The sequence below is a fragment of the Erinaceus europaeus genome, chromosome 6 (assembly GCF_950295315.1).
Source record: "Erinaceus europaeus chromosome 6, mEriEur2.1, whole genome shotgun sequence".
In the NCBI taxonomy this organism is placed as follows: domain Eukaryota; kingdom Metazoa; phylum Chordata; class Mammalia; order Eulipotyphla; family Erinaceidae; genus Erinaceus; species Erinaceus europaeus.
This window is the reverse complement of record NC_080167.1, coordinates 4,756,437-4,866,413: the sequence shown is the minus strand read 5'-3', so window position 1 is coordinate 4,866,413 and position 109,977 is coordinate 4,756,437. Positions and strand designations below refer to the sequence as shown.

General features: G+C 53.7%; 4 protein-coding genes across 11 annotated transcripts; 2 read left to right on the top strand and 2 right to left on the bottom strand.

The window, feature by feature from the left end:
- Positions 1-1,742: 1,742 nt before the first annotated feature.
- Positions 1,743-22,858, bottom strand: KCTD10 (potassium channel tetramerization domain containing 10). 3 transcript variants are annotated; one of them, XM_016189183.2, is made up of 7 exons: positions 22,725-22,858; positions 13,615-13,828; positions 7,825-7,994; positions 5,845-5,934; positions 5,459-5,511; positions 4,574-4,769; positions 1,743-3,266 (listed from the first exon to the last, which is right to left on the bottom strand). In XM_016189183.2, the coding sequence occupies exons 1-7, from the start codon at positions 22,725-22,727 to the stop codon at positions 3,042-3,044; spliced, it is 951 nt and encodes a 316-aa protein (XP_016044669.1). In that variant the 5' UTR covers positions 22,728-22,858; the 3' UTR covers positions 1,743-3,041. The 3 variants fall into 3 exon arrangements, with proteins under 3 accessions (XP_016044669.1, XP_007525311.1, XP_016044671.1); XM_007525249.3 differs by having other exon boundaries at positions 5,845-5,931; XM_016189185.2 differs by lacking the exon at positions 22,725-22,858 and adding an exon at positions 16,155-16,189.
- Positions 22,859-23,100: 242 nt separating this feature from the next.
- Positions 23,101-65,732, top strand: UBE3B (ubiquitin protein ligase E3B). 4 transcript variants are annotated; one of them, XM_016189182.2, is made up of 28 exons: positions 23,101-23,225; positions 28,116-28,210; positions 31,451-31,632; positions 31,774-31,894; positions 33,965-34,024; positions 34,385-34,489; positions 35,193-35,289; positions 38,563-38,648; positions 40,456-40,538; positions 41,382-41,487; positions 41,789-41,909; positions 42,325-42,502; positions 44,265-44,428; positions 44,636-44,803; positions 47,521-47,692; positions 50,189-50,307; positions 51,057-51,171; positions 51,725-51,824; positions 53,203-53,322; positions 57,470-57,646; positions 57,725-57,835; positions 59,026-59,163; positions 59,346-59,411; positions 60,506-60,564; positions 62,963-63,145; positions 63,264-63,375; positions 63,613-63,705; positions 63,890-65,732. In XM_016189182.2, exons 3-28 carry the CDS (start codon positions 31,472-31,474, stop codon positions 64,079-64,081), a joined length of 3,207 nt encoding a protein of 1,068 aa, XP_016044668.1. In that variant the 5' UTR covers positions 23,101-23,225; positions 28,116-28,210; positions 31,451-31,471; the 3' UTR covers positions 64,082-65,732. The 4 variants fall into 4 exon arrangements, with proteins under 4 accessions (XP_016044668.1, XP_007525310.1, XP_060048543.1 ...); XM_007525248.3 differs by having other exon boundaries at positions 28,116-28,222; XM_060192560.1 differs by lacking the exon at positions 23,101-23,225 and adding an exon at positions 23,619-23,638 and having other exon boundaries at positions 28,116-28,222.
- A 15,372-nt stretch (positions 65,733-81,104) lies between these two features.
- On the bottom strand, positions 81,105-91,124 carry MMAB (metabolism of cobalamin associated B). 3 transcript variants are annotated; one of them, XM_007525247.3, is made up of 9 exons: positions 90,943-91,113; positions 89,111-89,172; positions 86,864-86,957; positions 86,032-86,089; positions 84,294-84,366; positions 84,018-84,115; positions 83,433-83,497; positions 82,808-82,867; positions 81,105-81,468 (listed from the first exon to the last, which is right to left on the bottom strand). In XM_007525247.3, exons 1-9 carry the CDS (start codon positions 91,056-91,058, stop codon positions 81,369-81,371), a joined length of 726 nt encoding a protein of 241 aa, XP_007525309.1. In that variant the 5' UTR covers positions 91,059-91,113; the 3' UTR covers positions 81,105-81,368. The 3 variants fall into 3 exon arrangements, with proteins under 3 accessions (XP_007525309.1, XP_060048590.1, XP_060048591.1); XM_060192607.1 differs by lacking the exon at positions 84,294-84,366 and having other exon boundaries at positions 82,808-82,909; positions 90,943-91,124; XM_060192608.1 differs by lacking the exon at positions 81,105-81,468 and having other exon boundaries at positions 82,815-82,909; positions 90,943-91,117.
- A 204-nt stretch (positions 91,125-91,328) lies between these two features.
- Positions 91,329-109,497, top strand: MVK (mevalonate kinase). The gene is given in 12 exon segments (XM_007525246.3): positions 91,329-91,537; positions 92,455-92,546; positions 95,063-95,210; positions 99,290-99,434; positions 99,877-100,032; positions 100,671-100,774; positions 102,306-102,351; positions 104,208-104,298; positions 104,584-104,700; positions 108,067-108,220; positions 108,918-109,015; positions 109,017-109,497. Coding segments are annotated over 11 exon segments (1,356 nt in total). The 5' UTR covers positions 91,329-91,537; positions 92,455-92,468; the 3' UTR covers positions 109,236-109,497.
- The last annotated feature ends 480 nt before the right edge of the window (positions 109,498-109,977 follow it).

Here is a 109,977-nt window from a genome sequence, read left to right as displayed (position 1 = left end):
TAAGGGAGAGAGCACAACAGTTACTCAGAGACTCTCATGCCTGTGGTGCCAAGATCTCAGGTCCCACCCCCTGCACCGTCATAAACCAGAGCTGAGTAGGGCTCTGGTGTAAATAAACAAATAAAAAATAAAGTCAAAGGGGCTGAATCTGTAAGATGTATTTTACAGACACACCAAGTACTCATGTAAACACAGCCTTGTATAACACCAGTGCCCACGGACACAGTTCCTGCAGGGCCAGGTTGACAGTTCAGCTCGTTAGAGACCTTTCAGCTCATGTGCCGCCTTAGCTGAACCTGACAGGCTGAAGATGCTGGCAGGCCTGTGCAAGCCCTGAACGGGCTGGTGCTGACAGTGTGGCCAGTTGAGAGGTCGCTAACCTGAGTACTCTCTGCCAGGTGGCGGTCCGCACGAAGTCCTGATAGGGGATGACGCCTGACCTCCTAACGCCATTACTGCTCTGAATGAGGGAAGTGCCCCGGACGTGGGCATCAGATCCAGGTAGCCACACCTTCAAGGGAAGGTTACAGCGCTCCGGGGAGAGGATCCTGAACACGTGGGGTGGCATCTCATGCCAAGCACACACCTGCTTCAGCCGACCTGGGGCACCCAACTGCCTTTGCTGGGGTGGGGGTGGGGGGGGCTCCACTTAAGCCCCCAACAGAACCTACCCTGACAGTACTTGAACATGCCCTGGGGTGGAAAACAAGTGTCTGTCTACCTTTGCAAGCTGCCCCAAGGTGGAGTAAGTAAATGAACTTCATAAAGCTGCAGAATTTTGAATTTTGCTTTCTAAGTAGACGTGGCGAGGAAGCGGCTACAGTCCTGACGGGGATGGCCGGGACAAGGGCCCGCCTCTGACACGAGTCGGGTACCGCACACTCCTGCTTTTGTCATGCCCACCAGCACTGTCACCCAGAGTCCTTTTCAGGATTAAACAGTCACTACAGAAAACTGACCCACCTCCTGCTCCCTGCAAAATTTGAAGGGAGGTAGGATTTGGCCTTGTGCCGGGCATTTCTGAAGAGACCCAGAAACGGATTTAAATAGAAGCAAATTTTATTTGTACATATGTCCACAGACGCATGTACATTACAGTGACTGCGTCAGGAGGCTAGACCCTCCTTACAGACGCAGAAAGGCTGGAGACACACAGATGCCGCGGTGGCTGGCGAAGCACTACAAACAGTGCATACACTGTAGAGGGAGGGCACGGTGCCACCTCCTAACTCACCAGGGAGGGAAGGGGCACAGTCGCCACGATCAGAGGACACTGGTGAAGGCAAACCAAGTGCTGTCAAGCTTTGAGGGAAAATGGTAATAAAGCTTCACTTCTTACCAAATCACAGGCCAGTGGTTTTGTCTGGAACAGAGCTTGGACCAGCCAACGCTTTCTGTCAGTTCGCACGGAATGTTAGCCAAGTCTGCTCACATCACAGGGAGGTTAGGACTCAAAGCCACGGGGTAAAGGGGAAGGAGAGGGATGCCAGGGAACTTCAGGTCACACAGTACAGAAGCTGCAACAAATCGGGCTGTTCCACAAACACTGAAAAGACAGAACTTAGACGATGGCTTTTCCCTTCCTACAGAAAACAATCAACTTGCAAAAAACTGGCCAACCCAAGGGTTGGTGTAACAGTATGAAATATTCCAGAAACATTTCCTTAGCACTTAGAAAACCCAGATAGCCCAATGTGAAAGGTTCTCAGGTGAGTCGACAAAAAGCATCGCACAGTGCATGATTGTGGGTACGGTCTTGATTGCTTTACAGTTTTATTGTAGGCTCTGCTGCTGATACAGAATAAAGGCATACGGCTGTCAAGGGGTGGGCAGAACATACAAAGTCAGAACTGTAAAAACCGCTTCAAAATATAAACTCGTTTTGGGGATTCACCGTGTCAAAGGCTGCCCCTACGAATCCCTTTGGTGTAGGACAGCGAAGCTCCCTCTGAAACGTAGACGAAGTCCACGTACTACTGCTGTCACACACACTCCTCTCTGACCACTCGACTGACTAGTCTAGTCTCAAGCACCCACACTAGTCACCACTCACTCCTGTCCCCTCGCAGGCAGGTTACTGAGGTCTGTCTCACACGAGCACAAAGCCAGTGTGGGCCACCGGGGCCCCACGAGCACACATCCCCATCAACAATCTCACACGTCCCTTGACCAATCACGACATCAAGCACTCCCAGAAGGCTCTGCGCTGTGGAAAAACCAGAGGCCAAGACACAGAGGCATGGCGGCGGGGATGCTGGGGTGGCAGGGTTCCTGCCTGGGGGCATGGGGCCAGAGCAGAGCTGGCGTCCCAGTCAACTTTAAAGGCAGCAGAGGAAGGAAGGGGTTCCAGAGAGCTGTGGTCTGTGATCTCTCAGGCCAGCTGGCCTTCCGGGAGTGAGTTTAAAAAAGGGGGGGTCAGGAGCCAAGAACAGAGCTGGGCACCCTGCCCATGCAGGGCAGAAGACCAGGATCCCAGCAAGCTCCCCATCAAAGACCAGATCGGAAGTGCCCCTGACAGAGCGCTGCCCAAAGGTAGGCTAGCAACGACCACGTGGCGGCTCGAAGCGCACCAGGCCCTGCGCTGCTCTGAGCCGTGAGCCACGGAGCCCTGCGGGCCCAGGCTTCTGGCAGAGCTGAGCAGGCTGCCCGCCAGGCTGGGGTGGGGGTGGGGGTAGAAAGCAGCACATAGAAACCTCTGGTGGCCACCAACTGCAGGACCGCTAGGGCAGCTGTCAACCTGAACCCCAAAGGGCATCCGAGCAGCTCAGTCAACACCCAGGACAATAAATACTGCGACAAAGCTTCTCACGTAAACTTCATTCCACTCACACCTTCCCTCTGAGAACCGAGAGAGTCCGGCTCCAAGGACTCTGGGGGAGAGACTGGGGCAGTCAGCCCGCCGTCAGCAAACAGCACGCCGTCATCTGGCTTGCCGTTTCAGCAAAGTCTCCGTGCTCCGGGAAGTGGCAGGTGCGGGAGCCTGCGGGGAGGGTCTGAGTGTGGCTGGCGAGTGGGGGGTGGGGAGGGGTCCACGTGCCTGCTCACTGGTGCAGGAGGGCGCGGTCGTCAGGACGTTTGATGTGGATCCTCCGTACGCGCTCGATGCGTTCTCGCTCGCGCTCCTCGTCCTCATCCAGGTGGTGGGAGCGGCCAGCCGCCCCACCCGTGGCCTCCAGCAGCGCGTTGTCAGGCTCCCGGCCGTCCTGGGCCTCGTACAGCAGGATATTCAGGGTCTCCTCGTAGATCCGGGCCTCAGGGAACTCAACCTGTGTCGCCGCAAGACAGGGGCAGGGGCGTGAACGGCAGTCACGCCGCCCGGCAACCCAGCAAGGCCACCTGGCACCCTCCAGGCCCCGGCAGCCACCTTTCCCAGGTGGCCAATCACTAAGGGACACAATGGCAGAGGTCCTCCAGGAGCCTGCGCACACAGACGGGTGTGACACATGCACGTCCCCTCAAAAGGGCACCCAGGAGGTGGACCGGTGCCCAGAGCACAGGACGGGCGTGAGCCAAGCCCTGGGCTCCAAGCTGGGCACACAGACCAGCATGTGGTTAGCCTTTAACAGAAACCTTTAAACACAAGCTGGCCCGTCAGACTCTCCTGTGCCTTCTGCTTCCACAGAACTATAAAGAACGAGGGAGGGCAACCAACTAGTTCACACAGACGTGGAGAAGGTTGGTAGGTTGGTAGTTAATTCGCCGCTACTAACAGGCAGAGCCCAGCCTCTAAGTGGAGCTAAAGGCGGTGTCGAGTGGCCTTCAAAGCAGCCGTCTTTCTGAACGGGCACCCTCTGGGGACCCTCCTGCTGGGTAAAGGGACAATTTGTGTGCTGCGCTGTGGGGTCACTGTGCTGGGGGCACGAGGACTCCCAAACCAGCGGTGAGCTTGCCGACTGTCCCTGACTGCTCCCCCCAGCTCCCCAAAGCTGGGCAGCAGGCCGGACAGGACTCCGAGACAAGCTCGCCCTGGCGGCCACAGCATGCGGAAGAGCAGGGTAAACAAAGCCAGCTTTCCGACCAGGTGACGGACGAGCCCTGGGGGAGCAGGAAAGACAGGCACTTGTGAAGGCGGGAAGCATGAGAAAGCACCTCTCAGCACGTCAAGTGAAGGTCAGTGGCCGGGAGGTGGGGCGCCTCCTAGAAGCATGAAGCCCTGGTTCACCTGCAGGGTCACGTCAAGTTTCCTTGTGTCCCGCAGCGGCAGGATGACTGCGGTGCCGTCAGCGCCTGTGCTGCGGCAGGGCTCAGCCTCCACCCAGACCCAGCATCTGCGTCACCGGTGTCACCGCGCTAAGAACTATGAGCCTGTTACCCAGCCTGAGCCACATGTCAAAAGTGGCCAGCTTCCTCAGCACCACTGACCACTGAGAAACTCAAGTACATCCTGGTGGCCTCTGTCAGTGTCCCTGCACGCCGGCAGCCAGCGTCAGAATCCGCTGAGCCTCCCAGCTGCCTGGCCATCTCACATCAGCCCTGGCTTGGTGAGGCCCAAGGCCCCAAAGTCTCACGACGCCTTCTCCCAGCCCCCTCACTGAGTCTACCCTGTTAACGTGGACAGGAAGCTCGTCCTCACCTTGGTCTGCTTCTTCTCTGTGGCATAGACGATGGAGGTGCAGCAGACCTCGGCGATCTTGCGGCCCTGGCCGTAGAAGGACCAGCAGCAGATCTCATCCCCGAGGACGTCCTTGATGAACAGGACCCTCCCATTAAAGCGCAGAGACAGTTTGTCAAACAGTTCGATGTTTTTCAACATGTTGTCATCCGAATTACTGCAAAAGAGCATTTGATATGGTGACCACGGGCTCACTTCCCACCTGCTGGGTCACGACCTCACAATAAAGAGAAAGGCGCTACCATGCCACTGCTCAAAGAAGGGGACGGCTTCTTTGGGGGTGACGTAAATGTCCCCAGGTAGGTAAGCAGAGATGCCTGTGAACATGTAAAAATCCCTGACTTGCACACCGTGAGATGTGTGGACTAGAGAGGCCAGGAGACAGCTCGCACACTACAGCACACACACTGATGCCCACGGACCTGGGTTCAAGGAGCCTCCCAAGTGCTGGGGCACAGCAGTCATCACCAGGGCCGCTCTCCCGCTATGCTTGTCTCGGGGTAAACAGGGAAGCTCACGGGGTGAGAAGTCCTGGCAGAATAAGTAAATGCTTAAATAGATGGTGTGAATGACGGGGCCCGGGAGGTGGCACAATGAGTAGGCACTGAACGTGGGAGCATAAGGTCCTGAGTTCGATCCCCAGCATCCCATGTGCCAGAGTGATACCACTCTACCTTGTGTTAATACATATGTGAAATCTCAGAACTCTGTGTCTGTCAGCCGTCTGTCTATCTGGGCATCCTAGAGGTGCAGGACAGCGCTCATCTGAAGGGGACAAGAGGAGCAGGACCAGGCTGGCTGGGCAGAGGTTGGCCCAGCAGGTCAGTGTTTCTGCTGACGGCTTACCTGGTATACGAGTATTTGTTGTTACTTCTGTTGTAGAGCAACTTCACGGCTGGCTGTGGGTTGTTAAGACAGAGGAAGGACAGAGTTACTTGGAGCACGGGTGCAATAGACCAGCAGCTTCCCACAGGGCCAGGCCCTGCCACCGGACCACAGACTCAGCGGACCACCGATTTCCACAGGGCAGACACACACACAGCCTGCCGGCTGGGGCAAGACTGAAAAGACCGCATAACCCAATCCCAGGAGAACATGGTAGGATGCCATGCCCGGCCCTTTGCTCAGGCTTTGCTCAGTAATGATAAATGTCTTCACATCAAGACTTATTCAGAAGCACTGCCCTCATTTCCAGCAGCAGAAAATATACCACAAGGGCACGGCCAACATACCTTATTTGATGTCGCTATAAGTTTCTGCTCTTCCTTGGAAGAGGTGATGACTGGGACTTTGCAGAAGGGTTCATAAGTATCTTTGTTCTGCTGGAACAAAACATGTTTTCAGTCTGGAAGCCTGCCCAGCACCGGACTACTCAGGCTGGCCTGGCAAGGGAGGAGGAGGACTCTTAACACTAATGAATTAAGAGCAGAGCTGAACTTTCCCACACGCCTGCTCTTTGGTCTGGGCTATCTTCTTTTTTTTTTTCCCTTTTGTTGCCCTTGTTTTTCATTGTTCTAGTTATTATTGTTGTTATTGATGTCGTCATTGTTGGATAGGACAGAGAGAAATGGAGAGAGGAGGGGAGACAGAGAGGGGGAGAGAAAGACAGACACCTGCAGACCTGCTTCACCGCCTGTGAAGCGACTCCCCTGCAGGTGGGGAGCCGGGGCCTCGAACCAGATCCTTCACCGGCCCTTGCGCTTTGCGCCACCCGCGCTACCGCCTGACCCCCTGGTCCGGGCTATCTTCTGGCAGGGTGCTCAGAAGCACCGCCTAGATGCCACTCAGAAAGAAACACGAAGCAGAGGAGCAGGTCATGGGAGCGCCGGCCTTGGGCTGCACGTGACCACGAAGCGTCACAGCACGGGCACCTCTGATGCTGCGGTGTCTCTGAATGAAACCGCGTCCCAAGAGCGGTAACGCCGTGCTCCCGTTAGAGTGTACACATTACTGTGCCGAGTTCAAGCCCTCAGTCCACACCTGCGAGGGAGAAGCTTCAGGAGTGACAGAACAGGGCTGCAGGTCTCTCCTTCTGTATCTCCCTATCTGTCTCCATCTCTCACCTCTATTTTGAAAAGAAGAGGAGGCGGAAGAAAAGGAGGAAGAGCAGCAGCAGCAGCAGGAGGAGGAGGGGGGCAGCTGGGTGGTGGCACACTCAGCTGAGCAAACATGTCACAATGGACAAGGACCCGGGGTCAAACCCCAGGTCCCTACCTGCAGGGGGGAAGCTTCAGCAGTGAAGCAGTGCTGCAGGTGTCTCTCTCTCTCTCTACCTCTGCCCCCCGCCTTCCCTTTCAATTTCTGTTTCTATCTTGAATAAATAAAATAGTAAAGAGAAAAGAAAAGGGGCCGGGTGGTGGCGCACCTGGCTGAGTGCACGTTACAGTGCGCAAGGACCCAGGTTCGAGCCCCTGGTCCCCACCTGCCAGGGAAAAGCTTCACAAGTGGCGAAGTCAGGTTGCAGGTGCCTCTCTGTCTCTCTTCCTATCTCCCCCTTCTCTCTCAATTTCTGGCTGTCTCTTTGCAAGACATAAATTTAAAAAGGTGATTTTAAAAAAGAAGAAGAAAGAAAAAAGGAGAAAAAAGAAAAAGGTAACAGAATGGACGGCCAGGAACAGAGCGGTCATGCCGACACCAAGCACCGCTATAGCCCTGGAGGACTGCACAGCTGAGGGGTGTGGCTAGGCGGTGTGTGGACTCGAGTCCACTTGTCTGTAGCTGCTAGGAGATGAGGTCAGAAACTCAAGTGGCAGCACGTGGCCGTACAGAGATACGGACGTAAACAGAAGCCCCGAAGGAAGAGGCGAAGAGGGCAGCGTGACGGCAGCACGTGTGAGCTCAGCCTGCGGCGCTGTGACCAGCCTGAGGGGCCCTGGTCTCTGCCCTCAAAGGCGGCTGCTGCCCGTGTTGTGTCTGGAGGCATCTGCAGGGACCGCAAAGGATTTGCTGTCACTGGATTCCTCCCCCAGTGGGTCCGGCCCCAGGGCCGGCTGAGGAAGCAGGGGTGTCTGTCACGACCAGGCTGGGTGTCTGTGCGCGTCTGTACGTGAGGTGAGCCAGTCTCCAGTCGGGGAAATGAGGGAGAGCAGGTGCACGAGCCCTGGTTACGGGCGGCCACTAGGAGCAGGGCCGGCTCCGGGGCTCACTCTCACACCCCTGCAGGGAGGCGGGCACTGCCCTCACTGCGTAAGAGGAGACAGCGTGATGCCTACTTGTAGGGCGGCCTGGCACTCTTCCACCAGGCCCTGGACCAGGTAGTACTTGGCTTCTGCCAGCAGCTCCTCGATCTCACGGCGGCTCTCAGGCAAGGGCACTGCCCCGTCTCGAAGGTAGTTGAGGATGGTTCCAAAGTGCTTCCCGCAGCGGTCGATGAGGATCCAGCCTGCGGGAGGCAGAGGGAGGGCTGGTTCCATGGCTCAGGGCTCCTGGAAGGTGCTGCCGGGCTGTCCCCTGGCTCCTCCATCGCCCAGCGAGGGCAGGACCACTGAGAGGCTGCGGCCTCCCCTCGCCAGGGCGGCACTGCCACCGCCCTCGGGCCCTGCTGGCTGGGGACAAGCACACCCAATCTCCTGCAGCCTTGGGGCCCCACCTCAGGGGACCCTAGGCCTGAAGGAAAACACCCCGAAAGCCCCTCAGGTGAGGACATCCCAAAAGGACACGTCCATTCCGCGTGGTCTATGGGTCCAGGCCACCATCCAACGACAGGGAACAGAATTATCTGCCCTCTTTTAACAATGCCTCCCCACACAGCCCCCCAAGTGACAGCCTCACTTATCAGGAGGTAGACTGTGACCTCTGGCCCCTGAGGATGGCCCCCTGACTCACCATCCCCCTTCCCAAACCTGCGTGCCTCGGCTGGTGACAGTGGGAGGGAGACTGTGGCCCTCGAGCAGGCCAGTCTAACAAGGGGGGCGGGAGCCACGTCCCACCTGCTGGCCAGAACCAGGCGCAGCGGACGCCTCCTGGGATGAGGCCCGGATGCCACCCCTCCACTTCCCAGTGTCACGGGCCTGCGACTCACTGGCTCTATGTCTACTGAGACACAAGCAGACGTATCTGGAGGAGAGCTGGAAGCAGGGGAGAGGAGGTAGCAGAGGGAGGGAGGAGGGGAACCCAACAGAGAGCTCTCCAAAGCACACGGGAGCACTAGGAAAGCTCCCGGCCTGGAGCAGCAGGGCAAACTCAAGCAGAGGCTTCTCAGCACCAGCGCACAGGCAGGCAGGAGGGTCCCACAGACGGGCTCCAGCCTTGACTTCCTGGCCCTGTGTGGGAGAGGGGGCACATCTCCGCCCTGACGCCACGGGTCCCCGCTCCCAAGTGCTGGATGACTGGCAGGGGCCACCAGGAGCAGCAAGGGTTTCTTCTGCATATCCAGAGTCACGCAGCCTCCAAGCCCCTTGTGTCCCGAACCAGCCCGACCGAGAGCCCTGTCGGGGTGCGGTGCATGGCTGGCGTGAGGTCCGCCCTGAGTCCAGGTCACTGGCCCCTTGTCACAGGCCTGCTCTCCTCCCTGCAGTCCCTGACTGGGGCATCCGCTCCTGTGCTTCCGAGGGCAGCGAGATGAGCACACTGAAAAGGCGTGGCTTGGGCCCAGAGCCCTGCGTCTGAAGAAGGAAGAAACCTTTACTAGTGGAGTAGTCATGTCACCCCGACAGCCACCCCTGCGCGGGAAGGACTCTGTCACACGGCTTCTAGTCCCCATGGACAAAGTCCAGACTTGGTCTGTTCTGCAGCAGGCAGCTGGGCAGGGACCCCGAGAGGACTCTGTGACTCCAGTCAGCCGGGGCAGGCAGGAAGACTGGACCTGCACTGTCAGCCCCTGATGCTCCAAGCAAAACCTGAAACACTGTTTCTCTGAGAAATACCCTGACTGTCAGAGAATGCTAAGTCCCCCACCGTAAAGCGAGCAGCACAGGCCCACAGGTTGGCCAAAGGTGAAGGACACCCTCCAATCTCCCCAACCCCAGGCATGCATGGGGGCGGGGGGGGCTCAGACAGCGTTGCTGACACTCCCAAGTGGAACTAGACCCAAAAGAACAAGAGATCTGACAGGAAGCGCCCCTCCCCAGACAGGAAGAGGTGGCAGAGCCTGTGTCAGCTGTGACAGCGACCACTCAGCGCCCTGGAAAGAAAGGTCCCACCCGCCTCTGCAGGCCAACGCACAGACAACTCCCAGGCTGCAGGGAGGGTGGGTCATGAAATCAGTCATTCAAGTGACAGCCCCCAGTTTCCACAGCTGAGGAGACACACCATGACACCGGGCTCCAGCTCAAGAATGCTGCCAGGAAATGCCTGTGGCGAAGGAGTCGTGCTTTGGACAAATAAGGGCAAAGGAGCCGGGAATGCGCCCTGAGGTCTCAGTTAGCAGCCGGACTGGGGCACATGCTCCCTGCGTTCAAAGCAGGCGCCTGTCTCCCTGAGACTGTCGGCTCAAAGGCCTAGCACGGGGAGCAGAGGAAGTCAGGCAGCTGTGTGCCAGGGGGCATCTCTGCCACTGCCACAGAACACAAGGACCCGACGAGCCCCAGGGCTGAAGGCCCAGTCAGGGGGCTGGAGAGCAGGCCAGGGGTTCGAGGCAGTTCTGAGGCACCTGGGAGGGCACTGACTGCCTGAGCCCACTTACCAAAGTGCCTGAGCACTTCACGTCTCTGCCTGCAGTTACCCATTAGAAAAGGTGCCCCACACGGCTGGCATGAAGGCATGAGAATGAACATGAGTGCCCAGCATGATGGCAGCTGTGTGGGCAGCCCCTGGTCTGAGAGGATGAGCCCTTTGCCCAGCCCACCACGTCCACCGAGAGGAGCAAGGATGGGTGGCTCTCAGGGCACCTCGGGGCGGCTTCTTCTGGGCTCAGGGGGCCGATCCCCCAACTCCGCCAGCAAGTGAGCAAGTGTCACCCTCCCACCCAGGGAGCTTTCACTGAGCCCTCCTGACCAAGTGGCAGGTCCCAATCTAAGTCACCTGAGGTGCGTTACCAGCTCAGATTCTAGGAAGTGGCCTCACTGCAGAATCAAACTCCAGCGCGCTGAGCAGCGGCCCTAATCTCCATCTTTAAACGGTAAGAATCGGAGACATCGCTAGGCTTTGCCAACTGCTCTGAGAGGTAAAAGTCACCCCTGGGGCCGTAGCAGTGCAGTGGTGATGCCAAAAGCCTCTTGTGGCTGAGGTTCCAAGGTCCCAGGTTCAATCCCAAGCACGACCATAAGCCAGAGCTGAGCAGGCTCCGTTAAAGACAACGCGAGTAGCTGAGAAACAGTCAGAGGCGCCCCGCAGGTGTCAGGACTCGTCACCACAGCACATCTGTCACGCTGGCAGCCGTTCAGAGGCCTGACGGTGTCCAGACACTGGGAGCACAAAGCACCTAGAGGCTGCACCCACCCCAAGCTCCTGGGACTCAAAGGGCGGGGAGGCTGGAGCGCCATGCCGCAGCCTGAGGTGGCCGACCCGGGAGGCCCGAGGTGACGGGAGGGCCAGCAGCAGAACAGAGCGACAGTTCCCACCAGCTGACCCCACACACGCACAGCAGAGCAAGGCCAAAGGGTCACAAAGCGCACGGCTCTGCCCTGTGCCCGGCCCCCCTGGCACTGACGGCGGCTTCAGTGCTGTGGCCTCTTTCACTCTCTCTGGCTCTGTCTCTTCCTGGGAAACATCACAAGTGACAGGATCATGTTTCAAAGCACACCAGGGACCCACTGTGTCGTCACATCGACAGCGGCTGGCACAGTGGCTCAAGGGTTCGTGGAAAGGGCACATCAGTGGTGCCCGAGCTGGGAGCTGGGAGCCTCCCTGCAGAGCGCCCAGTGCCCGCTGGCCCCCGCCCCAGGCCTCTGCTGGTGGTGCGGGGGCACCGGGCCTTTGCCCCAAGGCTGACTCCTGACGAAGCCGAAGCGGAACTCTGCGAGTGGCCCCAAAGGTGTCGAGTGCCTATCTGGGAGGGAGAAGGGCAAACAGGTGGTGAAGAGGCAGGCGCCCTGCCAGGCCGGGCAGTGCTTCACTCCTGGTGAGTCAGCACACGCTGCCTGTGGCATCTGATCAACTTTAAAGCGCACCCATCTCAGACCTTCCAGGCAGCTGGAGGCCCGGCAAGGTCAGGGCAACACCTGGCTACTAGATCCCCCCACAACTCACACCTCACACTGACATCCCCACTGGTTTCTAGGCAACGGGGGCTGGCAAGGCGAATGCCCTCTGAGGCCCCAGGTTCAACCCCCGCACCACCATAAGCCAGAGCCAAGAATTGCTCAGGTCGTAGCAATAGTAATGAACAGCGTTGACAGAATGTCTTCTTTTGGGGTAGACAGCATAATGGTTATGCAAAGAGACTCATGCCTGAGGCTCCAAAGTCCCAGGTTCACTCCCCTGCACCACCATAAGCCAGAGCTGAGCAGTGCTCTGGTATAAAAAAAAGAATGTCTTCTTTTCTAGTCTGTGTTCCCCCTCATTCCTCCCAAAAGCATTAGCAGGAGACCATGCAAGGGGGGCACTGCCCCAAGCAGAGTGGAGACAATTTTACCACGAAGGCGCTGCCCGGGGCCAGGCGATGGCATCGGAAGTGAAGAGACCACTTCCAGGTGCAGGAGCCCAGCCCAGGGACTGTGCCGTGAGGGCCGGCTCCAGTGTCACTCGGACGGCAGAGCAAGGAAGCGCGGACTCAGCAAGTGGCAAGAGGAGTGAGTCACCCCCTCCCGCTGACTCCCCAGAAGTGCCCCGTTTCTCGGGACACCAGAGCAGTGGGTGGGTCAGATGGACCCGGCCGTGGTGGCTTCGCCTTTCCCAGCACCGCAGCCTCCGAAGTGCTGGCAGGAAACACCCCCACCAGCAGCCGGCACCATAGCCTCCGGAAGGACTGCTTGAGGCTCCATCAGAGAGAGTGGTGAAATGCCCCCAGGGGAGCCTTCCACAGGCCAGAAAGGGAAAAGGGTGCAGCTCCAGAGAAAGAACAAAAGGGCGCAGAAGGGGCGCTGCTGGGCTGGCCCGGAGGCGCTCGGCGAAGGGCAGCCCGGGGCCGCGCCCATGCTTCTCGACTGCGCCTCCCTGCGCCTCCCGGCGCCTCTGGCTCTACACCGTCTGGGCAGGGGCTGCCAAGAAGACCGCACTTCCCCTTCACATTCAGTGCAACCCAGCTGCCTTCTTGAGGCCCGGAGACTGGGTGGGCAGGCCGGAAGTGAGGCCACAACAATCCCAGGCTCCAGATAAGGTCTGCTTCCTTCTGGGCTGGGATGCTATTGTCTCCACTTCCACTGCCACTCCCAGCAACGACGCGGCAAGGGTCCAAGGGGACCCTCCCGCTACTGAAAAGCTTCATGTTTTCTGTGCGAGACCCAGAAGGCAGCTCTGGGCTCTGACTTCATTCACCCAAGCGCAAGGGAAACCAGGGAGGGAGCTGGACGCCCACTTTCTCTTCTCCAGGGCACAGAGGCAACACCAAGCAGCCCGCAGCCCACAGAACCATGCTGTGACCCTCTGGGGACATAGGGAAGGTCCAGGCCTTGGCCCCGGCCCACCCGCTGTGCTCACACCAGCCCCTCACCAGGTGGGGCGTCCCTCGGGAGTAGGAGAGGGGGTGCTGATGGCTCAGGGGCCAGGCTTCTGGAAGGGATTTTACAGAGTGTCGTGACCTTTGCCGAACAGCTTCCACCAGATGAAAAGGGGCACTGAACGCACACCCGGCCCCCCAGGGGTATCAGTCCAGACAGGCCGAGCGACATCCTGCCCTGAGTCGGCACACCCAGTGGAGAGCTGTAAAAAACCCAAGTGAGCCCTGGAGCCCCGTCCTGGGACATCAAGAATCCTTGGGGAGCTTCGCTCTGAAGGCGCAGGATCCCCACCGGGAACTGGAAGGGGACGGGTGAGGGTGGCTGGTGCGGCCTCCCTCTCACAGCCTCTCGACCGTGGCCTGAGCTGGGCAAGTGACATTCCCCAAGTCACTCAGCTCCGAGATGGGGAGCCCTGGCACGCCGACCCGCCCCCGCCTCCTGGCCAGCGCGGGACCCGGCTCTGACCTTCGCTGTCGGTGAGCACCTCCATGCGCCCGCTGAACATGGCCTTCAGCATGGTGTCCTGCTTGGTCAGCGTCTGCATGGTGGTGTAGTACAGGGCGCCGCCCACGTTCAGCTTCACATACTTGGAGCTGGGGCTCGTGCCTTTGAAGGAGGTGGTGCGGGTGGCAGCCGCCGGCACTGCTGAGCTCACCACGCTTTCTCCTGACATCTCTTCCTGCCGGGGAGAAGACACAGGTGAGCGGGGCCCGCACCGCCCCGGGCCAGGCGCACCTCTGTCAGCCCAGGGGCACCTCTGTCAGCCCAGGGGCCGAGCAAGAGCTCAGGTGAGTTCTGCTGCTCCCACGACACAGCTCACTGACCACGCAGGCTTCACCCAACAACTCTGCAGAGCTCAAGTGGGCCAGCAGGGTGGCAAGTGGTGGGCGCTGGGGTGCCAGCTGTCCCCCGAGGCACCCCCACCCCCCACCCAGTCTCTCCCTGCCCCACCTAGACAGCCACATGCACTGACCTCACCTTGCTGATCCTGTGGGCACGAGTCTGCCCTCCTGCCTCCTACACACACACACACATACACACACACACACACCCCATGATGTGATGGCATCTAGGTCAGCTAAAGCACTGCCCAGTTCCGGCTACATTTCCCAATTGTCCTCACCACTGAATAGTAAAAAGTGCCATCATTCACATGACTCACATGTCAGAAGGCTCCTGTGAAGCTGAGTGGGATCCCAACTACCACTCCTAAGCTGTGCTACAGGGAAAAGGCTTTCTGACGACTAACAGACATAAAACCTCTTGGATTTGGATTGTGGCTGGGAGGTGGCTCAGTACATAAAATATCATCGAACTCTCAGGCACGAGGTCCTGAGTTCAACCCCTGGTACCGCATGCGCCAGAGTGATGCTCTGGTGTGTTCCCTCTTTCTCACAGATATACCTAAAAAGGTTCTACAAGAGACGCTCCTGCCTAAGGTCTGTGGTTCTAAGTTAAGCTCCAGCACCACCATAAGCCAGAGCTGAGCAGAGCTCTGGTTTCTCTGTGTCTTCTTCTCCATATTTCCCTCTCATTAAATAAAACATTTTTTTAAAAGTAAAAAAAAAAAGAAAGAAAGAAAGACCCTCCTGGAAGCAAATTATTGCAAAATGAATGACTTCTTATACCAGCAGTGGCCCAGGTCCTGTGCTGGCCTGCCTGCTTGCCCAGCAAGCTCTGGGGCACAGCAAAGAAAGGCAGGCAGCACGTGACCTAAGCAGGCCAAGAAGACCGGCACTGCGGGCACGTACGTGGTAAAACACTTGCTGGATGAACAGGTACAGCCCTGGCTGGAGAAGTCCAAGGGCAGGCTGAGCCTGCGCTGCCGCGGGGCACGGCACTGAAAGACAGCCAAAACTGGCCTGCCACCCCCAAGGAGGCCACGGGGCTCCTGCCTTCACAGCTCACTCCCTCGGATGGGCGAAAGCAGACACAGACTGGACCACCTGTAATTATGTCTGAATGCCGACAAAAAAACAAGAGCCTTGCCCGAGTGAAAATGACCAAGCACCCACTCCCCTGGCTAACGTGGGTCACCAGCGTCCTCCTGTCTTCTCGCCGCCAGCAGTGCAGTCACCGAGCCCAGAGTTAGGCCTGCTTCCTGACTGCGGCCCACACAGAGCAGAACCTCTCCCTGGCCCCCACAGAATCACCCAGCACTGGCCCAAATCCTTTCTGGGCCACCCTCCCCCCACCACTACTCCCTCCAGGCAACATGACCCCACCTCTGTTTACCTGGAAGTACATGCCTCTGTGGTCTGGGCTGGAGAAAACTGACATCATGAAACCATCTCAAACGACCGTTTGTTGAAAAGGGGCTGCCTTTAAAAGTTCCTTATAAGGGAGTCGGGCTGTAGCGCAGCGGGCTAAGCGCAGGTGGTGCAAAGCACAAGGACCAGCATAAGGATCCCGGTTCGAACCCCGGCTCCCCACCTGCAGGGGAGTCGCTTCACAGGCGGTGATTCAGGTTTGCAGGTGTCTATCTTTCTCTCCCCTCTCTTTCTTCCCCTCCTCTCTCCATTTCTCTCTGTCCTATCCAACAACGACAACAACAATAATAACTACAACAATAAAACAACAAGGGCAACAAAAGGGAATAAATAAATAAAATAAATATTAAAAAAAATAACTTTAAAAAAAAAAGTTCCTTATAAAATGTGTGTAGCTAGGAACTAATTCACATGCGGTCTCACCGCTCCCAGGATGGTATTTTCACCACAGCAGCAGAGCTCCCCCACAAGGTGCCAGGACTTGAACTTGGCAAGTCACACACCCTACCCAGTGAGCTAGCTCCCTGGCTCCTTTCAAAAAAAAAAAAAAATTCACAGATGGACTGACTAGAGAGAGACGCACCAGAGCACTGCTCTCTCAAGTCCTCCGCTCTACCCACTGGGCCCCTTTCCCTCCCTCTGTATGTGACATTTAAAATTGGTCAAACACAAATGCTGTTGTTAAAGTGGGACCACAGCAGAGACCCTCCTCCTACCCCACCTTTGGGAGCTCACCTTCGGGGGGTCAGGGGGTCAGGGCCCTGCAGAGTAGAGCAGGAAGAATGGCCTCCTGGGAACAAAAGTGTCCGTTCAGGGAGCTGCTCCTGCCTCATCGTGTGGAAACGGCACAAGAAGGCAGCTTTCACGAGCTCAGGTCCCGCTCACCGGAGGTCTCTGTGGCCTGGTGCCAAGAGGGAGGGGCTGGAAGCCCCCCTCCCAGGCTTCTCTGCAAACAGTCCCCACAGCCCAACACCAATGGTCTGCACCAGATCCCCCAGAAAACTCTGTCCACAGAGGAGCTCATGGAAATAAAAAGAAAACTCTCAAGGGTCAGCCAAACGGCTTGCGGGGGGGGGGGGGGGGGGTTGCTCTGGCTGTGTGCAAGCAAGGCCTCCGCTGCCCCGGGGAAGCTTCCTGCTGCGGCTTCTGCCAACAGTCCGGCCGGGCAGGGGACGAGAGAGCTCTGAAGCCCCAACACAGGGAGGAGGCGAGAAGCTGGCAGCTGCAGATCTGCTCTTCTCTGAGGCTCGGCAGCAGGCAATGAGCACATGAGGAGCATGCCCTGAGTGGATGTGCTTCTCAGCACCCATTTCAGAGCAAAGCTGTTGTTTTGGTTTGGTTTTCTGACTGCTGCCAGGGTCACTGCTGGGGCTTGGTGCCAACACAATGAATCCACAGCTCCTGGCAACTCTTTTTTTCTTTTTCTTTCATTTTTCTTTTAGATAGAGGCAAAGAGAAATTGGGGTGGGGGGAGGCGGGAAAATTGGGAGGGAGGCCTGATACAGCACTTCTTCACCTCTCTAACTTCCCCCAAGCAGGCAGGCCACAGTTAAGGTGTGCCCTCTACCAGGTGTGCCAGCTGAGTCTCTTCTGCTCTCAGTTCACCCAGTAATGAATGGATATGACTGGAGAACGGGCTAGCATTCTGTAACAGACAAAAAAAAGTCCAAGAACACTACGTGTTTCTGCTCCCGGCCCCTCTGGAAGACCAAGCACATCTGTACAGCCTGCAACCAGCACAGCCTGGCCAGCCGCCCTCCCCCCACCTACCAGAGATGGGCTGTTCGCCTTGCTAGCACCAACTACACCTGAAATCCAAGTCATGCAGAGAGGGGCCCCTCGCCATTCCCAGCATGTGGGTTCAGGAGCCACGGCCGCCAAAGCCCAGGCACCTCCCAAAGTGAGTTAGGGTGGAGGCGGGTCAGTCGCCTGGGGGGCACGAGAACACAGGGAAGACAGTGCGTTCTTAACCAGCTGCGGGGGTCTGAGGGGACGGCGCGGCCACCTCCGTCCCAGGGCTGCCGTGAGGGGAGCCACAGAGCACTCAAGCCGGGCTCCCAGGAGAATGCTCTCAAAACCTTGTCTGAGCCTGCTCCCAGCTGTACAGACAGCCGACGCGGGAGATAAGCTAGAGACTCCAGACCCTACAAAGCAGATCTTGCTGACAGCACCCCTTCAAAGGCCAGTCACCTCAATTCAAGGGGAGGAGGCTCTTGGAGATCGGCTGTGCTGATGTCCCTGCGCCTGAGTTACAGTGAGCTGAGGGCACAAGCGGTGGGCGTAGGCCTTTCATAGCAACCTCTCCACAGACAGACTCTGGCTTCCTTTCCTCACGAGACCAAAGCACCACTCCACCGGTTAGAATATCCGGTCTGGGGAAAAGCAGAGTCTCTTCAACAAATGGTGTTGGAAACAATGGGTTGAAACATGCAGAAGAATGAAATTGAATCACTGTATTTCACCAAATACAAAAGTAAATTCCAAGTGCATCAAGGACTTGGATGTTAGACCAGAAACTATCAGATACTTAGAGGAAAATATTGGCAGAACTCTTTTCCGCATAAATTTTAAAGACATCTTCAATGAAACGAGTCCAATTACAAAGAAGACTAAGGCAAGTATAAACCTATGGGACTACATCAAATTAAAAAGCTTCTTCACAGCAAAAGAAACCACTATTCAAACCAAGAGACCCCTCACAGAATGGGAGAAGATCTTTACATGCCATACATCAGATAAGAGTTTAATAACCAACATATATAAAGAGCTTGCCAGACTCAACAACAAGACAACAAATAACCCCATCCAAAAATGGGGGGAGGACTTGGACAGAATATTTACCACAGAAGAGATCCAAAAGGCTGAGAAACACATGAAAAAATGTTCCAAGTCTCTGATTGTCAGAGAAATGCAAATCAAGACAAGAATGAGATATCACTTCACTCCTGTGAGAATGTCCTACATCAGAAAAGGGAACAGCAGCAAATGCTGGAGAGGGTGTGGGGTCAAAGGAACCCTCCTGCACTGCTGGTGGGAATGTCAATTGGTCCAACCTCTGTGGAGAACAGTCTGGAGAACTCTCAGAAGGCTAGAAATGGACCTACCCTAGGATCCTGCAATTCCTCTCCTGGGGATAGATCCTAAGGAACCCAACACATCCATCCAAAAAGATCTGTGTACACATATGTTCTTGGCAGCACAATTTGTAATAGCCAAAACCTGGAAGCAACCTAGCTGTCCAACAACAGATGAGTGGCTGAGCAAGTTGTGGTCTGTATACACAACGGAATACTACTCAGCTGTAAAAAATGGTGACTTCATCATTTTCAGCCGATCTTGGATGGACCTTTAAAAATTCATGTTAAGTGAAGTAAGTCAGAAACGGATGAATATGGGATGATCTCACTCTCGGGCAGAAGTTGAAAAACAAGATCAGAAACAAAAACACAAGTAGAACCTGAACTGGAGTTGGCGCATTGCACCAAAGTAAAAGACTCTGGGGTGGGTGGGTGAGGAGAATACAGGCCCATGAAGGATGATAGATGACATAGTGGGGATTGTATTGTTAAATGGGAAACTGGGGAATGTTATGCATGTACAAACTATTGTACTTACTGTTGAATGTAAAACATTAATTCCCCAATAAAGAATTAAAAAAAAAAAAAGAATATCCAGTCTGTTCGGTCGTTTCTGTATGCTGCTGGGGATAGGACAACCCAGGGCCTCTGGCATGCCAGGCAGGTGCTCTGTCACTGAACCCGGTCCCAGGTCTTAGGATCCGGGAGGTTGGGGAGGTGAGGCAGATTTGGTTGCAAGAAACAAAAGCGATGATTAATGCTTGAGGTACTCATTACTACTCGTTCTATTCGATCAGAAAAGAGGTGCAGTGCAGCCAGGAGGGTAAGTCGAGGCTTCTCTTCTCAACTCTGCTGAAGATAAGGTTGCTGATGTGGCTTCCCATTTAAAAAAAAAAAAGGCAGAAAGACCGGGTACCTCAGAGGGGGCTGCTTTGCCAGTGCCTGGGCCCGGATGAAGCCCCATGTCACTGGGAGAAGCTTTAGTACCCTCTCTCCTCTGTGCCTATGCCCGTCTTTCTATCCGAAAAAGTCAACTGGAGCAGTGAGTGATGAAGAGCAGTGTTTCTGGTAGTGACTAATATATGGGGGGGAGGGTGGGGGGGATAGCCATGGAGATCTGGCTGTAGCTGGTCTGGGGCTGTGGCTGGGCAACGATTCTTTTTGCTCCCCTAGTGGATGCCAAGGTGCCGGCCCACGGATACGGAGAGCTCAAGGCGGGCACCTTCATCAGGGTACAATTAACTGCACGGTTTGGAGAAGCTCTCCATCGGGTCAACCGGTAATATGTGAAGAATCAAAAAAAAAAAAAAAAAACACACAAAGCATCAAGAAAAAAAGCCTCTGCTTCATGACTTCAAAGCCACAGACAGGAAGTACTGTCCACGGGCCTAAACAAAGGCCTGTAGGGGGGGGGGGGGAGCCACTGGCTTGCAAAGGGACCCAGGCCGCAGCAACAGGAAGAAGGGCACCATGTCCCTCCGCGTGTAGCCACAGGACTGCTAGGGTCTGACGCAGGCCCTGCTGCACTGCTTGGTGTGACATCCAGAGCAGGCCTGAGGCTCAGCTTCCCAGGGGATAGTGGCGGAGGAAGAGAGCCCACGGAGCACGCATGCTACCGTGTGTGGCACCTGGTCCCCTGTGCGGGCCTTTCTGCCCCCAAGCTCTCCTGAAGACCGGCCGTTTCCAGTCCGGCTCACCTGGGCACAGGTAGCCCGACCATTACAGGCCCAAGACTCACTGCTGGAACTTCGTCAACTACAAAGATGACCCAACTGATGGCACTTCTACCACACAGAGACACCTGCTGGCTTCCTTTGTTCCCCGGAACTAAGTTCAGTCCGATGACCGAGGCTCTGCTGCACCCCAAACTTGCTAACAGGGCAGCTACTGCTGCTTCAGGGTCCTGCTGAATGATAGCCTCGGTCCGTGTTTTGCACACAAACTACTGACCTATCCCCATGGTGAGGAGAAAGAGCTCGATACCGCTCCGGGGGAGACAACGAAGAGACCTACAGGGGTCTTCAGCCTCCCGCACTACGATCCAAGTTAAGAAATCCCACGGTCCGGGAGGTGGGGCAGTGGATAAAGCACTGACTCTCAAGCATGAGATCCTGAGTTCAATCCCTGGCAGCACATGTACCAGAGTGATGTCTGGTTCTTTCTCTCTTCCTATCTTCCTCATGAATAAATAAAAGATCTTAAAAAAAAAAAAGAAAGAAAGAAATCCCTGGAATCTTCTGCCTGTTAAAACCAGACTAGTGGGTGTGTCCAAGGACCTGGGTTTGAGACCACCCCGAGAGGGAGTGCTTCAGGAATGCTGAAGCAGTGCTGTGGTGTCCCCCACACCCCCAATCTGCAACAATAAGGCTGGGCCAGGATCGGTGTAGGTGGGAAGCCGATGGACGGCCCCCCACCCAGCCTGATTCGGCAGTCTGTGTCAGAGCTGCACTGCGGGCCATTTTTGTTTATGTATTCATTTTTGGTGGGTATGTGGGCCAGGGTTGCACCAGCACGATTCCACTACTCCTGGCAGACTCTCCTTTTTCCACTTAAAGAGCTAGAGGAGAAAGAAGACACCACAGCGCCTGTTGAGCATGGTGCTCCCCGGGCTTGACCCCAGGTCCTTGGCAGAGCAAAGTGTGTTCTATCCCTAAGGCCCTGCCTAGCCATTTCTTTCCTTCTATTTATTTTTAAATTAGTGATTTAATATCGGTTTACAAAGTCCCAAGATAACAGGGGTCTAATTCCACACCGTTCCCACCACCAGAGCTCTGTGTCCCCATCCCCTCCATTGGAAACTGCAGTGGTTCTCCCAAGGTCACTGACATGGGTTGACTTTTTCTTTTTTTTTTTGACTCCAGGGTTATTGCCTGGCTCGAATCCACTGCTCCTGGAGGCCTTTTTTTTTTTTTTTTTTTTCCTTTTGTTACCCTGGTTGTTTTACCATTGTGGTTATTATTACCATTGTTACTGATGTCATGGTTGTTGGATAGGACAGAGAGAAATGGAGAGAGGAGGGGAAGACAGAGAGGAGGAGAGAAAGACAGACACCTGCAGACCTGCTTCACCGCCTGTGAAGCGACTCCCCTGCAGGTGGGGGGCCGGGGGGCTCGAACCGGGATCCTTAAGCTTTGTGCCATGTGCGCTGAACCTACTGCGCTACCGCCCGACCCCCGAGGTGACTATTACAAGTCTGAATTTATATATATTTGTCCTTTCTCCCCCCCCCCCCCCCGTGGCCCTGCCTCCTCTCCTCTTCCTTCCTAAGTCACGCCCACACCTGCCACTACTTCCCAGTGCCCGTCCCCGTCCTTTTTTTCCTCTTCTCTCTCCCGGGGTCCTGATGAGAATTGGGAGCATGGACCCAAATTCTTTCGGGGGTCGGGGGGGGGGGGGGTGGGGGGTGGGGGGGAGCAGCAGGTGGGAGGTCCGGCTTCTGTAATGGCTTCTCCGCGGGACACGGGCGCTGGCAGGTGGATCCACACCCCCAGCCTGTTTCTGTCCGTCCCTAGTCGGGGGTCGTCGGGCTCTGGGGAGGGAGGGAGGGAGGCCCCGGGGCACAGCGGCCATTTCTAGCAAGTGCTGGAGGGGGGGGGGGGGATCCGGGGCGTGACAGCTTCGGGTCTACACCGCACGGACACGGGCTGCCTCGCCCGCTGGGTGCTGCGGGGTCGGGCGCGGGGCAGGACGCGGGGCTCTGGGGGGCTGAGCTCGGGGGTCCCCGCCCTCCGCCCTCCGCCCTCCGCGGCACCCCGGCTCCGTAGGTGTGGCCACCGCGGGCCTCCGGGGCGGAAGTGACGGGGGGGGGGGGCGGCGCCCAGGTGCCCCCACCCCCACCCCCACCGCGGGGCCCGACCCGCGGGTGTAGACGCCCCGAGCCGCTTCCAGGACACCCGCTCCCCCCCGGCCCCGACGGCGCCCCCAAACGCCCCTCCTCGGTGGCATCTCTTTGTTCTCCGGCCGAGCGCTCGTCCGCACCAGGACGGGCGCCCGAGACTCGGGGACACCCCCTCCCGCCGCAGAGACCCCCCCCCCAGGTCCGGGAGCCACGGCCCGGCCCCCCGATCGCCGGGGGTCGCCTCGGGCCCGGCCGCGCCCCCTCCCCAGGCGGCCCCCCGACCGCCCCTCCCCAGGCGGCCACGGCAGCTCGTCGCAGCCCCCCTTCCCCGTCCGCTCTGCAGCCGCCCGGACCCCCGGAGCCTCCCAGCCCGGGCTGTGCCTCCCTCACCATGAAAAGCCGGAGGGCGCCGGAGTCTCCGCACCCGGACTAAGGGAGGCAGGAAGCAGCCAGCTCGCGCGAGCCGAGCGGAGGCGGGGCGGGGCGGGGACTTCCGGCGCGCACGGCGACTTCCGCCCCGCAGAGGGCACCGTCCTCAACCCTCCGCCGCGCACCCCGAGCGCGGGCAGCTCCCCTGCCGCTCCCTTGGCCGGGATGGGCTGCCTCTCCAGGGCGGCCGGTTCCAGCTCCTCGCCCGCGTCCGCAGGCCCTCGCGGAGGGGACCAAGACGCTGGCGGACGTGCTCCCAGGCGGAGGCCGCTCGGCGGAACTGTCGGCCCCCCGGAACCGCAGAGCGACTTCCGGGAGGAGCGTTGAGCCGGGACACCCCGGGGCAAAATGGCGATCGGGCAGCGGCCGCTGCCCCGGGTCTGGCGGAAGTCGGGGGGATCGGGCTGAGACGGCGGGAGCTGCGGCCCCGATCCTGAGCGGACAGAGGTCTACGGCCTTCGGGTAGCGAGTGGGGACAGGCTCGTGGGCTCTCGGGCGGCGGGGCTGGGGGCTTCGCGGCGGTGGCTCCGGGCCCGGAGCCCTGCTCCCCGTTGGAGGGCAGGCGCTGGGCACCACCGGCTCTCGCGCTCCGGGCGGCTCTCGGGGGGCCGCTTCCCTCCTTGTCCTCCCGGGGGCGCTCGGCCTTTGGAAATGGGCCGGAGCCGGGTGGGAAAGATGGCTGTTGGGATTGTCGATGGCGAGGGACCAGAGTAGCCCTGTCGGAGTTAAGTCCTGGCCTCGGGGGCGAGTCCTCGCCTCTCTGAACCCCGCTTCCTCCTCCGTCAAGTGAAGGAATTAGCTCCTCGGTCTCGGCACCGTGTCCGGCCCACCACCCCTCCGCAAGAGCAGCTTGTGTTCACGGTCCCGATAAAGAAGTACTTTTTTTTTAAATTATTATTCTTTCTTTATTGGGGGTGGGGACTAATGATTTACGGCCGACAGTAAAAATACAGTCGTTTGTACATGCATAACATTTCCCCACTTTTCCATATAACAATACAACCCTCAGTAGGTCCTCCTCAGCCATCTTGTTCCAGAGTCTTTTACTTTGGTGCAGTACACCAACCGATACAGGAAAACTTGATCGCCATTTGACTCCGTAGTGAGCCCCCTGCTCCCCCTACCAGCCCAGCCTTGCGCGCTGTTTCACCTTTTCTTCGCTGTTGCTGGAAGTCAGAGAAGACCCCGGGTCGTGTCTGTTTTCACTTACCAATAAATAATTGATTTGGGGAGTTAGGTCTGGGTTCCAATTCAGGACCCCAGGGGTTTCCAGTAAGTCTTGTCCCCTCTCTGCAGCTCACAGTCCTCTTGTAGAGGTGGGGTTGAGACCAACTCACCAAGATTAGTAGCGAGTAGTAGTCCTTTCCCCCTTGATCCTGTTGTCTCATCTCAAGAAATGAAACGATTGAGATCTGATAGAGTCGTGAAAAAGACAGGTGACCAAATAGACCAAATATCCTAACAAATGGCGATGACCACTGAACCAGGCTGTGCAGCTTCTCCCACCGGAACATTCAAGAGAACCCTCTCGAGCACAGTCACTGACTGGTTGGTGTTTATGGTACGCCACCCTTGGACTGTCATGCCCTCACTGGCCATGAAGGTGCCCTTGTCCAGAGACACTAATTTTGAGCACATCTCCAAGGAATAGAGAAGGAGAGGAAAGTCCTGTTTCCTAGTTTTAAAATGTTGGCTTCCCCTACCCCCCATACTGATGGTCTAATCTAGACTATGGGAGCTTCTAACTGACGTTTTTTACTGAATTACTAGTCTTACTCTATGAACTTACATAGCAAGGACTTGATATATAGTAATTAATGAACATGCTTCCTTTCTCCTCCTCCTCAGGGGATCTTGGTTATCTTGTTGCATAATTTTTCCAGCAAGACCATTTCTTGATTTCCTAATCACATTGTAAACTTCTTAAGGATAACAGACTTTCTTCTTCTTGCGTTTGCCCTTCTTCCGTAGCCAGTCAACAGCGTCAGGTTGAGCCTGATGTAAAGTTTCGAGACCTCTAATAGACTAACTTGTACGCTCTCTGTTTGATATTCCTTTATATTTTTTTCCCATTTAACCCTAACCAAAACATCACGATGATGAAATCAAGGTACAAAAAAAGAGCATATTTGTTATGGCGTCTGTTCAGCAATAATACTAGGAACTAGGTACTTTTATTCTCAGTTTGCAGGGTCATCAAACAGGCTTAAGGGAGATAAGCAGCTTGGCTAGATGAGGTAAAATCAAGACTAAAAAGAACCAAGGGCTACTTTTTTACACCCAGGGCTTTTTCTGATACAGCCTCTTCTTTCACACTCTCTGACATGTAACCAGTAATACATGCTTGATACATACTTTACTATCGGTTTTATTTGTTTGATGACGTATAAACATTATGCAGGTAGAAGGAAGGAACAAAGAATTGGGAAAGTTGCAATGTGCCATATGGTGTAGACAGAAACCGACATAAGGCATCACACTGGACCTGACAGCCTCAAGGAAAGACCCTGCCAGGCCCCACTGGGAGGAGCATAGGTTTGGGGATAGTCTTACAGGGACCTGTCTAGATAACAGTTCACATGCACCCTCTGTTTCCCCCTGGAAAGAGGCTTCCTCTTGCTCTGTCTTCCTTTCCCCTTTTCTCCACAAACAGAAAAGAGCACACCAGTGTGCTCATGACTTGGGCGCTGCTAACTGACTGCTCTCAGACACTTGAAGCTACTCCCCAGGCTAAACAGTGCCAAGGTTCATAGCCAGCATGTGCCCAGAGAAACCTGTACCCACTGTGGCATGTTAAGCATCCGGCCCTTTTCCCACCCAAAGGTTATAATAAGTTACTGAATCAAGGAAGCCCCTGCTGAAGAGTGATGGGGGATTTGTTTGTTTGTTTTTGTTTTGATATTATAAGAGCAAGAAAGATGCCAGAGCCCAGGATCCCATAACATGCAGTACCCACCAGTGGAGCCATTTCCCCAGCCTCTGCTGAAGTTTTTTTTTAAGGACATCAAAATGCTACATCAGGGAGTCAGGTGGTAGCGCAGCAGGTTAAGAGCATGTGGCACAAAGCACAAGGACCAGCATAAGGATCCCGGTTCGAGCCGCTCCCCACCTGCAGGGGGTCTCTTCACAAGCGGTGAAGCAGGTCTGCAGGTGTCTGCCTTTCTCTCCCCCTCCCTATATTCCCCTCCTCGATTTCTGTCCTATCCAACAACAGCAGCAGCAATGACAATAATAATAATAACGACAACGACGACAACAAAATGAGGAAAAAATGGTCTCCAGGAGCAGTGGATTTATAGTGCAGGAACCAAGCCCCAGCAATAACCCTGGAGGGAAAAAAAAAATGCTACATCAGTTAAGCCTATTGACGGCACTCTGCTGGCCACGTTGACAGTACTTGGTGTCTATCACTGAGACATCTCTCGGCCCTGCCTGAGCACTTAGGGGCTGCCACCACGCTGGGACTCCTGGAGCCACGCTGCCACCTCTCACTGCGCGCTTTCTGGAAACATTAAGGAATCAGAGACAAGCTGTGGAAGCAGCATCTCCACAGTCCGACTACCCCTGAACCACCAGTCTTAACACACTGACGTGCTCTTTCCTGTTTTGGATCTGTGTGAAAATGCATATTTTGAGGCCCAGGTGGTAGCACAGCGGGTTAAGCGGACACGGCGTGAAGCGCAGGAACCGGCCTAAGAATCCCGGTTCGAGTCCCCAGCTCCCCAGTTACAGGGGGATTGATTCACAAGTGGTGAAGCAGGTCTGCAGGTGTCCATCTTTCTCCCCTCTCTGTCTCCCTCTCCTCTCTTGAATTCTCTCTGTCCTATCCAACAACAATAACAACAACAATGGTGAACAAGGGCAACAAAATGGAAATAATAGCCTCCAGGAGCAGTGGATTTGTAGTGCAGGCACCGAATCCCAGCAATAACCCTGGAGGCAAAAAAGAAAATTCACATTTCTTTTTCATTATAAAACTAGGACCAGGTGACTTCATAGCCAGCTGTTGTGCTGTCTAAGGGCAGACCTATTCTCAGGTCACTAAAAATGCCTGACTTGGAGAGTATGCCTGCTTTGCCTTGTGCTTGACTCAGGTTCTAGCCTGGAGGGAGCTTCAGGACTATGGTATCTCCCCTGTTTCTACCTGGGGGAGGGGGGGAAAGTGACTCAGAGAAGTGAAACCCCATTAATGATAAAAATAAGTAAATAAATAAGGCCCAACTATTTTTTTATTATTTATTTTCCCTTTTGTTGCCCTTGTTTTTATTGTTGTTGATGTCATTGTTGGAGAGGACAGAGAGAAATGGAGAGAGGAGGGGGAGAGAAAGACAGACACCTGCAGACCTGCTTCACCGCCTGTGAAGCGACTCACCTGCAGGTGGGGAGCCGGGGGCTCGAATCGGGGTCCTTACGCCGGTCCTTGTGCTTCATGCCACGTGCACTTAACCCACTGTGCTACCTACTGCCCGACTCCCTTTTTTTTTTTTTTAATTTTATTTATTATTGGATAGAAAAATTGAGAGGGGATGGGGAAGATAGAGAGGGAGAGAGACAGGATACCTGCAGCTCTACTTCACCACTCATGAAGCTTTCCCCTTGCAGGTCCCGGGGACCAGAGACTTGGACCTGGGTCTTTGTACACTGCGGTGTGTGTGCTTAACCAGGTGCACCGCCACCTGGTCCTGGCCAAACTATTTTCAAGGACTTTTTTTTAATTGTCTTTATTTATTTATTTCTCTAATAGCCAGAAATTGAGAGGAAGGGGGAGATAGAGTGGGAGAGAGACAGACACCCGCATCCCTACTTCACTCGTGAAGCTTTCCCCTTGCAAGTGGGGACAGGGGGCTTATGGTCACAGTATGTGTAAAGCTTTCCTTCAACAACTTCTGTGCAGCTATTTCCAACTATTCCCTTTAAACCTCCAGCCTGTGGGGAGGTAGGGCCTGGCATCCTAAAGAAGATACAAGTGTCGTCTTAAAGTGACAAGCACTGGGAGTCGGGCTGTAGCACAGCAGGTTAAGCGCAGGTGGCGCAAAGCACAAGGACCGGCATGAGGATCCCGGTTTGAGCCCCCAGCTCCCCACCTGCAGGGGAGTCGCTTCACGAGCGGTGAAGCAGGTCTGCAGGTGTCTATCTTTCTCTCCCCCCTCTCTGTCTTCCCCACCTCTCTCCATTTCTCTCTGTCCTAGCCAACAATTACGACAACAATAATAACTACAACAATAAAACAACAAGGGCAACAAAAGGGAATAAATAAAATTAATTTTTTTTAAAAAAAAAAGTGACAAGCACTTAAAACTCCAGGCACTGCCCTACCTAAACCGTGGCGTTTTTTTCTTTTGCTTCTGCCAGAGAAGGCCAGCTCCTGAGAAGTGGGAAGCTGCCTTCAACTGTGAGCCCAGCCGGCACAAGATCACTAATGATTACCTGACAGCTCTGTGGCCCAGGTAGGTTCTCAGGTGAGTTCACTGCTGAATTTCCGCTTCTGGAGAAGAAGGGAGGGGTGAGTCCAAGACCTCCCACTGCCATTCCACCCTGGTCTCCCTGTCCCCCCTGTGACTTAGTGGGCTGCCTTCATGTGTCCTGAGTGGGCCAGGCCTGGCTGAGCAGATAGGAATCACAGTTGAAAAGGGAACTGAGCCCCAGCGGTGCCTCCTCGGAGCCGGTCAGCCTCGATCCTGTTGCCGTATAGGTGCTGCTCTAAGGGAGCTTGTTTTTCAGAAGTCAGGATTTCTGAACAAGCCATTTGGGTTGGCTTCTGTCAGCAGGACTGATTATATATTTTGCATCAAGAGTTAACCAGCATCTAAAGAAAACCTCTTAGGAGGAGAAGCCTGTGCTCTAAGCGGATGGCCTGTGCCATTCCTATGCGGACAGTCAGTGACTGCTGGTTCAGAGCTAAACTAGAAGGTGTCCCGGAGAACTTGTGTTCTCAGTGTGCCCGTCAGTGGATAGGAGCTGGTCTGCTCACAGTCTTCACTGGTCCTGGCCAGAGTGGCTCTCCGGAGGGCAGCAAAACCAGTCACCTAAAGCCACATATATTCCATTCAGTGGCGTGTCTTACACGCCGGGTTCACATGCCTTTTGCTTTTCTTTTTTCATTTTTAAAAAAAAATTATTTACTCCCTTTTGTTGCCCTTGTTGTTTTATTGTTGTAGTTATTGTTGTCATCGTTGTTGTATAGGATGGAGAGAGGAGGGGAAGACAGAGAGGGGGGAGAGAAAGATAAGACACCTGCAGACCTGCTTCACCGCCTCTGAAGCGACTCCCCTGCAGGTGGGGAGCCGGGGGCTCGAACCGGGATTCTTACGCCGGTCCTTACGCTTTGTGCCACGTGCACTTAACCCGCTGCGCTACCACCCGACTCCCCTTTTGCTTTTTCAGTATTAAAATGGCCCCCTTTGAGGGGGGATAAAGACCTTTTCTGTGCTGGGTACCAACTAGGTCCCAGTTACTATTTGTGGGGTTAATGGATAAGTAAGGAAATGACAGGACTAAATAATTGACTTTGTTTCTGTCAACTTTATTTATTTACTTTTTTATTGGATAGAGATAGAAATCGAGAGAGAAGGGGGAGATAGAGAGGGAGAGAGACAAGACACCTGCACCGCGGCTTCACCACTCGCAAAGCTTTCCCCCAGCGGGTGAGGACCGGGGGCTCAAACCTAGGTCCTTGTTGTGCATTGTAACGTGCACTCAGCCAGGTGCACCACCACCTGGCCCCCTATTTAATTATTTCTAAGACTTGTTTACGTAAGTACTTTGGAAAGAGCCAGGGGGAGAAGAGACCAAAGCTGTGTTCGACTCTGGTGTAATGTGGTCCAGGAATGGAGCCTGTAGACGCCAGTGCTGAGTTTTCTCACTGACCCTCAAGATGCTACTTTTTATTTTAGTATTTTTTTAATCAAGCTTAGTTTAGGTTTTTTTAATATATATATATATATATATTAGTTTATTATAATGAGAGAGAACGAGAAACACCAGAGCACTGCTCAGCTCTGGCTTATGGTGATGCTGGGAGTTGAACCTGGGCCCTTGGAGCCTTGGGTATGAGAGTCTTCTGTATAACTATTATGCTGTCTCCCCAGCCCTATTTTAGCTGTTGTTGTTGTTGTATTTCACTTGGCAAAATATAACTTGACTGCTCAGTGCTGGCTTCCCAAACATATTGATAGGGGCTTGGCCAGAGAAAGTGGAAACAACCAGGCACATTGGCCGGATGGGATGTCTGCTTTCACTTAGGCCGTTGTGGGTGGGGCGTCCAGTAGATGATCACAGAGCCCACCCCCTCGGCCTGGCACTGTGCTCTATCTCAGCTTAAGAAAATGCAATTATTGTGGTCTGGGAGGTGGCGCAGTAGATAAAGCATCGGACTCAAGCATGAGGTCCTGAGTTCAATTCCCAGCAGCACAAGTACCAGAGTGATGTCTGGTTCTTTCTCCTCCTGTCTTTCTCATAAATAAATAAATAAATTCTAGAAAGAAAGAAAGAAAGAAAGAAAGAAAGAAAGAAAGAAAGAAAGAAAGAAAGAAAGAAAATGCAATTATTTACCACAGGTGAAGGAGCTGCTGCTCTTGGAGAGTTGCATGAAGGAGCCGGTCGGAACCTGGGGCACGTGCCATCTGCGCTGTTGGCACTGGTGTGGGATATTGTGAGAGCATGGTGGAGCATGGGGAAACTCCCATCATAAAGACGGAGGTCTGAAAAGATACCCCACCTGTCAGTCTCTCCCTTTCAGCGGTCGAACATGGAGGAGAAAAGCTTTCCTGACTCAGTTTCCCCTTGTCAGTCTCCAAGCATCACAAGAGCCTACACCCCCTAACACTTAACTCAGTCCCTTGTTATAAACCAAATGGTTTGCCTGCTCAAAGTTCACTATAAGTTCACCTGCTTTGATCACACATATTCCACAGGTCAACATTCTGCCTTGACCAAAAGGCTCTCCTTTCTGTTTCCTTAACCCCTCCTCCACTTTGATCATAACTCCTCTGTCTTATCTCTCTGCCTTCAAGGCTCCTCTCTGTCTGCTTCTCCCTTGCTGGGATAATTAACATGTCCTTCTAAATACCTTCAGCTAATTGCCTCTCTTACCCAATTGCCACTAATCATTCTGGAACTCTCCTCTACCCCTATCAATTCTCCTCATTCCTTAGATCCTTCACCATGGGGGTTCTGACCTTCAAAACCCATCATTATTGTCACATGTGAAATATGTCCTTTGTTCCCTTCTGCTATTTAAACCCTGCCTTCTGTACAATGAACAGATCTTTTTTTTTTATAAGATTTTATTTATTTATTCATGAGAAATGATAGGATAGAGAGAAAGAACAAGGCATCACTCTGGTACATATGCTGCCGGGAATTGAACTTAGGACCTCATGCTTGAGAGTCCAAAGCCTTATCCACTGCACCACCTCCCGGACCACGAACAGATCATTTGCAACCAAGTGGTCTCCTGGTCTTTTCCTGTTGTTAGCCACTAGAGTTAGTACAAAAGGCCAGTAACGACTTGCCCCTGCTGCGAGGTCCCCCACGCGAGCACTGGCAACTTGGGAGGGTGCTGGAGGGTCTCAGCGCCTCTCTGCCGCCACCCACACCCCGCCCAGCCTGGGCTCCTGACCCCCGCCCGCTTCGGACGTGTTCTCCAGAGAATGACCTGCCTCAGCGACTCGCCATTTTTCTTGCAGGCTTTGTGCAAGTCTGCAAACATGTTCACCGTTTCTCAGACCTCAAGAGCATGGTTCATCGACAGAGCCCGTCAGGCCCGGGAAGAGAGGCTTGTGCAGAAGGAGCGGGAGCGGGCCGCCGTGGAGATCCAGGCCCACGTCCGCAGTTTCCTCTGCCGGTGCCGCTTACAGAGAGAAATCAGGTCAGAGCCAGGAGCCGTTTCAAGCCTTTCCTCTCTCCTCTCACTCCCCGCTTCTGGTTTGTCTCTAAAGAAGGTGGGGGCTGTTTTTTTCTTGTGCAGTTCTTAAAAAGCCTTCCTGTTTGTTTGCCCTTCCCTTTCCAGGAAAGAGATTGATGAATACTTTAAAGCAGATGAGTTGGGGTCCAGTAAAAGAAGTGCACTTTGTATTTTTAAGATTGCCAGGAAGCTGCTATTCGTGTTCAGAACTAAGGAGGACAGTGAGGTAAGGTAGTAACGGCCCACACCCACCAGCTGGTTGCTGCCAGGCCTTTCCTAAGTGTGTGTGAGGTGGGCTCTGTCAGCCCCTCCTCCTGCCCCTCGTGTTCCTGGGGCCCCGTTTTGTGGGAGTTGTGCCTACCTCCTCTGGGGATCATCACCATTGTTTTCACTCCAACTATTAGAAATGCTGGCAGGACCCCAGTGCACTCAGGAGCCGGGCAGACTGGGTCAGTGAGGGCAGGGAGCCGTTACCAGGAGGAGACATGACACAAGCATGACGAATAGCGGGGCCAACCAGGGCGTGTCCCTCCTGGGGACAACTGCCACTCAGCTCCGCCTGGGGTTTGATGTTTCTTTTAAATCCTGGAAACCAAACACAGCACTCTAGTTAGACCTTAAGGTTAGCACCATCAGCCTAGAGAATACGACCCCAGCGAGCCGGGTGCACGTAGCAGGAAAAGCAAGGACCTGCACAAGGATCCCGGTTCCCACCTGCAGGAGGCTCGCCTCGCAACCCGTAAAGTAGGGCTGCAGACACCTGTCATTCTCTCTCCCTCCCCATCTCCCCTCCTCCCTTCTCAGCTTCTCTCTCTGTCTTATCCAGTAAAATGGGGAGCAGTGGATTTGTAGTGCTGGCACCAAGCCCCAGCAATATGCCTGGAGACAAAAGAGAAGTGGTCCGGGAGGTGGCGCAGCGGATAAAGCACTGGAATCTCAAGCATGAGGTCCTGAGTTCAATCCCCAGCAGCACATGGACCACAGTGATGTGTGGCTCTTTCTCCTCCTATGTTTCTCATTAATAACTAAATAAAATCTAAAAAAAAAAAAAAAAGAAGTTATTTAAAAAAAAAAAGGAGAAGAGAAGATAGGATTCCAGGGAAGCAGGTGTAACAGCACTGGCAAGCTCCTGAAGGGCGCTGGCGCGTCGTGTCCAGGGCATTCGTCACTGCTCAGCTCTGGTGTCAGACTCGCTGGCAGGTGCAGGGCCTCTGGAAGGAAAGACAGCTTGGGATAGCCAAAAAGGCTGGCACGATAGGTAGCCGGTGGGGGTGGACACAGCGTCCACGGCGCTTACAGTGGGCGGAGGGCCGAGCACAACAGGAGGCAGCTGCTCGTCTGCAGGTCTGCAGGGCCTCGTGCCTGTTTGCCAACGGGATCATGCTCTTCCAAAGAAACCTGAAAACTAGTTTTATGTGAAGTTAGGTCAGTTTCTTTTATTTTGTTCTTTGATGTTACATGGCTTTTGTGTGGTTCTCTATGACAGCTTCAGTACTAAAGGGTTGTAGGTTTTAAATATATACACATACACACACACACACACACACACACATATGTCTTATTTATTTATTGGATAGAGACAGAAGTGGAGAGAGGAGAGGAGGAGAGAGACACCCGCAGCCCTGCTTCACCACTCGTGAAGCTTTCCCCCTGCAGGTGGGGACTGGGGGCTTGAACCTGGGTCCTTGCACCCTTTAGCACATATTCTCAACCAGAGGCACTACCGCCTGGGGTCCCCACCTCCTTTTTTTTTAATTGCATGCAAGAGCCAGAAAGAGAGAGCGTACACGCAGAGAATCACTGGCATACGCGGTGCCAGGGATCAAACCCACAAGGTTGTATCTGCATTTCCTGTCCTCCCCAGGCCACAGGTGATACACTCTTTTTGTGGATTTGTCCTTAGTTAACAATATCATGATGTTTTGTTTGATTGTTCATTTTATGAAGATCGCCTTTACTCTAGCTTCTCAATGCCCAGTGCACAGTAGCGATATCTTGACATTTTGAGTTACAGTCTCACTCATATTTACGTGTGTACACCTTTCACCACACCTACTACCAAAGTCCTAAACAATTTCTACAGCCCACATGTAGGGCTGCCCCGCCTGTGGGCCACGTGCTCTAGCCTGCTTCCATCCCTGGTCTCTGTACTTGTTAAGGAGCTTGAAACACGGTGACATGTGTGAGTCATCTGGCCCTGTGCCGCACATGCCACGTCCTTGCCCACCTGGCACGGGCTCCACCCCACTCCTGTGCACGGGTGGGCATTTATGAACCCCGTTCTGACTCTTTGCAGAGATTTGAGAAGTTGTGTCGCTGCATCCTGAGCAGCATGGATGCCGAGAGTGAAGCCAAGGTAAGAGCGACAGGACCCGGCACCTGTCTCCCGCACTCCCCACAGCCGGCGCTGGCGCTGAGAGGCCCTGCTGAGTGCTCCGGCTTTGTTCACTCACTCACACAGACAGGTAGTGGATGGAAGCCAGTCGCCAACCACAGCTGATCTTAATCTCTTCATCACCCAAGAAACCATGTTTCCCTCTCACTGCTCACTCAGCGGGTCTGTTCCCTCACTCGGCTCTCGCTGATCTTTGTCTCTCAGTGCGGGTTTAGGGAGGTCCCGCTTGCTGCCTTTCCACGCACTTCACTGCCTGCTGAGCGCTGCCCCCAACATATTGTGACCCCGAGCCCCGCGCTGCTCCCTCTTTCCTGCTCGCAGGTGTGGTATGTGTCGCTGGCTCTCTCCAAGGAGCTCACCCTCCTTTGGATCAAACAGATCAAGGACATTCTGTGGCACTGCTGTGAGTTTCTCAAGCAGCTGAAGGTAAACAAATCTGTATGTGTAAGTGTGAGTGTATAACTGCATCTTTCCCGTGCGGGGCCTTTAGTACATATACATTCAGAGTCCTCGTGGCTCGAGGTCTGTCAGACTCTAGTAGCTAATTGTTGGGTCAGAGAGAGAGCCCACCAGGTAGGACACGTGTGTGTTGCAACCCACATGTGGGCCTGGCACCGCCAGAAAGGAACTGTGCATAGGTCAGGCCCCTGCTTGGCAATAATAATAATAATTCGGAAAAAAAAATCTTGAGGCCTCGGTCTAGGAGAGAGCAAAGCATCTGTTCCTACAGCACAAAGCCTCCTGTCTGGTACAGTATTCTGGACGTTGGCCCGTGTTCGCCACAAGCTGGTTCCATGGCATCTGCTGCCGTCCTGTTCTCTCCCTGTAACAGAGTCTGTGTCGTCTGCACTGTGTAGTCAGTCAGGCCTCTGTGTACAAGTCCAGACACTCAGCACGACAGCAGTCAGTGAACCCTACGAGCTAAGCGAGAGAGAATATTGTGTTATGGGAAATATCCTCTAACCTGGCGGTGAGAGAGGGCGGAGCCAGCTCCTGGGCTCAAGGTGAGCTGTGCTCTGGACAGAAATAAAATTCATGACCCACTTACATGGGGTCGGTGCCCAGACATGCGAAGTGGTTGCTCTACACTGGAGGGCTTGTGTCTTAACTCCAGCGTTGCTGTTTGCAGCCTGAAATCCTGCAGGACTCCAAACTCATCACACTGTACCTCACCATGCTGGTCACCTTCACGGATACTCCAACCTGGAAAGTTCTCCGGGGGAAAGGTAGGGGAGACGTGCCTCCGAAGCTGTCCTAGTAGCATGTCTGCAGGGAGCATGGGGACCTTCTCTGCTTTTGCAGAAACATCTTCGCCACCAGGAGCCTTGGGCAAGGCTAGGGAAGTGGTCACGTTGCATGTGTGGAGAGAGAGGATGTTCATCACTGTTCTTGGGATTAAGTGCAAAGGCACAGTCTCTGATCTCTTTCCATAACTCACACAGTGTCTCAAGTCTCTAAGCACTAGGACTCCCTAAAGCCTTGTTTCAGTTGGGGAATCAATCGGGCTGGGGAGACAGCCTATTGGTTATGCAAAGCCACTTTCATGCCTGAGGCTCCAAAATCCCAGGTTCGATCCCCTGTACTATTCCCCAAGCCAAAGCTGAGCAGTGCTCTGGAAGGGGGAGAGGGGGAGTCATTCAGCAGACGATTCTGTTTGGCCCATAAAAATCCGTGTCTTTTCCTTTCTTTCTTTCTTTCTTTCTTTCTTTCTTTCTTTCTTTCTTTCTTTATTGAGGGATTGTTTTACAGTCGACAGTAAATACAGGAGTTTGTATATGTATAACATTTTTTTCCACACAACAATACAACTCCCACTGGGTCCTCTGCCATCCTGTTCCAGGACCTGAACTCCAATACACCAGCCTCAGTTGAAGTTCTTCATTGTGTTTTCTCTTCTGATCTTGTTTTTCAACTTCTGCCTGTGGGTGAGATCATCCCATAGTCATCCTTCTGTTTCTGACTTATCTCACTTCACATGATTTCTTCAAGGATGGGCTGAAAATGGTGAAATCACCATGTTTACTCTGAAAATGTCCAATAGTTCTAGTTTATCTACCTCTTCATTTAGCTCCCTCATTTCTTTATTGATTTTCTTTTTTTTTTTTTTTTTTATTTATTTTCCTTTTTGTTGCCCTTGTTGTTTAACATTGTTGTGGTTATTAATGTCGTTGTTGTTGGATAGGACAGAAAGAAATGGAGACAGGAGGGGAAGACAGAGAGGAGGAGAGAAAGACACCTGCAGACCTGCTTCACCGCTTGTGAAGCGACTCCCCTGCAGGTGGGGAGCCGGGGGCTCGAACTGGGATCCTTACGCAGGTCCTGGCGATTTGCGCCACGTGCGCTTAACCCACTGCGCCACCACCCGACTCCCTCTTTATTGATTTTCTACCTGGATGATCTGTCAAGTTGAGAGAGTGGGGTGTTAAAGTCCCCGCTATTACTGTGTTGCTGTTAATCTGTTATTACAGCTCTCTCGGTAGATGTTTGATGTATTTAAATGGCCTCTCAGTGGGCACATAGATGTTGGTAATTATTAAGTCTTCTTGATTGATTGATCCTCTGAGCACTAAGTGATGTCCATCTCTAGCTTTTAAATTTTTATTTATTTTTAATTTTTATATTTATTTATTTCCCCTTTTGTTGCCCTTGTTTTTTATTGTTGTTGTAGTTATTGTTGTTGTTAGATAGGACAGAGAGAAATGGAGAGAATGGGAAGACAGGGGAGAGAAAGAGAGACCACTGCAGACCACTTCACCGGCTGTGAAGCAACCCTCCTGCAAGTGGGAAGCCAGGGGCTTGAACTGGGATCCTTAAGCTGGTCCTTGCACTTTGCGCCATCTGCGCTTAACCCACTGCGCTACAGCCCAACTACCTAAATTTTATTTAATTTAAGGTCTGTCATGTCAGATATGAGCATAGCTGTTCCTGCCCTTTTTTTGTTTGTGTGGTCCATTGGCTTGTATGGTAGTTTTCCATCCTTTCACTTTGAGTCTGTGTTTTAAATCCATGTGTTATTTATTTATTTTAATTAATTTATTTATTTCCTTTTTGTTGCCCTTGTTATTTTTATTGTTGTTGTAGTTACTATTGTTGTTGTTATTGATGTCGTCGTTGTTGGATAGCACAGAGAAAAATGGAGAGAGAAGGAGAAGACAGAGAGGGGAAGAGAAAGACAGACACCTGCAGACCTGCTTCACCGCCTGTGAAGCGACTCCCCTGCAGGTGGGAAGCCGGGGGCTCGAACCGGGATCCTCATGCCGGTCCTTGCACTTTGCACCACGTGCGCTTAACCCTCCTTGCCACCGCCCAACTCCCAAAATCCGTGTCTTAATATGACCTCCTGCTCTGAATATTGTACTTGGCCTCATGTGACTCACACTTTCATGTCTTCATCCATTCAAGAAACTGTGTGTCAGCTTCTCCTTGATTCTCCTTGATTCTGAGGGACTTTCGGTGCTGGGCCGCGGCTGCTGTGTGCCCACCCTACTGCAGAGTCTAGCGTCTGCAGTGAGGCAGACAGTAAAGAACAGTCATGACAGTAGTTCGTTAGTGCTGGGGAGGAAAGAGCTCGAGAAGAATGAGCCTCCCTAGCTTTGCGGCTCGCTTCTCTGGAAGAAGTCTTGTCAGTTTAGCTTGGAGGCCAGTGCTGTGAAGGCAGAGAAAACTGGGGGCCAGGTGGTGGTGGACCTCGTTGAGCGCACACATTACAAAGTGCAAGGACCTGGGTTCAAGTCCCCAGTCTCCACCTGCAGGGGGGAAGCTTCACAAGGGGTAAAGCAAGGCTGTAGGTGTCTCTGCCTCTCTCCCTTTCTATCACCCCCTTCCCTCTCAATTTCTGTCTATCCAATAAACAAAGATTAAAAAAAGAAGAAGAAGAGAAAACTGTACATGCAGAGGCTTAAACGAGGAAGGAGGGTTGATTTCAGGGCAAGGAGGGGGGAGGGTGTGGGATTTGTGGCTGGGAGGATGATAGGACCCATCTCCCAGAAGTGAAACTCCAGCCCAGCCTTGCGAGAGCTCTGGGTTCCAGGACTGGCCCAGGGCTGCACCATGACCTGGAACCTGCTGTCAGGCTCATCATGATTGGGAGGGAGGCCAGAGCATCCCGGGTCTAGCACCTGGGTTCAGAGCTTTTCTCCCAACAGAAATTCACATCATGGCCAGAGATCTTTTTTTTTTTTTTTTTTTATTTATTTTCCATTTTGTAGCCCTTGTTGTTTTTTATTGTTGTTGATGATGATGTTGTTGTTGGATAGGACAGAGAGAAATGGAGAGAGGAGGGGAAGTCAGAGAGGAGGAGAGAAAGACACCTGCAGACCAGCTTCACCACCTGTGAAGCGACTCCCCTGCAGGTGGGGAGCCGGGGGCTCGAACTGGGATCCTCACGCCGGTCCTTGTGCTTTGTGCCACGTGCACTTAACCCAGTGCTCTACTGCCCGACTCCCCAGAGCTCTTTTTTTTCTCTCAGACATGTTTTTGTTTGTTTCTCCTTTGTGTAGGTGAGAGTCTCCGACCTGCCATGAGCCACATCTGTGCAAATATAATGGGGCATCTCAACCAGCGAGGCTTCTACTCCGTGCTCCAGGTCTGTCAGCTGCTCCCTCACACGGGGCCTCACTCTAGCACCTGAACTTGCCTTTCTCCAGCTGCTTTCAGCTGGCCTGGTGCCCTCCTCACAGAAACTCTTTTCCGCAGGAGTTTTTTGCATGTTGTCCCCTCTCCCCCAGCCCTAGCCCTGTCATATCACCGGTCACCTGTGGTTTTTGTAAAGGGAGGACAGCGGCCCCGAGACAGCTTTAATTCCTTACATTTTTGGCTAGAGGGCTAATATTGTCACTTGGAATTTAATCTCATCAAGGACGCAGAGAGTGTGTGCTGTCCACAATGATCTTCCCAACTCTGTCCAGACTGCTGCTGTCCACGCAGCGCCTTGGTTGTGCCAGGCCGTGCAGAATCGCCAGAAACCTCATTGCTGTCCTAGAGCACTTAGTGTGACCGGGAGGTGACTCCTTGCTAGAGCACAGGACATGCCTGAGCGGGGTTCCTGCTAGAGCCCCACGCTCACACCCCAGCGTGACGCTCTGCTTCTCCCTCGATCCTGTCCACACTTAAGTAGAGAAACCACTCAGCACAGACACTTAAAAGTGTTAGAGGGGGTGGCGGGGTGTGAGGGGGTGGGCGGTAGCACAGGGGGATATGCGCACGTGATACAAAGCCTAAGCATCTTGATTCGAGCCCCCGGCTCCCCACCTGCAGGGGAGTCACTTCACAGGCGGTGAAGCAGTTCTGTCTGTCTTTCTCTCCCTCTCTCTGTCTTGCCTCCTCTCTCCATTTCTCTCTGTCCTATCCAACAATGACAGCATCAGTGGCAACAATAACAATAATGACAACAACAAGAGCAGCAAAATGGGGGGGGGGGGGTATGGCCTCCAGGAGCAGTGGATTTGTAATGCAGGCACCAAGCCCCAGCAATAACCCTTGAAGGCAAAAATAATAAATAACAATAATAATGAAAAGTGCTTGGGGATGCTGACCTTGGGAAGAGCCACTGTCATAGCCCTTCCTCCTGCCTTTGTGAGAGGGGCCCTCTCCTGACCCAGTCTCCCCACTCTCACAACAACCCTGAGAGGGGGGTGGTGGCCGTAGGCAGTCTTGTCCATAGTTCACTGCAGAGAGGACGCTGGTACAGGACACCATGACTCTGAGCTGTGTGAGAAGCAAGGGGTGTCTTGAACTTTTCGGTCCAGTAGCCTTTTTTTTTTTCAGTTGTCAGTTTTTTTCAGTGTTGATTGCTCCATAATTCTAAGCATGACACATAGGGGAGGTAGCATATTGAACCTCCACACCTGTCACTTTCTTCCCTTTAGTTTTTTTCTAATAAATATTCTAATATAGTTTTTTTAGTATGAAACCCTCATTTTATTTTTTTTTTCTTAAGATTTACGTATCTGTGTCACAAGAGAGAGAGAGAGGCCCAGAGCATCAGTCTAGAATGAACGTGCTCTGCTGTGGAAGCCCTCCCTAGCTGCTTCTCTGTGAATGTAAAAATAAAAGGGAGTCGGGTGGTAGTGCAGCAGGATAAATGCACGTGGGACCGGCGTAAGGATCCCGGTTCGAGCCCCCAGCTCCCCACCTGCAGGGGAGTCGCTTCACAGGCGGTGAAGCAGGTCTGCAGGTGTCTCTCTTTCTCTCCCCCTCTGTCTTCCCCTCCTCTCTCCATTTCTCTCTGTCCTATCCTACAGTGATGACCACAATAACTACAACAATAAAACATCAAGGGCAACAAAAGGGAATAAATAAATAAATATTTTTGAAAAAAAGAAAAAAGAAGTGAATGTAAAAATAAATCTGAAATCGGCACCCTTCCTGACCAACTGAACCATTCTCTGCAGATACTGTTGACCCGCGGCCTGGCGAGACCCCGGCCTTGTCTGTCCAAAAGCACTTTAACGGCAGCCTTTTCCCTGGCATTGCGGTGAGTGGAAGCCACGGCGGCAGCGGCAGCAGGCTCCCAGGGCTTCCCCTGTAGCTTGTCCTTGCTCTTGTGTGGGTCTTGAGTCTGTCCTGTTTGTCAGAACTGGCGCGCGCATTCTCAGTGAGAGCAGCATGTCTGCGATTGCTTTTTCCTCATCTCCGCCGTGTCCCTGTGTATTTGAGGGAAGCCCTCCGAAGGGACTTGCTTTCATGCTGCCATGGGCCGGGCTACAGCCATTCCTCTCTTGATAAAAATCCAGGGATGGGCCCCGTGTGGACAGGTGGAAGGAGGCAGGAGAAGGCGTTGTGATCACAAGCTTTAAAGGAGGGCACAGAGGGCCAGAGAGGACACTGTGCTTGCTCTCATTTCAGTGGCTTAGACCTGACTAAAGCACGCAGCTAAATATTTACTCACTTACAATCCGCCTGCAGTCCTAAGACCCACCAAGTGTCAAACTGTGCCAGATAACACATTCCTGAACTGTCGGGAAGAACTCAGGAGGATAGTGACTTGAGAGAGAAGGCGTGCCTGAGACAGCGAGCTTGGGAAACGCCACCTGCTCTGCTCTGCTCTGCTCTGCTCTCCAGCTGAGAGAAGTCAAATTCCCCTCTGACTTGTTCTGTTTATTTTTTTCTTTCCTATATGACCACTGAGTGGTTTTGTAAATAACGACTTTGCTGCAGCACTACCCATGTATCGTTCACTGACCGGTAGCACGCTCACAAAGTCGTGCAACCCCGAGTGGTTCCGGGGAGGCTCTGGGACAAGGGGCAGTGGCGGGGCTGTGGTGTGCTTCCGAGTTCACCTGCGGACCGGTCTGACTCAGGTGATCTCTTGGCCCAGCCCTGTGGTGGCCGCTCAGTTTTCAGACAATCTGCTCAGGCCGTTCCTCATCCACATCATGTCCGTGCCTGCGCTCGTGACTCACCTCAGCACAGTGACCCCCGAGGTAAGTCACTCGGCTCCAGAGTCCAAAGCCCAGCTCTCTCTTTATCTGTCTTCTTAGACACGAGCAAGTAAGGCCATTCCTGGTCCATTCCCACCTCTCCTGCTGCTTTCTCGTCTAGATCAATAGCCGCTGTAGACACAGTCCCTGTTAATGCCCAGAGCGGCGGGTCCTCATCGCCGCCCGTTTCGCCCTGGTGACCCCAAGCACCTTGGGCAGTGGGGGCACATACAGGGGATCAGGTTCGTACTCCGGGCAGCTCCCGCTGTCAGCTTCCACCTTGACGCTCTGCTGTCCTTTGCAGCGCCTCACCATTTTAGAATCTCATGACATGTTTCGCAAACTCATCGTATTTTTGAGAGACGAAAACCGATGTCAGGACGTGTGTGAGAGTCTCGAAGGGTGCAATACCCTCTGTCTGATGGGTGAGTATCGGCACCGGGCTGAGTGTTTCACGCGTCAGGGAGTGCTGGAGTGTTTGGCTCGTCAGCATTTTGGAGATAAGAAATTGTTCTTAGTAAAAATCGGAAGTGATTGCAAGAGTATACAGACAGGGAAAATCGACACGGAAGGGGCCTGGGAGGTGGCACAAAGGCTAGAGCACAAAGTTTAGAAGTGTGACATCCTGAGTTCAATCCCCAGCACCAGGTAGCTTCTCTTTGGCAGAGCCAGGGTTCGAGGCCAGGCAGGCCAGACCTTCTGCCCCACACCACACCGCGGGGCCAGCACAGGCGGGCACCCATCCACAGGGACGTGACTGCCCCCCTCGGCTGACCAGGGCTGGGGGAGAGGCAGCCCATCGTCTGAGCCCGCCGCACCGGCTAACCTCTGGCTCTGCAGGCAACCTCCTGCACTTGGGCTCCCTCGGCCCCAGGGTGCTGGAGGAGGAGACGGACGGCTTTGTGAAGCTGCTCACCCAGATGCTGGGCTACTGTCAGAAGTACGTGTCCCAGAAGAAGTCCAACCTGACCCACTGGCACCCCGTCCTTGGCTGGTTCTCACAGTCCGTGGACTACGGGTGAGTCCACGCCGGCCCCCAAGAGCCTCTGTGGCCGTGTCTCTCTATAGTAATGCACGTTTATTGTCTAAAACACAGAGCTATCGAGCTGCTCTTTGCTCTTTTTTTGTCTGTACATGTCAGTGGTTTTTTGTTTGTTTGTTTTCCCCTACAGAAATGAGATTGTAATATTTTGCATGTCCTTTTCAACTGGTAAACAATGAACCTTGTCTATCGGTCTGCTCTATTTCAGATAACAGTTAGGAATTGTCTAGATTGCCATATGTTTTTTTTCTTTTTGCCTCCAGGGTTATTGCTGGGGCTCGGTGCCTGCACCATGAATCCACTGCTCCTGGAGGCCATTTTTCCCCCTTTTGTTGCCTTTGTTGTTGTAGCCTTGTTGTGGTTATTATTGTTATTGTTGATGTCGTTCGTTGTTGGATAGGACAGAGAGAAATGGAGAGAGGAGGGGAAGACAGAGAAGGGGAGAGAAAGACAGACACCTGCAGACCTGCTTTACCGCCTGTGAAGTGACTCCTCTGCAGGTGGGCCAGGAGGACTTGAACTGGGATCCTTACGCTGGTCCTTGCGCTTTGTGCCACGTGCGCTTAACCTCCTGCGACATCGCTCGGCCCCCTAGACTGCCATACGTAGTTGTTAAAATAAATGACTCACAGGGAATAGAAATTACCCCAGATCCTTTACAAGAAGCGGACTATAATTTTTTTTAATTAAGACCTAAAAAAAATTTTTTTGGCAGTGGAGGGTAGATAACAATGGTTCTGTAAACAGACTCAAGCCTAAGGCTCCAGGTTCAATCCCCCATACCACCATAAACCAGAGCTGTACAGTGCTCTGGTTAAAAAATAAATAAGTAAATAAATAAAATGATAATGCCTTTAAAAAAAATTCTTTTTTGAATGCTTGGCTAGAAGAGAGAGTCTCACGTCACAAACTTGGAAGCAAGGCATGTTCCCTGGGCTGAGGTTAAGCAGGTCTTGGGGACAGGGGCAGCTGGGTGCTGATGTGTCCTGCGTCCTCCGCATGTACCGTGAGACAGAAAGTGCAGCCTGGTAAGGCGATTCCCGGATCTTGTCCATTTTCCTCATACCTGAGTGACTTCCGGTCAGTGGAAGTTAATGGCCGGTGGCCAGCCTGTCCCAGTGCAGTGCTGGGGGGGGGGGGGGGCTGGGCTGTTTGTGAAGAGTCGGGTGGAATGTTCTAGGAGGGCAGAGCAGTACACTGAGCAACCTGGTCCCAGCTCTTGTGATTTTCTGGGGGACCTGGAACAAGTCACTTGTCCTCACTTTCCTTTTCTGCAACATGGGGGTAACGTGCTCGGCCCCTCTGATGGGGTTCTCCCAGAGGCCGCAGTAGAGTCTGCATACAGGGCATGCCGCTAGGCCGGTCCATGCCCAGTGGGGGTTGGGGGGCTGTGACCACTGCTACTGGGGACCACAGGAGCCATTACAGGGTCAGGGCCGGGAGGCAGTGATGGGTGTGAGCGTGGTGTCGGCTGAGGAGGCAACAGGCAGACGAGCATCTCAGGAGGCTGGTGGGGACAGACTAGCTGTGAGGAGGGAGGCGGCTTGTGTGGACGGGGTGGTGAGCAGGAGAGGAGAGACTTCCCCGTGCAGTCTCATGGTGACCTGTGGGTCCTGTACTTTGAGAGAGCTGTTGGCTTATTACCTCCACAGCCCTAGTTGCCGCCCTGGAGCCAAGAGGGTGTTCGTGGCCCGCCGCCGGGTGGCACTGACGCGCCTGGTCTCCCGCTCTCTCCTAGCCTTAACGAGTCCATGCCCTTGATCACCAAACAGCTGCAGTCCCTGTGGGAGGTGCCTCTCATCCGCATCTTCTTCAGTGACATCCTGAGCAAGAAGCTGCTGGAGAACCCGGAGCTGGCCCAGGCACAGCCGGCATCCCCGCAGACTGTGCTCCCCGTCAAGAGTGAGTGGCCGGCGGGACTCCCACCCCCCTCCCAGAGGCTCCCAAGCGTGCCCCCATGCTACTCCGTGATGCCAACTGCCCGCAGAGACACTGAGGTGCTCGAGTCAGGGTCACTGTTAGCAAAACAGTGGCAGGATGTCCTTATAGACAGAAAGCAAGGAGCCGGGTGGTGGCACATCAGGCTGAGTGCCCCTCTCTCCACGCCAGGCCTCCTGAAGCGCGCCTTCCAGAAGTCTGCATCCGTTCGCAACATTCTCAGGCCTGTGGGGGGGAAGCGCGTGGACTCTGCAGAGGTGCAGAAGGTTTGCAGCATCTGTGTCCTCTACCAGACCTCGCTGACCACGCTGACCCAGATCCGCCTACAGATCCTCACAGGTTGGCAGTGCCCACACCCTCCCCCCGACATACAGCCACATAGGACAGACAGCGCTTTCTAGGGAGGGCCCCCAGCCCCAGCCGTGCGTTCCTCGTGTCTGCGGTCCTTACAGTAGGAAGCAGACTTGGTATACTTGTCTTCTGCTTCATCCAGGGTCAAGTGTTTATGCATATTTCGTAGCAGCTCTGCTACAGTCATTTCCTGCTTTCTCATTCCTTCCTAACAGACGGGATAGTGGAGTAGCAGAGAGGAAAGCTTCGCTAACCATGCACGGGCCAGCCATCGGCCAGATCTGGCCCTCACTTGCTTTGCTTAATTTTATCATTTGTGTTATTATCACGGTGGGTGTTCAGAGCCCTGCTCAGCTCTGGCTGATGGTGGTACTGGAAATTAAACCTGAGACCTGGTGCCTCTGGCATGAAAATAATTTCTGCAGAACCATTCTGCTGTCTCTGCACTCACTGTATAAATAAAGTTTTATTGGGGACCGGTCACATCCATTTACCACCTGTGGTAAGAGCACGCTGGCTGAAAGCATTGATTGTTGTAGACGACTGTCTGGCTCACACGCCCTCAGACTGCTTACTTACTCTTAGAACCTCTTCAGGAAATAAACTGGCTAGCCCCAGACTGAAAACAGACACAGAGGCAGACCTGGATCCTGTCTTGAGGGCCTGAGACTTGGCCTCCGATTCAGTTTTCCTTCCATACCAAGTGGTGGTGATACTGGGTTTGAGAAGGTGAAGTGTGCAGTGATTAATGCTATCTGGGGCGAGTGAGCCTCCCTGAATAAATAAATGCTCGTTACATCCCTAATTCTCATGCTGAGAACAATTTTCTTTCTTTTTTTTTTAGTGTTCTGTTTTGTTTGGTTTTTTTTTAATGTTTTTTATGTTTATTTATTCTCTTTTGTTGCCCTTGTTTTATTGTTGTAGTTATTATTGATGTCATTGTTGGATAGGACAGAGAGAAATGGAAAGAGAAGGGGAAGACAGAGAAGAAGAAAGACAGACACCTGCAGACCTGCTTCACTGCTTGTGAAGCGACTCTCCTAAAGGTGGGGAGCTGGGGGCTCGAACCAGGATCCTTATGCCCGTCCTTGCGCTTTGCACCATTTGCGCTTAACCCGCTGCACTACCACCCGACTCCCTTTTTAAATATTTTTATTTATTATTGGATAGAGACAGAGAATTTGAGAGGAGAGGGGGTAGGAGAGAGGGGGAGAGAGAGAGAGAGAGAGAGACCTGCCTCCCTGCTTCACCACTCGTGAAGCTTTCCCTCCTGCAAGTGGGGACCAGGTACTTGAACCTGGGTCCTTGGGCACTGCAGTGTGAGCGCTTAACCAGGTGTGCCGCCACCTGGCCCTTGTTTTGTTCATTTATTAGGGTGAAGACAGAAGTTGAGGGAGTGGGGGGAGACCAGCAGCACTGCCTTGCTGTTTGTGCAGATGGAGACTAGAGGTTCGAACCCAGGTCTTTGCATGTGGTGCTGTGTGGCTTCTACTGGGACAGCCACCACCAGGATACTGCTGACAATGATTTCCTCTTCCTTCCTTTCTTTCTTTCTTTCTCTCTTTCTTTCTTTCTTTTTGTTTTTGTTTCCTATTGCCGACAGGGTTGTCTCTGGCACTACAAATCCATCACTCCCAGCAGCATTTTTTCCCCTTTTTTCCCCTTTCTGTTATTCTTGATAGAGCAGAGAGTAATTGAGAGAGGAGAGGAGATAGAGAGGAAAAGAGAAAGCTAAGACACCTGTAGACCTGCTTCACCGCTCATGAAGTGTCCCCATGCAGGTGGGGAGCGAGGGTTTCTGTGCCACCACCCAAGGACACCACCACCTGGCCCTAATAATGATTTTCATAGTAATTGCACTGGCTTTCTCTTACACCCATAGAAGGTTCACTAGAAATTTTAAAATAAAGATTGATTTATTCATGGAAGGAGAGAGAGAGGCAGAACATCACTCTGACACGTGATGCCAGGGGTCAGACTCGGGACCTCATGTCTGAGAGGAATATCCCCATCCACTGCACCCTCCTGGGCCTCAGACTAGGAGAGTTAGTTTTGTGCTTTGCCAGTCAAAGGAAAGCTTGTGGACCAGATGAAAGCCTACCCGCCTCCAATGCGCAAGGATTGGCATGACGATCCCGGTTCGAGCCCCCGGTTCCCCACCTGCAGGGGAGTCGCTTCACAGGTGGTGAAGCAGGTCTGCAGGTGTCTGTCTTTCTCTCCCCCTATCTGTCTTCCCCTCCTCTCTCCGTTTCTCTCTGTCCTATCCAACAATGACGACATGAATAACAACAATAATAATAACTACAACAATAAAAGAACAAGGGCAACAAAAGGGAATAAATATTTTTTTAAAAAGGGAGCCTGGCGGTGGTGCGGCGGGTTAAGCACACGTGGTGCAAAGCCAAGGACCGGCGTAAGGATCATGGTTCAAGCCTCGGCTCCCCACCTGCAGGGAAGTCGCTTCACAGGTGGTGAAGCAGTTCTGCAGGTGTCTATCTTTCTCTCCCTCTCTCTGTCTTCCCCTCCTCTCTCCATTTCTCTCTGTCCTATCCAACAACGACATTAACAACAATAACTACAACAACAATAAAAACGAGGGCAAAAAGGAAATAAATTAATATATATATATATATATTAAAAAGAAAAGAAAGCCCCCCAACTACACACACACACACCCCAGAAGCTCAGTCTTTCTCCTCCCCCAGGTCTCACCTACCTTGATGACCTTTTGCCCAAGTTGTGGGCCTTCATCTGCGAGCTGGGGCCGCAGGGCGGGCTGAAGCTCTTCCTGGAGTGCCTCAGTAGCGACAGCAGTGAGTCGGCGCAGCTCCTGGCCATGCTGATGCTGTTCTGTGACTGTTCCCGCCACCTCATCACGTAGGTTGGCTGCATAGGGTCTCTTCCCTGCCCCAGAGTGTAGAGAGGCCCCCCGTCCCAACGTCCCAGTGTTAGGAAGTGGTGGCCAGCATGATGGGTGCAAGAATTAGAGGAGACTCAGCACTTAACACTTAGAGTGTGACACCCTGGGTGAAGGGACAAGGGGCGGGCCTAGTGGTGGCACAGCTGTTTTAAGTGCACTGGTTACCACATACGAGGACATGGGTTCGATCCTCCGCTCTCCATCTGCAAAGGGAAAGCTCTACAAGTTACAGGTTTCTCTGTCTCTCTTTTTTTTTTTTTTAATATTTATTTATTTTCCCTTTTGTTGCCCTTGTTTTTCATTGTTGTAGTTATTATTGTTGTTGTATTGATTGATGTCATTATTGTACAGGACAGAGAGAAATGGAGAGAGGAGGGAAAGACAGAGAGGGGGAGAGAAAGACAGACACCTGCAGACCTGCTTCACCGCCTGTGAAGCGACTCCCCTGCAGGTGGGGAGCCGGGGGCTCAAACCGGGACCCTTACTCGCGTCCTTGCGCTTTGCGCCACGTGCGCTTAACCCGCTGCGCTACCACCCGACTCCCTCTGTTCTTTCTGTCTTTTCTCCCCCTTTCAATATATCTCTGTCCTATCAAATAAAGAAAAAGGTGAGGGACTGAGTGGTGATGCATCTGGTTGAACACACATATTATAATGTGCAAGGACCCAGGTTCAAGCCCCCAGTCCCCACCTGCAAAAGGAAAGCTTCAGGAGCAGTGAAGCAGGACTGCAGGTCTCTCTGTCTCTCTCCCTCTCTGTCTCCCCCTTTCCCTCTCCATTTCTGTCTTTAGCCAATAAATAAATGAAATATTTTTTAAAAAAATTATTGAAGGGGCCAGGTGGTGGCGCACCTGGTTAAGCACACACATCACAGTGTGCAAGGTCCCAGGTTCAAGCCCCTGGTCCCCACCTGCAGGCGGGAAACTTCACAAGTGGTGAAGTGCAGGTGTCTCTCTGTCTCTCTCTCTAGATTTCTGGCTGTCTCTATCCAATAAATAAATAAATATAATAAATTTTTTTTAAAAAATTATTTAAATAAAGGGGGACACAGACTCTCCCCTCTGGGCCTCAGTCTCCTCGAGTCCCAGCAGCCACTCACACCAGGCTCGGGATATCCTGGGGCACAGGCCCAGCTCTGCACATGCTGGCCTAGCATTTTTGCCACTGGCATCAAACTGTCTCTCTGAGCCTCGGCTTCCAGTCCATGGGCCAACATGAAAGGAAAGACACGAGGAAAGGAATGCCACCTACCTGGTATTGGGCCTGGCAATGAGTGGGACAGTCACCCGTTTAGTCCCACCGGCTGTGACTGTGCGGGCCTACTTGTGCATTTGGTTCTCTCTGACCCACAAAGGCAGGTGCAGAATGAGGTAGAGAGCCTCCCTCAAGCAGCTCTGTTCAGGAGAGAGGACCTTAGCAGGAAGGAGTCTAGGACTTGCGGGCTCAGATGGGGTAAGCACAGTGACCCCTGGCCAGCCAGCGGTGGCTGCAGGAGAGACGTTTCCACAGCTGGAGCAGAGAGCACCTGGTGGTGAGCTAGACTGAACTGAGCGGGCAGTGTGGGCAGCTCTTAAACCCTTAGACCTCCAGTCTCCCGTCTGCTCATTCCTGCCTTTGGAATACCACCAAGTACTTACTAAGGCCACACTGTGTTTCTCATGGCCAGGTGTTTGTTGGTTTAATATTTATTCCCTTTTGTTGCCCTTATTGTTTTATTGTTGTAGTTATTGTTGTCGTCATTGTTGGATAGGACAGAGAGAAATGGAGAGAGGAGGGGAAGACAGAGGGGGGAGAGAAAGACAGACACCTGCAGACCTGCTTCACTGCCTGTGAAGCGACCCCCTAAAGGTGGGGGGCCAGGGGCTCAAACCGCGATCCTTACGCCAGTCCTTGCACTTTTTTTAAAAAGATTTTATTCATTAATTACTGAGAAAGATAGGAGGAGAGAAAGAACCAGATAGCACTCTGGCACACGTGCGGCCGGGAATCGAACTCAAGACCTCATGCTTGAGAATCTAATGCCTTAGCCACTGCGCCACCTCCTGGACCACCGGTCCTTGCACTTTGCGTCACGTGCACTTAACCAGCTGCGCTACCGCCTGACTCTCCATGGCCAGGTTTTGATGAGTAAGAAAAATAGAGTAGTCTCTCGACTTACCTTGCTAACTTTACACCGTGGCCCAGCACAGGTAGGGGAGTGGATCACCCGATGAAGCCTCGTGTCCCCACCACCAGCTGCCACCACGAGCATGTCCGTCTCCTTGTCCATGTGCTTCCCCTGACCCAAGCCCCAGCTTCTTTTGAAGCAAGCCTTAGACACTGTGCCATTTCACCCACTGGTTAGCAGCTCAGAAGCTGTTTCCTGACCTTTCCTTCCTCTCCTAAGGGATACAGATGTCATCCTCTTCCCCTCTTCTCAGTGGGAAGCAGTGAGTAATTTCCTGTCTGGCTTAGGATCCTCGATGACATTGAAGTCTACGAAGAGCAAATTTCATTCAAGCTGGAAGAGCTGGTCACCATCTCCTCGTTTCTCAACTCCTTTGTGTTTAAGATGATCTGGGATGGGATCGTAGGTAAGGTGAAGGCGTCAGTTACTGTCTAGTGGACGCCACGTGCTGGGGGCCACGGCCTCTGACGTCGATTGCTCTGAGCCCGACTGTCCACCAGAGAGGGGCAACTGCACATTTACCCCCATGCTGTACTCCTCCCTCCTCGGTGACCTCTCCCGATAGCAGAGGGGCAGTGAGTCCTCCTCTCCCAGGTGCCCGTCAGGTCACGCTTACGTAAGAAGGGTCATTAAGGATGCTCAGCTTTGCCCCAATCTGCTCTTGGCCGTTTGAGTTGATTTTCACGAAGGCAAAACCTGGAAGTCAGGACACACTTGAGTGAGCGTTCAGCTCCCAAAGTGTTTCCATTTGTCCGGCACGGAGCTTGTGGGTGACACTGGAGGGAGGAGGGGACAGATGGTGTGTAAGGCCCTCGCTTCCCGATCAGCAGAATGGCTCACTTGTCACTTGAACAGCGCACTGCTCTGCCTTGTGCGCAACCCGCCCTCGGGCTCCAGCAGTACAGCATCGGCAGAGGCTTCGCTGCTGCGGTCTCCTTCCCCTCTGCCTCTCTGTCTCGGTCTTAAAAGACAAAAGAAAAGATGCTGCTGCCACTTAGAGCACACCCAGGCAGGCCGCCTCTTAACCCCGTCGCCTCCAGGCTGGATTCAGAAGGGAAATTCTGGAGGAGTGGTGGCTGCGCACAGAGGCTCCGGCCCTGCCCCCCAGTCCTGCCCCAGTCCGTGGGCTGACTCTCCCGTGTGTCTGCCCCACAGAGAACGCCAAGGGCGAGACCTTGGAGCTGTTCCAGTCCGTGCATGGGTGGCTGATGGTGCTCTACGAGCGGGACTGCCGGCGGCGCTTTGCCCCTGAGGACCACTGGCTGCGGAAGTGAGCTCTAGGGCAGGCGGGGGGGCAGTGGGGATGCCTGGGAGCCCCCCTCAGCCCGGCAGCAGGCTCCTGCAGCGCTCGGCACTCCAGTCCCAGGGCAGAGAGGAGCGGCCTCCCCTTCATGCTGGCGCTCCCTCCTCACAAGGAGAACTGCCACTTCTCTTAGGACAAGCTGCCACAGAAGCCGGGTCCCAGTCAGCTTAAGTCCCTGGGGAGGAAAGTTCTCCCAGCTGGCAGTTCCATGACAGTCGTCACCACCCCAGTGAAAATGACAGCCAGCTTTGGGCGGGGGCTCACTGGGGTCCTTCAGCCACAACTGATCACAAGATGACTGTGCTGGTATCGTGATGTGTCTTATATGACTCAGGTGGGACTAGGCCAGCCCTCGTGCACGGACCAGATGACGAGGCAGCCCCGCCATGTGCAGCAGGAGGGCTGGCCACCAGGGGTGGGGCAGCCGTGGCTGCGCCCAGGGCCGGCACTCGGCTGGGTGCGCCCACTGGCCAGCCTGCCCTGGACAAGGACTTTCAAACCCGTGTCTTTCTTTTTGAAGGGATCTCAAACCCAGTGTGCTCTTCCAGGAGCTGGACAAGGACCGGAAACGGGCTCAGCTGCTCCTGCAGCACATCCCCCACGTCATCCCCCACAAAAATGTGAGTCTCTCCTACCACGGGGCTTCTGTGTCTCCCACTTTCGCTGCAGAGATTAGAAGTGAATAGACGATGGTCCAGCAAGCAGCAGCCGGCTGCAGGTCTGGGCCGAGCCTCACTCTGCGCTGAGCAAGAGGGCTGCTGGAGAGCCAGTTGGGGAGTGGGGTGTGCTCTGGGGGGGGGTGCTATGGCCCTTCAGGAAGGGGCCCTGACTCAGGGTGAGGAGGCCTCTGAGCATTCACCCCGGCCTTCCTCGGGCCGAGGGGTACAGCTTTACACAGCAGAGCAGCACCTTGTCTGTCCTCCCAGTGGTGAGGTGCCGTCCCTTGTCTTACGTGGGTCTGCTTTTCTGAACCATCTCCCCTCTGAGAGGCCCTTGAACAGCCACTGAAGCAGAATCTCTACCCACCCCCGAGATTTCAGACAATTCACGTTTGCCTTCTGGTGGTCTGTTTGTCCTGCTGGCATCCTGCTTTCCTAGTTACTTCTTAGCCAAGCGATTTCCAGCCTTTGTCTCCTGGGCCCAGTCCAGTTTTCTGGAGCCTGGCTTAAAGCACCACCTCTCCCTGAACCTGCACATCTGTGAATTCAGCCCTGGGCCCTAGCAGTCTGGTCACAGCACCCACAGTCTCCATTCCCAACACCTGCAGTTCTCAGAGGGCATGCTGGGCCCACAGGGCTGACGTTCTTGATCTTCCAGCTGAAGATCTTGACTTTTCCTATTGGTCTGATCTACGAAACCATAGCTGGCATTATTTCTTCATTCCACTGATGTTATTTGAGGGCCGTTAGGGCACAAACCTCTAACCCAGCACAGGGTGAAAGATCAGGGTCTCCTGCCAGGGTGCACGGGAGTCTTAAGAATTGAGGGGTGGTTCTTACCAAGCAGTAATTGAGAACTATTACTGGTGGGAGCACGGCGAGGTTGGGGACACAGAGTGGACTGGGAGGAAGCTCAGTGACCTTTGTTCTGCTGGATCATTTTTAAACTTTCTGACAGGGAGGAAAACTCACCTTTGAAATGTTTCTGTGTTTAAAATTCCCAGCATCGAGGGCAGGTGCCGCCAAGTAAGCAGCCTGTGTACCTTGCCCGGCGCCAGGCTTCACAGAGGAATACGGACCCCCGGGACACACGTTCTCCTAGGCTGTCCTGTGCTGGACTCGGCTGCAGCCTGACCGCTGCCCTGGCCCCTCTCCTCCCTTGTGTGCAGTCACTTCCCGGGCCCCCAGAGTGTTGGGGGCCTTGTTGTACGGTCCCAGATGTCACTTCTGACCTCGAGCACACGTCAGGCATCTCACGGGGGCGGCACTCAGCTGGACTAGACTTTTGTGCAGTGTTTCACGGTTCACCCTTTTTCTGTCTCGCCCTGGCTCATTCCAGAGAGTTCTGCTGTTCCGCAACATGGTTACCAAGGAAAAGGAGAAGCTGGGGCTCGTGGAAACCAGCTCCGCCTCCCCTCACGTCACCCACATCACCATCCGAAGGTCCCGGATGTTGGAGGTGAACGTGGGAAATGGAGGGCTGGCGAGGGGCAGGGGGCGGTGATTTGTTGCTCTGAGCTCCTGGCACTCACTCATCTAGTGACTCTAAAATTAAGGCCCCGGTGGCAGGAGTAGGGACATTCGCCCCCGTCCTGCTCAGAGGGCTGGTTGGTTAAGCACTCCTCAGTGCAGAGACCCCACAGCACAGGGCTTCTCTTCCTGCCCCCAACAAGGACCCCTGGGCTAGAGCGCCAGACACTTCCTGCCTCAGAAATGAGGGCAGGACCCGACACATGCACACTCCACACATCCCGGCATGCACTTCCTCAGGCCCCAGCCATGCGGGCAGAAGCAGGAGTGGAGCTCTTGCATTTGCCGAGCTCACTGCAACGGAGAATTGTCACAACTGGAAGTTCTTTGTAGACGCAGACTTAGAAGAAGTGAAATAAACCAGTGCCAGGAGAAAGTGCCCCCCCCCCACAGCTCATATCCTTTTTTTTTTTAAATATTTATTTATTCCCTTTTGTTGCCCTTGTTCTTTTATTGTTGTAGTTATTATTATTGTCGTTGATTTCATTGTTGTTGGATAGGACAGAGAGAAATGGAGAGAGGAGGGGAAGACAGAGGGGGAGAGAAAGACAGACACCTGCAGACCTGCTTCACCACCTGTGAAGCGACTCCCCTGCAGGTGGGGAGCTGGGGGCTCCAACCAGGATCCTTATGCCGGTCCTTGCGCTTCTCACCATGTGCACTTAGCCCGCTGCGCTACCACCCAGCTCACAAGCTCATGTCTTAACCATGTGACAGGTCCTGGGTTCAAGCTCTGGCATAACATGGGAGCGCCGTGTGCTGGTGGAGCAGCGCTGAGCTCTCTCTCCTCTGTCTACCTCTCGCCTTTGTCACTTCTCTCTGTACACAGACAAGTCGGGGCCGGGGGTTTGAGCCTTGGAGACTGCTCAGAAATAATCACACATGGGGTCCCGAGTTCACTCTCTAGCACCACATCTAAAAAAGAACAAGTGGGAGTCGGGCGGTAGTGCAGCGGGTTAAGCGCAAGTGGCGCAAAGCACAAGGACCGGCGTAAGGATCCCGGTTCGAACCCCTGGCTCCCCTCCTGCAGGGGAGTCCCTTCACAGGCGGTGAAGCAGGTCTGCAGGTGTCTATCTTTCTCCCTCTCTGTCTTCCCCTCCTCTCTCCATTTCTCTGTCCTATCCATCAACAATGACATCAATAACAACAACAATAAAAACAAGGGCAACAAAAGGGAAAAAAAGTAAATATAATAAATAAATAAATAAGAACAAGTGAGTGTTCCAGGTGGCATGAGATAAAGCACTGGACTCTCAAGCATGAGGTCCTGAGTTCAACCCCTGGCAGCACATGTACCAGAGTGATGTCTGGTTCTTTCTGTCTCCTCCTATCCCGCTCAGGTTTGAGCCCAGCCCCTGCCACAAGGGAGGAAGTTCTGTGCTGTGGTTGCTTTCCATCTCTCTGTCTGTCTCACTCTTGTCAGTTCGGAAGGCAGTGAAGTGGGTAAAGTGTTAGACTGTTGGCTTCACCGTGCCAAGGTCCTGAGTGTGACCCCTCGAGTTGCATGGGCCAGAGGAATGTCCTAGTTTTCTCTGTTTCTCTCTCTTTTTTTTTTTTAATTTATTCCCCTTCGTTGCCCTTGTTGTTTTTTTTTTTATTGTTGTAGTTACTATTGTTGTTGTTATTGATGTCGTCGTTGTTGGATAGGACAGAAAGAAATGGAGAGAGGAGGGGAAGACAGAGAGGGAGAGGAGAAAGACACCTGCAGACCTGCTTCACCGCCTGTGAAGCGACTCCCCTGCAGGTGGGGAGCCGGGGGCTCGAACCGGGATCCTTACACCGGTCCTTGTGCTTTGCACCACGTGCGCTTAACCCGCTGCGCTACCGGCCTGACTCCCTCTAGTTTTCTCTCTTACCAGCTCTCTAGCGTGCTCTCCCTCTCTCCTTTTCTCTCTCTCTCTCTCTCTCTCTCTCTCACACACACACACACACACACACACACATATTAGTAAATAAACACTTAGAAATAAACACTTGTCCTGGAGCATTCAAAGCCCAGAGACATCCAAAACAAGAACAAATGAAATGGCCCACTTAAGCCAGATCTGGGTCACCACAATGCAGTCACTGTGTAACTCAAAGAAAAACCCAACTGTGTTTTAACTGTGTTAGAAGTGCCCTTCCTGGCACTTTAAAAGAAAAAAAAATGTTAAGGGGCCAAGCGGTGGCACACCTGGTTAAGCACTTACATTACAGTGAGTAAGGACTCAGGACTCAGGTTCAAGCCCCTGGTCCCCACTTGCAGGGGGAAACTTCTTAAGTGGTGAAGCAGGGCTGCAGCTATCTTTCTGTCTCTGTCACTCTCTCCCTCCCCTCTCAATTTCTGTCTGTCTCTATCCAGTAATAAATAAATAAAGATGGTTTTTACATTTTTATTATTATTATCTTTATTTACAGGATAGAGACAGCCAGAAATTGGGGAAAGGGGAAACAGAGAGGGAGAGAGAGACCTGAAGCCCTGCTTCACCACTCAGAAAACTTCCCCCTGTGGGTGGAGACTGGAGGCTCGAACCTGGGTCCTTGTGCATTATAATGTGTGCTCAACCAGCTGTGCCACCACCCAACCCCTCCCTTCCTGGCCCTTTTTGCAGCAGACACAGACACGCCTCTTATGCCCCTGAAAGTCTTCAGCCCTGACACACCCAGGCAGGCCGGACAGCAGTGGTTGGCAGGGGCACCTGTCAGAGGAGGCCAGTGGCAAATCCATCAACCGCCGGGTGGCTCAGAGGCCGAGTGAGAGGAAGTGAGGGCTGAGTCCGGCAGGTGTCCCCTGAGCAGTGCCACGTGTTTTCCCACACACCTTCCCATCTCATGTGGAGAACCAGGGCACCCTCAGCCCCCGGGTGGAAGCGAGGTTCGCCTCAGCTGGAAGCAGACTGGAGAGCCCACCCGCTTCCCTCCCAGCAGGCAAAACCATGTGGGAATTCTCCGCCCGCCCCACCTCAGTGTCAGGATAACAGTTGTAAGTTCAGGCCAGAGGGCTTAAAATGCTGCAGCGTCTGCCTGCTGGCTTCCTGGTCCCTGTTTCATCTAATTTCATGCTTCTTGGACTTGACACACTCAGAACCGCCTCCTGCCCCTCCAGAGATTCGTGTGGAACTGGTGGAGCCTCTGTCTTGCTTAGTAACCGGCCGGGGGTCCTCAGTAAGACCCTCTGCCCAGCAGAGGGCAGACCTTCGTCATGTGACAAGGGGCCAGGCTGGTTGATCCTGTCAGCCCGGCGCTGTGTGGAGGGAGAAGTGTGGGGTGGCCTCCACAGGATGTGGCCGTCAGGTGCTCCTTGTGTTCGGAGGGCATCTGAAGGCATCCGCCTCTCCCCAGCGACAGGGCCCTGAGTCCACGGCTGTGCATGATCAGCACTGTGAAGACCTGAGCAGCTTCCCTGTCAGCACCCAGAAACCAAAAAATATCGCAGAATCAGGGCAGGAAAACTAGACAGACTAGAATGGAGGCCAACTCGGTGAGATGCAGTCAGGAACTCTGGCGCTGTGGCCTAGCGTTCCAGCGTTTGGGGGCTGTGTGGCTGCCCCACCCCTGCTCCCATCTAGTCCTGTGTCACCCTGCAACCCAGCCCCTGCTTCCAGTCACAGCCCCTGTACAGTCCTGCTGCCCGGCTACCCAGAGAAAGCGTTCAGCAGAACCAGCGTCCTCTTCCTGCCAAGACTCTTGTTGGCCTCCACGGCCCTCAGGATATAACCCCAGCTCCTTAGCTTGGCCCACAAGGCTTTCCCCAACCTGGGAAGAAAGTGCCAGTTGGGAAAGATTTTCGTTTCATTTTGTGTCTTACAGTGGTTTGTAAGTTTGATTTTTTTTTTTTTTTTAAAGGAGAGTTTCTTTCTCTGTGCCCAAGAGCTTGTCATGACCCGGCCAGTCTAATTCCCCACCTCATTGCTCTGAGCCCTTGAGGACACACACTCTCACCCAAAGTGTGGTAGAGGTCTCATGGGTCCCTTGTGTCAAAGCAGGGGAGAGCTGCTGTGTCCCCACATTGGGGGACCATGCCCGGGAAGGGCTGGGAGGGGAGAGGGCCCGGGGGCAGGAGGCCGGGCTTCCTCAGGGTCCGCTCTGCCCCACAGGATGGCTACGAGCAGCTCCGGCAGCTCTCCCAGCACGCCATGAAGGGTGTGATCCGCGTGAAGTTCGTCAACGACCTCGGGGTGGACGAGGCCGGCATCGACCAGGACGGCGTCTTCAAGGAGTTCCTGGAAGAGATCATCAAGAGGGTGTTCGACCCGGCCCTCAACCTGTTCAAGGTACTTGAGGGACCCGAGGACAGTGCCGGAGGCGGCAGAGGGGAGTGAAGCCCTCACCCCACTCCTCTTGCTTTGCAGACCACCAGCGGGGACGAGAGGCTCTACCCCTCGCCCACCTCCTACATCCACGAGAACTACCTGCAGCTCTTCGAGTTCGTGGGCAAGATGCTGGGGAAGGCCGTGTACGAGGTAGGGCCGTGGGGCCATGTCCGCACTCTGGTGCTGGCGGCCAGCAGCTGGGTCCAGGAACAAGGGCAGGGACACCTACTAGACAGGCAGCCTCCCTTGCTAGTGGAGTGGGGGTCTGCAGAGCCAGGCCTCTGTGAGGACGGTCAGCCCAGCCAGAGAGGGCAGCAGTGGGGGCTTGGTAGCTGTCCTCATTGAGCTCTGTGAGCCCTGGGAGACGAACCGAGGCCGGACCCTGAATGCAGGACCCCACGGAGCCCCTGGGCCCTCTCCTCCACCTGAGCAGCACCTGGCGCAGGAAGGAGGGGGCTGCACAGGAAGGAGCTCACTACTCCTCACCCCTGCCCCCAGAGCCTGCCTGCCTGGGCTCATGCACCCCTGGCTCCAGGCCCGAAGGACCCTGGCACACCTTCCACATGCAGAGGGAGGGTCCTGAGCCCAGGCCCAGACAACCACCTCCCTTGAGGCCTGAGCCTCTGTCCCCAGCTCTATAGGAAGAAGCAGTTGGGCTGATTTCCACTAGAAAAAGACCCTAGCTGGGCGCCAGGCCGAGAAAGCAGGTCCCCAGCACCGCCTGCACCAGAGGGAGCAGTGCTGACGTCCCCGATCCCCTCTCTTTCACTAATAAGTCGGTAACTTTTGTAAAGTTCTCTGAGGACATTGCTAGGTGCAGGCCGGGTATTGCCCTTCACGCACGCGCAGCTGTGCAGAGATCCGGCCGGCTGACTAGTGTGGGTTCCGGCTGAGTGTCACAGTGGCAGTGAAGAGAGATGTCGGGACATGCAGGGACTCGTGGGAGCCCTACTGGGTCGTGACCCTCTGTGACAAGCCTTCCTCCACCTTGAGTCTGCCTTCCAGATTGTCCTCTCTCCACCGGCTGTGTCCTTTTCTGTCCATCCCCCCCTAGAAAGCTCTTCCCTTCTTAGACCCCCCACCCGGGCTCAGCTCCCACCCCGGCAGCCTCTGCTCCCCCAGCACCTGCATCAGTCAGTCCTCCTGCCAGCAGGGGACACCCACCGCAAGTGACCCCGCTCTCCCTCCATGACCCCAGGGCCCCCTTGGCTGTGTGTGTTCAGTGATGGGGGCTGCTCCAGGTGGGGCTTTAGAAGTGGTGAGAGCTGCCCCTTGGGGCTCCCTCCTGGCCTGAGCTGCCCTGCGGCCCGCCATGGAGTCCCCATCTGCGCTCCTCCCAGGGAATCGTGCTGGACGTGCCCTTCGCCTCCTTCTTCCTGAGCCAGCTGCTCGGCCACCACCACAGCGTCTTCTACAGCTCCGTGGATGAGCTCCCCTCCCTGGACTCAGAGTTCTATAAAAACCTCACGTCCATCAAGGTCAGTGTGGGCCGGGCCGGCAGGGACTGGGTGAGGCCAGGGCCCTCCATGGGGAGACCCCTCTCTGCAGCCCCCCGTGGCCCCCAGACTGCTCCGTTGTCACGCCGCCCACAGGGCAATGGGGGAGCAGAGTCTGTCTTCAGGGCGTGGCCCCAGCTCTGTCCCCTCCTCTGTTGCCTTAGCGCTATGATGGGGACATTGCCGACCTGGGGCTGACGCTGTCTTACGATGAAGACGTCATGGGACAGGTAGGCCAGCCTCCCTCCCCCGGCCCTGCTCCTGCAGCTTCTGTAGGAGGCCCCCACAGTGAGGCCCAGACCCCTCCACACACACCCCAGTCCCCACTGGCCCTTTGAGCAGCTCCCCCAGAGCCCCTCCAGGGCTGCCACCTTCAGCGTCACTGGGTGGAAGCCCTGACTGCCCACTGGAAGCAGAGCCTCTGGTCACCGTGTGAGGGTCAGTGTGAGGGAGCAGCGACTGTGGGGAGCGGGGCCAGTGCCCCGTCTGTCATTCAGAGCAGTGTGGGCGGGCAGAGCCTGGGGCTCAGAGCTGCACTCCGGGTGGCCATTTCCTTTTCGTTTTCCTTTCTGTTTGGCTAGAGACAGAAATAGAGAGGCAAGCAGGCAGCAAGGACTAGAGAGAGGCATCTGCAGCGGGGCTCCACGGCGCCTGAAGCTCCCCACACAGGTTTAGACTTGGGGCTCGAACCCAGGTCCTCGCTCACGGTGGCCCGTGTGCTCTCCTGTGAGCCCTCCTGTGAGCCACCACGACCCCCCCTTTTCTTTCCAGTGTGGTGGGTATGGTGACTATTTGTACCTGCGTAATACCACTAAAGAGCCTCCCCAGCCGTTTTGCCACTTCCAGTGGGAGAGGGAGTGGAGTCCCACCATTTGCTGGCCGTCTGTGGTGCTAGGGGCTGGGACCCGCACTGCACACGTGAAGGCATGCTCTCTGCTGAGCTGAGCCGCCTCCCGGGCCCACGCCTACCCTTCCCCCCATCCATTCAGTAAACAGACATTCTCATCACACTTCACGGCTGCGCGGCACTCCAGGGCGGGGGTGTACCAGGCTCGCCTGGCTGTCAGACTGCACTGCCATTGCCCCCCCCACACACACACACACACACACACGCCTCCTGAAGCCTTAGTGTGAGTGTCTGGATGAGGAGCTCAGATGAGGAGGCGTCTTTCACACTGAGTCTGCTCATGGCTGCGAGACAGCACGAGCATAGCCCATGCAGGGCGCGGTGTCTGTGGACGGTGGTGCCAGGCCCCCACGTCTGCAGGGAGCCTCCTGCCCTGTCAGCCTTCTCTGCGGTAATTGCTCCCGTCTCCTCCCCCAGCTCGTCTGCCATGAACTGGTTCCTGGAGGGAAGACCATTCCTGTTACAAATGAAAATAAGTGAGTATAGCAATTAGATTTCTAAGGTCACCACTTGATAAGACTTCATTCTGGCTCTCCTGGCTTACTTTGAGGATTTATTAAGATAGATGGACGTAGAAAGAAGCCATAAATATCATAATAGAATTTACTGGCTACAGTTCAGAGGCTGAAATCCTCTTCTATTCGATTTGCAAAAAGCGAATTGACCGTTTATCCTGCGGCAGCTCTCCTAAGGTCAGGGCCCCAGGCCCCGAACTCCAGGAATGTCATGAGACCGCAGACGTGGTCGAGAACCCAGAGGACACAGAGGCAGAGACACCTGCCTCTCCCAGACCATGCGGTAGTGGTGGCATGTGGTAGCTGTAGAAGACGCTGTTGTGTTGGATTCAGATGCAGCGGGCTCGGGGCCCTGCAGCTACTGTCACAGATAACAGGCTTCTAGGATTCTATCAGAAATGGCAGCCTCTCTGGACCCTGGAAGCTAACCTGTGTGTGCCAGCCCTGCCCGGCCCTGCTCCGACCTAATTAGAGGAGTGGAAGCCGACAGGAGATCAGGCCCTGCTGTCAGTCTGTCAGTCTCGTAGTCTCGCCCGCCGCAGCGAGGTGTGATGTTCATCTGAGTGTCACTCTCCTAGCCGACAGCTGGCAGCTCCGCCCCACCCGGGACTCATCTGGATCAGATGCGCTTTCCAGCACAATGGGACCGTGAGGGGTGGGGCCTCGTTCCTCCTGGCTGCAGACTCTGGGCGACTGCACAGCGGGCAGAACAGACCCTAATCCTGTCGTGACTGACACAGGCCAGCCTAGCCCTCTGGCCGGGAGGCATGATTTGACAAGCGAGAGAGAACAGAAGCGGATTCTGTCCCTGCCGCTGTGCACCTGGTAGCCTCCCTTCCTGGATGTCTCACTCAGGGCGGTGATTGTCACCAGCCTGTCGGGAGCGCAGCGGGAGCCACGCGTGTGGCGCGGAGGAGGTGGAGGCCCAGCTTGGCTTCCGGCCTGAGTCACTCGTAAACCCGACATGTTGCCACATAAGCCTCGGCATGTGCACAGGGAACTCTGGGCTGCAGACCATCTTAAAGACCCCAAGACCCCTCCCCTGCAGAGTCCTGCACTTCCTGGGTGTTAGATGGGGAACCTGCCCAGTTTCCCTCTCTCTTGTCCTCCCTCTTCTTGGCCCTCTCTTTTGGCAAAGTGGAACAGAGAACAGAGTTGTTGCCTGCCCCCAGCGAGCACGTGGCAGGAGTGACAGGCGGAGAACAGTCCAGTGCGTGTCGGTGTGACGTTTGCTGCCCTGTTGTTTAATTTGGATATTTTCTATTTAAAAATATGTATTTTTTACAGCTACCAGGGTTATCACTGGAGCTGGGTGCCTGCACTGTATTAATCCATTGTTCCCAGTGGCCAGCCCCTCCTCCCTTTTTTTCTATTTTATTGGCTGGGACAGAGAGAAAGGGGAGAAAGAGCGGGGCACCGGGTGGTGGCATACTAGTTAAGCGCATATAGTGCCAAGTGCAAGGATCCAGGATCGAGACCCCAGGTCCCTACCTGCAGGGGGGACACTTCACAAGCGGCAAAGCCGTCTGCAGGCGTCTGTCTTTCTTCCTCTCTATCTCCCCCCTCCTCTCAATTTTTCTGTCCTACCCAATAAAATGGGGAAAAAATGGCCTCCAGGAGCAGTGGATGCATAGTGCTGACACTGAGCTCCAGTGATAACCCTGGAGGCAGAGAGAGAGAAAGAGAGAGAGGGAGGAGAAACAAAAGACACCTGCAGACCTGCTTGTGAAGCATCCCCCCTGCAGGTGGGGAGCAGGTCAAATTCGGATCCTTCCTCACAGTAATGTGTGGTTAACCAGATGCGCCACCACCCAGCCCCCTAATTTGGATATTTTTATATTTTTATGGTCAGTGACACTGACCTGAGAGTTCTGGGGAAAACAAGATTTATGTGCACTGTACCGATCAGGAAGTCAGGGGCGGGGCGGGGCGGGGCTGGGCAGGGCACAGGTTCTTTGACCCGGTGTGGCTGCTTTGCTGAGAATGTGCCTCACCTGCCCAGGACAATCTGCAGGACACCTAGGCTTCCTACTGGCTCGCCTCCTGGCCTGGCTTAGCAGGGTCTTGACTGCTTTGTCAGCTGATTGGAGGATTAAAGAAGATCTGGTTTCTAGCCCAAATGGGGCACCCTGCACCCTAAGGGCCTTGTGACCTTGCAAGTGCCTTGCTCTGGCTCTGGCGAGGCCTGAGGGTGAGGACTCGCCCTGGCCTCTGGTGCTGGTGTGCGGTGAGGAGGAGCAGTGGGCCAGGCTCGGCATCCTGCAGGGAAGTGCCCTCACCCCACCTGCAATTCTGGAAAGTGCTAGGCCCCCTACATCCCCCCCACCCCGCTAACCTCACTGCTCTCTGCTCTCTGCAGAATCAGCTACATCCACCTGATGGCACACTTCCGCATGCACACGCAGATCAAGAGCCAGACGGCCGCGCTCATCAGCGGCTTCCGCTCCATCATCAAGCCCGAGTGGACCCGCATGTTCTCCACCCCCGAGCTCCAGCGGCTCATCTCCGGTGACAATGCTGAGATTGATCTGGAAGATTTAAAGTAAGGACTCGTGCCGGGGCCAGCGGGGGTGTTCTGGGAGGCCCAGCCGGTGGGGTACGGGCCATGAGTGGTGTCAGGAGAGGCTCCCGCCTCTGAGCCCCGTCTGCACTCCGCACAGGAAGCACACGGTGTACTACGGGGGCTTTCACGGCAGTCACAGGGTCATCATCTGGCTCTGGGACATCCTGGCCTCTGACTTCTCACCCGACGAGAGAGCCATGTTCCTGAAGGTACTTGGCTGTGTTCAGACTCTCAGACCCAGGGTGTTGGGGAGATAGTGACATCCTCCACACCCCCACACCCACCCCCCGGGGAAGAATGAAATGGAATGAAATGATTGTGATGGGGAGGGGGGGTGGGAGAGCACAGGCTGGCGAGCACGAGGCCTGCGTCCTGACGTGGCACAGCAGAGTGCTGCCCTGGGTCCCCGTCCCACGCAGCGTCCCCTGACCCTCCTCGTGTCACAGTTTGTCACCAGCTGCTCCAGGCCCCCGCTCTTGGGGTTCGCCTACCTCAAGCCTCCATTCTCTATCCGCTGTGTGGAAGTGTCAGACGATCAGGTACCGCTGGACGGGAACAGCATCCCCCACTGGGTGGGGCCCGGGTGGGGCTGCCAGGTCCCGCAGAGCCAGGCAAAAGGCCCAGGGTCCCCCCCTGCCCCCTGGGCCGGCCCTGCAGAGACACCCATAGACGGGCAGCAGGACCTCTCTCCCCCGCCCAACCCCCTGTGCCGTGTGCCCGCAGGACACCGGGGACACCCTGGGCAGCGTCCTCCGGGGCTTCTTCACCATCCGCAAGCGGGAGCCGGGGGGCCGGCTGCCTACCTCCTCTACCTGCTTCAACCTGCTCAAGCTGCCCAACTACAGCAAGAAGAGCATCCTCCGGGAGAAGCTGCGCTACGCCATCAGCATGAACACGGGCTTCGAGCTCTCCTAGCGCCCACCCGCCCACCCGCGCTCCAGGCCACCGCCCCCCCCCCTCCCCGGGCTCAGATGGCGGCCCGATCCCTCTCTATAGCCATGACACTCCCGGCACCTCAGGGCCTCCGGACACAAAGGGGGGAGCTGAAAATAAACCTCCCAGACCCTTTGTCCACACCTGCCAATGGCCTGGGCCCCACCAGCGGTGAGGAGGGGCGTGTTCTCTTTGGGATATTGGTCCTTTCGTCTTTCTTTGCTGAATTTTCTGAGTGAGCTGTGCATGAGCAAGTCCCAGGAACTCTGTCATGACGGGGGGCTTGCACGCGGGAAGCCTAGTACCCGCGAGGCCCTCCCCTTCCATTCCCAAAAACTGCACTCAGGTAAGGCCTCTCCAAGCCTCTCGCTGCACCGCCTGTCTCTGCCTCCAGGCTGCGGTTCACCGGGCAGTAGGACCCCCTTACCCCCACCCGCCACAGAGGCCAGGTTCCTAGCAGGCCCAGCTGCCCCGGAGCCTGTGCTGGCCTGTCTCCAGCATTCACAGGGGCAGGCGTCTCGGGTTTAGGAAGGAAAAACTTGTTGGCTCCTTGGAGCAGCTCTGTTTCCAGAACGTGCTGGCTGCTAGCCTCAGCCTGCTGATTCCAACAGGCTGCTTCCCGCTCGTCTGCTCTGCTCGTCACCCAGTGTGGAGCTGACGGGAACCCAAGGTCCCATCCCGCCCCCCTGCAGCTGTACCCCAGAGTCCAGCGGCTCAGGAAGCTGGGCTGGGCCACCGTCCTCCCCTTCTCAGCACAGGGAGCGCAAGAGCCCCACTCACATACACATGCACTCATGGATGGGGGCGGTCAGACTGGTACTTTGTGACCTCTTCTGGCCCACCGTGCCCCGCCACCCTCACTCTTCACTCATACTGAGAGCGCTAACTCTCCACGCAGGGCACCGGGGCCCCGCTAGTGGTCAGGCCAGCAGTTGCCCCCTTCCCCCTCTCACCCCATCCTTGTGCATCCATCCAAGATGGCAGCCAGACTGGAATGGGGTGGGGGGCCTGCTCCCTCTGCTCTGTCCAGCCAGCTCGGAGCGGGCAGCCCTCTCCCAAGCAGCAGGAACCTCCATATTGGCAGCCAGATGGGCAAGCCTCATGGCCCTCCTGGAGTCCTTCCCGGGCCTGAACCCCGTCAAGCACAGAATAGAGTATACGTTTCACTCAGGTGGGGAAAACACGAGACACCTAAAGACAGCTGGGAGTTCGCTGTTTGACTGGTAGTCACCTCTGACTCTGTGGCCTTGGCACTGCACCCACGCACGAGCCCACAACGCCTGCTCTCCATGGAAGCCGAGCGCCAGGCAGCTGTGCGTGTTCACACCTGGGTGGCCGTTAACCTCTCATCCTGACTTGATGGCCTGGGAACTAACTGCCTGACGGGGGAGCAGAAAGGTTTCTCTGCACGATAGCGACTCGCTCTATCTTCGGCGCGGAGGGGCGTTGATGCTTGCAGCAGAGTTCTCTCAGCGGCAGGAAGCATCGCGCTACCAGAAACACCGCCACTGCGCTTACACAGCGGGCATCCACGGTACCTGATGTCCAGTAGTCTCGGGGTTTCTGTCCCCACAGGTAACTATAGGCTGAAACGTGACAAAAGGGTTTATTAAATGTGAACTTCAGCACACCACGACTCTTGTGCTTTTTATCCAGCAAAGGAGCGCCTTCCTATCAAGGCCTGGCTGCTCCAGGGGGGCCCTTTGGGGGTCTCAGAGGGGCTTCTGGCTGACGGGCTGAGGAGATAGTATAGTGGTTATGCAAAACAACTTTCTTGTCTGAGACACTGGGGCTGAGCAGGGCTCTGCTTAATGGGGAAGAAAAAAAGTGAGATTGTCAGTTAACACCAACCACCTTACACCCACCTTGCCCCTCCCCACTCCCTAGAGGCAGCCTTCACCCCAATTCCATGTCTCCTTATGACATAGGTTAGTGGGAAAGAATCTAGAACATTCCAAGTGCTCGAAGTAACCTCGAGGGGCCGCACCTGGGAGCCCAGCGTTCCTTTGCTGCCTCTGGATAGGGACTGCTGACTTTGAAGAGTCTGGGTTTTTTTTTCTTTTCATTTTTTATTTATTCCCTTTTATTGCCCTTGTTTTTTAATGTTGTTATTGTTGTTGTTATTGATGTCGTCGTCATTGGATAGGACAGAGAGAAATGGAAAGGGGGGGAAAGACGGGGAGAGAGGCACACCTGCAGACCTGCTTCACCGCTTATGAAGTGACTCCCCTGCAGGTGGGGAGCTGGGGGCTCGAACTGGGGTCCTTACGCTTTAGCGCCACCTGTACTACCGCCCGACTCCCTATTTATTATTATTTAATGTTAGTGAGAGGGGAAAGCCAACTAGAGCATCACTCTGGTACTAGCAATGCCTGGGATCAAACTTGACGTGCTTGAAAGTCCAGCGCCTTATCCACAGCGCCACCCCCGGGCACCCCACCAGTCTGACTCCACCTTCAGTGGCGGCTCAAACTTCTGGTGAGTTCTGCTGAGCTGCCTCCCAGGGCCCCGTCCCCAGGCCTGTTAATAACGGTGGTGAGGACACTGGGCAGTGGCACACCCGGCTGAGTGTACAAATAACCGTAATGTGCAAAGACCTGGTTTGAACCCCCAATCCCTGCCTGTAGGGGGGACTCTTCGTGAGCAGTGAAGCAGGCCTGCAGCTATCTCTCTCTCTCTCTCTCTAGCTTCTCCTCCTCTCTCTCTCTCTTTATCCTGTCAAATAAAAAGAGGGGGAAAGGTGGTCCAGGAAGTGAGGCAGTGGATAAAGCATAAGACTGAAGCAGGAGGCCCCAAGTTCAGTCCCCAGCTGCACATGTACCAAAGTGATGTCTGGTTCTTTCTCCTCCTATCTTTCTCATAAACAAAATCTTAAAATAAAATAAAAACATAGGAAAAAAGGAAAGCAATTTTAAGACAAAATGGCCACCGGAAGTGGATTCATAATACCGGCACCGAGCCCCGATGATAACCCTAGAGGCCAAAAAAGAAAAAAAAAAGTGTGAGCACTTTACTGTAGTAATGAACACTGGTAGTAATAGACACTGGAATCTCTTTAATGATTTTTTTTTTTTACTTAATTTGATCACATTGAAAAGGGGATAGAGAGGGAGAGAGAGACCTGTAGCCCTGCTTCACCACTTGTGAAGCTTCCTACACACCACACCCAACCCCACCCCCCCCCCCGCAGATGGGGATCAGGAGTTTGAACCTGGGTCCTTGCACTTGCTAAGGTGTGTGCTCAACCAGGCCTAATACTGCTGTTTTCAGTACTCTGGCATTGCTGTTCACTGTGATCAGTAGCTAGGCCTTGGGTTGAAGCAAGCACATTTCTAGGGCCAGGCTGCCCCCCAAAGGCCCCCCCAGAACCCCCAGGGGTGGAGAGCCAGCTCCCCAGCACTAACTCTCCAGCCGCCCAAGCAAGGAAGTCTGCCTCTTCCCCTCCCACTCCCCAGCCCAAGGCAGTCTGTGCCAGGGCCAGGTCCCCGTGTCCCCTGGATGTCACCCAGCGCACAGTCCCTCCCACAGACGCCTCTGCCAGCCCCGTGGCGTGAGTTACGATGAGACTCCTGCCCCACTACAGCTCCCACTGAGGAGCAGATGTGTGCCCGGTGGAGGCAGCCATGTGGTGGGGGATGCCAGCCTGCCCACCGGCGGTGTGCAGGCAGCAAGGCGAGGCGAGGCCATCAATCTCACCAACAGGAATCAACAGCTCTGAACAGCATATGTCTGCTCGACCCTGCCAAGGAGATTGTGAAGAGAAGCGCCAAGCCCCGGACCACGGGAGGGAGAGGCAGAGGTCACCCCGTGCCCCTGGGGTCCCCCGTCAGCCTGTCACTTTTCCTTAGGGAAGGCTCAGGGCAGCAGGGCCCTTGTGGGCTAGAGAACCCCTCTCTCCCCTGTGCCACTTGATTGATTACCAGTCACGCCCTCATCACTGCTGTTCTCAGATCATCCCCAACCCAGCGCATCTGAAGAGGGGGCTCCTGTCCTGACCTGGTGCTATGCTGCTGTTGCCCGTGGGGACCCCCAGACAGCACTGCAGAGAGAGAGAGAAGGGCTAGGGAGACAGCATAATGGCTATGTAAAAGACCCTCATGCCTGAGCCTCTAAGGTCCCAGGTTCAATCTCCAGCACCACCATCAGCCAGAGCTGAGCAGGGCTGTGCTCTTTCAGTATCTATCTTCAACACAAAACAAGTAGGAGAGAAGCACGCAGGAGGGCCCTGTCCATCGTCCCCCTGTGCCTCAGTTTCCACATCTGTGTCCAGAGCAACTGGCCAGCTGGGAGAGCACTCCCGGCACTGAGTAAGCCATTGTGAGGTCCTGATTCTCTCTCTTCCGTAAAAGCAAATACACCTCCAGTCAAAATCAAATGATAGAAAACAGAGAAACTGCCTGCCTGGCGGGAGGTGAGGCTGAGAGTTAGAGGCCTTGGTCCTCACTGCAGGTGGGAAAGATTCACTGTGATTAAGCTCTTAAAGTCTTTCCCTCTCTATCTCCCTCTCAATCTCTCTGTCCAAAACAAAATTTTTAAAAATAAATAAATAAAAGCCCATAGGGGAGCATGGGAGGTGGTGGCTCAGAGTATAGAATGAGTGCTCAGGCCTGGGGAACTGAGTTCAGTCCCCAGCAAGGCCTGTTCAGTGATGGTCTGGCTCTTTTTTTTTTTTTTTTTTTGCCTCCAGGGTTATTACTGGGGCTCAGTGTCTGCACTAAGAAGCCACTGCTCCTGGAGGCCACTTTTTTTCCCCATTTTGTTGCCCTTGTTGTTGGATAGGACAGAGAGAGATCGAGAGAGGAGGGGCAGACAGAGAGGGGGAGAGAAAGATAGACACCTGCAGACCTGCTTCACCGCCTGTAAAGTGACCTCCTTGCAGGTGGGAAGCCGGGGGCTCAAACCAGGATCCTTACGCCGGTCCTTACACTTTGTGCCATGTGCACTTAACCGGCTGCACTACCACCCGGCCTCTTAATAAACACATCTTTAACATAATGAAATAAGGAGGCCGGGCAGTGGCACACACACCAATTTAAGCACATATATTACCATGCTCAAGGAACCAGCTTCAAACCCCCACTCCTCACCTGTGTCCTCACCTGAGAATACTTCAAAGTGGCGAAGCAGGTCTGCAGGTGTCTTCCTTTCTCCCTATATCCCCCTTCTCTCCCAATTTCTCTGTTCTATCCAATAAAAAAATAGAAAAAATAGGGGGCCAGGTGATAGTGTACCAGGTTAAGTGCACATAGTATGAAGTGCAAGGACCCACACAAGGATCCCAGTTCAAGCCCCTGGCTCCCCACCGGCAGGGGGGGTCCTTCACAGCGTTGAAGCAGGTCTGCAGGTGTCTATCTTTCTCTGCCCCCCACCATCATCCCCTCCTCTCTCAATTTCTCTCTGTCCACTCCAACAACAACAATGGAAAAAAGATGACTGTCAAGAGCAATGGATTCATAGTGTAGGCACTGAGCCCCAGTAATAACCCTGGAGGCAAAAAGAAAAAAATACATAGAAAAAATAAAATATAACATAGTTAATAAAATAAATATCTCACAGGGAAGAGCTTGCAAAAGGTGCATGACACCCTCACTGTCCCCATCATCACCACCCAGGGAACAGGGTCACACTGCCTGTCCCCGGGGCTTCCATGATCCCCGAGGCTGGGTGTGAGTTGTGAGCACGTGTGTGTATTTCTCCAGGGTGTGTCTATGTGTGTGTCCCCTCACTAGACGCTTCTGAGTGTGCGGAGTGGGAGAACAGGGACATCCTAAGTCACCTGGGTGTCCCCATCCTGCCATTTCTGTCTTTGCAGGGGCTCCCAGCACAACACAGGACAGCAGAGGCCCAGTGCAGTGACAGACTCAGTCTTGACACAAGGAGACTCCCACTCTGGGGAGAAGGCGGACGGGAGGGGTGGCCGAGCCAGCCAGGCGCTGATTTATGTGGAGCGGAAGCCGGGAGACGAAGGGTTCTGTTCAGTTAAACCTGAAACCTGTCAGGAGAGGTTTGCAAGACCAAGGAACAGCCACGATCACAAAACCAGATGGGCTGTCAGAGGAGGAAGGCCCCAGGAGGAGGCGCAAGGGACACTCCGGCAGGGCACGTCTGTCACTGGGCCAAGTGACAAGTGTGGGTGTGGAGACAACTGAGGGAAAGGCACCTTAGCAATGGCCCTGGAGCATCAGCTGGGGAGGGGCCACATTGAGAAATGAGACTGGGGAAGGGAGCGGATAGTGCCTGAGGCCATCCTCAGCCTCAGGGGCAGAGAACACGATGAGGAAGCACTGGGCCAGGAGTCCCAGGATCACATCTTGGGGCTGACTCCTTGACTCAGTTTCCTCACCTGCACATCTAGAGAGTAGAGCCTGGCAAGGGCACTGTGGGTAATAAAGGTGGCCATCTTGTCCCATGGGCTCCCCTCCCTGGAGTTACAGGTCATCAGCTCATGCCGAACTGGAGAGGCAGGGAGGCACTTTGAGAACATGACATCCACGGTGTGCCAACATTTCACAGGGGCCCAGAGAAACACTGCTTTCAACACTTGAGACCGTGAGACCTCACGATGGACAACATCCAAACATTCCCTAAACACTCCTTCCCCTCACTCCCCGACACTCACATTCAGCCATTCTGCCAGAAGCCCACTGGACAGGACCGACTGGCCTGCTTCCCCAGCAAAGTCAGCAGACCGGATATAAAGGCAGTAGGTGGAAGGCCGGGCCAGATAAGATAATGGTTATGCAATGAGACTCTCATGTCTCAGGCTCCAAAGCCCCAAATTCAATCTCTAGCACCACTATAAGCCAGAGTTTAGCAATGCTCTGGTAAAAAAAGAAAGAGAGGGAGGGGGGAGCTACGAGCAGCAGATGGCTTTCTCTCCTCTCCTCTCCTCTCCTCTCCTCTCCTCTCCTCTCCTCTCCTCTCCCGGATCAACCAAAGGAGACCACCCGGACCGAAACAAGACAGGACTAGAATGACCACAGGAGCCCAGTAAATCACCCGTGAGTACAAACACGCGTGGCTGGTGACAGAGAGGAGAGAGGGGCCTAAGGAGAGATTAAGTGACTGCTCACAGTTCAACAGTTTATCAATGAAGACACCACCTCCAGTCTGCTCCACAACAAGGGGACAGCTGAAGGGAGGAGAGGACTCCCCAGAGACTCACCAAGTGCAACTCTGAGTCTCCATTGCTACTACCCTCAGAATCTGGAGCAGCAACGGGGAGGGACACCAGGGCACAGAGATCTAACCGGGAAACTCAGAAGACCTATACCTCGGTGGCATAGCTGAGGGGCTCTGAAAGTCTCTTTGCATAACCACTGGATTATCTCTGCCACACCCTGCTTTATCTCTTGGTCAGGAGTCAGTGATTAAGCTAAGAAGCCTATTGATAGTTTAAAACCCTCAGGCTACCATAGCCTACAGGGAAGAAAAAAAAAGAGGCTTTTAAACCACTGAGCTCCAACTCAGGGATTGAAAAAACTGTTAACTTCCACCACGGTAAACCCTTTAATTAAATTACTTAGACACAAGTCAATCCAGGCAATAGTGATCAATAATTTGAAAAGTACTGATAAAGGGAACTCATAACATAATATATAAAATGGTTAAAACAACAAAGAAAAAATATTGGAGACTCAAACCAGGACAAGAGTCCAGCTAAAAGTCTTCCAGAGGGTGAAGCACAAAACAACGAGTTCAACATCCAAACATTAGCTAAGGAAATAATAACAGGAGTGAGTAAAGAATTTGAAAAAATTGTAATCAGAAATGAAGGAACAACAAATGAGAATATGGAAGAAAATTCTAATTATCTCATGGTTATTAGAGAGCTGAAAGCTGAAATCGCTGAGCTAAGAATGCAACTAGCTGAACAAGCTAAAACAGTATCAGAGCAGGGCAACAAAATAGATAAACTCCAGAAAGCAGTAGAGGGCAGAGAGAATAGAATCTATGAGGCTGAAGACAGAATTAGCAAGATTGAGGATGAATTAGAGACAACTAAAAAAGAAGTAAGAGATCTCAAAAAGAGATTAAGAGATGCTGAAAACAACAACAGAGTCCTATGGGATGACTTCAAAAGAAACAATATACGCATTATTGGCTTACCAGAGGAAGAAAGAGAAGGAGAGGAAGAAAGCATTCTCCAGGCCATAATAGCTGAAAATTTCTCTAGTCTAGACAACACCAAAGACATAAAGATTCAAGAAGCCCAGAGGGTCCCAAACAGAATTAACCCAGACCTAAAGACACCAAGACATGTCATACTTAGAATGGAAAGGAATAAGGATAAAGAAAGGATCCTCAAGGCTGCAAGAGAAAAACAAAGAGTCACCTACAAAGGAAAACCCATAAGATTAGCAGCAGACTTCTCCATACAAACACTACAGGCCAGAAGAGAATGGCAAGATATCTATGGAGTGCTCAATGAGAAAGGCTTTCAGCCAAGAATACCGTATCCTGCTAGACTGTCATTCAGACTAGATGGAAGCATCAAAACCTTCTCAGACAAGCAACAGTTGAAGGAAGCAACCATCACCAAGCCTGCCCTGAAAGAAGTTCTGAAAGGTCTCCTATAAACAACCAGACCACCACAAGTAGGACATATATCAAAACACTCTAAAACTCTACAAGAATGGCGTTAAAATATCTTCAATCTTTGATATCAATAAATGTCAATGGCCTGAATTCACCTATTAAAAGACACAGAGTAGGAAGATGGATCAGAAAACACAACCCAACAATATGTTGTCTACAGGAAACTCACCTAACTCAACAAGACAAACACAGACTTAAAGTGAAAGGATGGAAAACTATCATACAAGCCAATGGCCCACAAAAAAGGGCAGGAACAGCTATTCTCATATCTGACATGATAGACTTTAAAATAGATAAGATTAAAAAAGATAGGAATGGACACTACTTAATGCTCAGAGGATCAGTCAATCAAGAGGACTTAACAATTATTAATTATCTATGCACCCAATGAGAAGCCATCTAAATACATCAAACTTCTACTGAAAGAGCTACAGCAATATATTAACAGTAACACAATCATAGTAGGGGACTTCAACACCCCACTATCTGAACTTGACAGATCATTCAGGAAGAAAATCAGTAAAGACATAAGGGAGCTAAATGAAGAGATAGATAAACTAGAACTATTTGACATTTTCAGAGTCATTCATCCCAAGAAACTGGAATACACATTTTACTCAAATCCACATGGATCATTCTCAAGGATGGACCATATGTTAGGCCACAAAGACAGCATCAGCCAATTCAAGAGCACTGAAATCATCCCAAGCATCTTCTCAGATCACAGTGGAATTAAACTAACACTTAACAATCAACAAAAGATTAGTAACAGTCCCAAAATGTGGAATCTCAACAGTACACTTCTTAACAACTTCTGGGTCAAAGAGGAAATCAAGGAAGAAATCAAAATGTTTCGAGAGTTCAATGAAAATGAAGACACAAGCTATCAAAATATTTGGGACACAGCTAAAGCAGTCCTAAGAGGGAAGTTCATAGCTATACAAGCACACATTAGGAAACAAGAAAAGGCACAAATAAACAGCCTGATTGCACATCTTAAAGACCTAGAAGAAGAACAACAAAGGAATCCTAAAGCAACCAGAAGGACAGAAATCACTAAAGTTAGGGCAGAAATAAATAACATTGAGAATAGGAAAACCATACAAAAGATCAATGAAAGTAAATGTTGGTTCTTCAAAAGAGTAAACAAAATCAACAAACCTTTAGCCAGACTCACAAAACAAAAAAGGGAGAAGACCCAAATAAATCGGATAGTAAATGAAAGAGGAGATATCACAACAGACACTGCAGAAATTCAACATATCATGGAGGCTTCTATGAACAACTATATGCCACCAAGCTAGAGAACCTGGAAGAAATGAATGATTTCCTAGATACCTACCAACTTCCAAAACTAAGTAAAGACGAAGTGGATAACATGAACAGGCCCATCACAGCTAATGAAATTGAAACAGTTATCAAAAATCTTCCCAAAAATAAAAGTCCTGGACCAGATGGTTTTACAAATGAATTCTACAAAACTTTCAAAGAAGAACTAATACCTCTACTTTTAAAAGTCTTCCAGAAGATTGAAGACACTGGAATACTCCCTGCCAGCTTCTATGAAGCCAACATCACCCTGATACCAAAAGCAGACAGGGACACAACCAAAAAAGAAAACTACAGACCAATATCTCTGATGAACATAGATGCGAAAATATTGAACAAAATTCTAGCCAACCGCATACAGCAGTATATCAAAAAGATTGTTCATCATGACCAAGTGGGGTTTATCCCCGGCATGCAAGGTTGGTTTAATATACGTAAATCAGTCAATGTGATCCACCACATCAACAAAAGCAAGACCAAAAACCACATGGTCATATCAATAGATGCAGAGAAAGCCTTTGACAAAATACAACATCCCTTTATGATCAAAACACTACAAAAAATGGGAATAGATGGAAAATTCCTGAAGATAGTGGAGTCTATATATAGCAAACCTACAGCCAACATCATACTCAATGGTGAAAAACTGGAAGCATTTCCCCTCAGATCAGGTACTAGATAGGGCTGCCCACTATCACCATTACTATTCAACATAGTGTTGGAAGTTCTTGCCATAGCAATCAGGCAGGAGCAAGGAATTCAAGGGATACAGATTGGAAGAGAAGAAGTCAAACTCTCCTTATTTGCAGATGACATGATAGTATACATGGAAAAACCTAAGGGATCCAGCAAGAAGCTTTTGGAAATCATCAGGCAATACAGTAAGGTGTCAGGCTATAAAATTAACATTCAAAAATCAGTGGCATTCCTCTATGCAAACACTAAGTTAGAAGAAATTGAAATCCAGAAATCAGTTCCTTTTTTTATTTTATTTATTTATTTATTTATTTATTTTTTGTCTTTTTATTTTTATTATGTTTTTTTTTTTTTTTTTTTGGTTTTGGGACTAATAAATCTTTTTTTTTTTAATTTAAGAAAGGATTAATTAACAAAACCATAGGGTAGGAGGGGTACAACTCCACACAATTCCCACCGCCCAATCTCCATATCCCACCCCCTCCCCCGATAGCTTTCCCATTCTCTATCCCTCTGGGAGCATGGACCCAGGGTCATTGAGGGTTGCAGAAGGTAGAAGGTCTGGCTTCTGTAATTGCTTCCTCGCTGAACATGGGCGTTGACTGGTCGGTCCATACTCCCAGTCTGCCTCTCTCTTTCCCTAGTAGGATGGGTCTCTGGGGAAGCTGAGCTCCAGGACACATTGGTGGTGTCTTCAATCCAGGGAAGTCTGGCCGGCATCCTGATGACACCTGGAACCTGGTGACTGAAAAGAGAGTTAACATACAAAGCCAAACAAATTGTTGAGCAATCATGGACCCAAAGCTTGGAAAAGTGGAGAGGAAGTATTAGGGAGGTACTCACTGCAAACTCTAGTATACTTCTGCTTTCTTACTTTGGTGCCATACTCCAAACTCAGTCAATTTCTGCTTTGCGTTTCTACTTCTTTTTTTTTTTTTTACATGCATAACATTCCCCAGATTCCCATTTAGCAATACAACCCCCACTATTTCATTCATCATTTTTCATGGACCTGTATTCTCCCCACCCACCCACCCACCCCAGAGTCTTTTACTTTGGTGTAATACTCCAATTCCATTTCAGGTTCGACTTGTGTTTTCTTTTCTAATCTTGTTTTTCAACTTCGGCCTCAGAGTGAGATCATCCCATATTCATCCTTCTGTTTCTGACTTATTTCACTCAACATGATTTTTTCAAGGTCCATCCAAGATCGGCTGAAAACGGTGAAGTCACCATTTTTTACAGCTGAGTAGTATTCCATTGTGTATATATACCACAACTTGCTCAGCCACTCATCTGTTGTTGGACACCTGGGTTGCTTCCAGGTTTTGGCTATTACAAATTGTGCTGCCAAGAACATATGTGTACACAGATCTTTTTGGATGGATGTGTTGGGTTCCTTAGGATCAGTTCCTTTTTTTATAGCAACAAAAACAATAAAATATCTAGGAGTAAACCTAACCAAAGAAGTGAAAGACTTGTATACTGAAAATTATGAGTCACTACTCAAAGAAACTGAAAAAGACACAAAGAAGTGGAAAGATATTCCATGTTCATGAGTTGGAAGAATTAACATCATCAAAATGAATATATTACCCAGAGCCATCTACAAATTTAATGCTATCCCCATCAAGATCCCAAGCACATTTTTTAGGAGAATAGAAAAAATGCTACAAATGTTTATCTGGAACCAGAAAAGACCTAGAATTGCCAAAACAATCTTGAGAAAAAAGAACAGAACCGGAGGCATCACACTCCCAGATCTCAAACTGTATTATAGGGCCATTGTCATCAAAACTGCTTGGTACTGGAACATGAACAGACACACTGACCAGTGGAATAGAATTGAGAGCCCAGAAATGAGGCCCCACATGTATGGACATCTAATCTTTGACAAAGGGGCCCAGACTATTACATGGGGAAAGCAGAGTCTCTTCAACAAATGGTGTTGGAAACAATGGGTTGAAACATGCAGAAGAATGAAACTGAATCATTGTATTTCACCAAATACAAAAGTAAATTCCAAGTGGATCAAGGACTTGGATGTTAGACCAGAAACTATCAGATACTTAGAGGAATATATTGGCAGAACTTTTTTCCGCATAAATTTTAAAGACATTTTCAATGAAACGAATCCAATTACAAGGAAGACTAAGGCAAGTATAAACCTATGGGACTACATCAAATTAAAAAGCTTCTTCACAGCAAAAGAAACCACTACCCAAACCAAGAGACCCCTCACAGAATGGGAGAAGATCTTTACATGCCATACATCAGATAAGAGTTTAATAACCAACATATATAAAGAGCTTGCCAGACTCAACATCAAGACAACAAATAACCCCATCCAAAAATGGGGGGAGAACTTGGACAGAATATTCACCACAGAAGAGATCCAAAAGGCTGAGAAACACATGAAAAAATGCTCCAAGTCTCTGATTGTCAGAGAAATGCAAATCAAGACAACAACGAGATATCACTTCACTCCTGTGAGAATGTCCTACATCAGAAAAGGGAACAGCAGCAAATGCTGGAGAGGGTGTGGGGACAAAGGAACCCTCCTGAACTGCTGGTGGGAATGTCAATTGGTCCAACCTCTGTGGAGAACAGTCTGGAGAACTCTCAGAAGGCTAGAAATGGACCTACCCTATGACCCTGCAATTCCCCTCCTGGGGATATATCCTAAGGAACCCAACACAGCCATCCAAAAAGATCTGTGTACACATATGTTCTTGGCAGCACAATTTGTAATAGCCAAAAACTGGAAGCAACCCAGATGTCCAACAACAGATGAGTGACTGAGCAAGTTGTGGTATATATACACAATGGAATACTACTCAGCTGTAAAAAATGGTGACTTCACCGTTTTCAGCCGATCTTGGATGGACCTTGAAAAAATCATGTAGGGAGTCGGGCTGTAGCACAGCGGGTTAAGCGCAGGTGGCGCAAAGCGCAAGGACCGGCATAAGGATCCTGGTTCGAATCCCGGCTCCCCACCTGCAGGGGAGTCGTTTCACAGGCGGTGAAGCAGGTCTGCAGGTGTCTATCTTTCTCTCCTCCTCTCTGTCTTCCCCTCCTCTCTCCATTTCTCTCTGTCCTATCCAACAACAACAAGGGCAACAAAAGGGAATAAATAAATAAAATAAATATTATAAAAAAAGAAAAAAAAATCATGTTGAGTGAAATAAGTCAGAAACAGAAGTATGAATATGGGATGATCTCACTCTCAGGCCGAAGTTGAAAAACAAGATTAGAAAAGAAAACACAAGTAGAACCTGAAATGGAATTGGAGTATTACACCAAAGTAAAAGACTCTGGGGTGGGTGGGTGGGTGGGGAGAATACAGGTCCATGAAAGATGATGAATGGCATAGATTCCCATATTGTTAAATGGGAATCTGGGGAATGTTATGCATGTACAAACTATTGTATTTACTGTTGAATGTAAAGCATTAATTCCCCAATAAAGAAATAAATTATTAAAAAAAAAAAAAAGAAAAGAAAGAGAGGGAGGGAGGGAACGGAAGCAGTCTATAGGACATAATAGCTGAGAACTTCTCTACTCTAGACAAGATAAAAGACATAAAGGTTCAAGAAGCCCAGAGGGTCCCAAATAGAATTAACCCAGACTTAAAGACACCAAGACACATCATACTTAGAATAAAAAGGAATAAGGATCAAGAAAGGATCTTGAAGGCCGCAAGACAAAAACAAAGAGCCACCTACAGAGGAAAACCCATAAGATTAGCAGAAGATTTCTCCACACAAACACTGTAAGCCAGAAGAGAATGGCAAGATATGTATCGAGCTCTCAATGAGAAAGGCTTTCAACCAAGACTACTGTATGCTAGACTGTCATTCAGACTAGATGGAGGCATCAAAGCTTTCTCAAACAAGCAACAGTTGAAGGAATTAACTAACACCAAGCCTGCCCTGCAAGAATTTCTGTAAGGGGGGGGGGGTCAGGCTAGGTAGTGCAGCAGGTTAAGCACACATGGAGTAAAGCATGAGGACTGGTGTAAGGATCCTGGTTCAAGCCCCTGGATCCCCACCTGCAGGGGAGTTGCCTCACAGGCGGTGAAGCAGGTCTGCAGGTGTCTGTCTTTTTCTCCCCCCGCCTCTGTCTTCCCCTCCTCTCTCCATTTCTCTCTGTCCTATCCAACAACGATGACATCAATAATAACGACTACGAGGGCAACAAAAGTAAATAAATATTTTTTAAAAAGTTAGTGATGGACATTACTCAGTGCTCAGAGGATCAGTCAGTCAAGAGGTCTTTTTTTTATTATTTTTATTTATTTCCCCTTTTGTTGCCCTTGTAGTTATTATTGTTGTCGTCGTTGTTAGATAGGACAGAGAGAAATGGAGAGAGGAGGGGAAGACAGGGGCGGGGGAGAAAGACAGACACCTGCAGACCTGCTTCACCGCTTGTGAAGAGACTTCCCTGCAGGTGGGGAGCCGGACACTCGAACCGGGATCCTTACGCCAGTCCTTGCGCTTTATGCCACAGGCGCTTAACCCGCTGTGCTACCACCTGACTCCCCTTCCATATAAATGTTAAAGGCATCTTCAATGACATGAATCCAATTACAAAAAAAAAAAAAAGTTGAATCAACACAAAGCAGAACTTGAACTGGATCTGGTGTATTGCAACAAAGTAAAGGACTCTGGGGTGTCTGGGAAGGTTCAGGTCCCGGAATCTGATGGTAGAGGAGACCTAGAGGGGGGTGAATTGTTATGTGGAAAACTGAGAAATGTGAACAGGGGTAGATGGCATAATAGTTCTGCAAAGAGACTCTTATTCCTGAGGCTCCGAGGTCTCAGGTTCATGGTGAATTCACCCTCTTTTTTTTTTCTTTATCGGGGAATTCATGTTTTACATTCGACAGTAAATACAATAGTTTGTACATGCATAACATTTCTCAGTTTTCCACATAACAATACAACCCCCACTAGGTCCTCTGTCATCCTTCTTGGGAATTCGCCCTCTTTACTTCATCTTTAATGGAGCTTAAAGAAATCATGTGAAGTGAGATAAGTCAGAAACAGAAGGATGAAGATGGGATGATCTCACTCATAGACAGAAGTTGAAGAACAAGATCAGAAGGGAAAACACTAAGCAGAACTTGGACTGGAGCTGGTGTGCTGCACCAAAGTCAAACACTCTGGGGTGGGGGGAGGGTTCAGGTCCGGGAACAGGATGGCAGAGGACGACCTAGTGGGGGGTTGTACTGTTATGTGGAAATGTTATGCATGTGCAAACTATTGTATTTTACTGTTGACTGTAAATCATTAACCCCCCAATAAAGAAATTTTTAAGAAAAGGAAGGGAGGGAGGTAGGAAGGAAGGAAGATGGCTGCTGGGAACAATGGATTCTGCATACGGTTAGTGAGCTTCAGCAGTAACTGCGGTCATCATAAACATTAATAAACATTAATGATAAGTTTTGAAAAAGCAGTAGGTGGGCCAGGGTTGGCACGCCCAGTTAAGTGCACGTCACCATGTGTAAGGACCTGGGTTCAAGCCCCCAGCCCCCACCTGCAGGGAGGAAGCTTCATGAGTGGTGAAGTAGGGCTGCAGGGGGGGTCTCTGTCTTTCTCCCTCTCTATCCTGTCCAATAAAATAGAAAGAAAAAAAAATGGAAAAAGTGGTCACCAGGAGCAGTGGCTTCATAGTGCTGGCACAAAGTTCTCAGTGATAACTCTCATGGCAATAAAAAGTAAATAAAAAATTAAAAAGGATGTTTAAAAAGCAATAGCTGACACTGGACAGAGGGTCCAGCCTCCCCAGGCCTCATGGGGCCACCCGCCCGCATGGTGGGTGGGTGGAGGTCATAGGCCACTCAGCCCTGAGCCGGCCCTGCCAAAGCCGCTTCCTGCCTCGGGCAGAACGGATGCCCCGCCTTGTCGAGGCTGCTGCCTCGTCCTTCTCCCTGCCCGGGTACACAGCTGGCACTGGCAGTGTCGTTTCGGAGCAGAGGCGGCTGGTGACAAGTGAACTAAAACATGGCCGTGGCAGGAATCTCAGGAGGCGCGAACCTGCCAAGTGTAGCATCTGAGAAATGTTGTCTTCCAGTCAGTGGTGAGGGAACCTGAGCTCTTGGGCCCCGCTGCACTCAGGAGAAGCTCCTTAGGCCTCGCCCCGGCCACCCAGGCCCACGCATGCACCCAAGCCCAGGGATCCCCAGGCCTCGCAGGCCCACCTGCAGCTAGCACAGACGGGCCCCTCCCCCAGGTGCCTGTACTCTGGTGCGGGTGGTCACATTCCCAGGGGCCTGTGGTCCCTCTCCAAATCTTTGAGCGGCAACGCTTGTGGTTAAATTATAGTTTCCTTCCTCCTCTCCCTCCCTCCCTCCCTCCCTCTCCCACACACAGACCAAGCCTTTCCCATATTTATTCATTTATTTATTTTTCTGGGTGGTCCCTCATTGCAGCATCACTGGCCCTCTCCTTCCCACCATGCTGCATTCACTCCCACTTGCTGGAGACCCAGCGCCCCTGGGCTCAGGCTGGCGTGACAGGGGAAGGTGACAGGGGCCAGGAGAAAGCAGAGTCTGCTCACTCAGGGTCAGGACCCCCCCCCCCCCCAAGAGCCGACTGCTCTTCTAGGGGAGCCCTCAGTGCCGCCTCCTCTTTTCTCCAAGGCCTCAGGCTTGGTTCGATGAGTCATTTTTCTTGTATATTTGCTCTGGCTGCCCCTCCTGCAGGGCCACACGTCTGGCCAGTGTGAAGAGATAGTCGCTGAGTCTGGAGGGCAGAGAGCAGCGGGGGTGATGGAAAATGAGAGATCAATGCTAACTGGGTCCTGCTCCTATTAGCCTCCGAGCAGGAAGTATCAATCTTCCGGGCCGATCACGGGCAGGACAGCGGGACCTCAGCCAACTCAGCATGATGGATGCTGGGACACCGCTGCCCGCGTGGGGACCGGACCGGCTCTGGCGCCGGGGCAGGGAGGGGAGAGGGAGCGCATGACCCTGGGGCCTCTGGCATGGCTGCTGCACCTCCCAGTGACCAGGACTGGCATCCCCAAACTGGGGGGAGTCACCAGGTCTGGGGGCTGGGCTCTGTGGGTCTAGGCTGCACCGGCGAGGACACCACTGGGGCTGAGTGACACAGGATGGCCTCCAAGAGCCTTCCTAGTGGGGTGTCAGCGGCACCTCCCCCAGCTATGACACCAAAGCTTGTCTCCAGATATCCAGAGGCCCCGGACTGTTCTGGTGTCCACATCTGAGCCCCACTCTCTTCCTTTCTCTGACGCACCCACTATGGAGCCAAGGGACGGGGCATCTCACCACACGGCAGAGGAAGCCCTCAAATCTGCCCACGGGACTGTAGCTGTGTAGCTGTCCCATGGTCCCCTCCATTGCTCCTTGCCCCTGGCCTGACCCTCCCCGGCCTGCTGGATCCTCATGGGGGTCAGGTACCTGCCCCCTAGGGGGGTGGGCAGTAGGTGATACTCTGCTCCAGATGGGGAGACACGTGCCCCCATGTACATACACTCAGGGGACTAGTGTAAGGCACCCCCACAGTGGCTGATGTGACATACAGCACCCCCTCCCAGGAGGAAAGGAGCTGGTCAGGACCCCCTGAAGTCCATGTCCCAGAGGAGGAAGGCCCATCAGGACCAGTGGGGGACTGGACCCTGAGCTCAGCACTCCCAGCTGCCCCTGCCCTGCCCGTCTCACCCACACTGGGGACGCAGGGACACAGTGGTGGAGCAGAAGCCGGTGGGGCAGGCCTGGAGCCGGTGGTGACCCCAGCTCAGAGCTCCCCTCCCCACACAAACCACCCCAGACCCCACAGCTCAGGGCCAAGGCTCAGAGTCTTGGGCTGTGTCCTGCTCTGTCCTCCTGGTGCACACTGTCCCTGAGGCCGTGGGGGAAGTGGTTAAGGGAGTCAGCCCCCATCAGTCTAAACCCAGGCCTGCCCGCCACCAGCAGAGTGGCCCTGCTCCTGCACCGCTTGGGTCCTGGGTCCCCTCCGAGTCTCAGCCATGCCCACAGCTTAGCCCAGGGGACTGAAGGACAGGCCAGGCCGTGCCCGGCTCCATGCCCCCTGCCACAGGACCCCCAGCCTTACCAAGTACCTGTTTAAGAACTTGGCCACGTTCGTGTCCGTCTCACCTGCCTGGACCAGAGGCACCACGCTGGAAGGCCAGGGGGCACGTCAGCACGTAGTTTGAGCCGCACTGCCAGGACCGGGGCTGCACTGCAGGTGGGCCCTCCCTCCCTCCCTCCCTGAGCCTGTCCCAACCACGGGAAACCACTTCCAAATGGCCCCAGGGCCCTCCCCACCACCTGGGGCTCTGCATCCCCCAGATGCCTGCCTATCCCCGACACCACAGCAGCCGGGCCCCAGGGAAGTGAGGTCTCCCACAGAACCCTGTTTGAATGGCACCATCCTGAGGGGTGGGAGCGACCAACTGTAGCCTCTCAGCCACCACCCTCTGCTGCCTCCCCCAGAACCTCTGTGCCAACAAGTGGCTGTGCCAGCTGTCCCACCCAGGCCTCTGTGTCCGACCCCAGGGCCCCTGCTGCCAGCCACGGCCCCTACAGCCGGGAGCTTTCAGCAGAGCCAGGCTCCCAGCCCTCAAACGTCATCCCAGCTCCTTGGCTCGGCTCCCAGGCCTTCTTTCCAGTCTGGGGAGCGGAATGGGTGAGGGCTGGGGGGGCTCTTCACTCCTGTCTGAGGGCAGGGCCCAGGCCCCTTACCGTCTCTCAGCCCGGCGGCAGACAGCCCTACAGATGTGCAGCGTGGCACTGCTCCTGCCCCCTGACTGTGAAGAGAGGGCGTGTCGGCCAGGTGCAGGAGGATGGGGTATTGGGGACAGGTGGGTGGACACAGGGATCCTGCCTGCTGGAGCTGGCTGGGACACCTCCACTGGGTACCCTCTATGGTGGGTGTGACCAAGGAGGACTGACTGGTGTCTGTAGGGGCTTGGGGACAGCTTCAATCACTGTTAAGAGCTGGGGGACGGGAATAGTGGCGCACCTGGCTGAGGGCACATATTTCCATGCTCAAGGACCCATGTTCAAGCCCCCGGCTCCCCACCTGCAGGGGGGGATGCTTCACTAGCGGTGAAGGTCTGCAGATGTCTCTTTCTTTCTCCATCTCCCCTCCCCTCTCAATTTCTGTCTCTAATAGAATGGGGGAGAAATGGCTGCGGGGAGAGCTGCCACCAAGCCCCATAGATAACCCTGGTGGCAATAAATTAAACAAAAAAAGAGTTAGAGGGGGCTGCTTGACACCCATGCTTATGTCAGCTGCCCCCCAGGGGAGGCCCCCCCAATACCTACGGGCAGAATGAAAGCTGTGAGTGGGGGCAGCTGGCAGGAGTGCACGTCGATCCACTGCTCCAGCTGCTCCACAGGCCCCGCTGGGAACGCAGTGAGCTCTGGGGACAGGACAGAGGAACACAGGAGGCCCGTGGGCCCTAGCCCCCTCACGCCACTGGGAGGAGGCACCTTCCCTCCTGGGGGCCTGGGGCGAAGCTGGCAGTGTGCTTGGTGACAGGCAGGAACCCCTCCCCCCCGTGGGTGCCCTGGGCATGGGGGCTGCTCAGAGGGAAGTACTTAGGTGAGACTCCCGGGCAGAGGAGCGCGGGGTCGCCAGGGCGGAGCTGACGTCCTGCAGCCAGCACTGGACCTGGGTGGGCAACATGAGGCCTAGTCAGGGTAGGCGGTGCACATGACCCTCAGAACCCCTCGTCTTACTGGTTGCTGACTCTGCACCAGTGTGATTCCACCATCCCGTCCTCCCCCTTTAACTTCAAATACAGACAGACGTTAGACACACAGACAGAGAGAGTGAGAGATACCACAACACAGCCCCACATTCATCAAGCTGCCCCTGGTGCAGCTGCTCCCATGCGGTGCTGGGAGCTCGAACCCAGGTCCTCACATACAGGCAAGTGAGCCAGCTCCCGCCCCGTCAGAGCCATTCTGCCCGGTGTTTAGAAGCTCACCGGCACCGGCAGACTCTGAACCTTCAGCGTGCAGCCACATCTGTGGGGGACCTGGCTCACTGGGGGACCATGAGCACCGAGCACCCAGCACCTGGGGCTAGAGGGAGCCCCTGCTCTAACCCTTGCTTCCCCGGTACCCAGGGCTCTGAGGCCCCAGCAGTGCTCTATGATCTACCTCCTCCTTGGGTCTCTACCTGCCTTTGGCGTGGGTGGCCAGTTTTTTTGTTTTTTTTTTGGGGGGGAGCCAGGGAGGCCAGCTCACCAGACAGGGACAGATGGGACCCAATGGGGTCAGCACAGGAACCCTGGTCATCTGGAGAAGAGGTCCTGGAGCCTTGACTGAAAGGACAGGGGGGCTTCTGTGTCCCTGCCCCGGAAAGAGCACAGCCTCCAGAGACAAGCACGGTGGACGAGCACAGCCCCCAAGGCACGGGGCCAGGCTCAGTGTCCCAGCACTGACCCACATGGCTCTTCCTCCTCCTCCTCTTTTTTAAAAATCTTTATTTATTTATTTATTCCCTTTTGTTGCCCTTGCTGTTTTTATTGTTGTAGTTATTATTGTTGTTGTTATTGATGTCGTCGTTGTTGGATAGGACAGTGAGAAATGAAGAGAGGAGGGGAAGACAGAGAGAGGGAGAGAAAGACAGACACCTGCAGACCTGCTTCACCGCCTGTGAAGCGACTCCCCTGCAGGTGGGGAGATGGGGTCTGGAATCAGGATCCTTACGCCGGTCCTTGTGCTTTGCGCCACATGGGCTTAACCCGCTGCACTACTGCTTGACTCCCTAATTATTTTTTTATTTGGTAGTACAGAGAGAAATTGAAAGGCTTGTGGGAAAAAAAGAGAGACCTGCAGCACTGCTTCACCACTTGCAAAGCCTTTTGTCTGCAGGTGGGAACTAGGGGCTTGAACCTGGGTCCCTGCACGTTGTAACCTGTGCTCAACCAGGTGAGCCTCTGCCTGCCCCCCTGGGATGCTTTCTAAAGACTCTGGTTGTAGCAGACATTGAGGCCTTGGCCACATGTCACACATTCTTGGTGTGTGTGTGTGTGGGGGGGTGGGTTGTTCCTGTCTCTGCTCTTGAAGTCCCCTCTGAGCTGGGGATGAGCCCATTTCTTGGGGGACAGAAAGGCTTGTGACTCCAAGTCTTCTGGCCGAGCGAGGCCTGACATCCTGGGGCTCCCATGGGGCTGCTTTACCTGACACGTCCCCCTCTACCTGCAATCCTCACCTGTTTGTGTGTGTGTGTGTGTGTGTGTCAGGAGAGGGGGGTGGCTTACACGTCCCCAGGTCACCAGGCCTCAGGGAGGAAGACCCCCAGAATGGGGGGTACCACATCACTCACCTTTTGCAGCTCCTCCGTAAATGGGTGGCCCTTCTCTGCCATCAGTTCACGAGCGAGCCTGTGAGAGAGGCAGGAGGGCTGGAGCAGGCGGCCCGATGCCTCGCCAGGGAAAGGCTCTGAGTGTGAGCGCTCGGCCAGGCCGGCTGCACTAGCTTGGTGAGAACACAGCAAGGGCGTGTGGGATTCTCAAAATGCCTTTTCTTAAAAGGTGACTCGTTGGGGGTCGGGCGGTGGCGCAGTGGGTTAAGCGCATGTGGCGCAAAGCACAGGGACCGGTGTAATGATCCTGGTTCGAGCCCCTGGCTTCCCACCTGCAGGGGAGTCGCTTCACAGGCGGTGAAGCAGGTCTGCAGGTGTCTGTCTTTCTCTCCCCCTCTCTGTCTTCCCCTCCTCTCTCCATTTCTCTCTGTCCTATCCAACACGAACAACATCAACAATGGCAATAATAATAACCACAACGAGGCTACAACAACAAGGGCAACAAAAGGGGGGGAAAATGGCCTCTAGGAGCGGTGGATTCATGGGGCAGGCACCGAGCCCAGCATAATAACCCTGGAGGGAAAACAAACAAAGAAAAAGGTGACTCGTTCAGTCTATACTTCCTTCTTTTTTCTCCTTTCCCTTTCTTCTCTTATTTTTTCTTTTTTTTTTTTTTTTTCTTTCTGCAGCCCATGGAGCTGACCAGATGCCCCTGGCTTCCCAGCAAGGCCAGCTCATCAAAGCCTGGGGAAGTCCAGGCTCAGCGACACTGGTGGGGGCCCCCCCATGACTGCCACCAGCCAGCACCCCTCCATGCTCGCTGAGGCCAAGCCGGTCCCCTCGGCCCCCTTACCCAATGGCTGAGCTTAATTCATCCGCGGTTCCCAAGGCTTCGAATACCTGGTCATCTTTAGGGCGTCTTTCTCCAGTGAAGGTGCTGGAAAACCCTGTGGGGAAAATGGTTAGCTGCCTGAAATACAAACCCCCCATATGCCCTTTGAAAAAACTTTGCATCGCAATGTAACACACGTGCAGAGAAGTGCTCAAACCCTGAGCGTTCACATTGATCACTGCTGGGAACAGAACAGAACAGAATTCAAGAGACTGGACCCAGAGCAAGAGTTTGAACAGACCCAGTGCCCCCCAGAAGCCCCTGGGGCTCCCCTTTTGGCTGCTGTTCCAATGCTCACTTCTTTCCTAATGTATTCTCTCTTTTTTTAATTTCTTTATTGGGGAATTTTTTTTTTCTCTTTACCAGTGCACTACTCAACTCTGGTTTATGGTGGTGCCTGGGACTTTTGGAGCCTCAGCCATGAGAGCCTCTTTGCAGAACCATCAAGCTGTCTCCCCCAGGTTTCTGGTGCATCTTCTAAGCATTAAAATCAGAAACTCATCCTCCTGCTAGAGCAAGCAAGCACGTGTACACATTACACAGAAGTTCTACAGCACGTAAGACGGCAGTCTCTGCACCTCTGGCTGAGTCACACTTCCCACGTGTCCCCAAGCTGTGACAAAGCCAGGGGCACCGTGCTGCTGATGGCCAAGAGCTGGCTGGGTATGACCAGTCAGGCTTTGGTGTTGCCATCAGCCGGGAAGGCACTTGAGAGGCTGTTTCCTGTGGCACACACCATGTCACAAAACACCATCAGACGGACCTCCCTGACTTTGACAGACGGCCCCAAACCAGAATGTCGACCACACCACAATCACGTCTGCACAGAGCACCGTGCAGGTAATGTCGCTTACAGCTGCACCCTGCTGCCTCTCCCACCTTCTAGGTAAAGATGATTGGGCAGCCAGCTCCGAACTTCACTCTCTTTACTTTTCATGAGGCTTACCACTGTGCCCACTGAAGCTGCACAGTTCAGTTGTACTAAGCACACTCTGTAAACACATTCATATGGAGATATACATATATATGTACGTATGTATGTATAGCAAGGACACAGGAAGTCCGCTCTCTTTTACTTTTTTTGTGAAGCCCACCTGCAGGGGAGTCGCTTCACAGGCGGTGAAGCAGGTCTGCAGGTGTCTGTCTTTCTCTCCCCCCCCCCCCGTCTTCCCCTCCTCTCTCCATTTCTGTCCTATCCAACAACAACATCATCAACAACAACAATAATAGCTACAACAATAAAAGAACAAGGGCAACAAAAGGGAATAAATAAATACAAAAATATATATATACTTTTTTTTACTTATTTCATATGAGACAGAGTTTCACATGAGAGAAACACACACACAGACATGAGAGCTCCATTCCAGCACCTGTGGTACTGGGGCTCAGACTGTGAGTCTTGGTCCTGCATTCTACCAGTTGAACAATATCGAATATTGTTTTTTTAATTTATTTTGGATAGAGACAGAGAAATTGAGAGGAGAGGGGAAAGAGAGAGGGAGAAAGAGACCTGCAGCACTGCTTGCCCTCTCATGAAGCTTCCTCAGTGCAGAGAGGGGCCAGGCCAGAGGCTCGAACCCCTGTACACATACATGTTTTTTAATTATAAGAACAGTGTACACTCACTGTGAAAAATAACAAAGCGTGTGTAATCAACAACGAAAGCGTTGCTGTCTTTTCCCTCCTTTACAGCTCAATGTAGCCTATTGAGCAAGAGTCCACAGTGTGGCCTTCCAGGCTACTCTCTGCATGCTTATCTGTTATGCAACTCGCTTTTTTTTTTTTCCTCCAGGGTTATTGCTGGGGCTCAGTGCCTGCACCATGAATCCACTGCTCCTGGAGGCTCTTTCTTCCATTATTGCTGCTGTTGTTGTTGGATAAGACAGAGAGAAATTGAGAGGGGAGAAGACAGAGAAGGGGAGAGAAAAAACAGACATCTGCAGCCCTGCCGGGAGCTCAAAGCAGGATCCTTGTGTGGGTCCCTGCACTTCACACTACGTGAGCTTCACCCGGTGCGCCACCACCCGGCCTGCAACTCGCTTTTTTTGATGAATGCGCACAAACATGTCAGATTTCACAAAGCAGCATTGGGATGCAGACTGTGGCCTGTCACATGCTCCGTAACTAGAATATCAAAGGCTTGGAAGAAAGCATTCCCAGGGAGCCTTGCTATGTCTTCGCTTTGTTAACCTGTCCCCACCCTACCTTTGTCTCCTGTTTTGGTGTAAATCTTGGGGGGCTTGGACGTCTTCGAAGAAGGCTGTGGCCTGATGAGAAACAGCAGCAAATGTTGAGTTGGGAGGCTGCACCTCCTTCTGGGTCTTAGCTCACCACACTCCCCTCACCTCCCAGCCCTTGGATCTCTCAGTGACGCCTCTCTTCACCCTGAAGTTGGGTGTGTGTTTTTTTTTTTTTTTTGAGAAAATGTCCTTTTTTAAAAAAAAAATTATTTTGTTTATTTTCCCTTTTGTTGCCCATGTTGTTTTATTATTGTTGTTATTATTGTTGTTGTTATTGATGTTGTTGTTAGACAGGACAAAAAGAAATGGAGAGAGGAGGGGAAGACAGAGAGGGGGAGAGACAGACAGACACCTGCAGACCTGCTTCACCGCCTGTGATGCGACTCTCCTGCAGGTGGGGAGCCGGGGCTCCAACCGGGATCCTTATGCCGATCCTTGAGCTTTGCGCCACCTGCGCTTAATCTGCTGCGCTACCGCCCGACTCCCGGATGTGTTTTTTTTAAGGGGAAAAGGTGCTGGGATTCATACATGAAGAGCATGCGCACTCTACCTCGGAGGCCCATCCCAGGCCCGTCCCTTTTTCGTCCTTTTTTTTTTTTTTTTTTTTTTTTTTTTTTTTTTTAACCAGAGCACTTCTCAGCTCTGGTTTATGGTGGTGTGAGGGATTGAACCTGGGATTTTGAAGCCTCATATATGAGAGTCTCTTTCCATAACCATTATGCTAACTGCTCCCACCCTTTTTATATTTTATTTTTATTTATTTTTTTAAATTGTTTCATGTTTATTCCCTTTTGTTGCGCTGGTTGCCTTTTAATTAATTAATTAAAATTTTAAGGCTGTGCTGAGCAATGTGTCAAAAGCCTTAGAAATGCAAGGGGGCCCACTATTGATTTTTAGAAAACTTGAACTTCTTCAGCCATACAGAGAGATAAAAGAGGGAGAAATAGGAGAGAAGGAAAAACCCCACAGCCCTGCCCACCCTCCATGGGGCTCCCTGGGTGCTGTGCAGGGTGCTGAGAGAGGAGAGACCCCACAGCCTTGCCCACCCTCCATGGGCTCCCTGGGTGCTGTGCCTGGTGCTGAGAGAGGAGAGACCCCACAGCCCTGCCCACCCTCCATGGGCTCCCTGGGTGCTGTGCATGGTGCTCCCATGAAGTGCTGTGGATTTATTTTTATTTATTTATTTTTAAAAATTTTTTTAACCAGAGCACTGTTCAGCTCTGGCTTATGGTGGCCCAGGGGATTGAACATAGGATTTGGAGCCTCAGGCATGAGAGTCTGTTTGCATAACCATTATGCTATCTACTCTCCGGCCCCGAATTGCTGTGGATTTAACCTGCTGGGGTTGAGGATTTAACCTGAGGCCTCAAGCTTGCAAGGCCTATGCTCTACCTGCTGAGCCATCTCCCTAGTGTTACAAAGTTATTCAAAAGTAAAAGGCCTGGATCTGGGAAAGGCATAAATGGATAGCAGCTCAGGGTACTCTTGACGTTCTGGGTGCGGGGACTGGGGTGCAGTCCTGGGGTGTGTGGGGGATCGATAAGCATAGACAACTCCGTGCACCTGTGTCCTGGGGCGCAAGCCCCTCTGGATGTGGTTCAAGTCTAACCCGACGACCTGCCTGCCCATTGGGAACAGGCGCTGGGCTTCCCTCCACCTCGACGTCATCGTGACGTCAGACCGACAGGCAGGACGTCACCCGGCAGTCACCGCGGGAACGCTCAGGACCCGGTGACATATCCGGGGCAGCCCCACACCGCGACAGGCGTTGGAATTAGCGCCCTGCCGGGCACTCACCTGTCCCTGCCTTCCACGCCTGGGGGCCCGCGGCTCTGGAAACGGGGGTGCAAGAGGCAGCAGCCGCTGAAAGCCGCGCGCAGGCCGAGCCGGCCCCCCAGCACGCAGGCCGCCATGCGCCCGGGCCTGGGGCGAGGAATGACCCTCCCAGCGGCCCGTCCGGGGCCTACGGTGACTCCGCCTATCGCCGAACGCGCCACGCACCGCCGCCACTTCCCATTGGTCTGTGCCTCTCGCCTCAGGGCGGGGCCTTCCCAGAACTCGTTTCCTATTGGCTTAGGGGCGGGGAACCCCCGTGGGTCGGGTCCCAACAGTAATTGGCCAAAGATTCAGCCAATAGGTGAAGAGGGTCGCGGCTCGCGTGTTCTCATTGGCTGGGCGGGAGGACATGGCCGCCTCCTCCGGGACTGCGGTTAAGGGATGGAGTCCACCGTCCCCCCTCGGCGCAGGGCGCGCGTCGGCCGAGGCTGGTTTGAGAGACGGGCGGCCGCCGAGTCGGAGGACGCGGTCCAAGCCGAAGAGCAGCCGGCACCACCTTCCCTGGCTCGGTGTCCCTAACTGTGAGGCGCCGGCGACAGGGACATCTGCGTAAACCGTAGGTTCCCCGCTCTGAGACTCCAGTTTCCCCCTTGAGGGACCGTGGAGGACGGTGTAGCGAGCTGGCAGCGCGACTCCCGGCTCGTTGCTGTCAGCTCTTCCTCCTAGAGCCCCAGGCGGGAGGTCATGTTGCATTTCTTCTTCCTCCTTCTCCTCCTTCTTCTTCCCTCTTCTTCATGTTGCATTTCTTCTTCTTCCTCTTCTTCCCTTCCCCTTTCTTTCCTTCCTCCATTCCTTCCTTCCTTCCTCCCTCCCTCACTCCCTCCCTCCCTTCCTTCCTTCCTTCTATAAAACCACAACAGCACTCCCGGAGACTCGGGAAGCAACTTGCTAGAACTCTGAGCTGGAGAGATTGTCGCTTTTGGGGACCACACGGGACCTGCCAGCAGGATGTTCATAACCCAGACACACTGGGAGCAGCCTGGGTGTCCAACAAAGTTTTCTTTGTAATTTTTTTTTTCCCCCCTGGTGCCTGAGCACTTAATAATTCTACATTTAAGAGTAGTAAGAAAAGCTGGAGCCGAGAACAGAACCAGCGGTCGTTAGCAGGAGCTGAGCGGTGAGGGTGCTGCCCTCATCCGATTTTCTGAAGCCTTCCCAGCAACCCACTGCCACCGAGACAGCTACCGTTTACGCTTTCCGACCACCTGTTGGAGTAAGGATCGTTAGGAAACCAGGGCTCATGGCCATTTAAAATAATTTGCTATATTAACACACACACACACACACACACCCCAGGAGGGGAAGAACTGGGGTTGGAACCTAGGTTCTTCCGATATGTCTGCTCATCTGCACTGCGGGGCCTTTGGGCAGGTAGCATGTGCTAGGTGGTAGCAGCCTTACTTGTAATGAGGGGCTTGCTTAGGCTTTCTCTAATACCCTGGGACCCTCCCACACTCTGGGTTTCCCTTGCAGGAGCTGCAGGAGCCATGCTGCCCGGAGCCCTGCTGGTGTCTGCTCCAGGGAAGGTGATTCTTCACGGAGAGCATGCTGTGGTCCATGGCAAGGTGGGCACTGGGCATCACTGATCCCCCGTAGGAGCCCCGAGGAGGTTCAGAGGAAGCCTCCAGGCAGAGCTGGGAGCAGATCCAAGAGACCAGTCAGTTTCTTCACAGCCAGACAAAGAAAACAAAGGTGGAGAGGACCTAGTGGGGGACGTACTGTTATATGGAAAACTGGGAAATGTGACACATGTACAAACTGTTGTATTTACTGTCGAATGTAAAACATGAATTCCCCAATAAAGAAATTAAAGTAAAAAAAGAAAAGAAAAGAAAGCAGAGAAAACGAAAAAAAAAAAAGCAGAGGTGTTACACCCACGGAGGAATTCCTCTGCCCTCCCTCAGCAAGAGAGGCACAGAGAGGAGATGGGAAGCCCCCTGGCTGGAGTGAGATTCAGTGGAGAAGAGACTTTCTTTTTCTTTTTTGTCTCATTAATTTTTTAAAAATATTTATTTATTTATTCCCTTATGTTGCCCCTGTTGTTTTTTTTATTGCTGTAGTTATTGTTGTTGTTGTTATTGATGTCATTGTTGGATAGGACAGAGAAATGGAGAGAGGAGGGGAAGACAGAGAGGGGGAGAGAAAGATAGACACTGCAGACCTGCTTCAATGCTTGTGAAGTGACTCCCTTGCAGGTGGGGAGCCGGGGGCTCGAACCGGGATCCTTACGCCGGTCCCTGCGCTTTGCACCACCTGCGCTTAACCCTCTGCACCACCACCCGACTCCCTGAGAAGAGACTTTCAGACTGAGCTCTGGGGCACTCCAATGCTTGTTTGCTAATTTTTCCTCCTCCAACTATTTTATTTATTTACATTAATGAGAGAGAAAGAAACACACAGAGAGAGAGAGAGCGTAGAGCACTGGTGGTGCTGGGGATTGAACCTGGAGCTTTAGAGTCTCAAGCATGAAAGTCTTTCTCTCTTTCTGTCTTTTATACAGGGTGTTGTTAAAATTCGGTGGCTCCAGCTGGCCGGGCTAGCTTCACGGGCGGGTAACAAAGACGACCAGAGACATACGGCTGGGCAGGGAATGAATGTGGGGCCTTATAAGTACATGATGTTACTGAGTGGTGTCTCTGACCAATTTTTTTTTTAAAGTAGACAGTTCTAAATTTTTTTTTTTTTAAGATTTTACTTATTTATTCATGAGAAAGATAGGAAGAGAGGAAGAACCACTCTGGTACATGTGTTGCCAGGAATTGAACTCAGAACCTCATGCTTGAGAGTCCAATGCTTAATCCACTGCGCCATCTCCTGGACCACTGACCAGTTTTTTTATTCTTTTATTTTGGGGGAGGAGTGAAATGGAAAGAGAGAGAGAGGGGAGTGACACCACCCATGGAGTACCTCCAGTGCCATGTATGGGCTTCTTGTGTGGTGCTGGGGCTTGAACCCAGGACCTCACACACAGTGAGGTACATACCACACTGGGTGAGCTATCTCCCACACTTAGAAGACAGGAAAATGAGTTGGGTCCAGTAGAGAGTTTAAAATCTTCTCGATCGGGAGTCGGGCTGTAGCACAGCGGGTTAAGCGCAGGTGGCGTTAAGCTCAAGGACTGGTGTCAGGATCCCGGTTGGAGCCCCCGGCTCCCCACCTGTAGGCAGGTCCCGTCACAGGCAGTGAAGCAGGTCTGCAGGTGTCTGTCTTTCTCTCCCCCTCTCTGTCTTCCCCTCCTCTCTCCATTTCTCTCTGTCCTATCCAACAACGACATCAATAATAACTACAACAAGGGCAACAAAAGGGAATAAAAAAAAAAAAAAACTTCTCGATCTCAACTCTGGAAGCTGCCCTCCACAGCTAAGCTTAAGGTATCCACATCTTTTTATTTATTTATTTATTTATTTATTCATTCACTTTTGTTGTCTTTGTTGTTTTATTTTTGTAGTTATTATTGTTGTTATTGATGTCGTTGTTGTTGGGTAGGAGAGAGAGAAATGAAGAGAGGAGGGGAAGACAGAGAGGGGGAGAGAAAGACAGACACCTGCAGACCTGCTTCACCGCCTGTGAAGCGACTCCCCTGCAGGTGGGGAGCCGGGGGCTCGAACAGCGATCCTTACGCCGGTCCTTGTGCTTTGTGCCACGTGCGCTTAACCCGCTGCACTACCGCTCGACTCCCAGTTATCCACCTCTTACAGAGACAGAAGCTGGGGCTTAGCAGGGGCTGGTAAGTTGAGGAAGGTCCCCGTGACCTCGGTGGGGCTGGGAGTGAACACAGCGCTCAGCTTTCCTCCGTCCTCTTGACTCTGTTCTCGGCTTCCATAGCTCTGAAAACACGCTGCTTGTGGGCATGCCACTCTGGGTGCTGAGACCCTCTGGGGTCCTGCACGGGAAAGCGGCTCCTAACTATTGGAAGCAGCTGTGCCCAGGTATAGAGGATAGTGTGCCAAGGTGGCATGTGCTGAGGGCATGAGCGGGGCACCTGTGAGCTCATATCTGCTCCCAGCACGGTCACAGCGACTTCAGGAACTGGGCCCCTCACCACTCCCAGGCTAACTTGCATTCGGCCTTTATTCTACAGGTAGCCCTGGCTGTGGCCTTGAACTTGAGGACATTTCTCAGGCTCCAGACCAGCAGCAATGGGAAGGTATGCCTCAACTTACCAAACATTGGCCTCCAGCGGGCCTGGGAGGTGGCCAGGCTCCAGCTGCTGGACACGAGTTTTCTGGGTGAGTGCGGGAGGAAGAGCGGATACGGGAGTGCCCCGCACTTAAACAGAGGAGGGTCAGCTGCGTGGTCGGTCCTGCCACGCACCAGCGGGCACAGCCACTATGGGGGTGTCTTCTTTCTTTCTTTCTTTCTTTCTTTCTTTCTTTCTTTCTTTCTTTCTTTCTTTCCTTCTCTATTTCTCTCTTTTTTAAGATTTTATTTATTTATGAGAAAGATAAGAGGAGAGAGAAAGAACCAGACATCACTCTGGCACATGTGCTGCTGGGGATCGAACTTAGGACCTCATGCTTGAGAGCCCAAAGCTTTACCACTGCACCACCTCCCGGCCCACTGGGGGTGTTTTCTTTCCTCGCCCTATAAATCAACCTCACTGATTTGTTCCTTTATCACCCTCCCTAACCTCATAATTTATTACATGTCTTACAGATCTACTTTTTTAAAAAAATTTCTTTATTGGGGAATTAATGTCTTAAACTCAACAGTAAATACAATAGTTTGTACATGCACAACATTTCCCAGTTTTTCATATAACAATACAACCCCCACTAGGTCCTCTGTCATCCTTCTTGGACCTGTATTCTCCCCACCCACACACCCCAGAGTCTTTTACTTTGGTGCAATACGCCAACTCCAGTTCAGGTTCTACTTGTGTTTTCTTTTCTGATCTTGTTTTTCAACTTCTGCCCGAGAGTGAGATCATCCCATATTCATCCTTCTGTTTCTGACTTATTTCACTCAACATGAACTTTTCAAGGTCCATCCCAGATTGGCTGAAAACGGTGAAGTCACCATTTTTTACAGCTGAGTAGTATTCCATTGTGTATATAGACCACAACTTGCTCAGCCACTCATCTGTTGTTGGACACCTGGGTTGCTTCCAGGTTTTGGCTATTACAAATTGTGCTGCCAAGAACATATGTGTACACAGATCTTTTTGGATGGGTGTTTTGGGTTCCTTAGGATCCACCCCCAGGAGAGGAATTGCAGGGTCATAGGGTAGGTCCATTTCTAGCCTTCTGAGAGTTCTCCAGACTGTTCTCTACAGAGGTTGGACCAGTTTACATTCCCACCAGCAGTGTAGGAGGGTTCCTTTGACCCCACACCCTCTCCAGCATTTGCTGCTGTTCCCTTTTCTGATGTAGGACATTCTCACAGGAGTGAAGTGGTATCTCATTGTTGTCTTTATTTGCATTTCTCTGACAATCAGAGACTTGGAGCATTTTTTCCTGTGTTTCTTGGCCTTTTGGATCTCTTCTGTGGTGAATATTCTGTCCAAGTCCTTCCCCCATTTTTGCATGGGGCTATTTGTTTTATTGTTGTTGAGATTTGCAAGTTCTTTATATATTCTGGTTATTAGCCTTTTGTCTGATGTATAGCATGTAAAGATCTCCCATTCTGTGAGGGGTCTCTTGGTTTGGGTAGTAGACTTTTTTAGCTGTGAAGACGCTTTTTAATTTGATGTAGTCCCATAGGTTTATACTTGCCTTAGTCTTCTTTGTAATTAGATTTGTTTCATTGAAGATGTCTTTAAGATTTATGCGGAAAAGAGTTCTGCCAATATTTTTCTCTAAGTATCTGATAGTTTGTGGTCTAATATCCAAGTCCTCAATCCACTGGAATTTACTTTTGTGTTTGGTGAAATATACGGTTCAGTTTCATTCTTCTACATTTTTCAACCCGTTTTTTCCAACACCATTTGTTGAATAGACTCTGCTTTCCCCAGGTAATAGACTGGGCACCTTGTCAAAGACTAGATGTCCCTAGGTGTGACAGATTTACTTATTAACATGGAGAATCTCACTCTGGTACGCGCAGTGTTGGGGGTGGAACGCAGGACCTCATGCTTGAGAGTCCGGCTCTTGGCCCACAGCGTCACCTCCCGGCCTGCACTTAGAACACCTCAAAAACAAAACAAACAAAACAAAACAAAGTGCTGGGATTGTGTTGGCTGGATCACTCAATGGCCTGCTTGCTGTTGAGTGAAAACTATATGAAAAACAGCATGTCTGAGCAGGGTGAGGAAGGATGCACACACCCAGAGAGACTCTGAAGAGACACATCCTCCCGGCCCCGTGACTAGTCACCTCCAGGGAGGCAGCCACAGCTTGAGTCCCGGCCCCACCATCATGGATGGCTGTGGGGAAGATCTACAGATGGTGAACCTTGCTGTGAAGTCTCCTCTCTCTCTCTGTCTCTTTTCCATCTCTGTTGACTTCTCTATCAGAAATTTAAAACTGGGGAGCCGGGCTGTAGCGCAGCGGGTTAAGCGCAGGTGGCACAAAGCACAAGGACCGGCATAAGGATCCCGGTTCGAACCCCGGCTCCCCACCTGCAGGGGAGTCGCTTCACAGGCGGTGAAGCAGGTCTGCAGGTGTCTGTCTTTCTCTCCTCCTCTCTGTCTTCCCCTCCTCTCTCCATTTCTCTCTGTCCTATCCAACAACGACGACAACAATAATAACTACAACAATAAAACAACAAGGGCAACAAAAGGGAATAAATAAATAAAATAAGTATTAAAAAAAAAAAAAAAGAAATTTAAAACTAAATATAAAAAAGCTCCTCTTTCCCCTTCTCCCCCCTCGCCCCCTTCTTTCCCCTCTTCCCCGTCTTCCCCGTCTTCCCCGTCTTCCCCGTCTTCCCCCAGCGGCAACAACCAGCTCAGTATGGTCCCCAGCCTCTGGAAGGCCAGCTGGTCAGACTTGTTCGGCCTCTCAAGAGAGGAACCACACCCTCTGGCAACTCCTGCCCAGGCAGGCTCATTGTGTTTGCCAGTAAGTTGACGCTGCTGCCTTTGAAACCAGTTTTGGGTAACTGAGGTTAAACCCAGGCCTGGAGTTAGTATCCAACTTTTCTTTCTTCCTTCTTATCTCCCTTCTTTCTTTTATTTCATTTCATAGGACAGAGAGAAGTTGAGAGTGGAGAGGGAGGTAGAGAGAGACTCCTGCAACACATCTCCTCCATTGTTGGTGAAACTTCACCCATGCAGGTGGAAACCAGAAGCTTGAACCTGGGTCCTTGCACACAGTAAACTGGGTGCACCACTGCCCACACCTTTTTTAAAAAGATTTTTTTAAAAAATTTCTTTACTGGGGGATTAATGGTTTACAGTAAAATACAATAGTTTGTACATGTGTAACATTTCCACATAACAATTCAACCCCCTCTAGGTCCTCTTCTGCCATCATGTTCCAGGACCTGAACCCAGAGTCTTTTACTTTGATGCAATACACCAAAAATACGTATATTTTTAAATTTATCAATGAGAGATGGTGATGGGGGAGAGAAAAAGCATCATCCTGGTATATGTGCTACCAGGGCCTGAACTCGGGGCCTCATACTTGAGAATCTGGTGCTTTATCCACTGTGCCGCCTCTTGGGCTACAGTATCCACTCCCCCTCCCCCCACCCCCCTTTCCTTTTCCTGTATTTTTCTTTCTTCCTTTAACATACTGCCCACTCCTGGTTTGTTGTGCTGCTAGGGATTGAACCTGGAAGTCTGGGGCTTCAGACAGGAAAGTTTTTTTCAGAATCATTATGCTGTCTTCCCCACCCATGCTTCCTTTTTCTTTTTCAATTTTTTTTTTTTGGAAGCTTTTTCATTTAGGGCCAGAGAGATGGCTCATCAGGTAGGACACATGTCTTGCCACATGTGCAACCCAGGTCTGAGGCCCAGGGCCGCCTGGCACCGGGAGCTCAGGGCCTGTGACGTCTCTTCTCTCCTCCTTCTTTCTGTCTCTTGGAATGAAAAGGTGGCCAGGCATCGGTGAAATCGAGCATGAGGCCCCAGCTCTACAGAAAAATTAATTTATCTTTTCTAAATCAGTGAGAAAGAGAGCACTAGGATGACAGGCATATGTGGTGCCGGGGATGGAACTCAGGACCTCAGACCTGTCGATTCCGTGCTTCACTGCCAAGGCGCCTCCCAGCCCCTGGCACGTGCGCATTACAGAGAGGTGCAGTCACGTGCCCAAGGCCACACAGCACCCGGGCCCTCGTCCCTCCAGACTCCCTCACGCCCGCCGCCCTCTGCAACCCTGAGGACCACTCGCCGTCCCTGTGCTTTTTTCCTGTGTGGCAGAGCAAGGGCACTCCGCTGCACCCACGGCTGAGCAGGTGCAGAAGCTGAAGGAGGTGGTGGGCCTCACCGATGACAGCGGCCACCACGAGCACATGGCCCTGCTGGCCTTCCTCTACCTGTACCTGTCCATCTCCCAGAAGCAGAGGTGCGAGCCCACGGCGACGCCATTGTCCCGACCTGTCCCCTCCCACTCCTGATCCTGGGGACGCCAGCTCTCCTGGGGGACTACACCTTGAGGTCGTGTCAGCTGGAAAGGGTGGGGCGGGGCGGGGCGGGGCGGCTGGCATATCCCGCGATGGGCTGTCTGAGGAAGAGCCTGGTTTGTGTGGGAGCAGAGAGCGGGTCCGAGAAATGGCAGGGGCCCGGGGGTGCGTGTTAGGAAGCACTCCGGTGCCGCACTGCATCTGCTCCCTGTGCTCTGGTTGACTCGCCATGATTTGCCGTGGTCCGTGCCTTGGGGACTTCACAAAGTCCGGTCACACAGCAAGTCTCCCTGCCGGGTCCCACCCTGTACCTTGGCCACTGACTCGACATGGGGCTCCCCCTTCCCGTGCCTCTTCTGAGGAGTCAGACACTGCCCCCTGCAGGCCCCTACCCAGCCTGGATGTCACTGTGTGGTCCCAGCTGCCCACAGGGGCCGGCCTGGGCTCCAGCGCCGCCTACTCCGTGTGCCTGGCCGCCGGCCTCCTGACAGCCTGTGGGATCACCCCAAACCCACTGAGGGATGGGGAGACCGTCGGCAGGTAAGTATGACTTCTTGTGCTCCCTGATCCGAGGGTGGTTCCCCTGCTGCCATCTCTGCTACTCTCCTGTGCTGGGACTTGAACCCAGGGCTTTGTGAACAGCAAAGCATGTACCCTACCTGCTGAGCCCCCTCCCAGTCCTGTGTGCTGCCTGCCACCGGCTCACTGGCCCTGGGTGAGGGATGGGGTGGGCGTGGTCACAGCTCGGCTTTGAGACAGGCTCGTGTGGGGTCTGTGACGGTGGACATGTTGCTGGCACTTGGCTGGCATTCCACACACCTGTGGTGGATGAGGGACATTAGCAGTGGGTGACTGCTCCCCAGAAGATGGGCAGGGCACAGAGAGGTACTGGCAGAGGTGGCAGTGCCTGGGCTCCCCTGGCCTCCCTGGGCCTGTCCACAGCCGTGAAGGCAGGGCTCGCCTGGCCTCTTCACCGGGGAAGCTGTTAGAGACAGGCAGCCACTCCACTCACAGTGTGCCAAGGTGTCCAGAGGCCCCGGCGCCCTGACCGCAAAGCCAGTGCTGTGAGCAGAGGGCTGCCAGGCTGCTGCTTCCACTTGGCGAGTCTCCCAGGCCTCGGCGTCTCCGGCAGGCCCAGCGGGACCCCCGCACCCGTGACAAGTTTCTGGCCTCCTCAGGTGGGCCTCGGAGCACCTGGAGCTGATCAACACCTGGGCGCTCCGGGGCGAGCGGGTGATCCACGGGAACCCCTCGGGAGTGGACAACGCTGTCAGCACCTGGGGTAGGTGCCCCCGCCTGGCCGCCCTTCTCTCTCCAGAGCTCCTTTTTGACAGAGGGCAGGAGACAAAAGATAGGAGGGGGATAGAGAAGGGGCACCTGCAGCATTGTTCCTCTGCTCCTGCAGCACCCCCCTGTGGGCTGGGACCAGGGCTCAAACCCAGGTCCTTCAGCACGGCAGTGTGTGCGCTCTGCCTGCTGTGCCATCGCCGAGCTCCTGTTTACTGACTTTCGTGACGGGGAGACTTGGTGTGTCAGGAATGTGTCCTTTACCCCTGAGTCACCTCTACACTCCTTTATTTTCAGTTGTTTATCACCTTCATTTATGTATTGGATAGAGACAGCCAGAAATTGAGAAGAAGGGGGAGCTAGGGAGAGAGACAGACACCTGCAGCCCTGCTCCACCGCTCGTGAAGCTTTTCCCCTGCAGGTGGGAAAATTTTTGCAACCTGGTGACCTGCCTTTCTTTCACTCTTTCTCTCTCCCTTTCTTTCTTTCTTCCTTTCCTTCCTTCCTTTTTTCTTTCCTTCTTTCCTTCCTTCCTTCCTTCCTTCCTTCCTTCTTTCTTTTTTACCACAGCACTGTTCAGGTCTGGCTTATGGTGGTATAGGGGCTTGAACCTGGGTCTTTGGAGCCTCAGGCAAGAGTCTCTTTGCAGAACCATTATGCTGTCTCCCCTCTGCCCTACACTGTTTCTAAATTCCTTTTAGTTTTTAAAAACACTTTTATGTATCTATTTATTTAGTAGAGAGAGGGAAAAAAATGAGAGGGGAAGGGAAGATAGAAAGATATGGGCCGGGCAGTGATGCACCAGGTTAAGTACACATAGTACAAAGCTCAAGAACCCACGCATGGATCCTGGTTCGAGCCCTCGGATCCCCACTTGCAGGAGGGTCACTTCACAGGCGGTGAAGCAGGTCTGCAGGTGTCTTTCTCTTCTCCTCTCGGTCTTCCCCTCTTCTCTCCATTTCTCTCTGTCCTATCCAATAAAATGGAAAAGATGGCCACCAGGAGCAGTGGATTTATAGGGAAGGCACTAAGCCCCAGAGATAACCTTGGAGGAAGAGAGAGAGAGAGAGAAAGAGAGACCTACAGCATTGCTTTGCTACTAGTGAAGCTTCCCCCTGCAGGAGGGGACCAGGGCTTGAACCGGAGTCCTTCTGTGTTGTAGCATGCACACTGTACTAAAGGTGCCACTCCCCACTCCATTACCCCCCCCCCCGTTTTTTTTCTAATCTTTTCCTTTTCTTTCATCTGATGGGACAGAGAGACATTGAGAGGGGAAGGGAGAGAAAAGGGAGACACATGCAGCACTGCTTCACCACTCTTGAAGCTTCCCCTCTACAGGTGGGGATCAGGGGCTTGAACCCAGGTCCTTGAGCATGGGAGAGTACATGCTGGACCAGGTCCACCACCTGCAGTACCTGTTTTTAAATTCTTCCCATCGTGGCGGCTGGGTGAATGGAGTCAGTGGATTGCGTGGAGAGGCACCCTCTAGCTCTGATGGCGGCTCTCCCCTCCCCTCTCCTCCGCAGGAGGTGCGTTGCGGTACCAGCAGGGGACGATCACAGCCCTGAAGAGGTGAGCCTGGCCCCAGCGGTCCTCTGTGGCTTGGCCCGTGCCGGGTGTCCCCGCTCCCCCTCCCTGGGTGGTGGTGAGGAACACCAGCTCTTCTCCGTCCCCTTTGGTCGCTGGGGCAGGGAGCAGATGAGTCTGGGCCGTTTTGGGGGTGGGCCCACCTGGCCGAAGCCTGCAGGCTGTGCTCTGAGTCTGCACCCCTCTCTGGAGTGGCTGGAGTCACACCCATGAGGCCGCTCCCCAGGCAGGGTGGGGGGGACGAGGGCGGCCCGGCAGAGGAACAGTTGTGTAAAGGTTTTGTGGTTGCAAGGCCAGAGTGACTCCGGGGTGTCTGAGTGGCTTGGACACCCAGGGAGGGCAGTGAGGAGAGAGCTCACTCAGAAGGCACTACCCTAGGGGCGGTCCCAGAAGGGCATAGTGACCTGGGGTCTGTGGGGTTGGCAGGCCCACTGGCAGAGGGCTCATCTGAGGAGGCTGGGTGTCGTCCACTGACTCACTGCCCAGCAGAGGGGGCACAGAGCGGCTGACCTGCCGGCTCTGAGCCGCATGGGGGTGGAGTCAGTTCACGTCAATCCCCGGCGTCTTAATCCCTGGCGACTTAATCCCTGGCATTTTAGCCGGCGGCCCTGGCCTACGCCTGCTCTGCTCCCTGGACAAATGCATTGTTTGCCAAGCGGCTCAGGACACGGCCTCCTGGAACCCTGCCCTTTGAGGAACGGTGTGTTTCCACAGGGAGAGAACAGTCAACAGAACACTCATCTTTTATAAAGTTAGAAATAAAGGGCGAGCCAGCCACCATGGCCAGGGATCAATACTCATCTCACCGGCTTGTGGGCAGTGAGATGGAGCGGCCCCCAGTCGCCACCTCTAGCCTGACTCAGAGGGGCTGGGGATGGAGGGCCAGGCATGGAGAGCCAGGGACAGGGGGCTGGAGATAGAGGGTCAGGGACAGGAGGGCTGGGGACAGAGGCTTGGGGACAGGGTCAGCGATAGGAGGGCCGGGGACAGGAGGGCTGGGGATAGAGGGTCAGGGACAGGAGGGCTGGGGATGGCATCTCCAGCTGTATTGTCCAGCCTGTGCCCTTAGGTCTGCAGGCTTTCACAGGCCGTGTAGGGTGACCAGGAGTGGCAGCCAAGTCCCCGAACACAGCTGACCACAAGCATGAGTGGGACTGTGGCTTTGGGGGTTGGGGCCTCAGAGGACAGGGAGGACAGCGGGTTCATCTGGCAGTCAGCCGGGCCTTTGCTGTCACTGGGCTCCCAGGCGGCCTCCCTCGAATCGCATCTGGTATCCCACTGGGAGGACTGGTCTGGGCACCGTGGAGGCAGAGCCAGAGTGGGCTGAGTGCCGGGAGACCTCTCCAGTGAGTCACCCCACCCATTGCCTGGGTACTGGCTCCCTGCTCCCCTGTGTCACCGCCTTCCACTGCCCTGGCCCCTCCTCTCAGCTCCCCCTTCTGCTCTCTCTCAGTCCCAGCTCTACTTTGAAGGTGTGGCGCTGGGTGCCACACCTTTGAAGGTCACACCTTTGAAGGTGTGACCTCGGTGCTGCGGCGCTGCTGAGCCCCTCCCCAGCTCAGTGTTTTGTTCTGCCGCGGTGGGGGAGACCCCACAGCACCGCCCCCCATCCCTTTGGTGTTGTCCACGTTGCTGCCAGGGCCTCGGGTGTGCTCAGGCCTGCTCCGACTACTGAGCCATCTCCCGACGCTGCTTTGCGCTCTAACCCCCGCCCCCGCCCCAGCCCCTGCCCAGAGAGCCAGTGATGCCCCCTCCTCGGCTTCCTCTTCCTCCTCTGGCTGGGGTGGTGTGGAGTTGGGGGGCTGCTGCCCAGAGCTCACCGTGGTCCCCCCACACTGCAGGCTGCCGACCCTGCAGATCCTGCTGACCAACACCAAGGTCCCTCGCAGCACCAAGGCGCTGGTGGCCAGAGTCCAGGGCCGGCTGCTCAAGGTGCAGCTCATCCCCGGGGCTTGGGTGCAGGGCTGGACTCTCTCTCTGCCTGGTGGGGGCGGGGTGCAGGCCGGGCAGGGGTGCTAGCCCTCGGGGAGACACGCGGCTCGGGCACAGAAGGAGGTGCTGGGGGTGGGGGGCAGGGGACTGCCACAGTGCCTCCACTTTGTTGGGGAGGGGGCTTCCTAGGGGCGGCAGGCGTCTTCCCCCAGTGTCCCTAGGCCCCACGGCTGGCACAGTCCACCTCTCCCTGAGGCCTCACAGCCCTCCTCCCTCTACCTCCAGTTCCCCAAGATCGTGGCGCCTCTGCTGGCCTCCATCGATGCCATCTCCCTGCAGTGCCAGCAGGTGCTGGAGGACATGGTGGCTGCCCCAGCGGCTGAGCACTATCTCATGCTGGAGGTAAGAGGGTCCAGGGCGGGCGGGGGCTCCCAACACCAGAGCACAGTCCTGGGGCCCACCACAGGTCAGCCTGCACCCAGGCACGCCTGCACTCGGAGCCTCTTGCCGGTGATTGGGAGCATTTATCCAAAGGCCAAGCAGGCGGTGCTGAGGGTGGTGCCAGGTTGAGGGCCACATCCCTAGGGAGACCAGGATACAGCTGGCACTGGGGTCCCTGGAGCCAGGAGCTTTTTGTATGTGGCACAGGGCAGACTCAAGGGTCTCCCTGCCCCAGTCATTTAAGTCCTCTGCCCTTACGGAGACGCCACTGCCCTGCGCCACTGTGCTTGGAGCTCCCCTTGGTGCTGTCTGCCTGTGGTGTCCTCATGTGGAGCCAGGGCCTGGGACTCCTCACGCGTGGTGAGGCGTGTACTCTGCCTACTGAGCCATGCCCTAGTCCTTCTCTCCTGTGTCACTAACTGCGTGTGTTCACTGGGTGACTACCCATCCCTTCCAGATCTGATGTCTTCTAAAGCTGACCTGCTGTCAGTGTGAGCTCAGCGCCCCCTCCGCACAGTCCCACCTCTTGTACTGACCTGGGAGCAGCCCCCGAGCCACACAGCTGCATAGCTCACGTTCTGATAGAGGAGCAGTGCACCTTCCATGGAGTCTCCCGGCTCTTGTCTCTGGAGCTCCCAGTGATGCCGGGGGCAGACCCAGGTGTCAGTTGTGGAAGGTGGGTGCTGTGCCCCTAAGCACCTCCTGCCCTTGGTGACGGGCGAGGCTGAGCCCAGGCCGGGTCTGGACCTTGCCCCACCCGTGCAGGGAGGCCCCGAGGGTGACACACAGCACAGCACCCTGTGTACCCCCGGCTGGGTCAGCCAGGGAGCCCAGCCCACCCCCAGATAGGGTGCCTATGGCTGACGAGTGTGAGCAGACCCGGAACAGCCCCTGGGCGGGGGGTGTGTCTCCAGTACATGTGAGTGGATGGTGTCAAGGGGGCCCTCTCAGAGACGCCAGGGCCCCCCATTTCTCCACAGTCCTCGCTGCTGCCTGACGTGAAGCTGCCACAGGTACCCTGCCGGCCTGAGCCTGGCGGTCTCCAGTGAATGGCAGCCATCGTCCCGCAGTCAGAACATAAACGACTTCTCATCTGGACCAGCGCCCTGGAGCTAGGGCTGCCACACCCCTTTTACAACCCGGGGCAGAGAGAGAGGCTTCCCGTAGCTGTTCCAGCTGCTGAGCGTCAGGCAGGGGGCTCAGGCCGGGCTCCACGCACCAAGGAGGGTGGGGGGCTGCGGGCTTCCCCAGGGCTGGGCCAGGACAGCAGCTCACTGATGAGACAGCATGCGGGCATTTTTGGCTCAGCACAGCCTCAGAGACACACTGAGGCTGTCCTCCCGTGTCACGGCCTGTCATTGCCATCCTGACACGCTTGGGATCAGAACGTGACAGGTGTCTGGGACCTGCTTCAGCAGTGACACCTGGCGCTAGGGCGCAGAGGGCCCCCCCACCCCAGAAGCGTTCTCTTCCCTACAGCCCTCGGGGCCCGCTGGCGGGCGACCCTTGTCTGCCTGTTTGTCATAGCACTTGGGGGTGCCAGCGGGCTGACCCCTCTTGCTGGCACACTGATTGGCAGCCCTGGCATACTCCAGGTCCCCCAGGGCAAAAAAATGGGACAGAAATGCCCTGAGTGTATTGGGGAGGTGGGGAGACACGGACCTTCTTGTCCAGCGACTCTGAGCCTCAGTTGGTCCCCTTCTGTGAGGTGGGATGAAGCCCTGGACGTGATGTAGCATCTGGCAGAGCACTTGGCCCAGTGGGCCCTGTGCCTGGCACGCAGCAGGCACTGCCAAACAGCTGCTGACTGCCGGAACAATCTAGCAGCCACCTGGCCTGCCCCAGCGCTGCAGAGCCTGCAGGAGAGCCGCCCTTGGCCTCGGTTTCCCATCTGTCCAGAGGCTGTGGTGTCAGAGCAGTCGGCTGGGCACTTGTCCCATCCTGAGCTGAGGGACGCTCCTCACTCGGTCCTGCAGACATGAGGTGGACACTCTGCCCCTCTCCCCATTGTGAGTCCAGGGAGAAGGTCCTCACCAAGGACACGTGGCCTCCCTCCTTGTCCTCCGTGGAGGCTGCCCGTGCCCGTGGGTCTGGGCCAAGCACCTCCGAGCACACAAGGCTCGAACCGTGGGTGCTGCTGGGGGCTGGAGCTGCTGGTCTGGCCGGGTCTCCATCAGTCCTTGGGGGAGGGGACTCCGCGCTGCCTCACGCCTGACACCTGGGCATCAGCTCCTTCTGAGCCCCCGCCCATCCTCCCCTGGAAGTCTGGACCTGTGGCCCTGTGGAGGCTGTTAACTCGGGGCCTCAGCAGATGGCAGAAACCCATCCCGGCCAGGCCGGGGTGGAAAAGGGATTCACTGGCTCCTCACTCAGAAGCCAGAGGCAAACAGCTGTAGTAACAGGTGGAGCCAGGAGTCCAGTGCAGCTAGAAACCACTCCGGGGCTGGAGAGGTAGCAGCGTGGTTCTGCACAGACTCTCATGCCTGGGGCAGCACAGTTCTAAGTTCAGTCCCCAGCACCACCAGAAGCCAGAACTGAGCAAGGCTCTGCTTTGAAAACTAACTAAATAAATAAATAAAGTGCTCTCCAGGGCCAGGAGATAGCTCAGAGGGTAGAGCACATGCCTTACTATGAGTGAATCCCTGGGTTTGATCCCCAGTACCACATGGGATCACCAGGGACAGCACTCATTTGGAGGTGGAACAGTGAGATGGTGTCTCTCCTGTCTGTCTCTGTCTCTGCCTCACTGTCTCCCCTCCTCTCTAAAGACATAGGATGAAAAGGTTCGCCCAGGGGCCCGGGCAGTGATGCATCAGGTTGAAAGCAAATGTCACTATGTGCCCGGACCTGGGTTTGAGTCCCTGCTCCCCACCTGCAGGGGGGACGCATCCCAAGTGGTGAAGCAGGTCTGCAGGTGTCTCTGTCTTCCTCTCTATTTCCCTCTCCTCTCAATCTTTTTCCTATCAAATGACAATAATAACAACAAAGTAAAGGGCAGGGGTGGGGGGGAGGGAGAGGCCCCTGGATCGTAGATTCATAGTGCCGGCACCAAGCCCCAGAGGTCACCCTGGTGGTAAAGCCAAGATTGGCCCAGGGAGGCCACCGGGTGTCACTCACGTGTGAGGCGCTCCCCTCTCCCCTTGCCTTCCCTATGAGTTCTCACCCTCTGGGCACTGCCTCTGAAGCCACTTCCCAGCGGGTCCAGCCCCGCCTGTGTGCTCCATGCCTCCTCTCTGGCAGTGCCCAGTGTGAGGGTGCCGTGAGCCCTCCCACTCCCCAGCTGCGGGGTAGAGGGAGCAGCTGGGGACAGACAGCGCTCTCCCCTAGGAGCTCATCGACATGAACCAGCACCATCTCAACGCCCTGGGCGTGGGCCATGCCTCGCTGGACCAGCTGTGCCAGGTGACGCAGGTGCGGGGGCTGCACAGCAAGCTGACCGGTGCGGGAGGCGGCGGCTGCGGCATCACCCTCCTCAGGCCAGGTCTGGGGGCACATGGGTGACGGGGTCTGGGGGTACAGAGTTGCCAGGTGTGGGGGCTGGAGGATGGACACGGGGTGGCTACCCTGGGGCAGAGGTTCTGCTTGGCACCTCCTTGCGGGCTCCTGGCGCTGCTGTGTCTTTGGGGGCGTCATCAACCTCTCTGGGCCTCCGTCTGCCTCTGTGGCAGCCCCTCACCAGATGGCTGCCAGGTTCAAGGAGAAAAGCAGGGAGGGAGGGAGCCTGCTGGGGGCTGAGCTCCTGGACTCTGTCAGCCTCACCTATTGCTACTAGATGAAGGGTTTCCTTGAGGACAGAGCAAGGCCAGGTGACAGACTTGGAGACACGCGGGTTGGAAGTCAGGACTCTCCCCTGCTGCCCTCCGCCTTCCACGCCTCCTCTTCCTCCTCTGTCCTTTCCCCTGAGGGCCCCTAAGGCTCCCGCCAGCCCCGCCAGCCCCAGTGAGCCTGGGCAGTGGTCAGGATGAGCCCATCATCCCCTGGGGGCAGGGATGTACTTTCTGGGGTCCCGTGGCTGCTGTGTGTCTGTGACTGTTGCTGCATCAAACCCCCGCCCCCACGGGGAGGGCCCAGGACCCAGCATTCCAGCCCAGCCCTATTGGGCCCCACTGCCAACCCCAGAATGCCCCCAAAGAAGTGGGGTGCCACTGGTGACCCGCTGCTCCCCACCCCACCCTCAGATCTGGAGCCGCAGGATGTTGAAGCCGCCAAGCAGGCACTGAGTGGCTGTGGCTTCGACTGCTGGGAGACCAGTGTGGGCGCCCCCGGTGTGTCTGCCCACTCGGCCGCCGCCCTGGATGCCCCCGTCCGCCGGGCCCTCGGCGGCCTCTGAGACCCTGCCTGGACTCCGCTGGGCCGCAGGGACTTCTGGGAGATCACCAGCAGTGGTGCCGTGGAAGCTGCAGGGGTGGGGGCCCAAGGGGGTTCCACAGACCCACCTGCTTGGGCCTCGGCCTTCAGCTCCCCAGACCCTCCAGTGCAGGGGTGTCCTGGATTGAGGTGCCTCTCCCTCCACCTTATCCCGTGGCCTTCTTGACACACACCCCCAAAACCCCCCAACACACACACACACACACACACACACACACACACACACACGGACGCCCTCTGCTGGAGCCGGCACTGCCTGCTCTTTCGGAAAGCCTGGGGGCTGGCCCCTCCCTTAGACCTTGTAGCCCAGGATGGGGGCTCAGACTGGATCGGAGTCCTCCAGGGTGCAGCCAAGGGCTTTGGGGGAATAAAGAGGTGAGAGGAAAAGCTGCTGTGCTCTGCATCCAGTGAGGGGCGAGGCTGTGGGCCCCAGAGCACCCCAGCACCTCCTGCCCCTCCCTCACAGCTGGTTGGGAGACGTGGGCGGGGGGGGGGAAAGGCCGTGAGTCATGTGGATGGGGTCTCGGCTTGGGGTGATGGATGCCAGCTTTCAAGTCTCATCTCCACTTCTGTGAGACTGGAACTTGTGAAACCGTTTCTTCTGAAATGAGCAGGATGGAGGGAACGGACTTGGGCTTACAGCCCAGTGCCCCCCATTCCCACCTGATTTGAAGAGCCTGTGGAGCCTCTGAAGTGGGGGGATCCCTTGTGGAGAAACCCTTTGCGGCCAGCACACAGCCCTAGGCACTTGCCCCTGGACCCTGTGATGCCCTGCCCATGGCCACCAGGGGGCAGCAGTTGCCTTCCTCAACGTCCCGCGGAGACTGAGTGGGAGCGGACCCCTAGTTGCCCCCACAGCGGGCTCACTGC

Bases quoted from the DNA above. Each gene is read 5' to 3' on its own strand.
- MMAB (XM_007525247.3), bottom strand. From the start codon at position 91,058: ATGGCGGCCTGCGTGCTGGGGGGCCGGCTCGGCCTGCGCGCGGCTTTC. The intron at 89,173-90,942 runs GTGAGTGCCCGG...GTTTCTCATCAG, and splicing joins GGCGTGGAAGGCAGGGACAG to GCCACAGCCTTCTTCGAAGA. The intron at 86,090-86,863 runs GTAAGGGGGCCG...CCTCTCTCACAG, and splicing joins GAATTAAGCTCAGCCATTGG to GCTCGCTCGTGAACTGATGG.
- KCTD10 (XM_016189183.2), bottom strand. The intron at 5,935-7,824 runs GTAGGCATCACG...GTTTTGTTCCAG, and splicing joins AGTGCCAGGCCGCCCTACAA to CAGAACAAAGATACTTATGA. The intron at 4,770-5,458 runs GTAAGCCGTCAG...GCTCTTTTGCAG, and splicing joins AACAAATACTCGTATACCAG to TAATTCGGATGACAACATGT.
- UBE3B (XM_016189182.2), top strand. From the start codon at position 31,472: ATGTTCACCGTTTCTCAGACCTCAAGAGCATGGTTCATCGACAGAGCC. The intron at 40,539-41,381 runs GTGAGTGGAAGC...CTCTTGGCCCAG, and splicing joins GCCTTTTCCCTGGCATTGCG to CCCTGTGGTGGCCGCTCAGT. The intron at 42,503-44,264 runs GTGAGTCCACGC...GCTCTCTCCTAG, and splicing joins TCACAGTCCGTGGACTACGG to CCTTAACGAGTCCATGCCCT.